The sequence below is a fragment of the Somniosus microcephalus genome, chromosome 4 (genome assembly GCF_052327205.1).
Source record: "Somniosus microcephalus isolate GS21.2 chromosome 4, FLI_Smic_1.0, whole genome shotgun sequence".
NCBI lineage: Eukaryota > Metazoa > Chordata > Chondrichthyes > Squaliformes > Somniosidae > Somniosus > Somniosus microcephalus.
Genome location: NC_140990.1, coordinates 27,680,482 through 27,824,660, shown reverse-complemented (window position 1 = coordinate 27,824,660; position 144,179 = coordinate 27,680,482). Strand labels below are relative to the sequence as shown.

Here is a 144,179-nt window from a genome sequence, read left to right as displayed (position 1 = left end):
TGTCCCAGGGTTAGAATTCCCATGTACAGTCCCAGGGTTAGAATCCCCATGTACAGTCCAGCATTCAGAATCCCCATGTACAGTCCGATGGTTAGAATCCCCATGCACAGTCTCAGGGTTAGAGTCCCCATGTACAGTCCCAGGGTTAGATTCCCCATGTACAGTCCCAGGGTTAGAATCCCCACGTACAGTCCCAGGGTTGGAATCCCCATGTACAGTCCCAGGTTTAGAATTCCCATGTACAGTCCCAGGGTTAGAATACCCATGTACAATCCCAGGGTTAGAATCCACATGTAGAGTCCCAGGGTTAGAATCCCCATATACAGACCCAGGGTTAGAAACCCCATGTACAGTCCCAGGGTTAGAATCCCCATATACAGTCCCAGGGTTAGAATCCCCATGTACAGTCCCAGGTTTAGAATCCCCATGTACAGTCCCAGGGTTAGAATCCCCATGTCCAGTCCCAGGGTTAGAATCCCCATGTACAGTCCCAGGGTTAGAATCCCCATGTACAGTTCCAGGGTCAGAATCCCCATGTACAGCCCCCGGTTAGAATCCCCATGTACAGTCCCAGGGTTAGAATCCCCATGTACAATCCCAGGATTAGAATCCCCATGTACAGTCCCAGGTTAGAATCCACATGTGCAGACCCAGGGTTGGAATCCCCACGTACAGTCCCAGGGTTAGAATCCCCATGTACAGTCCCAGGGTTAGAATCCCCATGTACAGTCCCAGGGTTAGAATCACCATGTTCAGTCCCAGGGTTAGAATCCCCATGTACAGTCCCAGGGTTAGAATCCCCATGTACTGTCCCAGGGTTAGAATCCCCATGTACAGTCCCAGGGTTAGAAACCCCATGTAAATTCCCAGGGTTAGAATCCCCCAGTACAGTCCCAGGGTTAGAATCCCCATGTTCAGTCCCAGGGTTAGAATCCCCATGTACAGTCCCAGGGTTAGTATCCCCATGTACAGTCCCAGGGTTGGAATCCCGATGTACAATCCCAGGGTTAGAATTACCATGTAGAGTCCCAGCGTTAGATTCCCCATGTACATTCCCAGGGTTAGAATCCCCATGTACAGTCCCAGGGTTGGAATACCCATGTACAGTCCCAGGGCTAGAATCCCCATGTACGGTCCCAGGGTTAGAATCGCCATGTACAGTCCCAGATTTAGAGTCCCCATGTACAGTCCCAGGGTTAGAATACGCAAGTACAGTCCCAGGTTTAGAATCCCTGTGTACAGTCACAGCATTAGAATCCCCATGTACATTCCCAGGGTTAGAAACCCCATGTACATTTCAAGGGTTAGAATCCCCTTGTGCAGTCCCAGATTTAGAATCCCATGTACAGTCCCAGGGTTAGAATCCCCATGTACAGTCCCAGGGTTAGAATCCCCATGTACCGTCCCAGGGTTAGAATCACCATGTGCAGTCCCAGGGTTAGAATCCCCATGTACAGTCCCAGGGTTAGAATCCCCATGTACATTCCCAGGGTAAGAATCGCCATGTACATTCCCAGGGTTAGAATCCTAATGTACAGTCCCAGGGTTGAATCCCCAAGTAAAGTCCCAGGGTTTGAATCCCAATATACAGTCCCAGGGTCAGAATCCCTGTGTACACTCCCAGGGTTAGAATCCCCATGTATAGCCCCAGGGTCAGAATCCCCATGTATAGTCCCAGGGTCAGAATTCCTGTGTACAGTCCCAGGGTTAGAATCCCCATGTACAATCCCAGGGTTAGAATCCCCATGTACAGTCCCAGGGTTAGAATACCCATGTACAGTCCCAGGGTAAGAATCCCCATGTACAGTCCCAGGGTTAGAATCCCCATGTACAGTCCCAGGGTTAGAATCCCCATGTACAGTCCCAGGGTTAGAATCCCCATGTACAGTCCCTGGGTCAGAAATCTCATGTACAGTCCCAGGGTTAGAACCCCCACATACAGTCCCAGGGTTAGAATCCCCATGTAGAGTCCCAGGGCTAGAATCTCCATGTACAGTCCCAGGGTTAGAATCCCCATGTACAGTCCCAGGGTGAGAATCCCCATGTACAGTCCCAGGGTTAGAATCACCATGTACAGTCCCAGGTTTATTATCCCCATGTACATTCCCAGGGTTAGAATCCCCATGTACAGTCCCAGGGTTAGAATCCCCATGTACAGACCGAGGCTTAAAATCCCCATGTACAGTCCCAGGATTAGAATCCCCATGTACATTCCCAGGGTTAGAATCCCCATGTACAGTCCCAAGGTTAGAATCCCCATGAACACTCCCAGGGTTAGAATCCCCATGTACAGTCCCAGGTTTAGAATCCCCATGTACAGTCCCAGGCTTAGAATCCCCATGTACAGTCCCAAGGTTAGAATTCCCATGTACATTCCCAAGGTTATAATCCCCATGTACAGCCCCAGGGTTAGAATCCCCATGTACATTCCCAGGGTTGGAATCCCAATGTACAGTCCCAGGTTTAAAATCCCCATGTACAGTCCCAGGATTAGAACCCCCATGTACAGTCCCAGGGTTAGAATCCCCATGTACCCTCCCAGGGTTAGAATTCCCATGTACGCTCCCAGGAATAGATTCCCCTTGTTACAGTCCCAGGGTTAGAATCCCCATGTACAGTCCCAGGATTAGAATCCACATGTACAGTCCCCGGTTTAGAATCCCCATGTACAGTCCCCGGGTTAGAATCCCCATGTACAGTCCCAGGGTTAGAATCCCCATGTAAAATCCCAGGGTTAGAATCCCCATGTACAGTCCCAGGTTGGAATCCACATGTACAGACCCAGTGTTAGAATCCCCACGTACAGTCCCAGGGTTAGAATCCACATGTACAGTCCCAGGGTTAGAATCCCCATGTACAGTCCCAGGGTTAGAATCACCATGTACAGTCCCAGGGTTAGAATCCCCAAGTACAGTCCCAGGGTTAGAATCCCCATGTACAGTCCCAGGGTTAGAATCCCCATGGACAGTCCCAGGGTTAGAAACCCCATGGAAATTCCCTGGGTTAGAATCCGCCAGTACAGTCCCAGGGGTAGAATCCCCATGTTTAGTCTCAGGGTTAGAGTCCCCATGTACAGTCCAAGGGTTAGAATCCCCATGTGCAGTCCCAAGCTTAGAATCCCCACATACAGTCCCAGGGTTGGAATCCCCATGTGCAGTCCCAGGGTTAGAATCCCCATGTACAGTCCCAGGGTTAGAATCCCCATGTACCGTCCCAGGGTTAGAATCACCATGTGCAGTCCCAGGGTTAGAATCCCCATGTACAGTCCCAGGGTTAGAATCCCCATGTACATTCCCAGGGTAAGAATCCCAATGTACATTCCCAGGGTTAGAATCCTAATGTACAGTCCCAGGGTTAGAATCCCCAAGTAAAGTCCCAGGGTTTGAATCCCAATGTACAGTCCCAGGGTCAGAATCCCTGTGTACACTCCCAGGGTTAGAATCCCCATGTATAGCCCCAGGGTCAGAATCCCCATGTATAGTCCCAGTGTCAGAATTCCTGTGTACAGTCCCAGGGTTAGAATCCCCATGTACAATCCCAGGGTTAGAATCCCCATGTACAGTCCCAGGGTTAGAATACCCATGTACAGTCCCAGGGTAAGAATCCCCATGTACAGTCCCAGGGTTAGAAACCCCATGTACAGTCCCAGGGTTAGAATCCCCATGTACAGTCCCAGGGTTAGAATCCCCATGTACAGTCCCTGGGTCAGAAATCTCATGGACAGTCCCAGGGTTAGAATCCCCACATACAGTCCCAGGGTTAGAATCCCCATGTACAGTCCCAGGGCTAGAATCTCCATGTACAGTCCCAGGGTTAGAATCCCCATGTACAGTCCCAGGGTGAGAATCCCCATGTACAGTCCCAGGGTTAGAATCACCATGTACAGTCCCAGGTTTATTATCCCCATGTACATTCCCAGGGTTAGAATCCCCATGTACAGTCCCAGGGTTAGAATCCGCATGTACAGTCCGAGGCTTAAAATCCCCATGTACAGTCCCAGGATTAGAATCCCCATGTACATTCCCAGGGTTAGAATCCCCATGTACAGTCCCAAGGTTAGAATCCCCATGTACACTCCCAGGGTTAGAATCCCCATGTACAGTCCCAGGGTTGTAATCCCGATGTGCAATCCCAGGGTTAGAATTACCATGTAGAGTCCCAGCGTTAGAATCCCCATGTACATTCCCAGGGTTAGAATCCCCATGTACAGTCCCAGGGTTGGAATACCCATGTACAGTCCCAGGGTTAGAATCCCCATATACAGTCCCAGGGTGAGAATCCCCATGTACAGTCCCAGGTTTAGAATCCCCATGTACAGTCCCAGGGTTAGAATCCCCATGTCCAGTCCCAGGGTTAGAATCCCCATGTACAGTCCCAGGGTTAGAATCCCCATGTACAGTTCCAGGGTCAGAATCCCCATGTACAATCCCAGGGTTAGAATCCCCATGTACAGTCCCAGGTTAGAATCCCCATGTACACTCCCAGGGTTAGAATCCCCATGTACAATCCCAGGGTTAGAATCCCCATGTACAGTCCCAGGTTAGAATCCACATGTGCAGACCCAGGGTTAGAATCCCCATGTACAGCCCCCGGTTAGAATCCCCATGTACAGTCCCAGGGTTAGAATCCCCATGTACAATCCCAGGGTTAGAATCCCCATGTACAGTCACAGGTTAGAATCCACATGTGCAGACCCAGGGTTAGAATCCCCACGTACAATCCCAGGGTTAGAATCCCCAAGTACAGTCCCAGGGTTAGAATCCCCATGTACAGTCCCAGGGTTAGAATCACCATGTTCAGTCCCAGGGTTAGAATCCCCATGTACAGTCCCAGGGTTTGAATCCCCATGTACAGTCCCAGGGTTAGAATCCCCATGTACAGTCCCAGGGTTGGAAACCCCATGTAAATTCCCAGGGTTAGAATTCCCCAGTACAGTCCCAGGGTTAGAATCCGCATGTTCAGTCCCAGGGTTAGAATCCCCATGTACAGTCCCAGGGTTAGTATCCCCATGTACAGTCCCAGGGTTGGAATCCCGATGTACAATCCCAGGGTTAGAATTACCATGTAGAGTCCCAGCGTTAGAATCCCCATGTACATTCCCAGGGTTAGAATCCCCATGTACAGTCCCAGGGTTGGAATACCCATGTACATTCCCAGGGCTAGAATCCCCATGTACGGTCCCAGGGTTTGAATCGCCATGTACAGTCCCAGATTTAGACTCCCCATGTACAGTCCCAGGGTTAGAATACGCATGTACAGTCCCAGGTTTAGAATCCCTGTGTACAGTCACAGCATTAGAATCCCCATGTACATTCCCAGGGTTAGAATCCCCATGTACATTTCAAGGGTTAGAATCCCCTTGTGCAGTCCCAGATTTAGAATCCCATGTACTGTCCCAGGGTTAGAATCCCCATGTACAGTCCCAGGGTTAGAATCCCCATGTACCGTCCCAGGGTTAGAATCACCATGTGCAGTCCCAGGGTTAGAATCCCCATGTACAGTCCCAGGGTTAGAATCCCCATGTACATTCCCAGGGTAAGAATCCCCATGTACATTCCCAGGGTTAGAATCCTAATGTACAGTCCCAGGGTTAGAATCCCCAAGTAAAGTCCCAGGGTTTGAATCCCAATGTACAGTCCCAGGGTCAGAATCCCTGTGTACACTCCCAGGGTTAGAATCCCCATGTATAGCCCCAGGGTCAGAATCCCCATGTAAAGTCCCAGGGTCAGAATTCCTGTGTACAGTCCCAGGGTTAGAATCCCCATGTACAATCCCAGGGTTAGAATCCCCATGTACAGTCCCAGGGTTAGAATACCCATGTACAGTCCCAGGGTAAGAATCCCCATGTACAGTCCCAGGGTTAGAATCCCCATGTACAGTCCCAGGGTTAGAATCCCCATGTACAGTCCCAGGGTTAGAATCCCCATGTACAGTCCCTGGGTCAGAAATCTCATGTACAGTCCCAGGGTTAGAATCCCCACATACAGTCCCAGGGTTAGAATCCCCATGTACAGTCCCAGGGCTAGAATCTCCATGTACAGTCCCAGGGTTAGAATCCCCATGTACAGTCCCAGGGTGAGAATCCCCATGTACAGTCCCAGGGTTAGAATCACCATGTACAGTCCCAGGTTTATTATCCCCATGTACATTCCCAGGGTTAGAATCCCCATGTACAGTCCCAGGGTTACAATCCCCATGTACAGTCCGAGGCTTAAAAACCCCATGTACAGTCCCAGGATTAGAATCCCCATGTACATTCCCAGGGTTAGAATCCCCATGTACAGTCCCAAGGTTAGAATCCCCATGTACACTCTCAGGGTTAGAATCCCAATGTACAGTCCCAGGTTTAGTATCCCCATGTACAGTCCCAGGCTTAGAATCCCCATGTACAGTCCCAAGGTTAGAATTCCCATGTACATTCCCAGGGTTGGAATCCCAATGTACAGTCCCAGGTTTAAAATCCCCATGTACAGTCCCAGGGTTAGAACCCCCATGTACAGTCCCAGGGTTAGAATCCCCATGTACCCTCCCAGGGTTAGAATTCCCATGTACGCTCCCAGGAATAGATTCCCCTTGTTACAGTCCCAGGGTTAGAATCCCCATGTACAGTCCCAGGATTAGAATCCACATGTACAGTCCCCGGTTTAGAATCCCCATGTACAGTCCCCGGGTTAGAATACCCATGTACAGTCCCAGGGTTAGAATCCCCATGTACAGTCCCAGGGTTAGAATCCCCATGTAAAATCCCAGGGTTAGAATCCCCATGTACAGTCCCACGTTGGAATCCACATGTACAGACCCAGTGTTAGAATCCCCACGTACAGTCCCAGGGTTAGAATCCCCAAGTACAGTCCCAGGGTTAGAATCCCCATGTACAGTCCCAGGGTTAGAATCCCCATGTACAGTCCCAGGGTTAGAAACCCCATGGAAATTCCCAGGGTTAGAATCCCCCAGTACAGTCCCAGGGGTAGAATCCCCATGTTTAGTCTCAGGGTTAGAATCCCCATGTACAGTCCCAAGCTTAGAATCCCCACATACAGTCCCAGGGTTGGAATCCCCATGTACAGTCCCAGGGTTAGACTCCCCATGTACAGTCCCAGGGTTAGAATCCCCATGTACCGTCCCAGGGTTAGAATCACCATGTGCAGTCCCAGGGTTAGAATCCCCATGTACAGTCCCAGGGTTAGAATCCCCATGTACATTCCCAGGGTAAGAATCCCCATGTACATTCCCAGGGTTAGAATCCTAATGCACAGTCCCAGGGTTAGAATCCCCAAGTAAAGTCCCAGGGTTTGAATCCCAATGTACAGTCCCAGGGTCAGAATCCCTGTGTACACTCCCAGGGTTAGAATCCCCATGTATAGCCTCAGGGTCAGAATCCCCATGTATAGTCCCAGGGTCAGAATTCCTGTGTACAGTCCCAGGGTTAGAATCCCCATGTACAATCCCAGGGTTAGAATCCCCATGTACAGTCCCAGGGTTAGAATACCCATGTACAGTCCCAGGGTAAGAATCCCCATGTACAGTCCCAGGGTTAGAATCCCCATGTACAGTCCCTGGGTCAGAAATCTCATGTACAGTCCCAGGGTTAGAATCCCCACATACAGTCCCAGGGTTAGAATCCCCATGTACAGTCCCAGGGCTAGAATCTCCATGTACAGTCCCAGGGTTAGAATCCCCATGTACAGTCCCAGGGTGAGAATCCCCATGTACAGTCCCAGGGTTAGAATCACCATGTACAGTCCCAGGTTTATTATCCCCATGTACATTCCCAGGGTTAGAATCCCCATGTACAGTCCCAGGGTTAGATTCCCCATGTACAGTCCGAGGCTTAAAATCCCCATGTACAGTCCCAGGATTAGAATCCCCATGTACATTCCCAGGGTTAGAATCCCCATGTACAGTCCCAAGGTTAGAATCCCCATGTACACTCCCAGGGTTAGAATCCCCATGTACAGTCCCAGGTTTAGAATCCCCATGTACATTCCCAGGCTTAGAATCCCCATGTACAGTCCCAAGGTTAGAATTCCCATGTACATTCCCAAGGTTATAATCCCCATGTACAGTCCCAGGGTTAGAATCCCCATGTACATTCCCAGGGTTGGAATCCCAATGTACAGTCCCAGGTTTAAAATCCCCATGTACAGTCCCAGGGTTAGAACCCCCATGTACAGTCCCAGGGTTAGAATCCCCATGTACACTCCCAGGGTTAGAATTCCCATGTACGCTCACAGGAATAGATTTCCCTTGTTACAGTCCCAGGGTTAGAATCCCCATGTACAGTCCCAGGTTTAGAATCCACATGTACAGTCCCCGGTTTAGAATCCCCATGTACAGTCCCCGGGTTAGAATCCCCATGTACAGTCCCAGGGTTAGAATCCCCATGTACAGTCCCAGGGTTAGAATCCCCATGTAAAATCCCAGGGTTAGAATCCCCATGTACAGTCCCAGGTTGGAATCCACATGTACAGACCCAGTGTTAGAATACCCACGTACAGTCCCAGGGTTAGAATCCCCATGTACAGTCCCAGGGTTAGAATCCCCATGTACAGTCCCAGGGTTAGAATCACCATGTACAGTCCCAGGGTTAGAATCCCCAAGTACAGTCCCAGGGTTAGAATCCCCATGTACAGTCCCAGGGTTAGAATCCCCATGTACAGTCCCAGGGTTAGAAACCCCATGGAAATTCCCAGGGTTAGAATCCCCCAGTACAGTCCCAGGGGTAGAATCCCCATGTTCAGTCCCAGGGTTAGAATCCCCATGTACAGCCCCAGGGTTAGTATCCCCATGTACCATCCCGGGGTCAGAATCCCCATGTACAGCCCCTGGTTAGAATCCCCATGTACAGTCCCAGGGTTAGAATCCCCATGTATAGTCTCAAGGTTAGAATCCCCATGTATAGTCCCAGGGTTAGAATCCCCATGTACAGTCCCAGGGTTCGAATTCCCATGTACAGTCCCAGGGTTAGAATACCCATGTACAGTCCAGCATTCAGAATCCCCATGTACAGTCCGATGGTTAGAATCCCCATGTATAGTCTCAGGGTTAGAGTCCCCATGTACAGTCCCAGGGTTAGAATCCCCATGTACAGTCCCAAGCTTAGAATCCCCACATACAGTCCCAGGGTTGGAATCCCCAGGTACAGTCCCAGGGTTAGAATCCCCACGTACAGTCCCTGGGTTAGAATCCCCATGTACAATCCCAGTGTTAGAATCCACATGTAGAGTCCCAGGGTTATAATCCCCATAGACAGACCCAGGGTTAGAAACCCCATGTACAGTCCCATGGTTAGAATCCCCATATACAGTCCCAGGGTTAGAATCCCCATTGACAGTCCCAGGGGTAGAATCCCCATGTACAGTCCCAGGGTTAGAATCCCCATGTACAGTCCCAGGTTTAGAAACCCCATGTAAATTCCCACGGTTAGAATCCCCCAGTACAGTCCCAGGGTTAGAATCCCCATGTTCAGTCCCAGGGTTAGAATCCCCATGTACAGTCCCAGGGTTTGTATCCCCATGTACAGTCCCAGGGTCAGAATCCCCATGTACAGTCCCAGGGTTAGAATCCCCATGTACAGTCCCAGGGTTAGAATCCCCATGTACAATCCCGGGGTTAGAATCCACATGTAGAGTCCCAGGGTTAGAATCCCCATATACAGACACAGGGTTAGAAGCCCCATGTACAGTCCCAGGGTTGGAATCCCCATGTACATTCCTAGGTTTAGAATGCACATGTACAGTCCCAGCGTTAGAATCCCCACGAACAGTCCCATGGTTAGAATCCCCATGTACAGTCCAGCGTTCAGAATCCCCATGTACAGTCCCAGGGTTAGAATCCCCATGTATAGTCTCAAGGTTAAAATCCCCATGTATAGTCCCAGGCTTAGAATCCCCATATACAGACCCAGGGTTAGAAAACCCATGTACAGTCCCAGGGTTAGAATCCCCATATACAGTCCCAGGGTTAGAATCCCCGTGTACAGTCCCAGGGTTAGAATCCCCATGTACAGTCCCAGGTTAGAATCCACATGTACAGACCCAGGGTTAGAATCCCCACGTACAGTCCCAGGGTTAGAATCCCCATGTACAGTCCCAGGGGTAGAATCCCCATGTACTGTCCCAGGGTTGGAATCACCATGTACAGTCCCAGGGTTAGAATCCCCATGTAGAGTCCCTGGGTTAGAATCCCCCAGTATAGTTCCAGGGTTAGAATCCCCATGTTTAGTCCCAGGGTTAGAATCCCCATGTACAGTCCCAGGGTTAGTATCCCCATGTACAGTCCCAGGGTCAGAATCCTCATGTACAGCCCCCGGTTAGAATCTCCATGTACAGTCCCAGGGTTAGAATCCCCATGTATAGTCTCAAGGTTAGAATCCCCATGTATAGTCCCAGGGTTAGAATTCCCATGTACTGTCCCAGGGTTAGAATTCCCATGTACAGTCCCAGGGTTAGAATCCCCATGTACAGTCCAGCATTCAGAATCCCCATGTACAGTCCGATGGTTAGAATCCCCATGTACATTCTCAGGGTTAGAGTCCCCATGTACAGTCCCAGGGTTAGAATCCCCATGTGCAGTCCCAGGGTTAGAATCCCCACGTACAGTCCCAAGGTTGGAATCCCCATGTACAGTCCCAGGGTTAGAATCCCCATGTACAGTCCCAGGGTTAGAATCCCCATGTATAATCCCAGGGTTAGAAACCTCATGTACAGTCCCAGGGTTAGAATCCCCATATACAGTCCCAGGGTTAGAATCCCCATGTACAGTCCCAGGGTTAGAATCCCCATGTACAGTCCCAGGGTTAGAAACCCCATGGAAATTCCCAGGGTTAGAATCCCCCAGTACAGTCCCAGGGGTAGAATCCCCATGTTTAGTCTCAGGGTTAGAGTCCCCATGTACAGTCCCAGGGTTAGAATCCCCATGTACAGTTCCAAGCTTAGAATCCCCACATACAGTCCCAGAGTTGGAATCCCCATGTACAGTCCCAGGGTTAGAATCCCCATGTACAGTCCCAGGGTTAGAATCCCCATGTACCGTCCCAGGGTTAGAATCACCATGTGCAGTCCCAGGGTTAGAATCCCCATGTACAGTCCCAGGGTTAGAATCCCCATGTACATTCCCAGGGTAAGAATCCCCATGTACATTCCCAGGGTTAGAATCCTAATGTACAGTCCCAGGGTTAGAATCCCCAAGTAAAGTCCCAGGGTTTGAATCCCAATGTACAGTCCCAGGGTCAGAATCCCTGTGTACACTCCCAGGGTTAGAATCCCCATGTATTGTCCCAGGGTCAGAATCCCCATGTATAGTCCCAGGGTCAGAATTCCGGTGTACTGTCCCAGGGTTAGAATCCCCATGTACAATCCCAGGGTTAGAATCCCCATGTACAGTCCCAGGGTTAGAATACCCATGTACTGTCCCAGGGTAAGAATCCCCATGTACAGTCCCAGGGTTAGAATCCCCATGTACAGTCCCAGGGTTAGAATCCCCATGTACAGTCCCAGGGTTAGAATCCCAATGTACAGTCCCTGGGTCAGAAATCTCATGTACAGTCCCAGGGTTAGAATCCCCACATACAGTCCCAGGGTTAGAATCCCCATGTACAGTCCCAGGGCTAGAATCTCCATGTACAGTCCCAGGGTTAGAATCCCCATGTACAGTCCCAGGGTGAGAATCCCCATGTACAGTCCCAGGGTTAGAATCACCATGTACAGTCCCAGGTTTATTATCCCCATGTACATTCCCAGGGTTAGAATCCCCATGTACAGTCCCAGGGTTAGATTCCCCATGTACAGTGCGAGGCTTAAAATCCCCATGTACAGTCCCAGGATTAGAATCCCCATGTACATTCCCAGGGTTAGAATCCCCATGTACAGTCCCAAGGTTAGAATCCCCATGTACACTCCCAGGGTTAGAATCCCCATGTACAGTCCCAGGTTTAGAATCCCCATGTACAGTCCCAGGCTTAGAATCCCATGTACAGTCCCAAGGTTAGAATTCACATGTACATTCCCAAGGTTATAATCCCCATGTACAGTCCCAGGGTTAGAATCCCCATGTACATTCCCAGGGTTGGAATCCCAATGTACAGTCCCAGGTTTAAAATCCCCATGTACAGTCCCAGGGTTAGAACCCCCATGTACAGTCCCAGGGTTAGAATCCCCATGTACACTTCCAGGGTTAGAATTCCCATGTACGCTCACAGGAATAGATTTCCCTTGTTACAGTCCCAGGGTTAGAATCCCCATGTACAGTCCCAGGATTAGAATCCACATGTACAGTCCCCGGTTTAGAATCCCCATGTACAGTCCCCGGGTTAGAATCCCCATGTACAGTCCCAGGGTTAGAATCCCCATGTACAGTCCCAGGGTTAGAATCCCCATGTAAAATCCCAGGGTTAGAATCCCCATGTACAGTCCCAGGTTGGAATCCACATGTACAGACCCAGTGTTAGAATCCCCACGTACAGTCCCAGTGTTAGAATCCCCATGTACAGTCCCAGGGTTAGAATCCCCATGTACAGTCCCAGGGTTAGAATCACCATGTACAGTCCCAGGGTTAGAATCCCCAAGTACAGTCCCAGGGTTAGAATCCCCATGTACAGTCCCAGGGTTAGAATCCCCATGTACAGTCCCAGGGTTAGAAACCCCATGGAAATTCCCAGGGTTAGAATCCCCCAGTACAGTCCCAGGGGTAGAATCCCCATGTTCAGTCCCAGGGTTAGAATCCCCATGTACAGCCCCAGGGTTAGTATCCCCATGTAGCATCCCGGGGTCAGAATCCCCATGTACAGCCCCTGGTTAGAATCCCCATGTACAGTCCCGGGGTTAGAATCCCCATGTATAGTCTCAAGGTTAGAATCCCCATGTATAGTCCCAGGGTTAGAATCCCCAAGTACAGTCCCAGGGTTCGAATTCCCATGTACAGTCCCAGGGTTAGAATACCCATGTACAGTCCAGCATTCAGAATCCCCATGTACAGTCCGATGGTTAGAATCCCCATGTACAGTCTCAGGGTTAGAGTCCCCATGTACAGTCCCAGGGTTAGAATCCCCATGTACAGTCCCAAGCTTAGAATCCCCACATACAGTCCCAGGGTTGGAATCCCCATGTACAGTCCCAGGGTTAGAATCCCCACGTACAGTCCCAGGGTTAGAATCCCCATGTACAATCCCAGGGTTAGAATCCACATGTAGAGTCCCAGGGTTATAATCCCCATAGACAGACCCAGGGTTAGAAACCCCATGTACAGTCCCATGGTTAGAATCCCCATATACAGTCCCAGGGTTAGAATCCCCATTGACAGTCCCAGGGGTAGAATCCCCATGTACAGTCCCAGGGTTAGAATCCCCATGTACAGTCCCAGGGTTAGAAACCCCATGTAAATTCCCACGGTTAGAATCCCCCAGTACAGTCCCAGGGTTAGAATCCCCATGTTCAGTCCCAGGGTTAGAATCCCCATGTACAGTCCCAGGGTTAGTATCCCCATGTACAGTCCCAGGGTCAGAATCCCCATGTACAGTCCCAGGGTTAGAATCCCCATGTACAGTCCCAGGGTTAGAATCCCCATGTACAATCCCGGGGTTAGAATCCACATGTAGAGTCCCAGGGTTAGAATCCCCATATACAGACACAGGGTTAGAAGCCCCATGTACAGTCCCAGGGTTGGAATCCCCATGTACATTCCTAGGTTTAGAATGCACATGTACAGTCCCAGCGTTAGAATCCCCACGAACAGTCCCAGGGTTAGAATCCCCATGTACAGTCCAGCGTTCAGAATCCCCATGTACAGTCCCAGGGTTAGAATCCCCATGTATAGTCTCAAGGTTAAAATCCCCATGTATAGTCCCAGGCTTAGAATCCCCATATACAGACCCAGGGTTAGAAAACCCATGTACAGTCCCAGGGTTAGAATCCCCATATACAGTCCCAGGGTTAGAATCCCCGTGTACAGTCCCAGGGTTAGAATCCCCATGTACAGTCCCAGGTTAGAATCCACATGTACAGACCCAGGGTTAGAATCCCCACGTACAGTCCCAGGGTTAGAATCCACATGTACAGTCCCAGGGGTAGAATCCCCATGTACAGTCCCAGGGTTGGAATCACCATGTACAGTCCCAGGGTTAGAATCCCCATGTAGAGTCCCTGGGTTAGAATCCCCCAGTATAGTTCCAGGGTTAGAATCCCCATGTTCAGTCCCAGGGTTAGAATCCCCATGTACAGTCCCAGGGTTAGTATCCCCATGTACAGTCCCAGGGTCAGAATCCTCATGTACAGCCCCCGGTTAGAATCCCCATGTACAGTCCCAGGGTTAGAATCCCCATGTATAGTCTCAAGGTTAGAATCCCCATGTATAGTCCCAGGGTTAGAATTCCCATGTGCTGTCCCAGGGTTAGAATTCCCATGTACAGTCCCAGGGTTAGAATCCCCATGTACAGTCCAGCATTCAGAATCCCCATGTACAGTCCGATGGTTAGAATCCCCATGTACATTCTCAGGGTTAGAGTCCCCATGTACAGTCCCAGGGTTAGAATCCCCATGTACAGTCCCAGGGTTAGAATCCCCACGTACAGTCCCAAGGTTGGAATCCCCATGTACAGTCCCAGGGTTAGAATCCCCATGTACAGTCCCAGGGTTAGAATCCCCATGTACAGTCCCAGGGCTAGAATACCCATGTACAGTCCCAGGTTTAGAATCCCCATGTACAGTCCCAGGGTAAGAATCCCCATGTGCAGTTCCAGGGTCAGAATCCCCATGTACAGCCCCCGGTTAGAATCCCCATGTACAGTCCCAGGGTTAGAATCCCCATGTACAATCCCAGGGTTAGAATCCCCATGTACAGTCCCAGGTTAGAATCCACATGTGCAGACCCAGGGTTAGAATCTCCACGTACAGTCCCAGGGTTAGAATCCCCATGTACAGTCCCAGGGTTAGAATCCCCATGTACAGTCCCAGGGTTAGAATCACCATGTACAGTCCCAGGGTTAGAATCCCCATGTACAGTCCCAGGGTTAGAATCCCCATGTACAGTCCCAGGGTTAGAATCCCCATGTACAGTCCCAGGGTTAGAAACCCCATGTAAATTCCCAGGGTTAGAATCCCCCAGTACAGTCCCAGGGTTAGAATCCCCATGTTCAGTCCCAGGGTTAGAATCCCCATGTACAGTCCCAGGGTTAGTATCCACATGTACAGTCCCAGGGTTGGAATACCCATGTACAGTCCCAGGGCTAGAATCCCCATGTACATTCCCAGGGTTAGAATCCCCATGTACAATCCCAGGGTTAGAATTACCATGTACAGTCCCAGCGTCAGAATCCCCATGTACATTCCCAGGGCTAGAATCCCCATGTACAGTCCCAGGGTTGGAATACCCATGTACAGTCCCAGGGCTAGAATCCCCATGTACGGTCCCAGGGTTAGAATCGCCATGTACAGTCCCAGATTTAGAGTCCCCATGTACAGTCCCAGGGTTAGAATACGCATGTACAGTCCCAGGTTTAGAATCCCTGTGTACAGTCCCAGCATTAGAATCCCCATGTACATTCCCAGGGTTAGAATCCCCATGTACATTTCAAGGGTTAGAATCCACTTCTACAGTCCCAGATTTAGAATCCCCATGTACAGTCCCAGTGTTAGAATCCCCATGTACAGTCCCAGGTTTAGAATCCCCATGTACCGTCCCAGCGTTAGAATCACCATGTACAGTCCCAGGGTTAGAATCCCCATGTGCAGTCCCAGGGTTAGAATCCCCATGTACATTCCCAGGGTAAGAATCCCCATGTACATTCCCAGGGTTAGAATCCTAACGTACAGTCCCAGGGTTGAATCCCCAAGTAAAGTCCCAGGGTTTGAATCCCAATGTACAGTCCCAGGGTCAGAATCCCTGTGTACAGTCCCAGGGTTAGAATCCCCAAGTATAGCCCCAGGGTCAGAATCCCCATGTACAGTCCCAGGGTTAGAATCCCCATGTACAATCCCGGGGTTAGAATCCCCATGTACAGTCCCAGGGTTAGAATACCCATGTACAGTCCCAGGGTTAGAATCCCCATGTACAGTCCCAGGGTTAGAATCCCCATGTACAGTCCCAGGGTTAGAATCCCCATGTACAATCCCAGGGTTAGAATCCCCATGTACAGTCCCTGGGTCAGAAATCTCATGTACAGTCCCCGGGTTAGAATCCCCACATACAGTCCCAGGGTTGGAATCCCCATGTACAGTCCCAGGGCTAGAATCTCCATGTACAGTCCCAGGGATGGAATCCCCATGTACAGTCCCAGGGTGAGAATCCCCATGTACAGTCCCAGGGTTAGAATCACCAGTACAGTCCCAGGTTTATTATACCCATGTACATTCCCAGGGTTAGAATCCCCATGTACAGTCCCAGGGTTAGAATCCCCATGTACAGTCCGAGGTTTAAAATCCCCATGTACAGTCCCAGGATTAGAATCCCCATGTACATTCCCAGGGTTAGAATCCCCATGTACAGTCCCAAGGTTAGAATCCCCATGTACATTCCCAGGGTTAGAATCCCCATGTACACTCCCAGGTTTAGAATCCCCATGTACAGTCCCAGGGTTAGAATCCCCATGTACAGTCCCAAGGTTAGAATTCCCATGTACATTCCCAGGGTTATAATCCCCATGTACAGTCCCAGGGTTAGAATCCCCATGTACATTCCTAGGTTTAGAATGCACATGTACAGTCCCAGCGTTAGAATCCCCACAAACAGTCCCAGGGTTAGAATCCCCATGTACAGTCCAGCGTTCAGAATCCCCATGTACAGTCCCAGGGTTAGAATCCCCATGTATAGTCTCAAGGTTAAAATCCCCATGTATAGTCCCAGGCTTAGAATCCCCATATACAGACCCAGGGTTAGAAAACCCATGTACAGTCCCAGGGTTAGAATCCCCATATACAGTCCCAGGGTTAGAATCCCCGTGTACAGTCCCAGGGTTAGAATCCCCATGTACAGTCCCAGGTTAGAATCCAAATGTACAGACCCAGGGTTAGAATCCCCACGTACAGTCCCAGGGTTAGAATCCCCATGTACAGTCCCAGGGGTAGAATCCCCATGTACTGTCCCAGGGTTGGAATCACCATGTACAGTCCCAGGGTTAGAATCCCCATGTAGAGTCCCTGGGTTAGAATCCCCCAGTATAGTTCCAGGGTTAGAATCCCCATGTTCAGTCCCAGGGTTAGAATCCCCATGTACAGTCCCAGGGTTAGTATCCCCATGTACAGTCCCAGGGTCAGAATCCTCATGTACAGCCCCCGGTTAGAATCCCCATGTACAGTCCCAGGGTTAGAATCCCCATGTATAGTCTCAAGGTTAGAATCCCCATGTATAGTCCCAGGGTTAGAATTCCCATGTACTGTCCCAGGGTTAGAATTCCCATGTACAGTCCCAGGGTTAGAATCCCCATGTACAGTCCAGCATTCAGAATCCCCATGTACAGTCCGATGGTTAGAATCCCCATGTACATTCTCAGGGTTAGAGTCCCCATGTACAGTCCCAGGGTTAGAATCCCCATGTACAGTCCCAGGGTTAGAATCCCCACGTACAGTCCCAAGGTTGGAATCCCCATGTACAGTCCCAGGGTTAGAATCCCCATGTACAGTCCCAGGGTTAGAATCCCCATGTATAATCCCAGGGTTAGAAACCTCATGTACAGTCCCAGGGTTAGAATCCCCATATACAGCCCCAGGGTTAGAATCCCCATGTACAGTCCCAGGGTTAGAATCCCCATGTACAGTCCCAGGGCTAGAATACCCATGTACAGTCCCAGGTTTAGAATCCCCATGTACAGTCCCAGGGTAAGAATCCCCATGTGCAGTTCCAGGGTCAGAATCCCCATGTACAGCCCCCGGTTAGAATCCCCATGTACAGTCCCAGGGTTAGAATCCCCATGTACAATCCCAGGGTTAGAATCCCCATGTACAGTCCCAGGTTAGAATCCACATGTGCAGACCCAGGGTTAGAATCTCCACGTACAGTCCCAGGGTTAGAATCCCCATGTACAGTCCCAGGGTTAGAATCCCCATGTACAGTCCCAGGGTTAGAATCACCATGTACAGTCCCAGGGTTAGAATCCCCATGTACAGTCCCAGGGTTAGAATCCCCATGTACAGTCCCAGGGTTAGAATCCCCATGTACAGTCCCAGGGTTAGAAACCCCATGTAAATTCCCAGGGTTAGAATCCCCCAGTACAGTCCCAGGGTTAGAATCCCCATGTTCAGTCCCAGGGTTAGAATCCCCATGTACAGTCCCAGGGTTAGTATCCACATGTACAGTCCCAGGGTTGGAATACCCATGTACAGTCCCAGGGCTAGAATCCCCATGTACATTCCCAGGGTTAGAATCCCCATGTACAATCCCAGGGTTAGAATTACCATGTACAGTCCCAGCGTCAGAATCCCCATGTACATTCCCAGGGCTAGAATCCCCATGTACAGTCCCAGGGTTGGAATACCCATGTACAGTCCCAGGGCTAGAATCCCCATGTACGGTCCCAGGGTTAGAATCGCCATGTACAGTCCCAGATTTAGAGTCCCCATGTAGAGTCCCAGGGTTAGAATACGCATGTACAGTCCCAGGTTTAGAATCCCTGTGTACAGTCCCAGCATTAGAATCCCCATGTACATTCCCAGGGTTAGAATCCCCATGTACATTTCAAGGGTTAGAATCCACTTGTACAGTCCCAGATTTAGAATCCCCATGTACAGTCCCAGTGTTAGAATCCCCATGTACAGTCCCAGGTTTAGAATCCCCATGTACCATCCCAGCGTTAGAATCACCATGTACAGTCCCAGGGTTAGAATCCCCATGTGCAGTCCCAGGGTTAGAATCCCCATGTACATTCCCAGGGTAAGAATCCCCATGTACATTCCCAGGGTTAGAATCCTAACGTACAGTCCCAGGGTTGAATCCCCAAGTAAAGTCCCAGGGTTTGAATCCCAATGTACAGTCCCAGGGTCAGAATCCCTGTGTACAGTCCCAGGGTTAGAATCCCCAAGTATAGCCCCAGGGTCAGAATCCCCATGTACAGTCCCAGGGTTAGAATCCCCATGTACAATCCCGGGGTTAGAATCCCCATGTACAGTCCCAGGGTTAGAATACCCATGTACAGTCCCAGGGTTAGAATCCCCATGTACAGTCCCAGGGTTAGAATCCCCATGTACAGTCCCAGGGTTAGAATCCCCATGTACAATCCCAGGGTTAGAATCCCCATGTACAGTCCCTGGGTCAGAAATCTCATGTACAGTCCCCGGGTTAGAATCCCCACATACAGTCCCAGGGTTGGAATCCCCATGTACAGTCCCAGGGCTAGAATCTCCATGTACAGTCCCAGGGATGGAATCCCCATGTACAGTCCCAGGGTGAGAATCCCCATGTACAGTCCCAGGGTTAGAATCACCAGTACAGTCCCAGGTTTATTATACCCATGTACATTCCCAGGGTTAGAATCCCCATGTACAGTCCCAGGGTTAGAATCCCCATGTACAGTCCGAGGTTTAAAATCCCCATGTACAGTCCCAGGATTAGAATCCCCATGTACATTCCCAGGGTTAGAATCCCCATGTACAGTCCCAAGGTTAGAATCCCCATGTACATTCCCAGGGTTAGAATCCCCATGTACACTCCCAGGTTTAGAATCCCCATGTACAGTCCCAGGGTTAGAATCCCCATGTACAGTCCCAAGGTTAGAATTCCCATGTACATTCCCAGGGTTATAATCCCCATGTACAGTCCCAGGGTTAGAATCCCCATGTACATTCCCAGGGTTGGAATCCCAATGTACAGTCCCAGGGTTAAAATCCCCATGTATAGTCCCAGGGTTAGAAACCCCATGTGCAGTCCCAGGGTTAGAATCCCCATGTACACTCCCAGGGTTAGAATTCCCATGTACGCTCCCAGGAATAGATTCCCCTTGTTACAGTCCCAGGGTTAGAATCCCCATCTACAGTCCCAGGATTAGAATCCACATGTACAGTCACTGGGTTAGAATTCCCATGTACAGTCCCAGGGTTAGAATCCCCATGCATAGTCCCAGGGTTAGAATCCCCATGTACAGTCCCATAGTTAGAATCCCCATGTACAGTCCCAGGATTAGATTCCCCATATACAGCCCCAGGGTTATGATCCCCATGTACAGTCCCAGGGTTAGAAGCCCCATGTGCAGTCCCAGGGTTTGAATTCCCATGTACAGTCCCAGGTTTAGTATCCCCATGTACAGTCCCAGGGTTAGAATCACCATGCACAGTCCCAGGGTTAGAATCCCCATGTACAGTCCCAGGGTTAGAATCCCCATGTACAGTCCCAGGGTTAGAATCCCCATGTACAATCCCAGCGTTAGAAACCCCATGTAAATTCCCAGGGTTAGAATCCCCCAGTACATTCCCAGGGTTAGAATCCCCATGTTCAGTCCCAGGGTTAGAAACCCCATGTACAGTCCCAGGGTTAGTATCCCCATGTACAGTCCCAGGGTTGGAATACCCATGTACAGTCCCAGGGCTAGAATCCCCATGTACATTCCCAGGGTTAGAATCCCCAAGTACAGTCCCAGGGTTAGAATTACCATGTACAGTCCCAGCGTAAGAATCCCCATGTACAGTCCTAGGGTTGGAATACCCATGTACAGTCCCAGGGCTAGAATCCCCATGTACGGTCCCAGGGTTAGAATCGCCATGTACAGTCCAGATTTAGAGTCTCCATGTACAGTCCCAGGGTTAGAATACGCATGTACAGTCCCAGGTTTAGAATCCCTGTGTACAGTCCCAGCATTACAGTCCCCATGTACATTTCCAGTGTTAGAATCCCCATGGAAATTTCAAGGGTTAGAATCCCCTTGTACAGTCCCAGATTTAAAATCCCCATGTACAGTCCCAGGGTTAGAATCCCCATGTACAGTCCCAGGGTTAGAATCCCCATGTACCGTCCCAGGGTTAGAATCACCATGTACAGTCCCAGGGTTAGAATCCCCATGTACAGTCCCAGGGTTAAAATCCCCATGTACATTCCCAGGGTAAGAATCCCCATATACATTCCCAGGGTTAGAATCCTAATGTACAATCCCAGGTTAGAATCCCCAAGTAAATCCCAGGGTTTGAATCCCAATGTACAGTCCCAGGGTCAGAATCCCCGTGTGCAGTCCCAGGGTTAGAATCCCCATGTATAGCCCCAGGGTCAGAATCCCCATGTATAGTCCCAGGGTCAGAATCCCTGTGTACAGTCCCAGGGTTAGAATACCCATGTACAATCCCAGGGTTAGAATCCCCATGTACAGTCCCAGGGTTAGAATACCCATGTACAGTCCCAGGGTTAGAATCCCCATGTACAGTCCCAGGGTTAGAATCCCCATGTACAGTCCCAGGCTTAGAATCCCCATGTACAGTCCCAGGGTTAGAATCCCCATGTACAGTCCCAGGGTCAGAAATCTCATGTACAGTCCCAGGGTTATAAACCCCACGTACAGTCCCAGGGTAAGAATCCCCATGTACAGTCCCAGGGCTAGAATCTCCATGTACAGTCCCAGGGTTAGAATCCCCATGTACAGTCCCAGGGTGAGAATCCCCATGTACAGTCCCAGCGTTAGAATCACCATGAACAGTCCCAGCGTTAGAATCCCCATGTACATTCCCAGTGTTAGAATCCCCATGTACAGTCCCAGGGTTAGAATCCCCATGTCCAGCCCGAGGCTTAAAATCCCCATATACAGTCCCAGGATTAAAATCCCCATATACATTCCCAGGGTTAGAATCCGCATGTACAGTCCCAGGGTTAGAATCCCCATGTACAGTCCCAGGGTTAGAATCCCCATGTACAGTCCCAGGGTTAGAATCCCCATGTACAGTCCCAGGGTTAGAATCCCCATGTACACTCCCAGGGTTAGAATCCCCATGTACACTCCCAGGTTTAGAATCCCCATGTACAGTCCCAGGGTTAGAATCCCCATGTACAGTCCCAAGGTTAGAATTCCCATGTACATTCCCAGGGTTATAATCCCCATGTACAGTCCCAGGGTTAGAATCCCCATGTACATTCCCAGGGTTGGAATCCCAATGTACAGTCCCAGGGTTGAATTCCCCATGTACAGTCCCAGGGTTAGAAACCCCATGTACAGTCCCAGGGTTAGAATCCCCATGTACTCTCCCAGGGTTAGAATTCCCATGTACACTCCCAGGAATAGATTCCCCTTGTTACAGTCCCAGTGTTAGAATCCCCATGTACAGTCCCAGGATTAGAAGCCACATGTACAGTCCCAGGGTTAGAATCCCCATGTACAGTCCCAGGGTTAGAATCCCCATGTACAGTCCCACAGTTAGAATCCCCATGTACAGTCCCAGGGTTAGATTCCCCATGTACAGTCCCAGGGTTAGAAACCCCATGTAAATTCCCACGGTTAGAATCCCCCAGTACAGTCCCAGGGTTAGAATCCCCATGTTCAGTCCCAGGGTTAGAATCCCCATGTCCATTCCCAGGGTTAGTATCCCCATGTACAGTCCCAGGGTCAGAATCCCCATGTACAGTCCCAGGGTTAGAATCCCCATGTACAGTCCCAGGGTTCGAATCCCCATGTACAATCCCAGGGTTAGAATCCACATGTAGAGTCCCAGGGTTAGAATCCCCATATACAGACACAGGGTTAGAAACCCCATTTACAGTCCCAGGGTTGGAATCCCCATGTACATTCCCAGGTTTGGAATGCACATGTACAGTCCCAGCGTTAGAATCCCCACGAACAGTCCCAGGGTAAGAATCCCCATGTACAGTCCAGCGTTCAGAATCCCCATGTACAGTCCCAGGGTTAGAATCCCCATGTATAGTCTCAAGGTTAAAATCCCCATGTATAGTCCCAGGGTTAGAATCCCCATATACATACCCAGGGTTAGAAACCCCATGTACAGTCCCAGGGTTAGAATCCCCATATACAGTCCCAGGGTTAGAATCCCCATGTACAGTCCCAGGGTTAGAATCCCCATGTCCAGTCTGATGCACTATCAATTGCTACAAAAGACTGGAGATTGAGAAAGTAATAAACAGGCTTTTATTACCAAAGAACAGAGCATGCCTCTTGTGGTTGCCTGGTATCCAAAAGGGCCGGAGGCTTCTGAGCAGCGACCTTTATACCCAGCCATGAGTGTGTAGCCAGGGGCGGAGTCAGCTGAGGCATGCATAGACAAGTACAACAATATGCAAGAGTGAACAACAGTACTAACAGTGAACAACAGTACTAACAACAGTGGTGAACAACAATACTAACAACAGTGGTTTACCACACAGTCCCAGGTTAGAATCCACATGTACAGACCCAGGGTTAGAATCCCCACGTACAGTCCCAGGGTTAGAATCCCCATGTACAGTCCCAGGGTTAGAATCCCCATGTACAGTCCCAGGGTTGGAATCACCATGTACAGTCCCAGGGTTAGAATCCCCATGTACAGTCCCAGGGTTAGAATCCCCCAGTACAGTCCCAGGGTTAGAATCCCCATGTTCAGTCCCAGGGTTAGAATCCCCATGTACAGTCCAAGGGTTAGTATCCCGATGTACAGTCCGAGGGTCAGAATCCCCATGTACAGCCCCCGGTTAGAATCCCCATGTACAGTCCCAGGGTTAGAATCCCCATGTACAGTTCCAGGGTTAGAAACCCCATGTAAATTCCCAGGGTTAGAATCCCCCAGTACAGTCCCAGGGTTAGAATCCCCATGTTCAGTCCCAGGGTTAGAATCCCCATGTACAGTCCCAGGGTTAGTATCCCCATGTACAGTCCCAGGGCTGGAATACCCATGTACAGTCCCAGGGCTAGAATCCCCACGTACATTCCCAGGGTTAGAAACCCCATGTACAATCCCAGGGTTAGAATTACCATGTACAGTCCCAGCGTTAGAATCCCCATGTACATTCCCAGGGCTAGAATCCCCATGTACAGTCCCAGGGTTGGAATACCCATGTACAGTCCCAGGGCTAGAATCCTCATGTACGGTCCCAGGGTTAGAATCGCCATGTACAGTCCCAGATTTAGAGTCCCCATGTACAGTCCCAGGGTTAGAATATGCATGTACAGTCCCAGGTTTAGAATCCCTCTGCACAGTCCCAGCATTAGAATCCCCATGTACGTTCCCAGGGTTAGAATCCCCATGTATAGCCCCAGGGTCATAATCCCCATGTATAGTCCCAGGGTAAGAGTCCCTGTGTACCGTCCCAGGGTTAGAATTCCCATATACTATCCCAGGGTTAGAATCCCCATGTACAGTCCCAGGGTTAGAATACCCATGTACAGTCCCAGGGTTAGAATACCCATGTACAGTCCCAGGGTTAGAATCCCCATGTACAGTCCCAGGGTTAGAATCCCCATGTACAGTCCCAGGGTTAGAATCCCCATGTACAGTCCCTGGGTCAGAAATCTCATGTACAGTCCCAGGGTTAGAATCCCCACATACAGTCCCAGGGTTAGAATCCCCATGTACAGTCCCAGGGCTAGAATCTCCATGTACAGTCCCAGGGTTGGAATCCCCATGTACAGTACCAGGTTGAGAATCCCCATGTACAGTCCCAGGGTTAGAATCACCATGTACAGTCCCAGGTTTATTATCCCCATGTACATTCCCAGGGTTAGAATCCACATGTACAGTCCCAGGGTTAGAATCCCCATGTACAGTCCGAGGCTTAAAATCCCCATGTACAGTCCCAGGATTAGAATCCCCATGTACATTCCCAGGGTTAGAATCCCCATGTACAGTCCCAAGGTTGGAATCCCCATGTAAACTCCCAGGGTTAGAATCCCCATGTACACTCCCAGGTTTAGAATCCCCATGTACAGTCCCAGGGTTAGAATCCCCATGTACAGTCCCAAGGTTAGAATTCCCATATACATTCCCAGGGTTATAATCCCCATGTACAGTCCCAGGGTTAGAATCCCCATGTACATTCCCAGGGTTGGAATCCCAATGTACAGTCCCAGGGTTAATATCCCCATGTATAGTCCCAGGGTTAGAACCCCCATGTACAGTCCCAGGGTTAGAATCCCCATGTACACTCCCAGGGTTAGAATTCCCATGTACGCTCCCAGGAATAGATTCCCCTTGTTACAGTCCCAGGGTTAGAATCCCCATGTACAGTCCCAGGATTAGAATCCACATGTACAGTCCCCGGGTTAGAATCCCCATGTACAGTCCCAGGATTAGATTCCCCATATACAGCCCCAGGGTTATGATCCCCATGTACAGTCCCAGGGTTAGAAGCCCCATGTGCAGTCCCAGGGTTTGAATTTCCATGTACAGTCCCAGGTTTAGCATCCCCATGTACAGTCCCAGGGTTAGAATCACCATGCACAGTCCCAGGGTTAGAATCCCCATGTACAGTCCCAGGGTTAGAATCACCATGTACAGTCCCAGGGGTAGAATCCCCATGTACAGTCCCAGCGTTAGAAACCCCATGTAAATTCCCAGGGTTAGAATCCCCCAGTACATTCCCAGGGTTAGAATCCCCATGTTCAGTCCCAGGGTTAGAATCCCCATGTACAGTCCCAGGGTTAGTATCCCCATGTACAGTCCCAGGGTTGGAATACCCATGTACAGTCCCAGGGCTAGAATCCCCATGTACATTCCCAGGGTTAGAATCCCCATGTACAGTCCCAGGGTTAGAATTACCATGTACAGTCCCAGCGTTAGAATCCCCATGTACAGTCCCAGGGTTGGAATACCCATGTACAGTCCCAGGGCTAGAATCCCCATGTACGGTCCCAGGGTTAGAATCGCCATGTACAGTCCCAGATTTAGAGTCCCCATGTACAGTCCCAGGGTTAGAATACGCATGTACAGTCCCAGGTTTAGAATCCCTGTGTACAGTCCCAGCATTAGAGTCCCCATGTACATTCCCAGGGTTAGAATCCCCATGTACATTTCAAGGGTTAGAATCCCCTTGTACAGTCCCAGATTTAGAATCCCCATGTACAGTCCCAGGGTTAGAATCCCCATGTACAGTCACAGGGTTAGAATCCCCAAGTACAGTCCCAGGGTTAGAATCCCCATGTATAGGCCCAGGGTTAGAATCCCCTTGTACAGTCCCAGGGTCGGATTCCCCATGTACAGTCTCAGGGTCAGAATCCCCATGTACAGTCCCAGGGTCAGATTCCCCTTGTTACAGTCCCAGGGTTAGAATCCCCATGTACAGTCCCTGGATTAGAATCCACATGTACAGTCCCAGGGTTAGAATCCCCATGTACAGTCCCAGGGTTAGAATCCCTATGTACAGTCCCACAGTTAGAATCCCCATGTACAGTCCCAGGGTTAGAATCCCCATGTACAGTCCCAGGGTTAGAAACCCCATGTAAATTCCCACGGTTAGAATCCCCCAGTACAGTCCCAGGGTTAGAATCCCCATGTTCAGTCCCAGGATTAGAATCCCCATGTACAGTCCCAGGGCTGGTATCCCCATGTACAGTCCCAGGGTCAGAATCCCCATGTACAGTCCCAGGGTTAGAATCCCCATGTACAGTCCCATGGTTAGAATCCCCATGTACAATCCCAGGGTTAGAATCGACATGTAGAGTCCCAGGGTTAGAATCCCCATATACAGACACAGGGTTAGAAACCCCATGTACAGTCCCAGGGTTGGAATCCCCATGTACATTCCCAGGTTTAGAATGCACATGTACAGTCCCAGGGTTAGAGTCCCCATATACAGTCCCAAGGTTAGAATTCCCATGTACATTCCCAGGGTTATAATCCCCATGTACAGTCCCAGGGTTAGAATCCCCATGTACATTCCCAGGGTTGGAATCCCAATGTACAGTCCCAGGGTTGAATTCCCCATGTACAGTCCCAGGGTTAGAAACCCCATGTACAGTCCCAGGGTTAGAATCCCCATGTACTCTCCCAGGGTTAGAATTCCCATGTACACTCCCAGGAATAGATTCCCCTTGTTACAGTCCCAGTGTTAGAATCCCCCTGTACAGTCCCAGGATTAGAAGCCACATGTACAGTCCCAGGGTTAGAATTCCCATGTACAGTCCCAGGGTTAGAATCCCCATGTACAGTCCCACAGTTAGAATCCCCATGTACAGTCCCAGGGTTAGAATCCCCATGTACAGTCCCAGGGTTAGAAACCCCATGTAAATTCCCACGGTTAGAATCCCCCAGTACAGTCCCAGGGTTAGAATCCCCATGTTCAGTCCCAGGGTTAGAATCCCCATGTCCATTCCCAGGGTTAGTATCCCCATGTACAGTCCCAGGGTCAGAATCCCCATGTACAGTCCCAGGGTTAGAATCCCCATGTACAGTCCCAGGGTTCGAATCCCCATGTACAATCCCAGGGTTAGAATCCACATGTAGAGTCCCAGGGTTAGAATCCCCATATACAGACACAGGGTTAGAAACCCCATGTAGAGTCCCAGGGTTGGAATCCCCATATACATTCCCAGGTTTAGAATGCACATGTACAGTCCCAGCGTTAGAATCCCCACGAACAGTCCCAGGGTTAGAATCCCCATGTATAGTCTCAAGGTTAAAATCCCCATGTATAGTCCCAGGGTTAGAATCCCCATATACATACCCAGGGTTAGAAACCCCATGTACAGTCCCAGGGTTAGAATCCCCATATACAGTCCCAGGGTTAGAATCCCCATGTACAGTCCCAGGGTTAGAATCCCCATGTCCAGTCTGATGCACTATCAATTGCTACAAAAGACTGGAGATTGAGAAAGTAATAAACAGGCTTTTATTACCAAAGAACAGAGCATGCCTCTTGTGGTTGCCTGGTATCCAAAAGGGCCGGAGGCTTCTGAGCAGCGACCTTTATACCCAGCCATGAGGGTGGAGCCAGGGGCGGAGTCAGCTGAGGCATGCATAGACAAGTACAACAATATGCAAGAGTGAACAACAGTACTAACAGTGAACAACAGTACTAACAACAGTGGTGAACAACAATACTAACAACAGTGGTTTACCACACAGTCCCAGGTTAGAATCCACATGTACAGACCCAGGGTTAGAATCCCCACGTACAGTCCCAGGGTTAGAATCCCCATGTACAGTCCCAGGGTTAGAATCCCCATGTACAGTCCCAGGGTTGGAATCACCATGTACAGTCCCAGGGTTAGAATCCCCATGTACAGTCCCAGGGTTAGAATCCCCCAGTACAGTCCCAGGGTTAGAATCCCCATGTTCAGTCCCAGGGTTAGAATCCCCATGTACAGTCCCAGGGTTAGTATCCCCATGTACAGTCCGAGGTTCAGAATCCCCATGTGCAGCCCCCGGTTAGAATCCCCATGTACAGTCCCAGGGTTAGAATCCCCATGTAGAGTCCCAGGGTTAGAAACCCCATGTAAATTCCCAGGGTTAGAATCCCCCAGTACAGTCCCAGGGTTAGAATCCCCATGTTCAGTCCCAGGGTTAGAATCCGCATGTACAGTCCCAGGGTTAGTATCCCCATGTACAGTCCCAGGGTTGGAATACCCATGTACAGTCCCAGGGCTAGAATCCCCATGTACATTCCCAGGGTTAGAAACCCCATGTACAATCCCAGGGTTAGAATTACCATGTACAGTCCCAGCGTTAGAATCCCCATGTACATTCCCAGGGCTAGAATCCCCATGTACAGTCCCAGGGTTGGAATACCCATGTACAGTCCCAGGGCTAGAATCCTCATGTACGGTCCCAGGGTTAGAATCGCCATGTACAGTCCCAGATTTAGAGTCCCCATGTACAGTCCCAGGGTTAGAAGATGCATGTACAGTCCCAGGTTTAGAATCCCTGTGTACAGTCCCAGCATTAGAATACCCATGTACGTTCCCAGGGTTAGAATCCCCATGTATAGCCCCAGGGTCATAATCCCCATGTATAGTCCCAGGGTAAGAGTCCCTGTGTACAGTCCCAGGGTTAGAATTCCCATGTACAATCCCAGGGTTAGAATCCCCATGTACAGTCCCAGGGTTAGAATACCCATGTACAGTCCCAGGGTTAGAATCCCCATGTACAGTCCCAGGGTTAGAATCCCCATGTACAGTCCCAGGGTTAGAATCCCCATGTACAGTCCCAGGGTTAGAATCCCCATGTACAGTCCCAGGGTTAGAATCCCCATGTACAGTCCCTGGGTCAGAAATCTCATGTACAGTCCCAGGGATAGAATCCCCACATACAGTCCCAGGGTTAGAATCCCCATGTACAGTCCCAGGGCTTGAATCTCCATGTACAGTCCCAGGGTTGGAATCCCCATGTACAGTACCAGGTTGAGAATCCCCATGTACAGTCCCAGGGTTAGAATCACCATGTACAGTCCCAGGTTTATTATCCCCATGTACATTCCCAGGGTTAGAATCCCCATGTACAGTCCCAGGGTTAGAATCCCCATGTACAGTCCGAGGCTTAAAATCCCCATGTACAGTCCCAGGATTAGAATCCCCATGTACATTCCCAGGGTTAGAATCCCCATGTACAGTCCCAAGGTTAGAATCCCCATGTACACTCCCAGGGTTAGAATCCCCATGTACACTCCCAGGTTTAGAATCCCCATGTACAGTCCCAGGGTTAGAATCCCCATGTACAGTCCCAAGGTTAGAATTCCCATATACATTCCCAGGGTTATAATCCCCATGTACAGTCCCAGGGTTAGAATCCCCATGTACATTCCCAGGGTTGGAATCCCAATGTACAGTCCCAGGATTAAAATCCCCATGTATAGTCCCAGGGTTAGAACCCCCATGTACAGTCCCAGGGTTAGAATCCCCATGTACACTCCCAGGGTTAGAATTCCCATGTACGCTCCCAGGAATAGATTCCCTTTGTTACAGTCCCAGGGTTAGAATCCCCATGTACAGTCCCAGGATTAGAATCCACATGTACAGTCCCCGGGTTAGAATCCCCATGTACAGTCCCAGGGTTAGAATCCCCATGTATAGTCCCAGGGTTAGAATCCCCATGTACAGTCCCATAGTTAGAATCCCCATGTACAGTCCCAGGATTAGATTCCCCATATACAGCCCCAGGGTTATGATCCCCATGTACAGTCCCAGGGTTAGAAGCCCCATGTGCAGTCCCAGGGCTTGAATTTCCATGGACAGTCCCAGGTTTAGCATCCCCATTTACAGTCCCAGGGTTAGAATCACCATGTACAGTCCCAGGGTTAGAATCCCCATGTACAGTCCCAGGGTTAGAATCACCATGTACAGTCACAGGGGTAGAATCCCCATGTACAGTCCCAGCGTTAGAAACCCCATGTAAATTCCCAGGGTTAGAATCCCCCAGTACATTCCCAGGGTTAGAATCCCTATGTTCAGTCCCAGGGTTAGAATCCCCATGTACAGTCCCAGGGTTAGTATCCCCATGTACAGTCCCAGGGTTGGAATACCCATGTACAGTCCCAGGGCTAGAATCCCCATGTACATTCCCAGGGTTAGAATCCCCATGTACAGTCCCAGGGTTAGAATTACCATGTACAGTCCCAGCGTTAGAATCCCCATGTACAGTCCCAGGGTTGGAATACCCATGTACAGTCCCAGGGCTAGAATCCCCATGTACGGTCCCAGGGTTAGAATCGCCATGTACAGTCCCAGATTTAGAGTCCCCATGTACAGTCCCAGGGTTAGAATACGCATGTACAGTCCCAGGTTTAGAATCCCTGTGTACAGTCCCAGTATTAGAGTCCCCATGTACATTCCCAGGGTTAGAATCCCCATGTACATTTCAAGGGTTAGAATCCCCTTGTGCAGTCCCAGATTTAGAATCCCCATGTACAGTCCCAGGGTTAGAATCCCCATGTACAGTCACAGGGTTAGAATCCCCAAGTACAGTCCCAGGGTTAGAATCCCCATGTATAGGCCCAGGGTTAGAATCCCCTTGTACAGTCCCACGGTCGGAATCCCCATGTACAGTCTCAGGGTCAGAATCCCCATGTACAGTCCCAGGGTCAGATTCCCCTTGTTACAGTCCCAGGGTTAGAATCCCCATGTACAGTCCCAGGATTAGAATCCACATGTACAGTCCCAGGGTTAGAATCCCCATGTACAGTCCCAGGGTTAGTATCCCTATGTACAGTCCCACAGTTAGAATCCCCATGTACAGTCCCAGGGTTAGAATCCCCATGTACAGTCCCAGGGTTAGAAACCCCATGTAAATTCCCACGGTTAGAATCCCCCAGTACAGTCCCAGGGTTAGAATCCCCATGTTCAGTCCCAGGATTAGAATCCCCATGTACAGTCCCAGGGTTAGTATCCCCATGTACAGTCCCAGGGTCAGAATCCCCATGTACAGTCGCTGGGTTAGAATCCCCATGTACAGTCCCAGGGTTAGAATCCCCATGTACAATCCCAGGGTTAGAATCCACATGTAGTGTCCCAGGGTTAGAATCCCCATATACAGACACAGGGTTAGAAACCCCATGTACAGTCCCAGGGTTGGAATCCCCATGTACATTCCCAGGTTTAGAATGCACATGTACAGTCCCAGCGTTAGAATCCCCACGAACAGTCCCAGGGTTAGAATCCCCATGTACAGTCCAGCGTTCAGAATCCCCATGTACAGTCCCAGGGTTAGAATCCCCATGAATAGTCTCAAGGTTAAAATCCACATGTATAGTCCCAGGGTTAGAATCCCCATATACATACCCAGGGTTAGAAACCCCATGTACAGTCCCAGGGTTAGAATCCCCGTATACAGTCCCAGGGTTAGAATCCCCATGTACAGTCCCAGGGTTAGAATCCCCATGTACAGTCTGATGCACTATCAATTGCTACAAAAGACTGGAGATTGAGAAAGTAATAAACAGGCTTTTATTACCAAAGAACAGAGCATGCCTCTTGTGGTTGCCTGGCATCCAAAAGTGCCGGAGGCTTCTGAGCAGCGACCTTTATACCCAGCCATGAGGGTGGAGCCAGGGGCGGAGTCAGCTGAGGCATGCATAGACAAGTACAACAATATGCAAGAGTGAACAACAGTACTAACAGTGAACAACAGTACTAACAACAGTGGTGAACAACAATACTAACAACAGTGGTTTACCACACAGTCCCAGGTTAGAATCCACATGTACAGACCCAGGGTTAGAATCCCCACGTACAGTCCCAGGGTTAGAATCCCCATGTACAATCCCAGGGTTAGAATCCCCATGTACAGTCCCAGGGTTGGAATCACCATGTACAGTCCCAGGGTTAGAATCCCCATGTACAGTCCCAGGGTTAGAATCCCTCAGTACAGTCCCAGGGTTAGAATCCCCATGTTCAGTCCCAGGGTTAGAATCCCCACGTACAGTCCCAAGGTTAGTATCCCCATGTACAGTCCGAGGGTCAGAATCCCCATGTACAGCCCCCGGTTAGAATCCCCATGTACAGTCCCAGGGTTAGAATCCCCATGTATAGTCTCAAGGTTAGAATCCCCATGTATAGTCCCAGGGTTAGAATCCCCATGTACTGTCCCAGGGTTAGAATTCCCATGTACAGGCCCAGGGTTAGAATCCCCATGTACAGTCCAGCATTCAGAATCCCCATGTACACTCCGATGGTTAGAATCCCCATGTACAGTCTCAGGGTTAGAGTCCCCATGTACAGTCCCAGGGTTAGAATCCCCATGTACAGTCCCAGGGTTAGAATCCCCACGTACAGTCCCAGGGTTGGAATCCCCATGTACAGTCCCAGGGTTAGAATCCCCATGTACAGTCCCAGGGTTAGAATCCCCATGTACAATCCCAGGGTTAGAATCCACATGTAGAGTCCCAGGGTTAGAATCCCCATATACAGACCCAGGGTTAGAAACCCCATGTACAGTCCCAGGGTTAGAATCCCCATATACAGTCCCAGGGTTAGAATCCCCATGTACAGTCCCAGGGTTAGAATCCCCATGTGCAGTCCCAGGGTTAGAATCCCCATGTACAGTCCCAGGGTTAGAATCCCCATGTACAGTCCCAGGGTTAGAATCCTCATGGACAGTTCCAGGGTCAGAATCCCCATGTACAGCCCCCGGTTAGAATCCCCATGTACAGTCCCGGGGTTAGAATCCCCATGTACAGTCCCAGGTTAGAATCCACATGTGCAGACCCAGGGTTAGAATCTCCACGTACAGTCCCAGGGTTCGAATCCCCATGTACAGTCCCAGGGTTAGAATCCCCATGTACAGTCCCAGGGTTAGAATCACCATGTACAGTCCCAGGGTTAGAATCCCCATGTACAGTCCCAGGGTTAGAATTCCCATGTACAGTCCCAGGGTTAGAATCCCCATGTACAGTCCCAGAGTTAGAAACCCCATGTAAATTCCCAGGGTTAGAATCCCCCAGTACAGTCCCAGGGTTAGAAGCCCCATGTTCAGTCCCAGGGTTAGAATCCCCATGTACAGTCCCAGGGTTAGTATCCCCATGTACAGTCCCAGGGTTGGAATACCCATGTACAGTCCCAGGGCGAGAATCCCCATGTACATTCCCAGGGTTAGAATCCCCATGTACAATCCCAGGGTTAGAATTACCATGTACAGTCCCAGCATTAGAATCCCCATGTACATTCCCAGGGCTAGAATCCCCATGTACTGTCCCAGGGTTGGAATACCCATGTACAGTCCCAGGGCTAGAATCCTCATGTACGGTCCCAGGGTTAGAATCGCCATGTACAGTCCCAGATTTAGAGTCCCCATGTACAGTCCCAGGGTTAGAATACGCATGTACAGTCCCAGGTTTAGAATCCCTGTGTACAGTCCCAGCATTGGAATCCCCATGTACATTCCCAGGGTTAGAATCCCCATGTATAGCCCCAGGGTCATAATCCCCATGTATAGTCCCAGGGTAAGAGTCCCTGTGTACAGTCCCAGGGTTAGAATTCCCATGTACAATCCCAGGGTTAGAATCCCCATGTACAGTCCCAGGGTTAGAATACCCATGTACAGTCCCAGGGGTAGAATCCCCATGTACAGTCCCAGGGTTAGAATCCCCATGTACAGTCCCAGGTTTAGAATCCCCATGTACAGTCCCAGGGTTAGAATCCCCATGTACAGCCCCTGGGTCAGAAATCTCATGTACAGTCCCAGGGTTAGATACCCCACATACAGTCCCAGGGTTAGAATCCCCATGTACAGTCCCAGGGCTAGAATCTCCATGTACAAACCCAGGGTTAGAATCCCCATGTACAGTACCAGGGTGAGAATCCCCATGTACAGTCCCAGGGTTAGAATCACCATGTACAGTCCCTGGTTTATTATCCCCATGTGCATTCCCAGGGTTAGAATCCCCATGTGCAGTCCCAGGGTTAGAATCCCCATGTAAAGTCCGAGGTTTAAAATCCCCTTGTACAGTCCCAGGATTAGAATCCCCATGTACATTCCCAGGGTTAGAATCCCCATCGACAGTCCCAAGGTTAGAATCCCCATGTACACTCCGAGGGTTAGAATCCCCATGTACACTCCCAGGTTTAGAATCCCCATGTACAGTCCCAGGGTTAGAATCCCCATGTACAGTCCCAAGGTTAGAATTCCCATATACATTCCCAGGGTTATAATCCCCATGTCCAGGCCCATGGTTAGAATCCCCAAGTACACTCCCAGGGTTAGAATTCCCATGTACGCTCCCAGGAATAGATTCCCCTTGTTACAGTCCCAGGGTTAGAATCCCCATGTACAGTCCCAGGATAAGAATCCACATGTACAGTCCCCGGGTTAGAATCCCCATGTACAGTCCCAGGTTAGAATCCCCATGTATAGTCCCAGGGTTAGAATCCCCATGTACAGTCCCATAGTTAGAATCCCCATGTACAGTCCCAGGATTAGATTCCCCATATACAGCCCCAGGGTTATGATCCCCATGTACAGTCCCAGGGTTAGAAGCCCCATGTGCAGTCCCAGGGTTTGAATTCCCATGTACAGTCCCAGGTTTAGTATCCCCATGTACAGTCCCAGGGTTAGAATCACCATGCACAGTCCCAGGGTTAGAATCCCCATGTACAGTCCCCAGGGTTAGAATCCCCATGTACAGTCCCAGGGTTAGAATCCCCATGTACAGTCCCAGCATTAGAAACCCCATGTAAATTCCCAGGGTTAGAATCCCCCAGTACATTCCCAGGGTTAGTATCCCCATGTTCAGTCCCAGGGTTAGAATCCCCATGTACAGTCCCAGGGTTAGTATCCCCATGTACAGTCCCAGGGTTGGAATACCCATGTACAGTCCCAGGGCTAGAATCCCCATGTACATTCCCAGGGTTAGAATCCCATGTACAGTCCAAGGGTTATAATTACCATGTACAGTCCCAGCGTTTGAATCCCCATGTACAGTCCCAGGGTTGGAATACCCATGTACAGTCCCAGGGCTAGAATCCCCATGTACGGTCCCAGGGTTAGAATCCCCATGTACAGTCCCAGGGTTAGAAACCCCATGTAAATTCCCAGGGTTAGAATCCCCCAGAACAGTCCCAGGGTTAGAATCCCCATGTTCAGTCCCAGGGTTAGATTCCCCATGTACAGTCCCAGGGTTAGTATCCCCATGTACAGTCCCAGGGTTGGAATACCCATGTACAGTCCCAGGGCGAGAATCCCCATGTACTTTCCCAGTGTTAGAATCCCCATGTACAATCCCAGGGTTAGAATTACCATGTACAGTCCCAGCGTTAGAATCCCCATGTACATTCCCAGGGCTAGAATCCCCATGTACAGTCCCAGGGTTGGAATACCCATGTACAGTCCCAGGGCTAGAATCCTCATGTACGGTCCCAGGATTAGAATCGCCATGTACAGTCCCAGATTTAGAGTCCCCATGTACAGTCCCAGGGTTAGAATACGCATGTACAGTCCCAGGTTTAGAATCCCTGTGTACAGTCCCAGCATTAGAATCCCCATGTACATTCCCAGGGTTAGAATCCCCATGTATAGCCCCAGGGTCATAATCCTCATGTATAGTCCCAGGGTAAGAGTCCCTGTGTACAGTCCCAGGGTTAGAATTCCCATGTACAATCCCAGGGTTAGAATCCCCATGTACAGTCCCAGGGTTAGAATACCCATGTACAGTCCCAGGGTTAGAATCCCCATGTACAGTCCCAGGGTTAGAATCCCCATGTACAGTCCCAGGGTTAGAATCCCCATGTACAGTCCCAGGGTTAGAATCCCCATGTACAGTCCCTGGGTCAGAAATCTCATGTACAGTCCCAAAGTTAGAATCCCCACATACAGTCCCAGGGTTAGAATACCCATGTACAGTCCCAGGGCTAGAATCTCCATGTACAGTCCCAGGGTTAGAATCCCCATGTACAGTACCAGGGTGAGAATCCCCATGTACAGTCACAGGGTTAGAATCACCATGTACAGTCCCAGGTTTATTATCCCCATGTACATTCCCAGGGTTAGAATCCCCATGTACAGTCCCAGGGTTAGAATCCCCATGTACAGTCCGAGGCTTAAAATCCCCATGTACAGTCCCAGGATTAGAAACCCCATGTACATTCCCAGGGTTAGAATCCCCATGTACAGTCCCAAGGTTAGAATCCCCATGTACACTCCCAGGGTTAGAATCCCCATGTACACTCCCAGGTTTAGAATCCCCATGTACAGTCCCAGGGTTAGAATCCCCATGTACAGTCCCAAGGTTAGAATTCCCATATACATTCCCAGGGTTATAATCCCCATGTACAGTCCCAGGGTTAGAATCCACATGTACATTCCCAGGGTTGGAATCCCAATGTACAGTCCCAGGGTTAAAATCCCCATGTATAGTCCCAGGGTTAGAACCCCCATGTACAGTCCCAGGGTTAGAATCCCCATGTACACTCCCAGGGTTAGAATTCCCATGTACGCTCCCAGGAATAGATTCCCCTTGTTACAGTCCCAGGGTTAGAATCCCCATGTACAGTCCCAGGATTAGAATCCACATGTACAGTCCCCGGGTTAGAATCCCCATGTACAGTCCCAGGATTAGAATCCCCATGTATAGTCCCAGGGTTAGAATCCCCATGTCCAGTCCCATAGTTAGAATCCCCATGTACAGTCCCAGAATTAGATTCCCCATATACAGCCCCAGGGTTATGATCCCCATGTACAGTCCCAGGGTTAGAAGCCCCATGTGCAGTCCCAGGGTTTGAATTCCCATGTACAGTCCCAGGTTTAGTATCCCCATGTACAGTCCCAGGGTTAGAATCCCCATGTAAAGTCCGAGGTTTAAAATCCCCTTGTACAGTCCCAGGATTAGAATCCCCATGTAGATTCCCAGGGTTAGAATCCCCATCGACAGTCCCAAGGTTAGAATCCCCATGTACACTCCGAGGGTTAGAATCCCCATGTACACTCCCAGGTTTAGAATCCCCATGTACAGTCCCAGGGTTAGAATCCCCATGTACAGTCCCAAGGTTAGAATTCCCATATACATTCCCAGGGTTATAATCCCCATGTCCAGTCCCATGGTTAGAATCCCCAAGTACACTCCCAGGGTTAGAATTCCCATGTACGCTCCCAGGAATAGATTCCCCTTGTTACAGTCCCAGGGTTAGAATCCCCATGTACAGTCCCAGGATAAGAATCCACATGTACAGTCCCCGGGTTAGAATCCCCATGTACAGTCCCAGGGTTAGAATCCCCATGTATAGTCCCAGGGTTAGAATCCCCATGTACAGTCCCATAGTTAGAATCCCCATGTACAGTCCCAGGATTAGATTCCCCATATACAGCCCCAGGGTTATGATCCCCATGTACAGTCCCAGGGTTAGAAGCCCCATGTGCAGTCCCAGGGTTTGAATTCCCATGTACAGTCCCAGGTTTAGTATCCCCATGTACAGTCCCAGGGTTAGAATCACCATGCACAGTCCCAGGGTTAGAATCCCCATGTACAGTCCCAGGGTTAGAATCCCCATGTACAGTCCCAGGGTTAGAATCCCCATGTACAGTCCCAGCATTAGAAACCCCATGTAAATTCCCAGAGTTAGAATCCCCCAGTACATTCCCAGGGTTAGTATCCCCATGTTCAGTCCCAGGGTTAGAATCCCCATGTACAGTCCCAGGGTTAGTATCCCCATGTACAGTCCCAGGGTTGGAATACCCATGTACAGTCCCAGGGCTAGAATCCCCATGTACATTCCCAGGGTTAGAATCCCCATGTACAGTCCAAGGGTTATAATTACCATGTACAGTCCCAGCGTTAGAATCCCCATGTACAGTCCCAGGGTTGGAATACCCATGTACAGTCCCAGGGCTAGAATCCCCATGTACGGTCCCAGGGTTAGAATCCCCATGTACAGTCCCAGGGTTAGAAACCCCATGTAAATTCCCAGGGTTAGAATCCCCCAGAACAGTCCCAGGGTTAGAATCCCCATGTTCAGTCCCAGGGTTAGATTCCCCATGTACAGTCCCAGGGTTAGTATCCCCATGTACAGTCCCAGGGTTGGAATACCCATGTACAGTCCCAGGGCGAGAATCCCCATGTACTTTCCCAGTGTTAGAATCCCCATGTACAATCCCAGGGTTAGAATTACCATGTACAGTCCCAGCGTTAGAATCCCCATGTACATTCCCAGGGCTAGAATCCCCATGTACAGTCCCAGGGTTGGAATACCCATGTACAGTCCCAGGGCTAGAATCCTCATGTACGGTCCCAGGATTAGAATCGCCATGTACAGTCCCAGATTTAGAGTCCCCATGTACAGTCCCAGGGTTAGAATACGCATGTACAGTCCCAGGTTTAGAATCCCTGTGTACAGTCCCAGCATTAGAATCCCCATGTACATTCCCAGGGTTAGAATCCCCATGTATAGCCCCAGGGTCATAATCCTCATGTATAGTCCCAGGGTAAGAGTCCCTGTGTACAGTCCCAGGGTTAGAATTCCCATGTACAATCCCAGGGTTAGAATCCCCATGTACAGTCCCAGGGTTAGAATACCCATGTACAGTCCCAGGGTTAGAATCCCCATGTACAGTCCCAGGGTTAGAATCCCCATGTACAGTCCCAGGGTTAGAATCCCCATGTACAGTCCCAGGGTTAGAATCCCCATGTACAGTCCCTGGGTCAGAAATCTCATGTACAGTCCCAAAGTTAGAATCCCCACATACAGTCCCAGGGTTAGAATACCCATGTACAGTCCCAGGGCTAGAATCTCCATGTACAGTCCCAGGGTTAGAATCCCCATGTACAGTACCAGGGTGAGAATCCCCATGTACAGTCACAGGGTTAGAATCACCATGTACAGTCCCAGGTTTATTATCCCCATGTACATTCCCAGGGTTAGAATCCCCATGTACAGTCCCAGGGTTAGAATCCCCATGTACAGTCCGAGGCTTAAAATCCCCATGTACAGTCCCAGGATTAGAAACCCCATGTACATTCCCAGGGTTAGAATCCCCATGTACAGTCCCCGGGTTAGAATCCCCACATACACTCCCAGGGTTAGAATCCCCATGTACACTCCCAGGTTTAGAATCCCCATGTACAGTCCCAGGGTTAGAATCCCCATGTACAGTCCCAAGGTTAGAATTCCCATATACATTCCCAGGGTTATAATCCCCATGTACAGTCCCAGGGTTAGAATCCACATGTACATTCCCAGGGTTGGAATCCCAATGTACAGTCCCAGGGTTAAAATACCCATGTATAGTCCCAGGGTTAGAACCCCCATGTACAGTCCCAGGGTTAGAATCCCCATGTACACTCCCAGGGTTAGAATTCCCATGTACGCTCCCAGGAATAGATTCCCCTTGTTACAGTCCCAGGGTTAGAATCCCAATGTACAGTCCCAGGATTAGAATCCACATGTACAGTCCCCGGGTTAGAATCCCCATGTACAGTCCCAGGATTAGAATCCCCATGTATAGTCCCAGGGTTAGAATCCCCATGTCCAGTCCCATAGTTAGAATCCCCATGTACAGTCCCAGAATTAGATTCCCCATATACAGCCCCAGGGTTATGATCCCCATGTACAGTCCCAGGGTTAGAAGCCCCATGTGCAGTCCCAGGGTTTGAATTCCCATGTACAGTCCCAGGTTTAGTATCCCCATGTACAGTCCCAGGGTTAGAATCACCATGCACAGTCCCAGGGTTAGAATCCCCATGTACAGCCCCAGGGTTAGAATCCCCATGTACAGTCCCAGGGTTAGAATCCCCATGTACAGTCCCAGCGTTATAAACCCCATGTAAATTCCCAGGGTTAGAATCCCCCAGTACATTCCCAGGGTTAGAATCCCCATGTTCAGTCCCAGGGTTAGAATCCCCATGTACAGTCCTAGGGTTAGTATCCCCATGTACATTCCCAGGGTTGGAATCCCCATGTACAGTCCCAGCGTTATAAACCCCATGTAAATTCCCAGGGTTAGAATCCCCCAGTACATTCCCAGGGTTAGAATCCCCATGTTCAGTCCCAGGGTTAGAATCCCCATGTACAGTCCCAGGGCTAGAATCCCCATGTACATTCCCAGGGTTAGAATCCCCATGTACAGTCCCAGGGTTAGAATTACCATGTACAGTGCCAGCGTTAGAATCCCCATGTACAGTCCCAGGGCTGGAATAACCATGTACAGTCCCAGGGCTAGAATCCCCATGTACGGTCCCAGGGTTAGAATCGCCATGTACAGTCCCAGATTTAGAGTCCCCATGTACAGTCCCAGGGTTAGAATACGCATGTACAGTCCCAGGTTTAGAATACCTGTGTACAGTCCCAGCATTAGAGTCCCCATGTACATTCCCAGGGTTAGAATCCCCATGTACATTTCAAGGGTTAGAATTCCCTTGTACAGTCCCAGATTTAGAATCCCCATGTACAGTCCCAGGGTTAGAAACCCCATGTACAGTCCCAGGGTTAGAATCCCCATGTACCGTCCCAGGGTTAGAATCACCATGTACAGTCCCAGGGTCAGAATCCCCATGTACAGTCCCAGGGTTAGAATCCCCATGTACATTCCCAGGGTAAGAATACCCATGTACATTCCCAGGGTTAGAATCCTAATGTACAATCCCAGGATTAGAATCCCCAAGTAAATCCCAGGGTTTGAATCCCAATGTACAGTCCCAGGGTCAGAATCCCCGTGTGCAGTCCCAGGGTTAGAATCCCCATGTATAGCCCCAGGGTCAGAATCCCCATGTATAGTCCCAGGGTCAGAATCCCTGTGTACAGTCCCAGGGTTAGAATACCCATGTACAATCCCAGGGTTAGAATCCCCATGTACAGTCCCAGGGTTAGAATACCCATGTGCAGTCCCAGGGTTAGAATCCCCATGTACAGTCCCAGGGTTAGAATCCCCATGTACAGTCCCAGGGTTAGAATCCCCATGTACAGTCCCAGGGTTAGAATCCCCATGTACAGTCCCAGGGTCAGAAATCTCATGTACAGTCCCAGGGTTAGAATCCCCACGTACAGTCCCAGGGTAAGAATCCCCATGTACAGTCCCAGGGCTAGAATCTCCATGTACAGTCCCAGGGTTAGAATCCCCATGTACAGTCCCAGGGTGAGAATCCCCATGTACAGTCCCAGGTTTATTATCCCCATGTACATTCCCAGGGTTAGAATCCCCATGTACAGTCCCAGGGTTAGAATCCCCATGTACAGTCCGAGGCTTAAAATCCCCATATACAGTCCCAGGATTAAAATCCCCATGTACATTCCCAGGGTTAGAATCCCCATGTACAGTCCCAGGGTTAGAATCCCCATGTACAGTCCCAGGGTTAGAATCCCCATGTACAGTCCCAGGGTTAGAATCCCCATGTACAGTCCCAGGGTTAGAATCCCCATGTACACTCCCAGGGTTAGAATCCCCATGTACAGTCCCAGGTTTAGAATCCCCATGTACAGTCCCAGGGTTAGAATCCCCACGTACAGTCCCAGGGTAAGAATCCCCATGTACAGTCCCAGGGCTAGAATCTCCATGTACAGTCCCAGGGTTAGAATCCCCATGTACAGTCCCAGGGTGAGAATCCCCATGTACAGTCCCAGGGTTAGAATCACCATGTACAGTCCCAGGTTTATTATCCCCATGTACATTCCCAGGGTTAGAATCCCCATGTACAGTCCCAGGGTTAGAATCCCCATGTACAGTCCGAGGCTTAAAATCCCCATATACAGTCCCAGGATTAAAATCCCCATGTACATTCCCAGGGTTAGAATCCCCATGTACAGTCCCAGGGTTAGAATCCCCATGTACAGCCCCAGGGTTAGAATCCCCATGTACAGTCCCAGGGTTAGAATCCCCATGTACAGTCCCAGGGTTAGAATCCCCATGTACACTCCCAGGGTTAGAATCCCCATGTACAGTCCCAGGTTTAGAATCCCCATGTACAGTCCCAGGGTTAGAATCCCCATGTACAGTCCCAAGGTTAGAATTCCCATGTACATTCCCAGGGTTATAATCCCCATGTACAGTCCCAGGGTTAGAATCCCCATGTACATTCCCAGGGTTGGAATCCCAATGTACAGTCCCAGGGTTAAAATCCCCATGTACAGTCCCAGGGTTAGAACCCCCATGTACTCTCCCAGGGTTAGAATCCCCATGCACTCTCCCAGGGTTAGAATTCCCATGTACACTCCCAGGAATAGATTCCCCTTGTTACAGTCCCAGGGTTAGAATCCCCATGTACAGTCCCAGGATTAGAATCCACATGTACAGTCCCAGGGTTAGAATCCCCATGTACAGTCCCAGGGTTAGAATCCCCATGTACAGTCCCACAGTTAGAATCCCCATGTACAGTCCCAGGATTAGATTCCCCACATACAGCCCCAGGGTTATGATCCCCATGTACAGTCCCAGGATTAGAAGCCCCATGTACAGTCCTAGGGTTTGAATTCCCATGTACAGTCCCAGGTTTAGAATCCCCATGTACAGTCCCAGGGTTAGTATCCCCATGTACAGCCCCAGGGTTAGAAGCCCCAAATACAGTCCCAGGGTTAGAATCCCCATGCAGAGTCCCAGGGTTAGAATCCCCATGTACAGTCCCAGGTTTAAAATCCCCATGTACATTCCCAGGGTTAGAATCCCCATGTACAGCCCCAGGGTTAGAAGCCCCATATACGGTCCCAGGGTTGGAATCCCCATGTACAGTCCAAGGGATAGAATCCCCAAGTACAGTCCCAGGCTTAGAATCCCCATGTACAGTCCCAGGGTTAGAATCCACATGTACAGTCCCAGGGTTAGAATCCCCCTGTACAATCCCAGGGTTGGAATCCGCATGTATAGTCTTAGAGTTAGAATCCCCATGTACAGTCCCAGGGATAGAATCCCCAGGTACAGTCCCAGGCTTAGAATCCCCATGTACAGTCCCATAGTTAGAATCCACATGTACAGTCACAGGATTAGAATCCCCATGTACAGACCCAGGGTTAGAATCCCCATGTACAGTCCCAGGATTAGAATTCCCATGTACAGTGCCAGGGTTAGAATCCCCATGTACAGTCCCAGGTTTAGAAACCCTATGTACAGTCCCAAGGTTAGAATCCCCATGTACAGTCCCAGGGTTAGAATCACCATGTACAGTCCCAGGTTTAGAAACCCCATGTACAGACCCAAGGTTAGAATCCCCATGTACAGTCCCAGGATTATGATCCCCATGTACCGTCCCAGGATTAGAATCCCCCTGTACAGTCCCAGGGTTAGAATCCACATGAACACTTCCAGGTTTAGAATCCCCATGTACAGTCCCAGGGTTAGAATCCCCATGTACAGTCCAAGGGTTAGAATCCCCATGTACAGTCCCAGGGTTAGAATTCCCATGTACAGTCCCAGGATTAGAATCCCCATGTACAGTCCCAGGGTTAGAAGCCCCATGTACAGTCCCAGGGTTAGAATTCCCCTGTTCAGTCCCAGGGTTAGAATCACCATGTGCAGTCCCAGGGTTAGAATCCCCATGTACAGTCCCAGGATTAGAATCCCCATGTACAGTCTCAGGGTTAGAATCCCCATGTACAGCCCCAGGGATAGAATCCCCACGTACAGTCCCAGGGTTAGAACCCCGTGTACAGTCCAAGGATTAGAATCCCCATGTACTGCCCCAGGGTTAGAATCCCCATGTACAGTCCCAGGGTTAGAATCCCCATGTACCGTCCCAGGGTTAGAATCCCCATGTACAGTCCAAGGGTTAGAATCCCCATGTACAGTCCCAGGATTAGACTCCTCATGTACAGTCCCAGGATTAGAATCCCCATGTACAGTCCCAGGATTAGAAGCCCCATGTACAGTCCCAGGTTTAGAATCCCCATATTCAGTCCCAGGGTTAGAATCACCATGTGCAGTCCCAGGGTTAGAATCCCCATGTACAGTCCCAGGATTAGAATCCCCATGTACAGTCTCAGGGTTAGAATTCGCATGTACAGTCCCAGGGTTAGAATCCCCATGTACAGTCCCAGGGTTAGAACCCCGTGTACATTCCAAGGGTTAGAATCCCCATGTAGGTCCCAGGGTTTGAATCCCCATGTACAGTCCCAGGTTTAGAAGCCCCATGTACAGTCCCAGGTTTAGAATCCCCGTGTTCAGTCCCAGGGTTAGAATCACCATGTGCAGTCCCAGGGTTAGAATCCCCATGTACAGTCCCAGGATTAGAATCCCCATGTACAGTCTCAGGTTTAGAATCCCCATGTACAGTCCCAGGGTTAGAATCCCCATGTACTGTCCCAGGATTATAACCCCCATGTACCGTCCCAGGATTAGAATGCCCCTGTACAGTCCCAGGGTTAGAATCCACATGTACACTTCCAGGTTTAGAATCCCCATGCACAGTCCCAGGGTTAGAATCCCCATGTACAGTCCAAGGGTTAGAATCCCCATGTACAGTCCCAGGGTTAGAATTCCCATGTACAGTCCCAGGATTAGAATACCCATGTACAGTCCCAGGGTTAGAAGCCCCATGTACAGTCCCAGGGTTAGAATCCCCGTGTTCAGTTCCAGGTTTAGAATCACCATGTGCAGTCCCAGGGTTAGAATCCCCATGTACAGTCACAGGATTAGAATCCCCATGTACAGTCTCAGGGTTAGAATCCCCATGTACAGTCCCAGGGATAGAATCCCCACGTACAGTCCCAGGGTTAGAAACCAGTGTACAGTCCAAGGGTTAGAATCCCCATGTACAGTCCCAGGGTTAGAATCCCCATGTACAGTCCCAGGGTTAGAATCCCCATGTGCAGTCCCAGGGTTAGAATCCCCATGTACAGTCCAAGGGTTAGAATCCCCATGTACAGTCCCAGGATTAGACTCCTCATGTACAGTCCCAGGATTAGAATCCCCATGTACAGTCCCAGGGTTAGAAGCCCCATGTACAGTCCCAGGTTTAGAATCCCCATGTTCAGTCCCAGGGTTAGAATCACCATGTGCAGTCCCAGGGTTAGAATCCCCATGTACAGTCCCAGGATTAGAATCCCCATGTACAGTCTCAGGGTTAGAGTCCCCATGTACAGTCCCAGGGTTAGAATCCCCATGTACAGTCCCAGGGTTAGAACCCCGTCTACATTCCAAGGGTTAGAATCCCCATGTAGGTCCCAGGGTTAGAATCCCCATGTACAGTCCCAGGTTTAGAAGCCCCATGTACAGTCCCAGGTTTAGAATCCCTGTGTTCAGTCCCAGGGTTAGAATCACCATGTGCAGTCCCAGGGTTAGAATCCCCATGTACAGTCCCAGGATTAGAATCCCCATGTACAGTCTCAGGTTTAGAATCCCCATGTACAGTCCCAGGGTTAGAATCCCCATGTGCAGTCCCAGGGTTAGAACCCCGTGTACAGTCCAAGGTTTAGTATCCCCATGTAGGCCCCAGGGTTAGAATCCCCATGTACAGTCCCAGTGTTAGAATCCCCATGTACAGTCCCAGGGTCAGAATCCCCATGTACAGTTCCAGGGTTAGAATCCCCATGTACAGTCCCAGTGTAAGAATCCCATGTACAGTCCCAGGGTTAGAAACCCCATGTACAGTCTCAGGGTTAGAATCCCCATGTACTGCCTCAGGGTTAGAATCCCCATGTACAGTCCCAGGGTTAGAATCCACATGTACAGTCGCAGGGTTAGAATCCCCATGTACATTCCTAGGGTCAGAATCCCCATATACAGTCCCAGGGTTAGAATCCCCATGTGATGTGCCTCAATAAATCCGAGACTCGATGTTAGCGAAACAAAACAAAGCTTTTATTGATTTAGAAGGTAACACACAGAGGGGAATGTATCTTCCATCCAGAGGTCTGCCGTACTGGATGTGCTGCAGGCTGGGCCAGCTTACATAGGAGCCAGGTATGGGCGGAGCCCTACACACACAGTACAATACAATGGAAATGAAACTGAAACCAACCACAGTCACAGGCAGAGATATACTGATGAGTGATGAATGGAATATTTCATCACATTCACCCCTTCTATAGATTTAGTCTGTTCGGGGGTTTGATAGTCCTCTGCGACCGACGTGGCTGTTGTGGTGCCGCGGGTGTCGGCTTGGTGTCCCCGGTGGCCTCCTGGGTCTCTGCCTGGGGTGCCGCCAGGGTTGTTGAAGGGGTTGTTGGTGGGGGTACCGTTGGTCGATGTTCTTCCGGGGGTGATGAAAGAGTAGTGGGTGGGTAAGAGTTGCTGTGGTCGTTGTTGCTGCTGTTGTCGTGGTTGTTGTCGTTACCGGCTGGGGCGACGTCTTTTATGGACACGGTGTCCTCCCTTCCGTCGGCGTGCCGGACATACGCGTATTGGGGGTTGGCGTGGAGTAGGTGCACTGACTCCACGAGAGGGTCCGTCTTGTGGCCCCTCACATGCCTTCGCACGAATACCGGACCTGGGGTGGAGAGCCATGACGGCATGGATACGCCTGAGGTGGATTTCCGGGGAAAGACAAACATTCGCTCGTGAGGCGTGGCATTAGTGGCAGTACACAATAGCGACCGTATCGAATGGAGCACATCTGGGAGGACTTCCTGCCAGCGGGAGATAGGGAGGCCTTTGGTCCTTAGAGCTAGAGTGACTGCTTTCCATACTGTCCCGATCTCTCGCTCCACTTGACCGTTACCCCGGGGGTTGTAGCTGGTGGTACGGCTCGTGGCGATACCCCTGGACAGCATGTACTGGCGTAGCTCTTCACTCATGAAGGACGCCCCCCTATCCGTATGGATGTAGCTCAGCATACCGAACAGGCAGAACAGGCTGTTGAGGCATTTAATGACCGTGGTGCTGGTCATGTTTGGGCAGGGGAAGGCAAATGGGAAACGAGAGTATTCGTCCACAATGTTCAGGAAGTAAACATTGTGGTCGACGGACGGGAGGGGGCCCTTGAAATCTAAGCTGAGCCGCTCAAAGGGCCGTGTAGCTTTGATTAAGTGGGCTCTATCTGGGCGGTAGAACCGAGGCTTGCACTCAGCGCAAGTGCGACAGTTCCTGGTCAGGGACCGAACTTCCTCAATTGAGTAGGGTAAGTTGCGGGACTTTATGAAGTGGAACAGCCGCGTGACCCCTGGGTGGCAGAGGTCATTGTGGAGGGTCTGTAGCCGATCCCCGGTGGCGCTGGCACACATCCCTCGTGAGAGGGCGTCGGGGGATTCGTTAAGGGCCCCTGGCCGGTAAATGATGTCATAATCGAAGGTGGAGAGCTCGATCTGCCACCTAAGAATCTTATCATTTTTAATCTTCCCCCTCTGTTTATTATTGAACATAAACGCTACCGACCGCTGGTCGGTAAGTAGGGTGAAGCGTTTGCCGGCTAGGTAGTGGCGCCAGTGGCGCACTGCCTCCACGATGGCTTGGGCCTCCTTTTCTATGGAGGAGTGTCTGATCTCGGGCCCTTGGAGGGTCCTCGAGAAGAAAGCTACGGGCCGCCCCGCCTGGTTGAGGGTGGCCGCCAAGGCAAAGTCAGACGCATCACTTTCCACTTGAAAGGGAGTGTTCTCGTCCACTGCCTGTAGCGTGGCCTGCTCAATATCCTGCTTAATGCTTTTGAAGGCGGCATGGGCCTCAGCAGAGAGCGGAAAAGAGGATGCTTTCAAGAGGGGGCGGGCTTTGTCGGAGTAGTTGGGGACCCATTGGGAATAATAAGAAAATAACCCCAGGCACCTTTTCAGGGCTTTGGGAGTGTTGGGCAGGGGCAGCTCCCGTAGGGGGTGCAATCGGTCGGGGTCTGGTCCGATTTCCCCATTCTCCACCACGCTGCCTAGTATGCAGAGGCGCGTGGTGTTGTAAACGCACTTGTCCTCGTTGTAGGTGAGGTTGAGTTTTTGTGCGGTTTTCAGGAACCTCTCGAGGTTCGAGTTGTGATCCTGCTGGTTGTGACCACAGATGGTGACGTTGTCGAGGTAGGGGAAGGTTGCCTGCAAGTGGTAGTCATCGACCATGCGGTCCATCTCCCTCTGGAAGACCGAGACCCCATTCATCACCCCAAAGGGGACTCTGAGGAATTGGTAGAGGCGTCCGTTCGCCTCGAAGGCGGTGTACGGGCGGTCCTCTGGTCTGATAGGGAGCTGGTGGTACGCTGACTTGAGGTCGATGGTGGAGAACACCCGGTATTGGGCGATTTGGTTCAGAATTTCTGATATGCGGGGTAGCGGGTAGGCGTCTAGTTGGGTGTACCTGTTGATCGTTTGGCTATAGTCGATCACCATCCGTTTCTTCTCACTACCCCTTACCACCACCACTTGGGCGCGCCACGGGCTATTGCTGCGTTCAATAATGCGCTCTTTCAGGAGCCTGTCTACCTCGGTTGCGATAAACCGCCTGTCCTCCCAGCTGTACCTCCTGCTTTTGGTTGCTATTGGCCGGCAGTTAGGGGTAAGGTTCGCGAATAGCGAAGGCGGCTTTACCTTCAGGGTAGCCAGACCGCACACTGTGAGGGGCGGCTGGGACCCACCGTAATTGCGCATGATGCTTTGGTGGTAGCACTGGAAATCCAGGCCCAAGATCACGCTCGCACATAGATTCTTCATGATTAATACTTTAAAATTATCGTATACAGTTCCGTTAACAGACAATTGTACCGTGCAGTAACCCATAATGGTCGATGTCTGGGTTTTATCAGCCATAGAGATGGTACCCCGAGTAGGGACCACCTTTAGGGAGAGTTGTTGTACCAGTTCAGGGTGGATAAAACTCTCCGTGCTTCCACTGTCAATTAAACATTTAACCCTGCACCCATTTACCTCGATGTCCACCATTGATTTGGATAGCGGGTGCGGCCTGGTCTGGTCCACTGTGACCGATGCCACTGTAGGGCCCTGATCGAGACAAGATGGCATCCACGCTGTCTGCTCACAAGATGGCGGGCCCCACGAGGTCGGGCAAGATGGCATCCAAGATGGCAGCTCCCACGGCGCACACGCGGTGGTGGCGGGTTTTCCGGCGGGGTTCCCTCTGCACACCATCCCGAAGTGCCCCTTCTTACCGCACTTAAAGCAGGTGGTGCTTTTCGCCGGGCACAGGTTTCTGGTATGCTTCGGCTGCCCGCAGAAGTAGCAGTTGGGTCCCCGACGCGTCGCGGCTGTCGTAGGGCTTCTGGGGGGAGAGCGGGGCCCCGACGGTGTCGGGCTGCCGGGCGGGGAAAATGCCTTCCAAGATGGTGGCGCCCTTGGTGCACACGTGGTGGCGTGGACGGCACAGGCTTAAGAGTAGGCATCCGAGTTTCTCTGGGCCACATCCAGGGATCGTGCTGTGTCCGCAGCCTGTTTCAGGTCCAATCCCGTTTTTTCCAGCAGTCTCTGCCGGATGTAAGTGGAGCTGAGGCCTGTGATAAAGGCATCGCGAACAAGCTCGTCAGTGTACACTGCGGCTTTTACGTCTTGGCACTTGCAGTCTTTGCCAAGCGTTTTCAGGGTGCCTAGGAACTCCTCCACCGATTCCCCAGGTCGCTGTGCACGAGTAGCAAGCAGATGCCTAGCATACACCTCATTCGTAGGCTGCTGGTAATGCACCTTTAAGATGTCGCAGGCGGCCGGGTACGTGTCGGCGTCTTGGATGAGGGGGTAAACCCGGTGGCTTACCCAATTCCACAGAATTCCGATTTTCATACTCGCAGCGTCCGTAGCGTTTTGACGGCTGCGGAATTGTCCAGGAAGAATTCCATACACATAAACCAGTGTCCGAAGCATGCCGATGCGTCCGAAGCATGCTGGTCCAAATCCAAACGTTCAGGTTTCAATAGTTGATCCATTGTGTTGAAAATTAAGTCAATAAAATTGATGTGCCTCAATAAATCCGAGACTCGATGTTAGCAAAACAAAACAAGGCTTTTATTGACTTAGAAGGTAACACACAGAGGAGAAAGTATCTTCCATCCAGAGGTCTGCCGTACTGGATGTGCTGCAGGCTGGGCCAGCTTACATAGGAGCCAGGTATGGGCAGAGCCCTACACACAGTACAATACAATGGAAATGAAACTGAAACCAAACACAGTCACAGGCAGAGAAATACTGATGAGTGATGAATGGAATATTTCATCACACCATGTACAGTCCCAGGGTCAGAATCCCCATGCACAGTCCCAGGGTTAGAATCCCCATATACAGTCACAGGGTTAGAATCACTATATACAGTCCCAGGGTTAGAATCCCCATGTACAGTCCCTGTTTTAGAATCCCCGTGCACAGTCCCAGTGTTGGAAACCCCATGTACAGTCCCAGGGTTAGAATCCCCATGTACAGTCCCAGGGTTAGAATCCACATGTACAGTCCCAGGCTTAGAATCCCCATGTACAGTCCCAGGGTCAGAATCCCCATGTACAGTCCCAGGGTTAGAATCCCCATGTACAGTCCCAGGGTTAGAATCCGAATGTACAGTCCCAGGGTTAATATCCCCATGTACAGTCCCAGGGTTAGAATCCCCATGTACAGTCCCCGGGTTAGAATCCCCATGTACAGTCCCAGGGTTAGAATCCCCATGTACAGTCCCAGGGTTAGAATCTCCATGTACAGTCCCAGGGTTAGAAGCCCCATGTACAGTCCCAGGGTTAGAATCCCCATGTACAGTCCCAGTGTTAGAATCCCCATTTACAGTCCCAGGGTTAGAATCCCCATGTACAGTGCCAGGGTTAGAATCCCCATGTACAGTCCCAGGGTTAGAATCCCCATGTACAGTCACAGGGTTAGAATCCCAATGTACAGTCCCAGGGTTAATATCACCATGCACAGTCCCAAGGTTAGAATCCCCATGTACAGTGCCAGGGTTATAATCCCTATGTACAGTCCCAGGGTTCGAATCCCCATGTACAGTCCCGGGATTAGAATCCCCATGTACAGTCCCAGGTTTAGAATCCCCATGGACAGTCCCAGGGTTGGAATCCCCATGTACAGTACCAAGGTTAGAATCCCCATGTACAGTCCCAGGGTCAGAATCCCCATGTACAGTCCCAGGGTTAGAATCCCCATGTACAGTCCCAGGGTTAGAATCCCCATGCACTGGGTCAGGGTTAGAATCCCCATGTGCAGTCCCAGTGTTAGAAGCCCCATGTAAAGTCCCAGGGTTAGAATCCCCAAGTACAGTCCCAGGGTTAGAATCCCCATGTACAGTCCCAGGGTTAGAATCCCCATGTACAGTCCCAGGTTTAGAATCCCCATGTACAGTCCCAGGGTTAGAATCCCCATGTACAGTCCCAGGGTCAGAATCCCCTTGTACAGTCCCAGGGTTAGAATCCCCATGTACAGTCCCAGCATTAGAATCCCCGTGTACAGTCCCAGGGTTAGAATCCCCACGTACAGTCCCAGGGCCAGAATCCCCATGTACAGCCACAGGGATGGAATCCCCATGTACAGTCCCCGGGTTAGAATCCCCATGTACAGTCCCCGGGTTAGAATCCCCATGTACAGTCCCAGGGTTAGAATCCCCATGTACAGTCCCAGGGTTAGAATCTCCATGTACAGTCCCAGGGTTAGAATCCCCATGTACAGTCCCAGGGTTAGAATCCACATGTACAGTCCCAGGCTTAGAATCCCCATGTACAGTCCCAGGGTCAGAATCCCCATGTACAGTCCCAGGGTTAGAATCCCCATGTACAGTCCCAGGGTTAGAATCCCCATGTACAGTCCAAGGGTTAGAATCCCAATGTACAGTCCCAGGGTTAATATCACCATGTACAGTCCCAAGGTTAGAAGCCCCATGTACAGTGCCAGGGTTATAATCCCTATGTACAGTCCCAGGGTTAGAATCCCCATGTACAGTCCCGGGAATAGAATCCCCATGTACAGTCCCAGGTTTAGAATCCCCATGGACAGTCCCAGGGTTAGAATCCCCATGTACAGTACCAAGGTTAGGATCCCCATGTACAGTCCCAGGTTTAGAATCCCCATGTACAGTCCCAGGGTTAGAATCCCCATGTACAGTCGCAGGGTTAGGATCCCCGTGTACAGTCCCAGGGTTAGAATCCCCATGTACAGTCCCAGGGTTAGAATCCCCATGTACAGTCCCAGGGTTAGAATCCCCATGCACTGGGTCAGGGTTAGAATCCCCATCTGCAGTCCCAGGGTTAGAAGCCCCATGTACAGTCCCAGGGTTAGAATCCCCATGTACAGTCCCAGTTTTAGAATCCCCATTTACAGTCCCAGGTTTAGAATCCCTATGTACAGTCCCAGGGTTAGAATCCCCATGTACAGTCCCAGGGTTAGAATCCCCATGTACAGTCCCGGGATTAGAATCCCCATGTACAGTCCCAGGTTTAGAATCCCCATGGACAGTCCCAGGGTTAGAATCCCCATGTACAGTACCAGCGTTAGAATCCCCATGTACAGTCCAAGGGTTAGAATCCCCATGTACAGTCGCAGGGTTAGAATCCCCGTGTACAGTCCCTGGGTTAGAATCCCCATGTACAGTCCCAGTGTTGAATCCCCATGTACAGTCCCAGGGTTAGAATCCCCATGTACTGGGTCAGGGTTAGAATCCCCATGTGCAGTCCCAGGGTTCGAAGCCCCATGTACAGTCCCAGGGTTAGAATCCCCATGTACAGTCCCAGTGTTAGAATCCCCATTTACAGTCCCAGGGTTAGAATCCCCATGTATACTCCCAGTGTTAGAAGCCCCATGTACAGTCCCAGGCTTAGAATCCCCATGTACAGTCCCAGGGTTAGAATCCCCATGTACAGTCCCAGGGTTAGATTCCCCATTTACAGTCGCAGGGTTAGAATCCCCATGTACAGTCCCAGGGTTAGAATCCCCATGTACCGTCCCAGGTTTAGAATCCCCATGTACAGTCCCAGGGTTAGAATCCCCATGTACAGTCCCAGGGTCAGAATCCCCATGTACAGTCCCAGGGTTAGAATCCCCATGTACAGTCCCAGCGTTAGAATCCATGCGTTGGCAATGAGCTTGGGCCCCCAGCACAGGCTCACCGTAAAACCGAGGTCAAGGGCAGGTTCACTGTGCCCACTCTGAACCCGGTTTGCTGCTCCCTCTGTGCCCAGCACTGCCTGCACCCCCGGTGCCTGGATGTGGAATTTCAGCCTCAGTGTTACAAGTTTCACTGGTTACAGGCTAGAGAGAGGAATAATTCAAACTGACCCAGAGCTGTGTGATTGGTTCAGTCTGTATATCACTGATGGGCCTTTTTCAATTTGAGTGGTCAGGTCTTCAAATTTCCGTTAACTCTAATCCCGGATACAAAAGAGGGGAGAGCTGTGTTTAAATCAAAGAGTCTCCTTGGAGACTCTCTGAGTGAAGGACCTGGTCAGCTTGAAATTCAAATCAGAAAAATCAGTGAGAAATTTCCAATTTGTAGTTTTTGGCCAATATCGACTCGCACGGGGATGGGGATTTCTAGAATAAGGCAGTAAAAGTTCAGGATTTGAAATGTATTTAAAATGAATTCGAGGGACTCTTACATTTGGATCTTTTTTTATTTTGCCCACTCGAGCAGTTATATAACATAATTCCTCCTGTGAATGTAGAGCTGGATTATTGGGTCGTGATCTGCATCCTTGTTAGTATTTTGTTAAATCCATTTCCTGAGTGGATTTAAATTTAAAACCAGGTCTGCAGGCGTGATGCTCTATTCACATGTCAAAGGTGAGAGAGATGCTGTAGGGGGGCGGGGGGGACACTTAGTCCAGTAGCTGAAAGTAATTAACAGATTGGGTTTTGTGTTCAGTGATCCCAGACATCTTAGCGATACCTTCCCTGGATACCAAGGCTGGGAGAGGCACTCTGGAAGGTTTGGGAAGCTAGGAATTGTCCATGAGAGTAACCAAAAGTATGAGAACTAAAATAATGTAGAGTTAGAAAAGAGAACAGGCCCAAAAATGGAGCAGTCGGTAACAGGACATCAAATAGTCTCCTCTTATCTTGCAGACATCAAATACTCGACACACTGTTTATTTGAAGCAAAGCTGATTTACTCGACAGATATCCAGAATGTTAATAATCTTGTAACTGGGCTGGAGTTTAACATCAGCAGAAACAAACCCCAATCATCAGAATTAACATGGTTCAGTCCTGGATATGATTAACAGTAGCAATGACAGCAGAATCCAACCCCTGCAGTCATTTGTGAACTCACTGGTGTCTCAGCAGGTTGGCTGAACAAGTGAATCCCTTCCCACACACGAAGCAGGTGAATGCCCTCTCTCCAGTGTGAACTTGCTTTTTATCAGCAGGGTGGCCGACTGAGTGAATCCCTTTCCAGACATGGGGTAGGTGAATGGCTTCTCCCCAGTGTGAACAACTTGGTGCATCAGTAAGTTGGATGACTGAGTAAATCCTTTCCCGCACACTGAGCATGTGAACGGCCTCTCCCCAGTGTGAGTGCATTGATGGGTCACCAGTTGCTTTGTGCTTTTAAATCTCTTCCCACAGTCAGAACATTCAAAAGGTCTATCATCGGTGTGAACTTGCTGGTGTGCCAACAGAGTGGATGAGTGAGTGAAACTCTTCTCACACACGGAGCAGGTGAATGGCCTCTCCCCAGTGTGAACTCGCTGGTGTGTCAGAAGGTTGAATGATTTAGTGAATCCCTTCCCACACATGGAGCAGGTGAACGGTTTCTCCCCCGTGTGACTGCGCCGATGAGTTTCCAGCTGAGATGGGGAAATGAATCCCTTCCCACAGTCTCCACATTTCCATGGTTTCTCCGTGGTGCGGGTGTCCTTGTGTCTCTCCAGGTTGGACGATCAGTTGAAGCCTCGTCCACACACAGAACACGTGTACGGTTTCTCCCTGCTGTGAACGGTGTGATGTTTTTTCAGGCTATGTAACTGGTTAAAGCTCTTTCCACAGTCAGTGCACTGGAACACTCTCACTCGGGTGTATGTGTCTCGGTGCTTTTCCAGTCACACTGAGCTTTGAAATTTTTTCCCACAGACAGGGCAGACAAACATTTCTCCTTCCACATTCAAAGGCTGATGATATTCAAGTCCTGATGAATTGAGTGTCTCTGTCAGATCTTGATGAGATGCTTGGTTTGAGTTTCCCATCTGTAAAACGTGCCCGTCTAACAGCCTGTAAAAGGAGTTTACAAAAGTTATCAATGTAAGTACAGGCTAGAAATTCAGAACAGACAATTCTAGTTTCTATGGAACATTCTTTCCTCTCTTGTTGCTGCAAAGCTGTAAATCCCCGTCCCACACACTCTCCCTCCTCCCTGTGCTGAAATACAAACCCATCGCACCATCTGCAACATTTCTTTCCTCCACTCCCAGTTTTCCCCCTCCCTCTACTCTGTTTGGGTTCAGTCCTACACCCGTTGTGTGCAGAGTGAGAATAAAATCAATGAGTCAATGATTGTCTCTCCTGATCACTGGGACCCTGAAGCCCCGCCCACTGTCTGTCCTGTACCAAGATGGCCAAGCATGCGGCCTGCTGCACGTGGAACCGGTCTGTCTTTCCTCCACCAAGATGGCAACGCGTAACCTGGGCCTATCACTGAGAAAAAGCCTCACAGCTGCCGTCCGGTGGAACACGGACTGGGCCGCTGGATCACATTTGAGCCTGAGGCCGTTCTCCAACTTTATAAACCTTGCGGCGCGGCCTACCCGCAGTTCATTAATCTCCCGACCCCGCTCCCGCCGACCTGCAGCTCCGCCTGGCGACCGCACAGAGCCTGTCCCACGCCTGCGCGCTGGGATCCTGACATCCTCCCCAGAAAACCTGAAAGAGGAATCTGGATTGTCCCCGTCACTCATTCTTAAAGAGACAGCACCCTGTGTCTGGGCAGCTGCCGTTAAAGGCACTGACACAGCTTCACCCTTCTCTATTATAAATAAAAACTGAAAATACTCAGCAGGTCAGGCAGTATCTGTGGAGAGAGAATCAGCGTTAATAGATAGATCTTCCTTAACCAACTTCTTAGATTTATTTTGAAAGAGGTGACATCCCAAATTAAATGGGGCGTATCCCAAATTAAATGGTGTCCTGTACCTGGACATCCAAAAGGCCTGTGATGAAGTATTGCATGAGAGACTTCTTTACAAACCAAGGTCAGTAGGTTTCAAGGTGAACATAAGAACATAAGAAATAAGAGCAGGAGTAGGCCATACGGCCCCTCGAGCCTGCTCCGCCATTCAATAAGATCAACCTTGGAAACACTACACTCGGTCCCTTCATCTAGGTCACTAATATAGATTGTAAATAGCTGAGGCCCCAACACTGATCCTTGCGGCACCCCACCAGTTACAGCCTGCCAACCTGAAAAAGATCCATTTATCCCTACTCTCTGTTTTCTGTCCTTTAACCAATCCTCTATCCATGGTACTATATTACCCCCAACCCCATGATCCCTAATCTTGTGTAATAATATTTTATGTGGCACCTTATCGAATGCCTTTTGGAAATCCAAATATACTAAATCCACTGGTTCCCCTGTATCTACTCTGCTAGTTACTTCCTCAAAAAACTCTAATAAATTTGTCAAACACGATTTCCCTCTCATAAAACCATGTTGACTCTGCCTAATCATGTTATGTTTTTCTAATTGCCCTGACACCACTTCCTTAACAATGGATTCCAGCATTTTCCCAACGACTGATGTCAGGCTAACTGGCCTGTAGTTCCCTGTTTTTCCTCTCCCTCCTTTCTTGAATAGTAGTGTTACATTTGTGACCTTCCAATCCACTGGGACCATTCCAGAATCTAGGGAATTTTGGAAGATCAAAACCAGTGCATCCACTATCTCTTCAGCCACCTCTTTTAGAACCCTCGGATGTAGGCCGTCAGGTCCAGGGGATTTGTCGGCTTTTAGTCCCATTAGTTTCTCTAGTACTTTTTCTCTACTTATATTAATTACGTTAAGCTCCTCACCCTCATTAGATCCTTGGTTCCCCACCATTTTTGGTATGCTTTTTGTGTCTTCTACTGTGCAGACAGATACAAAATATTTGTTTCACGTGTCTACCATTTCCTTGCATATTGATTGATTACTGTCGAGGTGAAGCTGTGTTGCAAAGGGAGGATACTGAGTGGGTTACCCCAGGGGTCCGTGCTGGGAATCCCTCCTGGTCTTGGTCTACAAAGGTGACCTGGAATCATAATCAGAATATAAAAAACATTTGGAGATGACACCAAGCTAGGAAAGGATGTGAATTCAGAGGAGGCAACTAGGATCTTACAAAGGGAGCTTTCAAAGAATGACCATTGGCAGATGAAACTCAAGATAGAAAAAGGCAAGATACTGTTTATTAGGGAAAAATAGAAATGGGTGGGATAGAACTTGTCAAGTGGGAAGTTGAGACAAACCTTAGGGTGTTAGTTGAGTCACCTCTCATCATTCCTAAAGGGTGTGGCTCATCAATAAACAAAGGAAATAGCATGCTGGATCATATTGTCCAATCAGTTCAGTTCAAATACCTAGAGCTAATGCCGAAGCTGCCCTGTTCACATTGCACTTGGTATGCTGCATATAGTCCTGGTCACCGTGATATTATGGGAGCCATCCAGGCCTTACTGGCAATCCAGAAGCAACAAACCCTGATCCATGGTGTTAGAGGGAAGAGTTATGATGTACAACTTGATAAGCAAGTCCTCTTCTTCAACCTCAAGAAGACAGGTCTTAGAAGCAACATTAATAGAGGTATATAAATACTTACCTGGATAGAGAAAGTAAATCTGGAACAATACTTTCAGATACATCTGGGCAGCAGGACATGAGGGCACAGGGTTCATGGGTGTGAAGAGCAAATTTAGGATAGACGGCAGGAAATCTTTCTTTACTCAGAGGGTGATCAACAGCTGAAATGGATTGCCAGCAGGGTGGTTTATGCCAGGACACTGGAGTAATTAAGAAACAGATGCTGTAATGGAAAGGTGGTAAGGTTGGTATTGTAGAAGGAGATTAAATGGGCTGAAGGGCCATCTTCATCCAAACCTATCCTGTGATCTTGTACAAACAAAATCTAGAATATTCCACCAGGAATTGAAAAGATAAACTCCTGTTTGCTTTAGATGCCAGTAAGTCAGACATCTTCTTAAAGCTGCTAATAGCCAATGTGTACCATCTGTCTAAACATTATAGCAAATGATTTTATAGTTTATAGTTTTCACAGGAAAAAATGGGTGAATTACAGAATTCAGCCTCCAAAACTCTGGTAACATTCCCAGAATCCCATGTAGTAAAAATTGAATTTGCCTTGTTCGGTCGCCAGTAGTCACTGGTCCTGTGGGTGTTCCCTCCTCCTTCTAGCAACATTACATTTGGTTATTAGTCTCCCACAGGGCAACGATATCTGTAGCCAAAATTCCCATGTCATCACATCATTGCCAGTCACTCTCACAGCTTGCTGTTTGAAATCCTCATAACCTCGGGTTTAGTTTCCAACCACTTTACAAGGCTGCTTATGTTGTGTCAGCGAACATGAAGGGCTGCATTTATTTAATATTTGATGTTAACATGATCATTGAACTGCTTAATGCATCTGTTCCCATTAAAAAAAAGCAAGTGTGACTTTATCTACAAAACATGGCGGCATCAATTATTAAATTATCTGCATTGCTTTGTGGAGGAAGGATCCCTTCCTGTCATTGTATATCCCAAAAGAGCAGCGAGGTTCTGCTAAAACTGTATAAAACGCTAATTAGGACACAGCTAGAATAGGGAGTACAGTTCTGTTCACCACATTACAGGAAAGATGTGATTGCACGAGAGAGAGTACAGAGGAGATTTACAGGGATGTTGCCAGGACTGGAGAATTTTAGCTATGAGGAACGATTGGATCGGCTGGGGTTGGTTTCTTTGGAATAGAGGAGGCTGAGGGGAGATTTAATTGTGGTGTATAAAATTAGAGGGTGATGGAGGTCTGGAACTCACTGCCTGAAAGGGTGGTCGAGGCAGAGACCCTCGTCACATTTACAAAGTACTCCGATATGCACTTGCAGTGCTGTAACCTACAAGGCTACGGACCAAGAGCTGGACAGTGGGATTAGGCTGGGTAGCTCTTTTTTGGCTGGTACAGACACGATGGGCCGAATGGCCTCCTTCTGTGCCGTAAATTTCTATGATTCTATTAACGTTTCATGTCAATGAACATTCGTCAGAACTGGAAAAAGTTGGAGATGTAACAGGTTTTATGAAATTAGAGGCAGGGAAAGGGGAGGAAAGAACAAAACAGAAGGTCTGCGATAGGATGGAAGACGGGAGAGAGTAAATGACAAAAGGGATGTAGGTGCAAGGCAAAAGGAGATGGTAAAGGACAAGTAAAGAAACAAAAGATGGGTCTCGAGGACGTGTAAATGGGAATATCGGAATCATCAGCAACAATTACCATCCGAAAAAATGGGGGCAGAGGTTATGATCTGAAATTGTTGAACTCAATGTTGAGTCTGGAAGGCTGTAGAGTTCCTAATAGAAAGATGAAGCATTGTTCCTCGAGCTTACGTTGAGCTTCATTGGAACAGTGTAGGAGGCAGAGGACGGAGAGTTCACCATTATAGTGGGGCGGAGAATTAACCCTTCTCTATGTTGTGTGTTTTTTTGGGTAAAGGTAGAGTGCCTCTGCTTGCCTGTGGGATTGAGGTCATTTTTTAAAGAGACAGTGTGAGGGAAGCGATTCACTCAGTCATGCACCAATGTTTGCACATTGATAGACATAAGAACATAAGAAGTAAGAGCAGGAGTAGGCCATACGGCCCCTCGGGCCTGCTCCGCCATTCAATAGGATCATGGCTGGTTCACACTGGTGATAGACCTTTTAAATGTCCGGACTGTGAGAATAGCTTCAAAAGCAAAAACAATCTGCAGACACACCAAAGCACTCACACAGGGGAGAGGCCGTTCACCTGCTCCGTGTGTGGGAAATAAATTACTCATTCATTCAACCTGCTGAAACACCAGCGAGTTCACATGTGACAGCAGGGGTTGGAAGCTGCTGTTATTGCTGCTCTTAATCAAATCTTAAACTGTGAAAGTGCTGATCTTACCCGATCTAACACTTTCTTACGAATAGGTGGCCTCCTTATTCCTCCCACCAAAATGAACCACCTCACATTTCATTATATTGAATTTAATTTCCCATTTATCTGCACAGTCTGCAAGCCTGTTTATGTATTCCTGCATTTCTGCGCAGTCAAAATTATTAGCTTTTTATCACCCAATTTGGTGTCATCTTCAAATTGCGACAATATACCTCCAATTTCTGAGTGCAGTTTATGGTAAACAAATATTTACAATTGGGGCTTTCCACAGTGGGGCGTTTACCCAGAATCCCCCGCACGGCAGAATGTGGCCCATCAATGACTACAGGAGCTCAGTGCACAGGCGCAAGACTGGCTGTACTCTGAGCATGCGCAGTGCCAGTGGTAGCGATGGTCGAACGCTTAATGGACGGTTCCGGGAGACGGTAGGAGATTGTGGGCTTGGGGAGGAATTGGAGCTGCGGCTAGGCTGGAAAGCTTCACAAACACCCGGTGTAGGCCTCAGGTCCCGAATAAAAGCCCACAGGCCCCGTGTTTACCCCGCGGTGACAGGCCCGGCCGCCCGGGTCAGTGGGGTCACTGGCCGCCATCTTGGGCAGGGCGGGTTCACGGCGCATGCGCGGCCATCTTGGTACAGGAACAGAGAGTGGGCGGTGCTTCAGGGTCCCAGTGACCAGCAGAGACAATCATTGACTCATTGATTTTATTCTCACTCTGCACACAGCGGGTGGCGAACTGAACCCAACCAGAGTAGAGGGAGGGGGAAAACTGGGAATGGAGGAAAGAAATGTTGGAGATGGTGCGATGGGTTTGGATTTCAGCACAGGGAGGAGAGAGAGTGTGTGGGATGGGGATTTACAGCTTTGGGGTTAAAATGTGTTGTTTTGGTCATATTTCTAGATTTGCCATTTTCTGCCCACAGGGCAATCACAGTGCACTGACTGACACCTTCGCTTGTCAGAATAGGGCAGGTGGAACCGAGCCCGAGGCAGCTCTGGGAATTCATCTTCTGAGCATTGGGTTGGGAAAGAAGAATTCCATTGTTTATTGGGCCCTGGGGAGCACTGCCCTCCTCCCACAATTTTAATATTTTGATGCATCTCTCTATTTATATACTAGGAATGTTTTCATTGCTTTCACGGCAAAATGCATTTATTATTAAACCTTCACAGAAGGCAACTGTGGCAACAATTGAATAAAACTCAGAGAGTTGTCGGGATCGGGAACGCTCTACCTGAAAAGGTCATGAGCTGATTCCATCAATGATTTTAAAATGGAGTTGGACGGGCACTTGAGGATGAGGATCTTACAGGGTTATGGACAACAAGCAGGGATGTGGGACTAAGCACGAGTGCTCATTCTAAGAGCCAGCACAGGCACGATGGGCCGAATGGCCTCCTTCGTGCTGTACTTTTCCATGATTCTATGAAAACTAACAGAACCAAACAAAGAAATGATCTTCCTTGGTTGTCGATCATTTCACTAAATTTCAACAGAGTACTCTGTACACCAACAACAATTTACATTTATATAGAGCTTTTAAAACATCTCACGGCACTTTACAGTAGTGCAGTCAGACAATAATCAACACACATACTTTGTTTGTGGTCCAGTGCAGTTACACAAAGTTCCTTCACAACGGTAACAATTTTATTGCGGTTGCTGTGACAGCTGCGCTCACTCTGCTCGTACACCTGGTCTCCAAAGGAGCAAAACAGGACTAATGCTGCTGAGCTCAGCTCTTTTTGATCAGAAAATATCAACTGTTTCGCCTCGCCAGGAAATGCACAGAAGAGGCAGCAGTGCTGATTGGCTGCCCAGGAAAGTCCTATTTAGATTAAACTCCTTCACCCAGAGGGTGCTGAGAATGTGGAACTTGCTGCCACAGGGAGTAGTTGAGGCGAAGAGCAGGGATGTATTTAAGAGGAAGCTGGATAAACACATGGGAGAAAGGAATAGAAGGAGATGCTGATAGGGTGAGATGAAGAGAGATGGGAAGAGGCTCGTGTGGAGCATAAACACTGCATGGACCAGTTGGGCCGAATGGCCTGTTTCTGTGTTCTACAATCTGGGTAATTCTATGTAATAAGAGAGGAAAGAATGTTCCATAGAAGCTGGAATTATCCGTTCTGCATTTTAATCCTGAACTTACAGTGGTGACTTTTGTAAACTGCTTTTACAGGGAATATCATCAGACTTTGAATATGGAAGGAGAAATGTTTGCCTGTTCTGTCTGTGGGAAAAGATTTCAAACATCAGTGTGACTGGAAAAGCACCGAGACACCCACACCCGAGTGAGAGTGTTCCAGTGCGCTGACTGTGGAATGAGCTTTAACCTGTTACACAGCCTGAAAAAACATCGCTCCATTCACAGCGGGGAGAAACCGTACACGTGTCCCGTGTGTGGACGAGGCTTCAACTGATCGTCCAACCTGGAGAGACACAAGGACATCTGCACCACAGAGAAACCCTGGAAATGTGGGGACTGTGAGAAGGGATTCAATTACCCATCCCAGCTGGAAATTCATCGACGCAGTCACACCGGGGAGAGGCCGTTCACCTGCTCCATGTGTGGGAAGGGATTCACTCTGTCATCCCACCTGCTGGCACATCAGCAAGTTCACACTGGGGAGAGGCCTTTCACCTGCTATGTGTGTGGGAAGGGATTCACTCAGTCATCTGACCTTTTGACACACTAGCGAGTTCACACCGGGGAGAGGGAGTTCACCTGCTCCGTGTGTGGGAAGGGATTCACTCAGTCATCTGACCTTTTGACACACCAGCAAGTTCAAACCGGGGAGAGGCCGTTCACCTGCTCCGTGTGTTGGAAGGGATTCACTCAGTCATCCAACCTGCTGAGACACCAGCGAGTTCACACCGGGGAGAGGCCATTCACCTGCTGCGTGTGTGGGAACGGATTCACTCAGTCATCCCACCTGCTGACACATCAGAGAGTTCACACTGAGGAGAGGTCGTTCACCTGCTCCGTGTGTGGGAAGGGATTCACTCAGTCATCCGACCTTTTGACACACCAGCGAGTTCACACCGGGGAGAGGCCGTTCACCTGCTCAGTGTGTGGGAAGGGATTCACTCAGTCATGCCACCTGCAGACACACCAGCGAGTTCACACTGGGGAGCGGCCATTCACCTGCTCCGTGTGTGGGAAGGGATTCACTCAGTCATCCAACCTGCTGGCACACCAGCAAGTTCACATATGACTACAGGGGTTGGATTCTGCTGTTATTGCTGCTGTTAATATAAGAACATAAGAAACAGGAGCAGGAGTGGGCTAATCGGCTCCTCTAGCCTGCTTCGCCATTCAATAAGATCATGGCTGATCCAATCTAGGCCTCAACACCACTTTCCCGCTCTCTCCCCACACCCCTTGACTCCCTTGTAGTTCAAATATCTGTCAATCTCTGCCTTAAATATATTCAATGACTCCACCTCCACAGCTCTCTGGGGCAGAGAATTCCAAAGATTCACGACCCTTTGAGAGAATAAATTCCTCCTCATCTCTGTCTTAAATGGGTGACCGCTTAGTCTGAAACTATGCCCCCTAGTTCTTGATACCCCCACCAGGGGAAACATCCTCTCAGCATCCACCCTGTCAATCTCCCTCAGAATCTTATATGTTTCAATTAGATCACCTCTCATTCTGCTAATCTCCAATGAGTATAGGCCCAGCCTGCTCAAGCTTTCTTCATACGTCAACCCCTTCATCCCAGGAATCAACCTCGTGAACCTTCTCTGCACTGCCTCCAGGTGCAAGTATATCCTTCCTTAAATATGGAAACCAAAACTGTACGAAGTACTCCAGGTGCGGTCTCAGAAGCGCCCTGTAAAGTTGCATCAAAACTTCTCTACATTTATACTCCATTCCCTTTGCAATAAAGGCCCACATTCCATGAGCCTTCCTAATTACTTGCTGTACCTGCATGCTAGCATTTTGTGTTTCATGTACGAGGACCCCCAGATCCCTTTGTACCGCAGCATTTTGTAGTCTCACTCCATTTAAATAATCATTTGCTTTTTCATTCTTCCTTCCAAAGTGGATAATCTCACATTTTCCCACATTACACTCCATCTGCCAAATGTTTGCCCACTCACTTAACCTGTCTATACCCCTTTGCAGACTCTTTGTGTCCTCCTCACAACTTGCTAACCCGCCTATCTTTGTATCATCAGCAAATCTGGCTACAGTACACTCGGTCCCTTCATCCAAGTCAGTAATATAGATTGTAAATAGTTGAGGCCCCAGCACTGATCCCTGTGGCACCCCATAGTTACTGATTGCCAACCAGAAAATGACCTATTTATCCCGACTCTCTGTTTTCTGTTAGTTAGCCATGCCCCTATCCATTCCAATATATTACCCCCAACCCCATGCGCTCTTAACTTGTGCAGTAACCTTTTACGTGGCACCTTATGGATTGCCTTCTGGAAATCCAAATACACCACATCTACTGGTTCCCCTTTATCCACCCTGTTTGTTACATCCTCAAAGAACTCTAGCAAATTTGTCAAACACGATTTCCCTTTCATAAAACCATGTTGACTCTGTTTAATTGCCTTATGATTTTCTAAATGTCCTGCTATTACCTCCTTAATAATGGATTCCAGCATTTTCCCAATGACAGATGTTAGGCTAACTGGCCTTTAGTTTCCTGCTTTCTGTCTCCCTCCTTTCTTGAATAGTGGCGTTACATTTGCGGTTTTCCAATCTGCTGGGATCTCTCCAGACTCTAGGGAATTTTGTTAGACTACAACCAACGCATCCACTATCTATGCAACCACTTCTTTTAAGACCCTAGGATGCAGGCCATCAGGTCCAGGGGACTTGTCGGCCTTTAGCCCCATTAGTTTGCCTGGTACTTTTTCTCTAGTGATAGAGATTGTTTTAAGTTCCTCCCTCCCTATAACCCCTTGATTATCTATTATTATTGGGATGCTTTTCGTGTCTTCCACCATGAAGACCGATGCCTTTTCTCTATTTCCCATTATTAATTCCCCAGGCTCACCCTCCAAGGGACCAACATTTACTTTAGCTACTCTCTTCCATTTTATATACCTGTAGAAGCTCTTACTGTCTGTTTTTATATTATTTACTCCTTTATAATTTTTTTAGTCATCCTTAGCTGGTTTCTAAAAATGTCCCAATCCTCTGGCCTACCACTAATCTTCGCAACATTGTTTGCCTTTTCTTTCAATTTGATACCATCCTTAACTTCCTTAGTGGTGCATCCTTCTTGTAGAGCCTTTCTTTCTCACTGGAATATACCTTTGCTGAGATTTATGAAATATCTCCTTAAATGTCTGCCACTGCTGATCTACCGTATTACCCTTTAATCTATTTCCCCAGTCCACGTTAGCCAACTCTGTCCTCATACCCTTGTAATTGCCTTTATTTAAGTTTAGGACACTAGTTTCAGACCCAACTTTCTGACCCTCAAACTGAATTTGAAATTCTACATCCAGGCCTGGACCATATTCATTCTGACAGTTGGGGTTTGTTTCTGCTGATCTTAATAACCCCAATAACTGGGCTGGAGTTTAATATTCTGGATAGATGTCAAATAAATCAGCTTTGTGTTAAACACATTGTTGTAGATTTTTGTCTTTCCCACCAGTGTGTTTAGCATCACCTGACTGGAGCTCAGAAAGGACAATCTGGGGGAGGATCGTACGGCGGGAACAGAACTCCAGCCTGGACACAGTCCTTCAGGGCCACACTGAGAGGGGCAAACGGCACTTTGGTCTCTATCGTCTTCTCGGGTGAATTTCTCACGTGTGTTCAGGATAATTTTCTGCAACAATATGTCCTAGAACCAACAAGGGGACAGTCCATGTTAGATTTAGTAATGTACCAGATTTAGTGAACAGCCTCACGGTGAGTGAACATTTATCTAACAGCGATCATAACGTGATCGAGTTCCACGTTATGTTTGAAAGGGAGAAACGCGAAACAGCTACTAAGATTCTAGTGTTAGTTCAGGGCAACTTCAACAGGATGAGACAGAGACTGTCCACAGTAAACTGGGAAAATCTGTTAATGGGTAAAACGACAGAAGATCAGAGGGAGATGTTCAAAAAATAATTTACGGTGATACAGAACCAGCTTCTACCCCCGAGGGGCAAGAGCTCTACTTACCAAAAAACCCCAGCCATGGACGACTAAAGAGAGAAGGGACAACATCAAACTAAAAGAACAAGTACACAGAAATACAATAAATAGCACAAATCCTGGTGATTGGGAGAAATACAAAGAACAACAAAGGGTGACAAAACAGACAGTAAGAGCTACAAAAAGGGAGTATGAAAAGAAACTTGTAAGGATTATCAAAATCAACGCAATTTTTATTACAATTATATTAGGAAAAAGAGGGTGGTCCGGAGCAATGTGGGCCCCTTGAAAACTGATAATGGTGACATTGTAAATGATAATAAAAAGGCGGACATGTTGAATAATTATTTTGCGTCAGTATTAACAGAGTGGAAGAGGATAGCATGTCGGGCATCCCAAGGAAACTAATATTGAATCAGGGACGGGGACTCACCAAAATAACAGTAATGAAGAAAATAATGGCACTAAAGAGTAACAAATCCCCAGGACCAGATGGTTTCCAAGCCAAGGTTTTAAAGGAAGTAGGTGAGAACATTGCAGATGCCCAAACTATAATCTTCCAAAGTTCTCTCGATTTGGTAACCATTTCATCAGATTTGGAAATTGCGCATGTCACTCCGCTATTTCAGATTGGTGAGAGAGGGAAACCAGGGAATTAGAGACCAGTTAGCCTAACATCTGTTGTCGGTAAATTACTAGAATCTATAATTAAGGACAGGGTGACTGAACACCTTGAAAATTTTCAGCAGATTAGAGAGAGCCAGCATGGATTTGTGAAAGGTCGGCCATGCCTGCTGAACCTGATTGAATATTTTGAAGAGGTGATTGAAGTAGACAGGGGAATGTCTATGGATGTTATTAAATGGACTTCCAGAAGGCATTTAATAAAGTCCCTTATAAGAGTCTGTTAGCTAAAGTTGAAGCCCATGGAATTGGCTGAGTAGCGGGAGACAGAGAGTGGGGATGATGGGCAGGGACTCTAATTGGCAGGATGTGACTAACGCTGTCCAGCAAGGATCTGTGTTGGGGCCTCAACTATTCACCGTATATATTAATGACTTAGATGATGGGATAGAAAGCCACATATGCAAGTTGCCAATGACACAAAGATAGGTGGCATTGTAAGCAGTGTAGATGGAAGATTAAATTAGAGAGATATTAATACATTAAGTGAATGGGCAAAACTGTGGCAAATGGATTTCAATGTAAGCAAATGTGAGGTCATCCACTTTGGACCTAAAAAGGATAGAACAGAGTACTTTCTAAATGGTGAAAAGCTAGAAACAGTGGAGGTCCAACGAGACTTGGGGATCCAGGTACATAGATCATTAAAATGTCATGAACAGGTACAGGAAATAATCAAAAAGGCTAATGGGATGCTGGCCTTTATATCTCGAGGACTAGAATACAAGTGGGTAGAAGTTACACTACAGCTATACAAAGCCCTGGTTAGACCACACCTGGAGTACTGAGAGCAGTTCTGGGCACCACACCTTGGGAAGGATATGTTGGCCTTGGGAGGAGTGCAGCGTAGGTTTACCAGAATGATACCTGGATTCCAGGGGTTAAATTACAAGGAGAGATTAAACAAATTCGGGTTGTATTTCCTGGAATTTAGAAGGTTAAGGGGTGATTTGATTGAAGTTTTCAAGATATTAAGGGGAACTGATAGAGAGAATCTATTTCTGCTGGTTGGAGAGTCTAGGACTAGGGGGCAGAGTGTAAAAATTAGAGCCAGACCTTTCAGGAGTGAAGTTAGGAAATACTTCTACACACAAAAGGTGGTAGAAGTTTGGAACCCTCTTCCACAAACAGCAGTTGATGCTCGGTCAATTGTTAATTTTAAATCTGGGACTGATAGATTTGTGTTAACCAAAGGTATTAAGGACTATGGGGTAAAGGCGGGTATATGGAGTAAGATCTCATTGAGTGGTGGGCAGGCTCGAGGGGCTGAATGGCCTACTCCTGTTCCTATGTTGCCAAGCTCTGGAATTTCATTCCTAAAACTTGCCGCCTCTCTGCCACTCTTTCCTCCTTTAAGATACTCCTTAAAACCTACCTCTTTGACCAAGATTTTGGTTACCTGCCCTAATATCTCCTTATATGACTCGTTGTCAAATTTTGTTTGAAAATGTTCCTGTGAAGCAACATGGGATGTTTACTACGTTAAAGGCACTATATAAATGCAAGTTATTGTCTGTGACCATTTACACTTTGATACCAAATCCAGGGACCACTTACATTGAGACACCAAATCCTGTGACCACTTACACTGTGACACCAAATCCAGGGACCACTTACACTTTGATACCAAATCCAGGGACCACTTACACTGAGACACCAAATCCTGTGACCATTTACACTGAGACACCAAATCCAGGGACCACTTACACTTTGAGACCAAATCCAGGGACCACTTACACTGAGGCTATAAATGGGAATCAGAGAGCCTCAGTGTGGAGAATGGTCATGGTGGTGAAACCAGCTCTAGTGAGGGTGAAAGGCGGGTAATGGATGAAGATATGATGGTGGAATCAGATGGTGATTGGTGGGGCCTGATGACAGGTTATTGTCAGAAGCGCTTTTCAGGCAGGCTGATGACTGGATGTAATCTGCACAATACCTGGATCCGCCTGTTCTTGTCCAAAATCACAAAGTCTAATGTCCGTGATGTCTATTTTTGTGAGAATTGTAGAGATGTGAAAGAAGAGAGGAAATCAGGCTCGGGCCAGAACAATTCATGAGGCTGTTTTCTGACTCGTCTGCGTGAGGTTCAAAAACATGAAATGGAAAAGGATGCATCTAGTGACACTGGTGTTGTAAATAGTGGTTTCTAACCTTAATCACTATTTCCTAAGCCTAATATCCTCTCGACTACCCCCAAGCACTGACCCCAATCCTGACCACTAACCGCAATCCTAACCAATAACCACTAGCCCCAACCACTAACTCCAATCCTAACCAATAATCACTAGCCCAACCAATAACCCCAATCCTAACCAATAACCACTAGCCCCAACCACTAACCCCAATCCTAACCAATAACCACGAGCCCCAACCACTAACCCCAATACTAACCAATAACCACTAGCCCAAACCACGAACCCCAATCCTAACCAATAACCACGAGCCTCAACCACTAACACCCAATCCTAACCAATAACCACGAGCCCCAACCACTAACCCTAATCCTAACCAATAACCAGTAGCCCCAACCACTAACCCCAATCCTAACCAATAACCACTAACCCCAACCACTAACCCCAATCCTAACCAATAACCACTAGCTCCAACCACTAACCCCAATCCTAACCAATAACCACTAACCCCAACCACTAACCCCAATCCTAACCAATAACCACTAGCTCCAACCACTAACCCCAGTCCTAACCAATAACCACTAGCCCCAACCACTAACCCCAATCCTAACCAATAACCACTAACCCCAACCACTAACCCCAATCCTAACCAATAACCACTAGCTCCAACCACTAACCCCAATCCTAACCAATAACCACTAGCCCCAACCACTAACCCCAATCCTAACCAATAACCACTGGCCCCAACCACTAACCCCAATCCTAACCAATAACCACTAGCCCCAACCACTAACCCTAATCCTAACCAATAACCACTAACCCCAACCACTAACCCCAATCCTAACCAATAACCACTGGCCCCAATTGTTGTGTATGTACCTTTAAGGGAAGAACTGGTTTTAGACTGCAGTACCGGCAGTGACCACCCCTGTATAAAAGGCCCTAGCAGGCTTCTGTATTTCAGTCTGACGTTGCCCTCCTGTTCAGTGAAGTACCTGTTAAACTGTTCTCCCGAAGTCCGTGTATTATTGAGGCGCGGACTTTACAGTGGCGATGAGTAAGTTCGAACTCACCTGCAGTGTTGCATCATCTCACGGGGATCTCACCCTGAGAGGAGGTTTCTTGGAGGTCGTAGTCTGAGCAACAGGCGTCGACCGCGGGCAACCGCCCAAAGGATTCATCGGTGTTCAGAGAATTGCGGGAGAGGCTGTGGAGAGCTGTGCTTGGCTCCCCAGTTAAGGTGTTCCAGCAAATCGTGCTGGTAGCAGGTAGTGCGCTGACCCTTCCGGACTGCGGCGGGCTCAAGCTCGATCGAGCGGCTCTACAAAACGGGCCGCGCAGCGTCGCCGGGAAAAGAAAACAAGAGAGAGAGGGTGGAGCGCACAGGGCGCGGTCGGTGCTCAAGAACCGGGCAGCGGAGAGAAAATAAACGGGGGGAAGGAAAGCGAGATGCGCCGAAGCCGCGGGTCGCTGCCATTATCCTGTAGAATGCTAGGAGCAGCGTGGCAGCAAGGGGAAGAAGGAAAAGCGCGGGAGGCGCCATTTTATCCTGTTGGCGAAGAAGGAAAAGCGCGGGAGGCGCCATTTTATTCCATTGGGGAAAAAGAAAAAGCGCGGGGGGTGCCATTTTAAATCACCCAAGATGCCGAAAAGTGGCAGTATCACTGCTTTCGACAACGAGGTAGAAGACTGGACCACGTATGTGGAAAGAATTGAAGTGTACTGCAAGGCAAATGAGGTGGCCGATGGAAAGAGGGCGTCGGTATTATTGAATTTGATGGGCGCGAGTACGTATTGCGGAATTTAATTACCCCAGCTAAACCAATGGAGAAAAGTTTTCAGGAGATTGTTAATATCTTACAGGAACACCTAAACCCTACACCGCTGCTGATAGCAGAAAGATTCAAGTTCCATAAAAGAAACCAGCACAAAGATGAGAGCAATGCTGACTATCTTACGGAACTACGCAAGTTATCGAAGCACTGCCAGATCGGAGCAGGACTGGCAGACACCTTACAGGATAAGTTTGTCTGCGGGCTCCAGAGTGAAGGAACCCAGAAACGACTACTTTCGAAAAAGGACCTGACGCTAGAACAGGCTTTCAGCGTGGCAGTATTCTACGAAGCAGCAGCACGGGGAGCTGCAGAAATACAACAGAAACCACAAGAATACAGCGCTAACGAAATGGCGTATGGAGCAGAAAAGTGCTATCGCTGCAGCAGAACAACCCATGAGCAGAAGGACTGCTGGTTTAAGGACAAAGTATGCAGGCAATGTGGAAAAATGGGACATATAGCAAGAGTCTGCAGGTCAGGAAAGAAAACCAACACGACAAGAACTACTAAGGAACAGTACAGGAAAGTAAAGAAACTGACAGACAGTAGTTCGGAAGATCAGGAGAGTGATAAGGACTCTGGGAGCAGGAGACTAAGTTGTCGAAAGTTACACAACGTGATCGCAAAGGAGGATCACCGAACCATTTGGGTCACCCTCATGATAGCAGGGTCCCCAGTAAAGATGGAATTGGACACAGGATCAGCCCTAACTGTCATGAATCGATGAGACTATGAGCGGCTTTTCTCACACATACCCTTAAAGGACACGTCCACTGTATTGAAGACATACACGGGGCAAAAGGTCTACCCCAGAGGAAAAATAAGGGTGCCAGTTAAATATAACGGCAAGGAAACACAGAAACTATATATGTATATACTACGAGATGGAGGGCCACCATTATTGGGATGTGAATGGATCCGAAAAATACAATTGGATTGGCATTCCATTCAGGCACTAACTGTGACTGACAAAAAGGATGATGACATCGCACCTGGACGTCTGTCACTAATTCTATCTGACGTGGAAGAGGTGTTCCAACAAGGACTTGGGACTCTAAAAGGAGTAAAGGCAACCATAAAGATTGAAGATAACGCAAACCCCAAAATTTTTTAAGGCCAGACTGGTGCCATACGCGATCCGCCCAGCCGTTGAAGCTGAACTGGAGAGTCTGGAGCGTTCGGGTGTGCTGTCCAAAGTGGACTGGAGCGAGTGGGCCACACCCATTGTTCCTGTAATGAAGAAAGCATTGAGCAGCTCGCCTGGGGAGCCAAAGAAGGTTCGCATCTGTGGGGACTTCAAGGTGACTGTGAACCCAGTCCTGCACACAGTAGAGTATCCACTTCCGCGGATAGAAGATATTTTCGCCTCACTATCTGGAGGAAAACGTTTTACAAAGATTGATCTGGCCCAAGCGTATCTACAAATGGAGGTGGAAGAAGCATCTAGAAAATACCTCACGCTAAACACTCACAAAGGCCTTTACCAGTACAATCGACTGGTATTCGGGGTAGCATCAGCCCCGGCTATTTGGCAGAGGGCGATGGAACAAGTCCTGCAAGGGATCCCGGGGACCCAGTGTTATTTGGACGACATCCTGGTTACGGGCAAAAATGACAGTGAACACCTTGCCAACCTGGAGCAGGTGCTCACGAGATTACAGGAATATGGGCTACGAGCCAACCGCCCCAAGTGCGAGTTCTTCAGGAGACAAATCTCGTATTGTGGCCACATGATTGATGAGGAAGGGTTGCATAAGTCGCCGGACAAGATAGAGGCTGTAGTCAAGGCTCCAGCACCGGAAAATGTGTCGCAACTGAGGTCGTTCCTCGGGTTGGTGAACTACTACCATAAGTTCTTGCCGAATTTATCTACAATTCTGCACCCAATGAATGCCCTGCTGCAAACTGGAGTAACATGGAAATGGAGTGATGAGTGTAAGCGTGCCTTTCAGGAATGTAAATGCCTAATCACTTCAAAAGAAGTATTGGCCCACTACAACCCAACACTACCGATTCGGTTGGCATGTGATGCGTCACCCTATGGCATTGGAGCGGTGCTGTCACACAAATTCCTTGATGGTTCAGAGAGGCCAATAGCCTTTGCGTCGCGCTCGCTAACCTCAGCTGAGCGTAACCACGCCCAGATTGACAGGGAGGCCCTCAGCCTGGTGTGGGGGGTGAAGAAGTTCAATCACTATCTGCACGGGCAGAAATTCACCCTACTGACTGATCATCAGCCCCTGGTCTCCATTTTTAACCCAAAGAAGGGTGTTCCGGTGATGACGGCGCAACGGCTGCAAAGATGGTCACTTTTTCTAGGGGCACATCAGTACAACATAGAGTACAAGGGTACGAAACAGCATGGAAATGCTGATGAGCTGTCGCGCCTACCGTTGCCTATGGTAGAAGAAGCACCTGCAGTGGACCCTGTTGAGATATTCCATGCAACCATAGTCAAATGTTTGCCTGTTACAAACTCAAGTATAGAGAAGGAAACCCGAAATGACCCGACACTCTCTCGGGTCTATGATTTGACGGTGAAGGGATGGCCAGCATATGGCGACTCATTGTTGCCAGCATTCTCGCCAAGGAGAGAACAGCTGTCAGTGTGCCGGGGGACCTTGATGTGTGGATCCCGAGTGGTAATTCCACCTAAGTTGAGAGATAGAGTGCTCAATGAACTTCATGAGGGTCATCTGGGAGGGGTAAAAATGAAGAGCCTAGCCAGGGCGTTTGTGTGGTGGCCGGGAATCGATAAAGAAATCGAGGATATGACCAAGAGATGCACAGGATGCCAGAAGGTCCAAAACGCTCCACCACAGGCCCCGCTACATCCATGGGAGTGGCCCTCATCTCCATGGCAACGGGTACACATTGATTTTGCTGGTCCATTTATGGACTCAATGTTTCTAATCGCTGTGGACGCCCATTCGAAATGGCCAGAGGTCATTAAAATGTCCTCCACCACCACGGAGAAAACTATTGCAGTCCGAAGGACCATCTTCGCCAGGAATGGGTTGCCAGAACAGATTTGCTCTGACAATGGGCCACAGTTTGTGTCTGAGGATTTCCGGAGGTTTCTGAGGAATAATGGGGTGAAACATTACACAGCTGCCCCATATCATCCAGCCACAAATGGATTGGCTGAGAGGTTTGTTCAGACCTTTAAAAAGGCCATAAAGGCAATGTATAATGACGACATACCACTACAACACAAGGTGGATAATTTCTTGTTTGCTTACTGGAATGCAACACATGCAGTCACCAACCAAGCTCCAGCCGTACTGTTCTTCAACCGAAGGCTAAGATGTCGCCTGGATTTGCTCAAACCAAACATAAGAGATGTTGAGGATAAGCAATTCCAGCACATAAATGAGAAGCCAACCAGGAGCTTCAAGATAGGGCAACCAGTCTTGGCCCGCGACTACTGAACAGAAAAATGGCAGCCAGGAACGATATGCACACAGCAGGGACCACTAATGTACACAGTGGACGTTGGAGAGAGCATCGTGAGGCGCCATGCTGACCAGATTCTAGAGTCACAGGAACAAGCCAAACCCATACCACGAGAAGGTGCACCTGGTAATCAACCCGAAGTACAGATTGCATCTACTTCAGAAGCAGTGGTATTGGAAGCTGACGAACCAACCAATGACAATGAGCCAGAATCAACTCCGCCGCAAGAACAGGATACTCGAGAAAGGCGCTATCCAGTCAGGATCAGGAAGCCTCCTCAAAGACTGAACTTATAAATGATTATTTCAGTTGATGTATATAGTATCCAGAAAATTGTAATTAGTTATTATTTAGTTGTTAAATGAATGTTATGTACTGTTCATCTAAAAGGGGAGGAATTGTTGTGTATGTACCTTTAAGGGAAGAACTGGTTTTAGACTGCAGTACCGGCAGTGACCACCCCTGTTTAAAAGGCCCCAGCAGGCTTCTGTATTTCAGTCAGTAAAGTACCTGTTAAACTGTTCTCCCGAAGTCCGTGTATTATTGAGGCGCGGACTTTACACCAATCCTAACCAATAACCACTGGCCCCAATCACTAACCCCAATCCTAACCAATAACCACTGGTCCCAACCACTAACCCCAATCCTAACCAATAACCACTGGCCCCAACCACTAACCCCAATCCTAACAAATAACCACTGGCCCCAACCACTAATTAAGAAGGCCAATGGAATGTTGGCTTTCATTGCTAGGGGGATAGAATATAAAAATAGGGAGGTATTGCTTCAGTTGTACAAGGTATTGGTGAGACCGCACCTGGAATACTGCATACAGTTTTGGTGTCCATACTTAAGAAAAGACATACTTGCTCTCGAGTCAGTACAAAGAAGGTTCACTCGGTTAATCCCGGGGATGAGGGGATGGACATATGAGGAGAGGTTGAGTAGATTGGGACTCTACTCATTGGAGTTCAGAAGAATGAGAGGCGATCTTATTGAAACATATAAGATTGTGAAGGGGTTGGATCGGGTGGATGCGGGGAGGATGTTCCTGATGATGGGTGAAACTAGAACTAGGGGGCATAGTCTTAGAATAAGGGGTTGCTCTTTCAAAACTGAGATGAGGAGGAACTACTTCACTCCGAGGGTGGTAGGTCCATGGAATATGCTGCCCCAAAAAGCTGTAGAAGCTACATCATTACATAAATTTAAAACAGAAATAGACAGTTTCCTAGAAGTAAAGGGAATTAAGGGTTACGGGGAGCGGGCAGGAATTTGGACATGAGTCTAGGTTCGGATCGGACATGGCCCTGTGGGTGGCGGAGCGGGCCCAGGGGCCGTGTAGCCTGATCCTGCTCCTATTTCGTGTGTCTAATTCTGTTAGATTCAGGAGATGGTTCTCTGAAAGTAGATTGGCGGTTAGGATCAGATCAGCCATGATCTTATTGAATGGCGGAGCAGGTTCGAGGGGCCGATTGGCCTACTCCTGCTCCTATTTCTTATGTTCTTATGTAACCCCAATCCTAACCAATAACCACTAGCCCCAACCACTAACCCCAATCCTAACCAACAACCACTGGCCCCAACCGCTAACCCCAATCCTAACCAATAACCACTAGCCCCAACCACTAACCCCAATCCTAACCAATAACCACTGGCCCCAACCACTAACCCTAATCCTAACCAATAACCACTAGCCCCAACCACTAACCCCAATCCTAACCAATAACGATGAGCCCCAACCACTAACCCCAATCCTAACCAATAACCACTAGCCCCAAGCACTAACCCCAATCCTAACCAATAACCACTAGCCCCAACCATTAACCCCAATCCCACACCTTAACCCCAGCCCCTGACCAAGGATTATTGACAGGGATCAATGGAGGAGCTAAAGACCTGAAAAAGGAAGTATTTGAAACAATTATCTCGATTAAAGAAATAGTGCAAGGTATGTTAGTAACAAGAGATTAAATCAAAGAGACCATCAAAATCAGCAATGACAATTACAAAGATCAGAACATTTCTAAGGCTGTCACATGCAGTATGTGTGGAGTTTTTAAAAAAGTCGGATCCAAGAGATGTTAAATGATACAGAAAATAACAGATTTCAAATCTTATGCAAGATAGTTCTGTAAAGGGGTGGTTGAAAGGAATTTCAGATGAGAGTAAAGTGAGACACAACAGTTCAGTCTATGACACCCACAAGCCGTGTACACAAATGGAACAAGTTTGGGGTTTGATGTGGTAGAAGGTGAACTAGATGAGAACTGAAATAATCCAGAGTAAGAAAAGGCCCAAAAATGGAACAGTCAGTAACAGAACATCAATTAGTCTCCTCTTATCATGGAGAAATCAAATATTAGACACACTGTGTGTTTGAAACAAAGCTGATTTATTTAATATTTGTCCAGAATATTAATCTCAAGCCCAGTTATTCTAGTTATTAACATCAGCAGAAACAAAGCCCAATTGCCAGAGTGAACATGGTTCAGTCCTGGATGTGATTAACAGCAGAATCCAACCTCTGCAATCACTGGTGAACTCACTGGTGTCTCAGCAGAGTGCATGACTGAGTGAATCCCTTCCCACACACGAAGTGGTGATTGGTTTCTCCCCAGTGTGAACTTGCTGATGATTAAGCAGGTTAGACTTCCAAGTGAAAACCTTCCCACAATAAAAGCAGGTGAAAGTCCTCTCCCCAGTGTGAACTCGCTGGTGTCTCAGCAGAGTGCATGACTGAGTGAATCCCTTCCCACACACGGAGCAGGTGAATGGTCTCTCCCCAGTGTGAGTACGTTGGTGGGTCAGCAGGTCGCTTGTGTTTTTAAAGCTCTTCTCACAGTCAAAACATCTAAATGGTCTCTTAACAGTGCGAACAAGTTGGTGAGTCAGAAGATGGGATGACTGAGTGAATCCCTTCCCACACACAGAGCAGGTGAACTTGCTGGTATATCTGGAGATGGTATAACTGAGTGAATCCCTTCCCACATTCAATACATGTGAACAACCCCTTGCCAGTATGAACTCTCTGGTGTATCTGGAGCTTGGATAATTCTGTGAATCCCTTCCCACACACGGAGCAGGAGACCGGTTTCTCCCCAGTGTGAACTCGCTAGTGTCTATGGAGGCTGGATGACTGAGTGAATCTCTTCCCACATTCAATACACGTGAACGGCCTCTCCCCAGTGTGAACTCGCTGGTGTATCTGGAGCTTGGGTAACTCTGCGAATCCCTTCCCACACACGGAGCAGGTGAACGGCCTCTCCCCGGAGTGAGTGCGCCGATGAGTTTCCAGCTTGGATGGATAATTGAATCTCTTCCCACAGTCCCCACATTTCCACCGTTTCTCCGTGGTGCGGGTGTCCTTGTGTCTCTCCAGGTTGGACGATCGGTTGAAGCCTCGTCCACACACAGAACACGTGTACGGTTTCTCCCCGCTGTGAATGGTGCAATGTTTTTTCAGGTTGTGTAACTGGTTAAAGCTTTTTCCACAGTCAGTGCTCTGGAACACTCTCAGTCGGGTGTGGGTGTCTCGGTGCTTTTCCAGTCACACTGATGTTTGAAATCTTTTCCCACAGACAGAACACACAAACATTCCTCCTTCCACATTCAAAGGCCGATGATGTTCAGGTCCTGATGAATGGAGTGACTGTCAGATCTTGATGTGATGTTTGGTTTGAGTTTCCCTCTGTAAATCCTCCCCTTCTAATACCCTGTAAAAGGAGTTTACAAAAGCCGTCACTGTAAGTACAGGATAGAAATTCAGAACAGACAATTCTAGTTTCTATGGAACATTCTTTCCTCTCTTGTTCCCCCAAAGCTGTAAATCCCCATCCCACGCACTCTCCCTCCTCCCTGTGCTGAAATCCAAACCCATCGCACCATCTCCAACATTTCTTTCCTCCACTCCCAGTTTTCCCCCTCCCTCTGCTCTGGTTGGGTTCAGTTCTACACCCGCTGTGTGCAGAGTGAGAATAAAATCAATGAGTCAATGATTGTCTCTCCTGGTCACTGGGACCTTGAAGCCCCGCCCACTCTCTGTTCCTGTACCAAGATGGCTGTGCATGCGCCGTGCTGCAGGTGGAAACGGTCTGTCTTTCCTCCACCAAGATGGCGGCGCGTAAATGATGACCGGTTTTGATCGAGCAAGTAGGGAGAAACTGTTCACTCTGGCAAGTAGGTCGGTAACCAAAGGTCACAGATTTAAAATAGCTGCTAAAAGAACTAGAGGGAAATGAGGAGAATTGTTTTCACACAGAGGGTTGTTAAGATCTGGAACGCACCATCTGAAAGGATGCTGGAATCAGGTTCCACAGGAACTTTCAAACGGTAGTTGGACATGTACTTGAAGAGGACTAGTTTGCAGAGTTCTGGGGATAAAGCTGGGGTTTGGGACTAAATTGGACAGCTCTTTCAAAGAGCTGGCACAGACACGATGGGCCGAATCACCACCTTCTGTGCTGTTAGATTCTATGATCAGTGTGAAGACGCTGGTGTCTCTTAAGGTTCTTCGAGCTTTTAAAGCTCTTCCCACAGTCAGAACATTTAAAGGGTCTCTCGCCAGTGTGAACAAGCTGGTGTGACAGGAGGGTGGATGACTCTGTGAATCCCTTCCCACACACGGAGCAGGTGAATGGACTCTCACCAGTGTGGAGGAGCTGGTGTCTCTTCAGCTCCCCGGAGCTTTTAAAGATCTTTCCACAGTCAGAACATTTAAAGGGGTTCTCGTCAGTGTGAACAAGCTGATGTGCAACCAGGTTGGAGGGCTGAACGAATCCCTTCCCACACACAGGCCACAGTCAGAACATTTAAAGGGTTCGCCAGTGTGAACTCGCTGATGTTCCAGCAGGTGGGATGACTGAGTGAATCCCTTCCCACACATGGAGCAGATGAACGGCCTCTCCCCAGTGTTCACTTGCTGCTGTCTCTTCAGCTTCCTGGAGCTTTTAAAGCTCTTCCCACAGTCAGAACATTTAAAGGGTTCTCCAGTGTGAACTCGCTGATGTTCCAGCAGGTGGGATGACTGAGTGAATCCCTTCCCACACACGGAGCAGGTGAACAGCCTCTCACCAGTGTGTAGGTGTTGGTGTCCCTTCAGCTCCTGGAAGCTTTTAAAGCTTTTCCCACAGTCAGATCATTTAAAGGGGTTCTCTCCAGTGTGAACTCGCTGGTGGTTCTTCAGCTCCCCGGAGCTTTTAAAGCTCTTCCCACAGTCAGAACATTTAAATGGTCTCTCATCAGTGTGAGCTAGCTGGTGTTGCTTCAGCTCCTGGGGGCTTTTAAAGCTCTTCCCACAGTTAGGACACTGAAATGGTCTCTCATCAGTGTGAACTCGCTGGTGTACCTTCAGCTCCTGGGGGCTTTTAAAGCTCTTCCCACAGTCAGAACATTTAAAGGGTCTCTCGTCAGTGTGAACTCGCTGGTGATGCTTCAGATGCCCAGAGCTTTTAAAGCTCTTACCACAGTCAGAACACTGAAATGGTCTCTCATCAGTGTGAAGAAGCTGGTGTCGCTTCAGTTCCCCAGGCCTTTTAAAGCTCTTCCCACAGTCAGGACATTGAAATGGTCTCTCATCAGTGTGAACTCGCTGGTGTTGCTTCAGATCTCCGGCATTTTTAAAGTTCTTCCCACAGTCAGAACACTGAAATGGTCTCTCATCAGTGTGAGCTCGCTGGTGTCGCTTCAGTTCCCTGGCGCTTTTAAAGCTCTTCCCACAGTTAGGACACTGAAATGGTCTCTCATCAGTGTGAACAAGCTGGTGTTCCTTCAGATCCCTGGTGCTTTTAAAGCTCTTCCCACAGTCAGAACACTGAAATGGTCTCTCATCAGTGTGAACAAGCTGGTGTTTCTGCAGATCCTGGGGGCATTTAAAGCTCTTCCCACAGTCAGAACAGTTAAATGGTCTCTCGTCAGTGTGAACTCGCTGGTGTGTTTGCAGGTGGGATGAACGAACAAATCCCTTTCCACACACAGAGCAGGTGAATGGACTGTCCCTGGTGTGACTGCGCTGTTGAACCTCTATTGCAGACGGGGAACTGAATCCATTCCCGCCGTCCCCACCTTTACCCGGTTTCTCCCCGGTGTGACGGTGCACGTGTCTCGCCAGGTCAGGCGATCGGCTGAATCCGTGTCCACACACTGAACACGTGTGCGATTTGTCATCGTTGCAATCGTTTCTTTCTCCTTCCATGTGCAAAGGCCAATGATATTCAGGTCCTGATGAATCGAGCGACTGCGTCAGATCTTGACGTGATGTTTGGTCTGAGCTTCCCGCCTGTAACTGCTCCACTTCTATAACCCTGTAAATTGAGATCAGAAAAGGATCAGAGACAAACTGTTGTTTAATTTTCCCCTTTCCGAACCTAGGGGCAGTGAAGCTGATTTTCAGGCCCCAGCTGCTGCACAGGTTGGTTGAAAGGATCAGCAGTAATGGCGGCTGTAATACCCACAAGCCCCGGCGCTCCATAAAGCACTCTGTTGACACTGAGTCCCGCGCATGTGCTCATGGCCCCCGCGCTCTCCCTCCTGCTCCACAAATGTCCGTCCCGATCGATCCGCAACGCGCATGCTCAGCGCACAAAACGCGGTTGGAACATTGGACGCGCATGCGGAGCCGCAACATCTGGTACGTGTGCGCGGCTCAGGTGGGGGCGAATCGGTGTTTCGCCTCAGACGCCAGGGAGGTGCGCATGCGCAGGACGACCCAACATTCTTACTGTCAGCAATCACTCCCTCGTTTCTTTAATAAAAACAGAAAATGCTGGAAATACTCAGCAGGTCAGGCAGCATCTGTGGAGACAGAAACAGAGTTAACGTTTCAGGTCGATGACCTGTCGTCAGAACTGCTTGTTCTTTAGTGTCAGCTGTTACTCAGTTGGTAGCACTCTCGCCTGTGAGTCAGAAAGTTGTGGGTTCAAGTCCCACTCCAGAGACTTGAGCACAAAAATCTAGGCTGACACTCCAGTGCAGTGCTGAGGGAGTGCGGCACTGTCGGAGGTGCCGTCTTTCGGATGAGACGTTAAACTGAGGCCCTGTCTGTTCTCTCAGGTGGATGTAAAAGATCCCATGGCATTATTTCAAGAAAGAAAGACTTGCATTTATATAGTGCCTTTCATGACCACCAGATGTCTTGAAGTGCTTTACAGCCAATGAAGTACTACAATGAAGTAGTCACTGTTGTAATGTGGGAAAGAGCAGGGCAGTTATCCTCAGTCTCCGAGCCAATGTTTATCTCTCAATCAACATAAAAAGATAGATTATCTGGTCATTATCACATTGCTGTTTGTGGGAGCTTGCTGTGCGCTAATTGACTGCCGTGTTTCTTACATTACAACAGTGACTACACTTCAAAAGTACTTCATTGGCTGTAAAGCGCTTTGGGTCGTCCGGTGGTGGTGAAAGGCGCTATATAAATGCAAGTCTTTCTTTCTTCACTGGTCTCACCAGCGACCTCTTCTAGCTGACGGTTGATTGACATTACAAGAGGATTTGAGTACAGGACTAAAGAAGTCTGACTCCAATTATATAGGGCCTTGGTGAGACCACACCTGGAGTACTGTGTACAATTTTGGTCTCCTTACCTAAGGAAGGATATACTTGCCACAGAGGGAGTGCAACGAAGGTTCACGAGATTGATTCCTGGGATGGCGGGACTGTCGTATGAGAAGAGATTGAGTAAACTAGGCCTGTATTCTCTTGAATTCAGAAGAATGAGAGAGGATCTCATTGAAGCATACAAAATGATTACAGGGCTTGATAGGGTGGATGCTGGGAGAATGTTTCCCTTGGCTGGGGAGTCTAGAACCAGGGGCCACAGCCTCAGGATAAAGGGTCGGCCATTCAGGACTGAGATGAGAAGACATTTCTTCACACAGAGGGTGGTGAATCTTTGGAATTCTCTACCCCAGAGGGCAGTGGAGGCTCAGTCATTGGGTATATTCACAACAGAAGTCGATAGATTCCTGACCAGTAAGGGCATCAAAGGATATGGTGATAGGGCCGGTGAATGGAATTGAGGTCGATGATCAGCCATGATCTCATTGAATGGTGGAGCAGGCTCGAGGGGCCGAATGGCCACTCCTGCTCTGACTGGGGACAGCGAGAGTCCGTGCATGAGCACACGGGCCGGCGGTTTGGGCCGAATCCGGCACAGCGACCCCTCCCGGTCACCAAAGGTAATAACTGCGCATGCCCAGAGGACACCAACCCCCTCCCCCACTCGGAGCTGCGCCTGCGCACTCGGATGCTGTTGGATGGAGTTGGCGCGGGGCATTCCGGGAAAGGCCTTGATGTCGGTTACAGAGTCGCGATCGGTGATGCAAAGTGAGTTTTCTCTGCTCCGATTGGGTGGAGAATCGCGCGGGGTGGTGGGGGAGGGGTGGATCGGGAGAGAATAAAGAGAAATAGAAAAACCTGAGAGTCCGCGAGGTCCCGGACGGAACGGTCAGTTGGACAGAGCATGTGATCTCCTCGGGGACACGTGACCCGGGCCCGCGGCCTGAATGACGGGAGCTTCTGACCAATAGGGAGCGAGCAGGGCGGGGCTGGAGGAGCGAGCCGGCGGCGGATCCTCCAACCAATCGGGGAGCCCGAGGGGCGGGACTCGCGCCGGCTGATTGTCTGATCCGCAGGGCAGTGAGTTGCTCCAGTCTCTTGCACGGTGGCATAGTGGTTAGCACTGCTGCCTCACAGCGCCAGGGACCCGGGTTCGAATCCGGCCTCGGGCGGCTGTCTGTGTGGAGTTTGCACATTCTCCCCGTGTTTGCGTGGGTTTTCTCCGGGTGCTCCGGTTTCCTCCCACAGTCCAAAGATGTGCAGGTTAGGTTGATTGGCTATGATAAATTGACCCTTAGTGTTAGGGGGATTAACTACGTGGGGTTACGGGGATAGGGTGGGATGTGTGTCGGTGCAGGCTCGATGGGCCGAAATGGCCTCTATCTGCACTGTTGTGATTCTGTGAGTTACTCATCCAATTCCCTTTTGAAAGCCGTGATTGAATCTGCCTCCACCACCCTTTCAGGCAGTGCATTCCAGATCCTAACCACTCGCTGCGTAAACGTTTTTCCTCACGTCGCCTTTGGTTCTTCTGTCAATCACCTTAAATCTGTGTCCTCTGGTTCTCGACCCTTCCGCCAATGGGAACAGTTTCTCTCTATTATAAAAGATGTAATAGCAGAGCACTTGGAAAACAGTGACAGGATCGGACAAAGTAAACATGGATTTACAAAAGGTAAGTCGTGCTTGACTAATCTACTGGAATTTTTTGAGGATGTAACTGGTACAATAGATAAGGCAGAACCAGTGGATGTGGTGTATTTGGACTTTCAGAAGGCTTTTGATAAGGTCCCGCATAAGAGATTAGCGTGTAAAGTTAAGGCACATGGGATTGGTGGCAAGGTATTGACTTGGATAGAGAACTGGTTGGCAGACAGAAAGCAAAGAGTTGGAATAAATGGGTCTTCTTCCAAGTGGCAGGCAGTGACTAGAGGGGTACCGCAGGGATCGGTCCTAGGACCCCAGCTATTCACAATATATATTAATGATCTGGACGAAGGAACTAGATGTAATATCTCCAAGTTTGCAGACGACACAAAGCTGGGTGGGCATGTGTGCTGTGAGGAGGATGCCGAGAAACTCCAATATGATTTGGACAGGTTGGGTGATTGGGCAGAAGCATGGCAGATGCAATATAATGTGGATAAATGTGAGGTTATCCACTTTGGTGGTAAAAAACAGGAAGGCAGATTACTATCTGAACGGCAATAGATTGGGAAAAGGGGAAGTGCAACGAGACCTGGGTGTCCTTGTGCACCAGTCGCTGAAGGTAAGCATGCAGGTGCAGCAGGCGGTTAAGAAGGCAAATGGTATGTTGGCCTTCGTAGCGAAAGGGTTCGAGTACAGGAACAAGCATGTCTTGCTGCAGTTGTACAGGGCCTTGGTGAGACCACATCTTGAGTATTGTGTGCAGTTTTGGTCGCCTTATCTGAGGAAAGATGTTCTTGCCATGGAGGGAGTGCAGCGAAGATTCACCAGACTGTTACCTGGAATGGCAGGAATGATGTATGAGGAGAGATTGAGTCGATTGGGCTTATACTCACTAGAGTTTAGAAGAATGAGAGGGGATCTCATTGAAACTTATAAAATTCTAACAGGACTAGACAGACTAGATGCAGGAAGGATGTTCCCGATGGCCGGGGAGTCCAGAACCAGGGGCCATAGTCTAAGGATAAGGGGTAAGCCATTTAGGACAGAGATGAGGAGGAATTTCTTCACCCAGCGAGTGGTGAACCTGTGGAATTCTCTACCACAGAAGGCAGTGGAGGCCAATTCATTAAATATATTCAAGAAGGAGTTAGATATATTTCTGAAGGCTAAGGGGATCAGGGGATATGGGGAGAAGGCAGGGACAGGGTACTGAATTTGGATGATCAGCCATGATCTCATTGAATGGCGGAGCAGGCTCGAGGGGCCGAATGGCCTACTCCTGCTCCTATCTTCTATGAACTCTATGAACTATCTACTCTGTCCAGAACCCTCATGATTTTGAACACCTCTATCAGTTCTCCTTTCAACCTTCTCTGCTCTAAGGAGAACCACCCCAGCTTCTCGAGTCTATCCACATAACTGAAGTCCCTCATCCCCTATCCCTGGAACCATTCTTGTAAATCTTTTCTGCACCATCTCTAAGGCCTTCACATCCTTCATAAAGTGCGGTGCCCAGAATTGGACACAATACTCCAGTGGAGGCCGAACCAGTGTTTTATAAAGGTTCATCATAACTTCCTTGCTTTTGGACTCTATGGGGGTGATTTTAGCTCAGGTGCGGGATGGTGTCGTGTTAACGAATTTCGTGTTTCCCACACGAATCTAAATGGATGTGGGAGATTGATGCAATTTTAACTCAATTGGCCAACTGATTTCCAACATGTGGGAAGCCTTTGCAAAGGGATTTTTCATGACTGAAAGTCCCCTCCGATGACGTCTTTATTGCTGCTGCATTTAAGGTCTGCAACAAGCCTTGCTTCTTCTGCAGACAGCCAACCTTCTGCCCGTTCATGCTGGAGGGACCTGGAGGCAGAATGACCAGCGAGAGACCTAGGTCTGCTCCCAGGTTTGATGATGGGGCCCTGCAAACTTTAGTTGAGGGAGCAGGAGCTTATAAAGAGGTGCTCTTCCCTTCTTTAGGGAGGAAGAAGCCTCCCCAGCAGACCAGGGCTGTGTGGATCCAGGTGGCAGAGGAGGTCAACTCATTATCAATACCCCGCAGAACCTGGATTCAGTGCAGGAAGAGATTTCATGACCTTCTCCGCACTGGAAAAGTGAGTATGACTTTGCCATCACCCTCAATCTGAACCCCATTGCCTTTCCTCACCAGCACTCTGCTTTAGCAATCTCTTCCTCCACAACCCACTTGACACTGACATCCATGTACCCTTACCCATTCCCTCTCTCTCTATGGTCACATTCACAGCACTATTCGGCTATGCAGCCCTCACACTCCCTCTCACTCTGATGCTATGAAAACAACTGACAACACACAGGGAGGGCCCTTGGTCTTGCAACCTCACTCCATCTTTGTCTCCTTCTAAGTATCTCATAGAGTCCGAGGGCTAGATTTTCAGTTGATAGTGCCAGCAGTTAGTGCCTTAAGAGAAGTGATTTTCGGGCGCTATGCGTGTAGCGCCCGTGCGCAGCGCAGTTTGCGCCCCGCCCCAAATTAAGTTGCCCGTTAGCGCCGGCGCAAAGTTTAGCGCCCGCCCGGATGCGCGCGCAGAAAATGACGTCACATCCTCGTGCAACGCCCTTTGTGCGCCCCGATTCCAAACTTCAGTCGGACCGCCCCATTGTGCGGCTGGCGGCCGGAGCGTTTGGAAAAAGGAACGCAACACAACCAGCGCGGGCCCCGGGGGGCGCAAATTAAAGGGGACGTGCTCTCCAGTATAAAGGCCAGCCTTTTTTCAGAAAACACTCTTGTGCAACGCATTTCTGGGGACACAACAAGGAGGATAGCTAACTGGTTTCAAGCAGCAAGAGCTCAGGTATTTTTGGACTCAGGCCAGAGCGCTGCAAGTGGCCTTTTGGAAATTTGAGTGTTTGCCAGGATTTGATGGGGGTTGCATGGGGTGCCAACGCGGAGCTGCAGCTCCATGTCCGTAGGGCTCGCAGACGCATTGTGAGAGGGGCAGCCCTGGCTAGAGGCAGAGGGGGCTACAGGCGTCGGCCACGTAGGCCTTACCCAGTCAGGCTATACCGCCAGCAGCGCTCCTACCTAAACATGAGTGCCGCGCGATGTGTTAAAAGGCTCCGATTCCGAAAGGAGGTGATTGCAGAGATCTGCCACCTGCTTCGCCGAGATCTGCGGCCAAAGCTCAGGTGCAGGACGTCTCTGTCGGTGGAAGTGAAGGTGACGGTGGCATTGAACTTCTATGCCACCGGCTCCTTCCAATACGCTGCTGGGGACATAGCAAACATCTCCCAGTACGGCGCGCATCGCTGCATCCGCCAGGTGACCGAAGCACTGTTCAGAAGGAGAAGCCAATTCATCTCCTTCCCCATGGCCCTGGAGAGCCAGCATCAGCGCGCATTGGGATTTTCCAGACTCCGGGAATTCCCCTTGGTGCAGGGCGCCATTGACTGTACGCATGTGGCTTTGCGGGCCCCTCTGGAGCATGGCGAGCAGTATCGCAACAGGAAGGGCTACCATTCTCTGAATGTGCAGCTGGTCTGTGACCACAAGCAGCGCATCATGGCAGTCAATGCCAGCTTCCCAGGCAGCAGCCACGATGCCTTTATCCTGCGGCAGAGTACTGTGCATGACATGTTCCAGGCACAGCCTCCCCCAAGAGGATGGCTACTCGGGGACAAAGGCTATCCTTTGTGCACCTGGCTCATGACCCCGCTCCGCGCGCCCAGGACCGCTGCTGAAGAGGCCTACAACGAGAGCCATCAAACCACCCGCAACATCATCGAGCTAACTATTGGGGTCCTCAAGCAGCAGTTCCGCTGCCTTGATCGCTCCGGAGGAGCTCTCCAGTATTCGCCGGACCGGGTCTCCCAATTTGTGGTGGTTTGCTGCATGCTACACAACCTGGCTATCCGCAGGACTCAGGCACTGCCACCTGACGTTGGACCAGCACCTCAGGAGGAGGAGCAGGAGGAGCATGAGGAGGAGGAGGAGCAGGAGTACGTTCCCAGGAGGGAGCGACCAGGGCCAACGGCCGCACGACGCCACCTTATTACACGGTACTTCTAAGCCCCCTGTCAGGGAATGGCCAGGGGCCATGAGGGAAGATGAATGCAGCCGCTCCGCAACCCCTCAGCCGGCGAAGCCAACAAACACTAAGAAGAACAACCATGGAGACTGCATGAATAAAGATAATTTTTTATTACACAAAAATGAAAAGCCCTTCCCACATGAATCCCCAAAAACAATAAACGGGCCCCACAAAAAGCCCAACAAACGACTCACTCCCACAAACTGGGGAGGAGTCACTCCACCTTTCTTCAAACCGGGCCTCAACGTCGGCCTAACGCAAAAAATAAGCCCTCCAACAACACAACCATGGGCAAAATAAAGATGGCCACCGCCATATAAAAGGAAAGCTGGCCACACCCTCTACTGAGTGGCCCGCGAGGGCGAGACCTTGCCCAGCCTTTTGCCTCCCCTGCCCGGCCTGCTGCTCCTTCGCAAGCTCTGCCCAGTGGCTGCTGCGAGGCTGGGGGAAGGCGCCTGAGGCTCAGATGCCCTTCCGCCAGATGCCGCTGGGGGGCGGCCTACACGGCGTTTGGGCCTCGAGGGGCCGTCTGCTGAGTGGCGCACCTGAGCCTGGCCACCATCAGCTGCAGCCGCTTGCCCTTGACGCCCCAGTGGGGGAATGGCGGCGACGTATGGCGCAATGTGGGCCAGCTGGCGTCTGGGATGCGCTGGCTGGTGCTGTGGCGCGGTGGCACTCGGCCGGGCCCGCACTGCAGGATCCGCAACAATCAGCCGAGGGGTGGCTTGCTGGGATGGTCCAGCGCAGCGGCTGCCCTGGCGATGCCTGCCTGAGACAGCGCATGTGGCAGCAGTGAGTGCCCCTGTTGTCCTGGTGTGCGCGCGCATCACATCCGCCAGGGTCTTGACGGCATCAGTCAGCATGCGGCCACTCGCGGCAGTTGCTGCCCCGAACTCGCGCACACTGGTCGCCAGCGACTCGATGGCCTCAGGCATGCGCCCCACCACGCTCATGAGCTCCGTGTGGCGCCGGTCCGAATCCTCGGCCATCTTTTCCAGCTTCCGCACCTCCTCCGAGGTGAAGGTGTCCGGACTGGAGTCGCGACTCTCCCGCTGGGGAGGAGGGGGCCAAACTAAGGGACCCTTGCCACGTTGGTGGCGGCGAGTGTGCCGATCAGCAGCACTCCCCTCTGATCCTTCCCCCCTTTGGGGGGAAGGCCGCGGGCCACGCGCACGGCTCCTGGGTGGCTGGACGCCACTGGTCCCAGAAGCTGCATTGCCCTGCGACAGTTCCTCCAGGCACTCGTCCAGTGAGGAGGTGTCAAGCATTTCCTCCTCTCCTGCGGGACGTGACTGTTCCCCCGATGGTCCGGCTTGCTCCTCCTCCTCCTCCTGCTCGGAGGTGCTGTCACTGGCAGCTTCAGGGTCCTGGTCGTCACCAGCTGAAAGCAGGAATGCACAAGAGTAGCTTCAGGGTGAGGAGACGGCGTCAGCGAGGGAGTTAGGACTGGTGGGATTCAGCGCATTGGTGGGACAGTGGCAAAGGAGGTAGCTCGGATGGGCCAGTGTGACGCGAGAGGGCCAAAAGGCGAGGTCCTTACCATTGCCGGGCAGTGGAGGGTCGGATACACCGCACGCTGTGGGGACAATCACACGGGCTCCCATGAGCACACACACGCGCTCCTCCAGCCGAGTGAGCTTCTGCAGCTTGGCGCGGCCACCCCTGGCACGGGCCTGGCGATTAAAGGCTACTTTAGCCTGCAAGAGAAAGGACGGGCTGTAAGTGCGCAGTGTAGCCCTGATGTAGTGTGCACTGCCTCCCATGGTGGAATAGCTTGGCCAGAGTGAAGCCCTGATGTAGTGTGCACTGCCTCCCATGGTGGAATAGCTTGGACAGAGTGACGCCCTGATGTAGTGTGCACTGCCTCCCATGGTGGAATAGCTTGGCCAAAGTGTAGAGTGCCGAATGGCCATTTGATGCTCATGACTGTCCCAATGCTGCTGGCTGAGGGCTGGCCAATAGGACTTTCAGCTCCCTTTGCCCATCATGTCAGGTGTACATGCAAGAATGAGGAGGAGACTGGAAAGGCTACTCACCTTGACAATCCTGGTCAGGTCGTTGTATTTTTTACGACATTGTTTGTGGGTCCTGGGGGCATCGCCGGTGAACGTCACCCTCTGGGCGATCTGCTTCCAGGCTTTGGTGTAGTCGTGGTGGGTTGGATTCCTCCCACTCTCTGGGAACAAGATCTTGCGCCTCACCTCCAGAGCTGTGACCATTATGTCCAGATCACCCTCTGAGAAGCGCAGGGCACGCTGACGGGCCTTCTCTGGCGTTGCCATGACTCCCTGGGGCTGAGCAGCAGTGTTGAGGCCTCTTTGCAAGGCTGCAGTGTGCAGGGCGTGGCAGCAGACCAATTCGTCCCTTCCCCCTTTAAGAGCTGGTCGGCGCCACGGGGTCTGCTGTCAGTCCAAAAATGACCGCACCTGCGCTGCGCCCCGCCTGGGCGCTATCCCTCTGGACCGCCAGCTTAGCGCCTAAAGAGAGTAGTGGAACGCCTCTTTTAGCGCTCCACCAACCTCTTAGGGCGAAGCCACTGAATTCCCGGCAACGGGGCGCTACTTTGGGGCGGGCGCTAACTTCGGGCGGGCGCTAAGGTTAGCGCCCCAAAACTGCCTATAGTGAAAATCTAGCCCATAGAGTTTTACAGCACAGAAAGAGGCCCTTCGGCCCATCGTGTCTGCGCCGCCCATCCATCCCTGTCCAGTCTAATCCCATTTTCCAGCATTTGGTCCATAGCCTTGTATGCAATGGCATTTCAAGTGCTCATCCAAATGCTTCTTGAATGTTGTGAGGGTTCCTGCCTCTACCACCCTTTCAGGCATTGAATTCCACATTCCAACCACCCTCTGGGTGAAAAGGTTCCTCCTCAAATCCCCTCTAAATCTCCTGCCCCTTACCCTGAATCTATGCCCCCTTGTTATTGACCCCCCAACTAAGGGGAAAAGTTCCTCTTTATCTACCCTATCTATGCCCCTCATCATTTTGTACACCTCAATCAGGTCCCCCCTCAGCCTTCTTTGCTCCAAGGAAAACAACCCCAGCCTGTCCAGCCTCTCTTCATAGCTGAGGCGCTCCATCCCAGGTAACATCCTGGTGAATCTTCTCTGCACCCTCTCCAAAGCAATCACATCCTTCCTATAGTGAGGCGACCAGAACTGCACACAGTACTCCAGCTGTGGCCTCACCAGCGTTTTGTACAGCTCCATCATAACCTCCCTGCTCTTATATTCTATGCCTCGGCTAATGAAGGCAAGTATCCCATATGCCTTTTTAACCACCTTATCTACCTGCTCCGCTGCCTTCAGGGATCTATGTACATGTACACCAAGGTCCCTCTGACCCTCTGTACTTCCTAGGGTCCTACCACTCATTGTGTATTCCCTTGCCTTATTTGTCCGTCCAAAATGCATCACCTCGCACTTTTCAGGGTTAAATTCCATTTGCCACTTTTCCGCCCATCTGACCAACCCATTTATATCGTCCTGTAGCCTGAGGCTTTCCTCCTCGCGATTTACCACCCCACCAATTTTTGTGTCATCTGCGAACTTACTGATCATACCTTTTACATTCTCATCCAAATCATTTATGTAGATCACAAACAACAAGGGACCCAGCGCCGATCCCTGAGGTACCCCACTGGACACAGGCTTCCAGTCACAAAAGCAACCTTCGACCATCACCCTCTGCCTCCTGCCACTCAGCCAGTTTAGGATCCAACGCGCCAAGGCACCCTGGATCCCATGGGCTCTTACCTTCTTGACCAGTCTCCTATGCGGGACTTTGTCAAAAGCTTTACTGAAGTCCATGTAAGCCACATCCACAGCATTTCCCTCATCCACCCCCGTAGTCACCCCCTCGAAAAATTCAATCAGATTTGTCAGACATGATTTACCCTTGACAAAGCCATGCTGACTATCCCCGATTAATCCTTGCCTCTCCAAGTGGAGATTAATTTTGTCCCTCAGAATTTTTTCCAATAATTTCCCCACCACAGATGTTAGACTCACTGGCCTGTAATTCCCTGGTTTATCCCTGCTACCCTTCTTGAATAATGGTACTACGTTAGCTGTTCTCCAGTCCTCTGGTACATCCCCTGTGGCCAGAGAGGTTCTGAAAATTTGTGTCAGAGCCCCTGCAATCTCCTCCTTTGCCTCCCACAGCAGCCTGGGATACATCTCGTCCGGGCCTGGGGATTTATCCACTTTTTGGTCTGCTAAAACCGCTAGCACCTCCTCCCTCTCGATGCTAATATGTTCAAGTATGTCACAGTCCCCTTGCCCGATTTCTATGTCTGCATCGTCTTTCTCCATAGTGAACACAGATGCAAAAAATTCATTTAAAACCCCGCCTACATCCTCTGGCTCTACACACAGATTGCCACTTTGGTCCCTAATGGGCCCTACCCTTTCCCTGGTTATCCTCTTGCCCTTAATATACTTATAAAACATCTTAGGATTTTCCTTTATTTTGCTCGCCAGTGTTATTTCATGGCCCCTCCTCGCCCTCCTAATTTCTTTTTTAAGTATGCCCCTGCACTTTTTATACTCCTCTAGGGCTTCTTCCGTCTTTAGTCTTTTGTAACTGCCAAAAGCCCCCCTTTTATTTCTAATGCATTTTTGTATATCCCTTGTCATCCAAGGTTCCCTTTGCTTGTTGGTCCCACCCTTGACCTTTACAGGAACATGTTGGCATTGTACTCTCTCTATTTCCCTTCTGAAAGTCTCCCACTGTTTTGATGTGGATTTTCCTATAAGCAGCTGCTCCCAGTCCACTTTGGCCAGATCCTGCCTTATCATATTAAAATCGGCCTTCCCCCAATTTAGAACCCTTATTTCCGGGCCGTCTTTGTCTTTTTCCATGACCACCTTAAATCTCACCGAATTATGGTCACTGTCGCCAAAATGCTCTCCTACTGACACTTCCACCACTTGCCCGGCTACATTCCCCAGAATTAGGTCCAGTACCGGTCCATCTATGCTATGGAATCTCTACACTCACTCCTTCATTCTCACTCAAATTCCACTTGTCTCCCTCTTTGCAGGAAAAGAGAGCTCACAACAGGAGAGAGCGAGCCAGGACAGGAGGAGGGCCACCCTCAGTAGCCCAGCTCACCCCCTGGGAGGAGGTGGTCCTGGAGATCATAGGAGTGGAGGAAGATGCACAAGTGGGGGATGGACAGACGGGTGCCTCACAGCAAGCTGGTGACAGAATAGTTTTCCATCTCTCTCGTTGACATTGCATGAGTCCCTGATAATGATTCTGAAGTTTTAACAGATGGACTTCTGATCATCTGCAATATGCAATGTACATGTAACTTTGGCATCACATCTCTGACTCTTTCCTTTACTTCCCCACAGGACCATCGCAAGCAGCCGTCCCCACTAGCCAGGAGGAACAGCCTGAGCATCCAGACTCCTCAGAGGAAGCTGCAATCTCTGAGGGCACAGCATCAGCAGAATGCAGCGCACCCAGCACCAGCGCAGACACGCCTCGGTGGGACCTTCGGGACATAGAGTAGGGCAGCACGGTGGCATAGTGGTTAGCACTATTGTCTCACAGCGCCAGAGACCCGGGTTCGAATCCGGCCTCGGGTGACTGTCTGTGTGGAGTTTGCACATTCTCCCCGTGTTTGCGTGGGTTTCCTCCGGGTGCTCCGGTTTCCTCCCACAGTCCAAAGATGTGCAGGTTAGGTTGATTGGCTATGATAAATTGACCCTTAGTGTTAGGGGGATTAAATACGTGGGGTTACGGGGATAGGGTGGGATATGTGTTGGTGTAGGGGTTACAGGGATCGGGTGGGATATGTGTCGGTGCAGGCTCGATGGGCCGAAATGGCCTCTATCTGCACTGTGGGGTTTCTGTGATTTCTGTGATTTCTGTGAGTAGTGTTGTCACCTGGTGTATCACAGCTCACAAGTGAGCATCAGCAGATTGTGGAGACAGGGCCAGCAGTGGAGAGTGCTAGTCAGAGGGCGCAGGACTCTGCCAGCTCGGCTCAGCTGCATGTCGACCCTCTGCCTCTGGGTCCATCCATAAGATCAGCGAGGCTGGAACTCCAGGAACAGATGCAGGATTCTCTGGCAGGTTTTGTCTCCAGGGTCGCTGCGAGTGTGGAGCAAATGGAGGAGTCCATAGCAAACATGAGCAGAGCCTTTGTGGAGTCATTGGCGCATGAACGCATCACCATGGAAAGGATGGCAACCTCCATGGAGGAGATAAGTCGCCAGGGTTTGGAAAACATGGTGTGTGTTCATAATAGAATGACATCTCTTGAGGAGCAATGGGCATCTATTGAACAGAGAAACCAGACCTTCATGGAAGTCCTTCTGAGTAGGACTGCCAGTGCAGATACGGGTCCCCATGGCCCCCTGATATGCAGCAAGGTGCTCTCAAGCGACTTCCAAGCGCTGGCCCCTTCTGGCCTGTGCAGCTTCAGGTGGGTGAGCAGCAGCCTGGCGCTCCTGTTGCTGCTGCTGTTGTTCCTGGTTCTGCTGGTGCCGTGGCTTCTGTTCGAGCTCATCTAATGCCCGGAAGGGAAGGAAATAAATGGCTCCCATTCTTCTGGTATATGCCTCCGTTGAGGAAGCGCTGAGTGAAGGTGGCGAGCGGGGTTTCCCAGGAGGTCACACTGGAGATGTGTGTGAGGCTCCAACCTTCCACAGGTGTGGTTAAGCCTGGTAAAAGTTGCCCCAGGCCTGAAACAACAAAGTCCTGCCACCTGCAAATGATGACTGATCAAATCTCTTTAATGGTTGACCTGCAGCTAATAGTCAGCAAGCCAATAGTGCTCACGCCAGGTTTCACAGGCGTGAGCCCCACCAGGCACGTTTTACGTGGGAAAAGGGTTAAAAATGCAAGGGCCTGTTGAAATGGGATTAAAAAGGCCAATTATTGCTGATTAAGGGCCTTAAAGACCAGTCCTACCTGTTGGAGGCGGGACTGATTCGGGACCATCAGACACGCCTGGGTTAAAATGGCTCGGGGTCGGGAACCAGGCCGGGGGGGGGGGGGCGGGGGGGGTCCCGACCCCCAGGTTTTGCGATTTTAACCCCCCACACACCTCAAAGCCCACCTCACGGCTGAGTTAAAATCGACCCCACAGTGTGTCGAGACCTCACAATAAGAGGAGACTAATTGTTGTCCTGTTACCGACTGTTCCTTTTTTGGGCCATTTCTCCTTTGTTAATTAAAGACTTGTATTTATGTAGCACCCCACTCGACCTCAGGACGTCCCAAAGTGCTTTGCAGCCAATGAAGTACAACAACATCAAAGTACATTTGAAGAACATTCACTGTTGTAGGAAATGCAGCAGCCAATTTGCGCACAGCAAGCTGCCATGAACAGCAATGTGATAATGGCGAGGCAATCTGTTTTAGTGATGTTGGTTGAGGGCTGATGGGGCCTCAGTTCAACAACTCATCCAAAAGACGGCACCTCCGACAGTGCCGCACTCCCTCAGCACTGCATTGGAGCGTCAGCCTAACTTTATGTACTCAAGTCCCTGGAGTGGGACTTGAACCCACAACCTTCATGCCTCAGAGGCGAGTGTGCTACCCACTGAGCCACAGCTGACGCCCGATCATTACTCTCGATTATTTCAGGTCTGATACCTAAAGTTACTCTCATGGACAAGGCGCAGCTCCCCATACCTGCCAAAGTGCTTCTCCTAGCCTGGTACAGCACGAGTTAGATACAGAGTAAAGCTCCCTCTTCACTGTCTCATCAAACACTCCCAGGGCAGGTACAGCACGGGTTAGATACAGAGTAAAGCTCCCGCTACACTGTCTCATCAAACACTCCCAGGGCAGGTACAGCACGGGTTAGATACAGAGTAAAGCTCCCTCTACACTGTCCCATCAAACACTCCCAGGGCAGGTACAACATGGGTGAGATACGGAGTAAAGCTCCCTCTACACTGTCCCATCAAACACTCCCAGGGCAGGTACAGCACGGGTTAGATACAGAGTAAAGCTCCCTCTATACTGTCCCATCAAACACTCCCAGGGCAGAAGTCATACCTGGCACAAAGGAAGATGGTTGTGGTGGTTGGTGGTCAATCGTCACAGCCCCAGGACATCGCTGCTGGAGTTCCTCAGGGCAGTGTCCTAGGCCCAACCATCTTCAGTTGCTTCATCAATGACCTTCCCTCAAACATAAGGTCAAAAATGTGGATGTTCGCTGATGACTGCACAATGTTCAGGGCCATTCACAACTCCTCAGATAATGAAGCAGTCCACGCCCGCATGCAACAAGACCTGGACGACATTCAGGCTTGGGTTGATAAGTGGCAGGTAACATTCGCGCCACACAAGTGCCAGGCAATGACTATCTCCAACAAGCGAGAGTCTAACCACTGCCCCTTGTCATTCAACGGCATTACAATCGCCGAATCCTCCAACATCAACACCCTGGGGGGTCACCATTTACCAGAAACATAACTGGACCAGCCACATAAATACTGTGGCAACAAGAGCAGGTCAGAGGCTGGGTATTCTGTGATGAGTGTCTCACCTCCTGACTCCCCAAAGCCTTTCCACCATCTACAAGGCACAAGGAGTGTGAAGGAATACTCTCCACTTGCCTGGATGAGTGCAGCTCCAACAACACTCAAGAAGCTCGTCACCATCCAGGACAAAGCAGCCTGTTTGATTCGTACCCAATCCACCACCTTAAGCATTCACTCCGTCCACCACTGGCGTACCGTGGCTGCAGTGTGTACCATCTACAAGATGCACTGCAGCAACTCACCTAGGCTTCTTCGGCAGCACCTCCCAAACCCACGACCTCTTCCACCTAGAAGGACAAGGGCAGCAGGCGCATGGGAACACTCCAAATTCCACCTCCAAGTTCCCCTCCAAGTCACACACCATCTTGATTTAGAAGTATATCGCTGTTCCTTCATCGTCGCTGGGTCAAAATCCTGGAACTCCCTACCTAACAGCACTGTGGGAGCACCTTCACCACACGGACTGCAGTGGTTCAAGAAGACAATTAGGGATGGGCAATAAATGCTGGCCTTGCCAGCAACGCCCACATCCCACGAACTAATAAAAAAAGGTACAGCATGGGTAAGGTACAGAGTAAAGCTCCCTCTACACGGTCCCATCAAACACTCCCAGGGCAGGTACAGCAGGGGTTAGATACAGAGTAAAGCTCCCTCTACACTGTCACATCAAACACTCCCAGGGCAGGTACAGCACGGGTTAGATACAGAGCAAAGCTCCCTCTACACTGTCCCATCAAACACTCCCAGGGCAGGTACAGCATGGGTAAGATAGAGAGTAAAGCTCCCTCTACACTGTCCCATCAAACACTCCTAGGGCAGGTGCAGCACGGGTTAGATACAGAGTAAAGTTCCCTCTACACTGTCCCATCAAACGTTCCCAGGGCAGGTACAGCACGGGTTGAATACAGAGTAAAGCTTCCTCTACACTGTTCAATCAAACACTCCTAGGACAGGTACAGCATGGGTTAGATACAGAGTAAAGCTTCCTCTACACTGTCCCATCAAACACGACCAGGACAGGTACTCCACGGGTTAGAAACAGAGTAAAGCTCCCTCTACACTGTCCCATCAAACACTCCTAGGGTAGGTACAGCGCGGGTTAGATACAGAGTAAAGCTCTCTCTACACTGCCCCATCAAACACTCCTAGGGCAGGTACAGCATGGGTTAGATACAGAGTAAAGCTCCGTCTACACTGTCCCATCAAACACTCCCAGGGCAGGTACAGCATGGGTTATATACAGAGTAAAGCTTCCTCTACACTGTCCCATCAAACACTACCAGGACAGGTACTCCACGGGTTAGATACAGAGTAAAGCTCCCTCTACACTGTCCCATCAAACACTCCTAGGGTAGGTACAGCGCGGGTTAGATACAGAGTAAAGCTCTCTCTACACTGCCCCATCAAACACTCCTAGGGCAGGTACAGCATGGGTTAGATACAGAGTAAAGCTCCGTCTACACTGTCCCATCAAACACTCCTAGGGCAGGTACAGCATGGGTTAGATACAGAGTAAAGCTTCCTCTACACTGTCCCATCAAACACTACCAGGACAGGTACTGCACGGGTTAGATACAGAGTAAATCTCTCTCTACACTGTCCCATCAAACACTCCCAGGGGAGGTACAGCATGGGGTGGATACAGAGTAAAGCTCCCTCTACACTGTCCCATCAAACACTCCTAGGTATCAGTAACATATCCAGGTACCTGCCTGGGAGTGTTTGATGGGACAGTGTAGACGGAGCTTTACTCTGTATCTAACCCGTGCTGTTCCTGCCCTGGGAGTGTTTGATGGGACAGTGTGGAGGGAGTTTTACTCTGTATCTAACGCGTGCTGTACCTGCCCTGGGAGTGTTTGATGGGAGAGTGCAGAGGGAGCTTTACTCTGTATCTAACCCGCGCTGTACCTGTCCTGGGAGTGTTTGATGGGACAGTGTAGAGGGAGCTTTACTCTGTATCTAACCCGTGCTGTACCTGCCCTGGGAGTGTTTGATGGGACAGTGCAGAGGGAGCTTTACTCTGTATCTAACATGTGCTGTACCTGCCCTGGGAGTGTTTGATGGGACAGTGTAGAGGGAGCTTTGCTCTGTATCTAACCCGTGCTGCACCTGCCCTGGGAGTGTTTGATGGGACAGTGCAGAGGGAGCTTTACTCTGTATCTAACCCGTGCTGTACCTGCCCTGGGAGTGTTTGATGGGACAGTGTAGAGGGAGCTTTACTCTGTATCTAACCCGTGCTGTACCTGCCCTGGGAGTGTTTGATGGGACAGTGTAGACGAAGCTTTACTCTGTATCTAACCCGTGCTGTACCTGCCCTGGGAGTGTTTGATGGGACAGTGTAGAGGGAGCTTTACTCTGTATCTAACCCGTGCTGTACCTGCCCCAGGAGTGTTTGATGGGACAGTGTAGAGGGAGCTTTACTCTCTATCTAACCCGTGCTGTACCTGCCCTGGGAGTGTTTGATGGGACAGTGTAGAGGGAGCTTTACTCTGTATCTAACCCGTGCTGTATCTGCCCTGGGAGTGTTTGATGGGACAGTGTAGAGGGAGCTTTACTCTGTATCTAACCCGTGCTGCACCTGCCCTGGGAGTGTTTGATGGGACAGTGTGGAGGGAGCTTTACTCTGTATCTAACCCGTGCTGTACCTGCCCTGGGAGTGTTTGATGGGACAGTATAGAGGGAGCTTTACTCTGTATCTAACCTGTGCTGTACCTGCCCTGGGAGTGTTTGATGGGACAGTGTAGAGGGAGCTTCACTCTGTATCTAACCCGTGCTGTACCTGCCCTGGGAGTGTTTGATGGGACAGTGTAGAGGAAGCTTTACTCTGTATCTAACCCGTGCTGTACCTGCCCTGGGAGTGTTTGATGGGACAGTGTAGAGGGAGCTTTACTCTGTATCTAACGCGTGCTGTACCTGCCCTGGGAGTGTTTGATGGGACAGTGTAGAGGGAGCTTTACTCTGTATCTAACCCGTGCTGTACCTGTCCTGGGAGTGTTTGATGGGACAGTGTAGAGGGAGCTTTACTCTGTATCTAACTCGTGCTGTACTTGCCCTGGGAGTGTTTGATGGGACAGTGTAGAGGGAGCTTTACTCTGTATCTAACCCGTGCTGTACCTGCCCTGGGAGTGATTGATGGGACAGTGTAGAGGGAGCTTTACTCTGTATCTAACCCGTGCTGTACCTGTCCTGGGAGTGTTTGATGGGACAGTGTAGAGGGAGCTTTACTCTGTATCTAACTCGTGCTGTACCTGCCCTGGGAGTGTTTGATGGGACAGTGTAGAGGGAGCTTTACTCTGTATCTAACTCGTGCTGTACCTGCCCTGGGAGTGTTTGATGGGACAGTGTAGAGGGAGCTTTACTCTGTATCTAACTCGTGCTGTACCTGCCCTGGGAGTCTGTGATGGGACAGTGTAGAGGGAGCTTTACTCTCTATCTAACCCGTGCTGTACCTGCCCTGGGAGTGATTGATGGGACAATGTAGAGGGAGCTTTACTCTGTATCTAACCCGTGCTGTACCTGCCCTGGGAGTGTTTGATGGGACAGTGTAGAGGGAGCTTTACTCTGTATCTAACCCGTGCTGTACCTGACTGGAGAGTGCTTCAGGCAGACACTCTGTGTTCAGAACACCCCATTCCCCAGCACTGACATCCATCAGCTCGATGAGAATATTTAACCCAAAGATAAGAGAAACCCATCAGTTTCTCCCCGGACACAGATCCGGAGGGGCAGTGAGTGCCCTGAACATTTTTGTACGGTGTGCTCGATAGTTCCTCCCTGGGTCTGAGCCTTTTGGTGATGATTTGAATTTGATGCCCTCTAGTTCCTGACTCACCGACTGGTGGAAATAGTTTTTCCTCATTTACCGGATCAAATTCTGAACACCCCCCTCAGATCTCCAATTACCCTTTGTTCGAATGAAAAGAGCCCCAGTTTCTATAGAGTTTAGAAGAATGAGAGGGGATCTCACTGAAAGTTATAAAATTCGAACAGGACTAGACAGACTAGATGCAGGAAGGATGTTCCCAATGGTCGGGGAGTCCAGAACCAGGGGTCACATTCTAAGGATAAGGGGTAAGCAATTTAGGACAGAGATGAGGAGGAATTTCTTCACCCAGAGAGTGCTGAACATGTGGAATTCTCTACCACAGAAGGCAGGTGAGGCCAATTCATTAAATATATTCAAGAAGGAGTTAGATATATTTCTTGAGGCTAAAGGGATCAAGGGATATGGGGAGAAAGCACGGACAGGGTTCTGAATTTGGATGATCAGCCATGATCGCATTAAATGGCGGAGCAGGCTCGAGGGGCCGAATGGCTCCTATCTTCTATGTTTCTCTAATCTCTCCTGATAACTAAAGGCTCTCTTCCCTTGTATCATCTCAGTGAATCTCTCTGCACCCTCTCCATGGCCTTGACATCCTTCCTGGTGTAAGATGCCCCAAAACTTGACCCAATATTCTAACTGCAGCCTCACCAATGATTTGTACAGGTTTACATGACCTCTGCCCTTTTGTACTCTACACCCCTATTTATAAAACCGAGGATCCCTCGTGCTTTTCAAACTACTTTATCAACTTGTCCTCCCACTTTTAAAGGTTGGTGTATCTGAGCCGCTTGTTTCCTACAATACAGCACTGTCAGTGACTACACTTCAATAGTACTTCATTGGCTGTGAAGCCCATTGCGACGTCCTGAGGTGGTGAAAGGTGCTATATAAATGCAAGTCTTTCTTTCTTGTAGGTTTTAGAGATATTAACATAACAAGGCTAAAATTCATTGACATAAAGTGTCTGATACAATGTGTATTATGGGAAAGAGAAGTTTAGTCTGAGTTAGAAACTCAAACAGACGTTTCACTGCAGACAGGTCGCCATGGCAACACTGATAGGACATTCCACTGAATCGACTGGTTGGAAACTGTAATCAGATCAGGAGAAACAACAGAGTTTGCCGTTATTAACCACAATATAAGCTTAAACCAGTGTGAGTAATACATTAGATTATAATGTGTGATGAAAGGTTCTGACGGAAGGTCAGTGACCTGAACCGTTAACTCTGTTTCTCTCTCCACAGACGCTGCCTGACCTGCTGAGGATTTCCAGCATTTTCTCTCTTTATTTCAGATTTCCAGCATCCGCAGTATTTTGATTTTGTAATTGGATGGATCTTTCAGAGCCGCACAGGCACGATGGGCCGAATGGCCTCCTTCTGTGCTGTATCATTCTAGGATTCTGTGAAGTGTCGGTTAATGCAATTTAAGAAGCATCAACGGGTTTGTGTCAGAATTTAACTGAGTATCGAGCCAACATGTCCAGGTTATGTAAACTGGGCCTGTTCACACTGGAAAGAGAAGGTCGAGAGGTGATAGGATTGCTGTTTTTAGGATTCTAAAGGGACTGGATAATGTAGAGCACGGCAAGTTATTTCACCCTGTCCAGAACAGTAGAACCAGAGGACACGGCCTGCGCTTGAAGGGGGTAAATTCAAATCCAATCTGTGGAAACAATATTTCAGTGAGTGAGTGATCAATCTCTGGGACAGGCTCCCTAGGGAGATGGTGGAAGCAGTTAGTGTTGATTCATTCAAATGTAAATTGGACCGATTTCATTCATAGAATAAGATTTGGGGACACAGTGTGTGAGTAATTTGAGACATGGTGTGGTCAGTGTAGAATGCTCAGGAGGAAGAGGTGACTTTGGTCCGATGGCTCCTAAAGCTCTCCACCACTGGGGTTTTCCTCACCTCATGTCTGGGTCTGTTGTAGACTCATTGATAGAGATTGATCACTGTGATTAGTCAACAACTCCATTATCGTTGTACCATGGGGCTCCCAGGATGGTAGAAGGCCAATTAGATCAGAACCGAAATAATCCAGAGTAAGAAAGGAGAAATGGCCCAAAAATGGAGCAGTCAGTAACAGGACATCAATTAGTCTCCTCTTATCATGGAGTCAGCACAGACTCGACACAAAGTGTGTTTGAAACAAAGCTGATTTATTTTACATTTTTACAGAATATTAAACTGCAGCCCAGTTATAGGGTTGTTAACATAAGCAGAAGGAAACCACAAATGTCAGAATGAACATGGTTCAGTCCTGGATGTGATTAACAGCAGCAATAACAGCAGAATCCAACCCCTGCAGTCACTTGTGAACTCGCTGGTGTGTCAGCAGGTTGCATGACTGACTGAATACATTCCCACAGATGGAGCAGGTGAACGGCCTCTCCCCAGTGTGAACTCGCTGGTGTATCAGTAGGCTGGATGAAAAAGTGAATCCCTTCCCACACACAGAGCAAGTGAACGGCCTCTCCCCCGTGTGTGTGCGTTGGTGTCTCAACAGGTCCTTTTTGCGTTTAAAGCTCTTCTCACAGTCAAAACATTTAAATGGTCGCTTATCAGAGTGAACAAGTTGATGTTCAATAAAGCTGCATGAATAAGTGAATCCCTTCCCACACATCAGGCAAGTGAACGGTCTCTCATTTGTGTGAACTCGCTGGTGTGTTACCAGGTGGGAGGACTGAGCAAATCCCTTCGCACACACGGAGCAGGTGAACGGTCTCTCTCCAGTGTGAACTCGCTGATGTGTCTGGAGGCTGGATGACTGAGTGAATCCCTTCCCACACACGGAGCAGGTGAATGGTCTCTCCCCAGTGTGACTGCGTCGATGTTTTTCCAGTTCAGATGGGTAATTGAATCCCTTCCCACAGTCCCCACATTTCCACGGTTTCTCCATGGTGTGGGTGTTCCTTGTGTCTCTCCAGGTTGGATGATCAGATAAAGCCTTGTCCACAAACACAACACGTGAACGTTTTCTGCCCGCTGTGAACGGTGCGATGTTTTTTCAGGCTGTGTAACTGGTTAAAGCTCTTTCCACAGTTAGAGAGACACACTCTCACTCGGGTGTGTGTGTATCTCGGTGCTTTTCCAGTCACACTGATGTTTGAAACCTTTTCACACAGACAGATCAAACATTTCTCCTTCCACATTCAAAGGCCGATGATATTCAGGTCCTGATGAATGGGGTGACTCTGTCAGATCTTGATGTGATGTTTGGTTTGAGCTTGCGGTGTGTAAATGCTGCCCTTCTCACAGCCTGTAAAAGGAGTTTACAAAAGCCATCACTGTGAGTCCAGGATAGAAATTGACAAGATTCTCTCCTCCTGGTTCCTGGCCAAGGAGGCCGCGCATGCGCCCTGCTGCCCCCTGAGCCTCTCAAGATGGCGGCCGTTACCCCGGGCCTGTCACCGGGAGAAAGCCCCGCAGCCGTAAATGCCCGGCCCAGAGGCTCTTGTTCGGGGCCTGAGGCCCACCCCAGGTGTTGATAAAGCCTCCCCGCCAGTTCTTTTGCTCCCCTGCGCTCCGCCACCTCCTCCCCACTGCAGAATCTTCTCTCCGCCTTCCGCCGCCATCACACGACTGGCGGCACTGCGCACGCGCAGGACCCGCCCCGCACCGGGCCCTCCCCGCGCCTGCACACACCAGCCCCTGCAGCATTGATAGGGCCTATTCTGGCACGCGGAGTATTCTGGGTAACAACGGCCGCCCTTTTCATCATCAACAAGGTGGCAGAAAAGTGAGTGGAATAGCTGAGGACAGAGATACCTTTGGAATAGGGAATAGGAGGAGGATGAGCGGTGTATGCAGTTTTGGTCGCCTTATCTGAGGAAGGATGTTCTTGCCATGGAGGGAGTGCAGCGAAGATTCACCAGACTAATACCTGAGATGGCAGGAATGACGTATGAGGAGAGATTGGGTCGATTGGGCTTATACTCGCTGGAGTTTAGGAGATAGAGAAGGGATCTCATTGAAACTTATAAAATTCTGACATGACTGGACAGAGTAGATGCAGGAAGGATGTTCCCAATGGCGGGGGAGTCCAGAACCAGGGGTCAAAGTCTAAGGATAAGGGGTAAGCCATTTAGGACAGAGATGAGGAGGAATTTCTTCACCCAGAGAGTGGTGAACCTGTGGAATTCTCTACCACAGAAGGTTGTAGAGGCCAATTCATTAAATATATTCAAGAAGGAGTTAGATATATTTCTTAAGGCTAAAGGGATCAAGGGATATGGGGAGAAGGCAGGGACAGGGTACTGAGTTTAGATGATCAGCCATCATCTCATTGAATGGCGGAGTAGGCTCGAGGGGCCGAATGGCCTACTCCTGTTCCTATCTTCTATGTTTCTATGTGGCACAGAGCTGGAGAATCAACTAAACGGAGTGGCTTGCTAAACAGAGTGGTAAGGAGAATTTGGTGAGAATGGGAATTGGATGCTGAGGGGGAAGGAGGTGCTCAGTAATTTAAACCAGGAGCAACAGTAAATAATAAATAATCGCACCGGAGGACACAGAAAAAGTGACGTTATAATCAACACACAGCAGAGCAAATTAACATAAGTATATCGGTAAGAATATCGATATCCCTTTGTGTGTTTAGTCTCTTTAGTGGTTAGTGTTAAGCTTGACTTAGTAAGGATTTATTATTGAAAGTAAATGTAAGTCAAAGAAAAACAAGGTAAGTGATTAAATTCGAACTGCTTTTAAAGATGCTCATAACTGATAAATAGCGAAGTAATTAATCACAGTTCAAGAAATAAACTACAGATAATAAAAAATGAATGAATTCATTCATTAATAAAGACCAGGCAGTGTGTGGGGATTGTAGTATGTGGGAGTTTGTGAACAACGAGACTGTCCCAGACTGCCACATCTGCAGCAAATGTCTCTGCCTCATGACATTCCAGCTCAGAGTCGGTGAGCTGGAGTCCGAGCTAGAGACACTCCGACATATAAGGGAGGAGCAGGAATTACTGGATAATTTACTCCAGTACAGTCACACACCAGAAGAAAGCACAGGTGCAGGAAGCGGAGAGTGTGACTGTCAGTCAGCCGGGTAAGGGGAATGTAGGAGAAGTAGTGAAGGAAGTCCAGCAGACACTGCTCCTGTCCAACAGGTACAAAGTACTCAATACCTGTGAGGATAAGGAGAAAGACTGGGAAGGACAGCTAGAATGTTGCCCAAGGCACCATGGAACAGGAGGCTGTCCAAGGGGTGGAGGAGCAGAGTGGAAACATTGTAGTATAGGGGATTCTATAATTAGAAGGATAGATAGTTGTCTTTACAGTCAGGATTGAGAGTCCCGAAGGGTGTGTTGCCTTGCTGGTGTCAGGGTAAGGGACATCTCAAAATGGCTGGAAAATTATCTGGACATCAAATCCGGGGACCACTTACACCGAGACACCAAATCCAGGGTTCACTTACACTGAGACTATAAATGGGAATCAGAGAGCCTCAGTGTGGAGAATGGTCATGGTGGTGAAAACTGCTGTAATGAGGGCGAAAGGCGGGTATTGGATGAAGATATGACGGTGGGATCAGATGGTGACACGTTATTTTCAGAAGCCCTTTTCAGGCAGGCTGATGATTGGATGTAACCAGGCCAACACCTGGATCCGCCTGTTCTTGTCCCCAAATCCCAAAGTCTAATGTCCCTGATGTCTTTTTCTGTGAGAAATGAAGAGATGTGAAAGAAGGGAAAGTATCAGGTTCCAGCCAGAAAGAATGTTCCTTGAATGAACAATTCATGAGGCTTTATTCTGTCTCGTCTGCGTGAGGTTAAAAAACATGAAATGAAGAAAGATGTGTCCAGTGACACTGGTGTTGTTAATAATGGTTTCTAACCCTAATCACTAACCCCAATCCTAACCAATAACCACTAGCCCCAACCATTAACCCCAATCCTAACCAATAACCACTCGCCCCAACTGCTAACCCCAATCCTAACCAATAACCACTGACCCCAACCACTAACCCCAATCCTAACCAATAAACACTAGCCCCAACCACTAACCCCAATCCTAACCAATAACCACGAGCCCCAACCACTAACGCCAATCCTAACCAATAACCACTAGCCCCAACCACTAACCCCAATCCTAACCAATAACCACTAGCCCCAACCACTAACCCCAATCCTAACCAATAACCACTAACCCCAATCCTAACCAATAACCACCAGCCCCAACCACTAACCCCAATCCTAACCAATAACCACTAGCCCCAACCACTAACCCCAATCCTAACCAATAACCACGAGCTCCAACCACTAACCCCAATCCTAACCAATAACCACTAGCCCCAACCACTAACCCCAATCCTAACCAATAACCACGAGTCCCAACCACTAACCCCAATCCTAACCAATAACCACAAGCCCCAACCACTAACCCCAATCCTAACCAATAACCACTAGCCCCAACCACTAACCCCAATCCTAACCAATAACCACTAGCCCCAACCACTAACCCCAATCCTAACCAATAACCACTAACCCCAACCACTAACCCCAATCCTAACCAATAACCACGAGCCCCAACCACTAACCCCAATCCTAACCAATAACCACTAACCCCAACCACTAACCCCAATCCTAACCAATAACCACTGGCCCCAACCACTAACCCCAATCCTAAACAATAACCACTAGCCCCAACCACTGACCCCAATCCTAACCAATAACCACGAGTCCCAACCACTAACCCCAATCCTAACCAATAAGCACTAGTCCCAACCACTAACCCCAAACCTAACCAATAACCACTGGCCCCAACCACTAACCCCAATCCTAACCAATAACCACTAGCACCAACCACTAACCCCAATCCTAACCAATAACCACAAGCCCCAACCACTGACCCCAATCCTAACCAATAACCACTAGCACCAACCACTAACCCCAATCCTAACCAATAACCACAAGCCCCAACCACTGACCCCAATCCTAACCAATAACCACTAACCCCAACCACTGACCCCAATCCTAACCAATAACCACTAACCCCAACCACTGACCCCAATCCTAACCAATAACCACTAGCCCCAACCAGTAACCCCAATCCTAACCAATAACCACTAGTCCCAACCACTGACCCCAATCCTAACCAATAACCACGAGCCCCAACCACTAACCCCAATCCTAACCAATAACCACTCGTCCCAACCACTGACCCCAATCCTAACCAATAACCACGAGCCCCAACCACTAACCCCAATCCTAACCAATAACCAATAACCCCAACCACTAACAAAGGATCATTGACAGGGATCAATGGAGCAGCTAAAGGCCTGATAAAGGAAGTGTTTGAAATAATTATCTCGATGAAAGAAATAGTGCAAGGTATGTTAGTAACAAGAGATTAAATCAACGAGACCATCATGCTCAGAAATTACTATTACAAAGATCAGAACCTTTCAAATGTTATCACGTGCAGTACGTGTGGAGGAGTTTTACTAAATCGAATCCACAAAGAGTTAAATTATACAAATAATAACAGATTTCAAATCCTATCCTATAAAGAATTGCAGATGAGTGTACTCTTTTGTGCTAATAAATAAACTGTAACTTAACTTAAAACATTAAAGGAAACATAATAAATTAAATTAAAATTCCATTACCAGTGGTGATGATGTACTCCAGTCCCTGCGGTACCCACCAGTCGCGGAAGGCCTCGAGCGTGCCAGCGGACACCGCGTGCTACATCTCCAGGGCCACCGGGCGTGAACGTGGCCGTGGAAGAGAGGCAGGCAGTTGAGCCGAACGACCCCCTCGACCGCCCACTGCCTGGACCAGCTGATGGCAGATGAGTGTAAGTGAAACAGTACAGTTCAGTCTATGACACCCACAAGTCGTGTAGTCAAACAGGGCAAGCTTGGGGTTTGATGTGGTAGAAGGCGAACTAGTTGAGAACGGAAATAATCTAGAGTAAGAAAAGGCCCAAAAATTAAACAGTCGGTAACAGAACATCAATTCGTCTTCTCTTATCATGGAGAAATCAAATATTTGACACACTGTGTGTTTGAAACAAAGCTGATTTATTCACTATTTATAGAGAATATTAATCTCCAGCACAGATACAGGGGTTATTAAGATCAGCAGAAACAAACCAGAACTGCTGGAATGAACATGGTTCAGTCCTCAATCTGATCACAGTAAATCATGTTCTATTCTGAGAGAAATGGGTTTCGATTGTGGGGCACCGGCACCAGTACTGGGATAAGAGGGAGCTGTTCCGTTTGGACGGGCTTCACTTGAACCATGCTGGGGCTAGAGTCCTGGTGAATCGAATAACTAGGGCTGTAGAGATCGCTTTAAACTAAATAGTGCGGGGGAGGGTCCAGGTGAGCGGGAATTTAAAAAGTCAATGAGAAATGAGAAAGCAATAGAGCAGGATAGAGATAGGGGAAATAATAACCAGAGTGTGACAGGAAGGGACAGAGGCCTAGAAATTCACTTCGGCGCGGGCAGCTCGCTCGCGCCCAAAAGTTAGCGCTGGGCGGGGAGGCATTAGCGCACGCCGTATATTCGTCTTCTGCGCCCCAATTCGGAAGCGGGCGCTATACCAGGGTGTGCCCGCCTCCGTTTGGGGCGCTGCAACTGAATATCGGCGCGCTAGTTGCCGCAGCGCCACCCGATGCGGTGCGGCAGGCTGCGGTACTGCAGGCCTCCTCCTTCTCTTAAGGGGGAGGTGCCTGCAACGGCCGGAGCCCCGATCGCGAGTGCCGGCAAAAGAGCCCGGCACAACGGAGAAGTGCCGGGCTCCACGGAAACCAGCCGGCAATGCCGCGGGGGGGGGGGTGGAGGAGGCCGGGGAAGGAGGTGCGGGCAGGCGGCCGCCGAAAAGGCGGCCGGCCGCACCTTCAGCTTTAAAGCGCCCCACTATGGCAGCAGGACGGCCCCGTTTTCTGTTCGCTGTTTGCGCCCGCTTCGGAGGAGGCAGGCGCAAATAAATATGGGGATCGGCGCAGTTTCGGGGCGTTACAGGCCACCGCGCACACCGATGACGTCATCGGTCCCGGCGCAGCGCTAATGGCTACCGCCGCCAATACCGCTGCAGTCAATTTCAGCGCTACCACCCCGCCGGCGCAAAAGACCTCTTTAGGCGCTAAGTGGGCGCAAGGCCCACTGAATTTCTAGGCCAGAATGTTTAAAAATAAGAGTGCAACAGAAAATGGTGCCAAAACAAGGAGAAATGATAAAAAGACCAAGTTAAAAGCTCTATATCTGAATGCACACAGCATTCGTAGCAAGATAGATGAGTTGACAGCACAAATAGATACAAATGGGTATGATCTGATTGCAATTACAGAGACGTGGTTGTAAGGTGACCTGGGCTGGGAACTGAATATTCCAGGATATTTGACAATTTGGAAAGTTAGACAGAAAGGAAAGAGGTGGGGTGGCTTTGTTGGTAAAGGATGTGATCAGTGCAGTGGTGAGAAGTGATATTGGCTCAGAAGATCAAAGATGTGGAATCGGTTTGGGTGGAGATAAAAATAATATGGGGAAAAAGTCTCTGGTGGATGTAGTCTACAGGCCCCGAACAGTAGCAATACTGTTGGACAGAGTATAAATCAACAAATAATGGAGGCTTGTAAAAAAGGTACAGTAATAATCATGGATGGTTTTAAATCCATATTGATTGGACAAATCAAATTGGCCATGGTAGCCTTGAGAAGTGTATGGAGTGCATCCGGGATGGTTTCCTAGAACAGCATGTAATGGAACCAACCAGGGATCAGGTTATCCTGGATCTGGTACTGGGTAATGAGACAGAATTAATAAATGATCTCCTAGTAAAGGGTCCTCTCGGAAAGAGTGATGATAGCATGGTTGAATTTCAAATTCAGTTGGAGGGTGAGGAAGTTGTATCTCAAACCAACGTCCTGATCTTAAACAAAGGCAATTGCAATGGCATGAGGGCAGAACTGGCTAAAGTGGATTGGAAAAATAAATTAATGGGTAAGACAGTTGAAATGCAGTGGCAGACATTTAAGGAGATATTTCTTAACTCTCAACAAAAATATATTCCAGCGAGAAAGAAAGATTTTAAGAGAAGGGACCACCATCTGTGGCTAACTAAGGAAGTAAAGGATGGTATCAAATTGAAAACGAAGGCGTACAATGTTGCCAAGATTAGTGGGAGACCAGAGGATTGGGAAATTTTTAAAAACCAGCAAAGGATGACTAAAAAAATAATAAAGAGAGAGAAGATGAATTATGAGAGTAAACTGGCAAGAAATATTAAAACAGATAGTTAAAGCTTCTATGGGTATATAAAAAGGAAGAGAGTAGCTAAAGTAAATGTTGGTCCCTTAGAGGATGAGACAAGGGAACTAATAATGGGCAACGGGGAAATGGCAGACACTCTGAACAAATACTTTGTACCTGTCTTCACAGTAGAAGACACGAACAACATCCCAATAATGGAAAATCAAGGGGCCACAGGGAGGGGGAAACTAAAGACAATCACTATCACTGAGGAAAAAGTACTTGGTAAAATAATGGGACTAAAAGACGACAAGTCCCCTAGACCGGATGGCCTGTATCCCAGAGTCTTAAAAGAAGTGGCTGCAGAGATAGTGGATGCATTGGTTGCAATGTACCAAAATTCCCTGGACTCTGAAGAGGTCCCAGCGGATTGGAAAACCGCAAATGTAACACCCCTATTTAAGAAAAGAGACAGAAAGCAGGAAACTATAGATCAGTTAGCCTATCATCTGTTGTTGGGAAAATGCTGGAGTCCTTCATTAAGGAAGCAGTAGCAGGGCATTTGGAAAAGCATAATGCAGTCAAGCAGAGTCAGCATGGTTTTATGAAAGGGGAATCATGTTTAACAAATTTGCTGGAGTTCTTTGAGGATGTAACAAGCAGGGTGGACGAAGGTGAGCCAGTGGATGTGGTGTATTTGGATTTCCAGAAGGCATTTGATAATGTGCCACATAAAAGGTTACTGCTTAAGATAAGAGCTCATGGAATTGGGGGTAACATATTAGCATGGATAGAGAATTGGCTAACTAACAGAAAGCAGAGAGTCGGGATAAATGGGTCATTTTCCGGTTGGCAAACGGTAACTAGTGGGGTGCTACAAGGATCGGTGCTGGGGCCTAAACTATTTACAATCTGCATTAATGACTTGGATGAAGGGACCGAGTGTAATGTAGCCAACTTTGTGGATGATACAAGGATGGGTGGGAAAGCAAGTTGTGCAGAGGACTCAAAGAATCTGCAAAGGGATATAGACAGGCTAAGTAAGTGAGCAAACATTTGGCAGATGGAGTATAATGTGGGAAAGTGCGAGGTTATACACTTTGGCAGGAAAAACAAAAAAGCAAATTATTATTTAAATGGAGATTGCAAAACGCTACAGTTCAGAGGGACCTGGGGGTCCTTGTGAATGAAACACAAAAAGTTAGCATGTAGGTACAGCAAGTAATCAAAAGGGCAAATGGAATGTTGGCCTTTATTTCAAGGGGGTTGGAGTATAAAAGTAGGGAAGTCCTGCTACAACTGTACAGGGTATTGGTGAGACCACACCTGGAGTACTGCGTACACTTTTGGTCTCCTTATTTGGTCTCTGAACTGCATTGGAGGCAGTTCAGAGATGATTCACTAGGTTAATTCCAGAGATGAAGGGGTTGACTTATGAGGAGAGGCTGAGCAGGCTGGGCCTATACTCATTGAAATTTAGAAGAATCAGAGGGGATCTTATTGAAACATATAAAATACTGAGGGGGCTCGACAAGGTAGATGCAGAGGGGATGTTTCCCCTCGTGGGGAAATCTAGAACTCGGGGGCACAGTCTCAGAATAAAGGGTCGCCCTTTTAGAACTGAGATGAGGAGGAATTTCTTCTCTCAGAGGGTCGTAAATCTGTGGAATTCTCTGCCCCAGAGAGCTGTGGAGGCTGGGTCATTAAATACATTTAAGGTGGAGAAAGACAGATTTTTGCAAGATAAGGGAGTGAAGGGTTATGGGGAGAAGGCAGGGAAGTGGCTTTGAGCCCGAGATCAGCCATGATCCTATTGAATGGCGGAGCAGGCTTGAGGGGCCAAGTGGCCTATTCCTGCTCCTATTTCTTATATTCTTATTCACTAGTATCTTCTTCTTCTTATGCAGTCCCTCGGAACCGAGGATGACTTGCTTCCACATTAAAAATGAGTTCACAGGTGACTGATGAGTCCAGTGCGGGGCCGACAGTCTCTGTCACAGGTGGGGCAGACGGTGGTTGAAGGGGCGGGTGGGTGGGGTGCTTGGGTTGACGTCTGCTGCTTGCGCTTGGCTTCTGCTTGCTCCTGGCGAAGAGACTCGAGGTGTTCAGCGCCTTCTCAGATGCTTCTCCTCTACTTTGTGCGGTCTTGGGCCAGGGATTCCCAGGTGTCAGTGGGGATGTTACACTTTTTCAAGGAGGCTTTGAGGGTGTCCTTGAAGCATTTCCTCTGCCCACCTGTGTAATGATCAGTAACCTGTCATTCTGGAATGGTACACTAGGTGGTGCTGTATGTATATAAGAGTGGGCTACCCATGATGCACTAGGCTACCCACAAGGCAGCAGTCAAGATGGAGGCCTCTACAGATACTGTACCTAGTCCACATGTGCTCAATAAAGTGTCTAGCAAAAGCTAGCTGTTCTTAATAAAAACGACTAGTTATTAATGAACATAACATGGTACCAGGATTGGTAAGATCTGCTGAATATTGTGCAATGCGACATGGAGGATTTGAAGCCACCAGAGCGTTTGAAACTCACAGGAAATGTCGACTGCAATTGGCAGACTTTTAAACAACAATTTGAACTCTACATTGCTGCCATCGGGTACGGTACGAAGCCAGACGCAAGGAAAATAGCGTTGCTGCTCACGGTTGCAGGCCCACAGGCGATAGAGGTATATAATACATTTGTATTTAATCCAGAGGAGAACAGAGAAAAATTAGACGATGTGCTAAAGAAGTTTGATACACATTGTTCTCCCAAAAAGAATGAAACCTATGAGAGGTACAACTTCCGTTCTCGGACACAGCAGCAAAATGAGACTTTTGATAGCTTTTTCACTGATCTGAAACTGAAAGCACAGACATGTAATTTCTCTGAGCTGAAAGCATCCATGATTCGTGACCAGATTGTGTTTGGTATTCATGATAAAAAAGTCAGGGAACGTCTGTTGAGAGAAACCGAACTAACATTGGAAATTGCTGTGAAAATATGCCAAGCTAGCGAGCTAGCTCAAAAGCATGCCAAGACTTTCAGTGAAATCAATGATGATGCAATTGCAGTAAGTGCTGCTGTCGGTGCTGTGTCCTACAAGGGGAAGAAACATGGGCAGAACAGAAGTGAAAAGCAATCGGAGGAAGGAATTTTTAATTGTAAACGCTGTGGTTACAAACACCAGTTAAAACAATGTCCAGCGTTTGGAAAAATGTGCACAAAATGTCATGGAAAGAATCACTTTGCCAAACAATGCTTTTCAAAAGTAAAAACTAAGAAAGGGCAACGAGTTAATGTGATTGAGGACACTGATTTGTGAGACATGTTTTGTAGGAATGGTGTCATGTGACAATATCAAAATGGATACAGAAAATGTGCAGCCCTCAGGAATTAACAATGCTGAACATAAAGTTAATGCAGTAAAAGAGGAAAAATGGATGATCCCACTGCAGGTAAATGGAACATTAGTTACATTGAAACTAGACACTGGGGCAAAAGCAAACTTAATCAGTATGAGTGACATTAACAATATGAAAGAAAAGCCCAAAATACAGAAAAAGTCAGTACTACTGAAGGACTATAATGGACAGAAAATAGATAGCTTAGGTGTATGCAGACTTAAAGTGGCAGTCAAAGACAAAGTGCATCATCTCATGTTTTCTGTTGTGGCTGAAGGACTTGATTCACTACTGGGTGACAAAGCTTGAGGACTTAGAACTGGTCAAGGGAGTCTACCGTATAAACTGTGCCATAAGCAGACCAGATGACTCGGTGGATTCTGTAGTGAATAATTTCCAGGGTGTGTTCAAAAGATTTGGAGTTCTACCATTCACTTACAAGATCCAGCTAAAGGAGGATGCTCAGCCAGTGGTACATGCTCCACGAAGAGTTCCAGCACCCCTGCGTGACCGGCTCAAGAATGAACTGCACAGAATGACCACACTAGGAGTCATCAGGAAAGTCGAAGAGCCAACAGACTGGGTTAACTCCATGGTATGTGTAAAGAAAAAGAACAATGATCTAAGAATATGCATGGATCCAAAGGACTTAAATGCAAACATAAAACGTGAACACTACCAGATTCCCAAGCAAGAAGAAATCACCAGTGAAATGTCAGGTGCCAGATACTTTACAAAGCTCGATGCCTCACAAGGACTTTGGCAACTAAAACTGGATGAAGAGAGCACCAAATACTGCACCATCAACACACCATTTGGCAGGTATTGTTTCCTCAGAATGCCTTTCGGGATAATATCTGCATCTGAAATCTTTCATAGAGCGATGGAACACATAATTGAAGGTCTGGAAGGAGTTCGGGTCTCTGTTGATGACATCATCATCTGGGGCTCCACACTGAAAGAACACAATGAGAGACTGACTAAAGTGCTACAGAGCACACGCCGGAATGGACTGAAGCTCAACAAAGCCAAGTGTCAGTTTGGCGTCCAGGAAGTCACTTTCCTAGGAGATAATCTATCTGGTAAAGGAATAGAGCCAGATATGGAAAAAATAAACGCCATACTCAAAATGCCCCGACCCACTGACAAAAAAGGAGTGCTACGCATCATGGGGATGATAAACTTCATTGGAAAGTTCATTCCTAACTTGTCAGCCAAGACAGCCTGTCTGCGAGACCTGCTACGTAAAACAAATGAGTTCGCATGGACAGAAAGACATGACCAAGAGTGGATAAACCTCAAAACAGTGCTGACAACCACACCTGTACTCACCTTCTTTGACCCAACAAAAAGAATCAAAGTGTCAACGGATGCATCAAAAGATGGCCTAGGTGCGGTCTTGCTACAAGCAGAGGGTGAAGATTGGAAGCCTGTTGCCTATGCCTCCAGGTCTATGACTGATACTGAGTGTCGGTACGCCCAGATTGAAAAGGAATGTCTAGGCTTGGTAGTTGGACTAGAAAAGTTTCATGGCTACATATATGGACTTCCCACCTTCACAGTTGAGACAGACCACAGCCCACTGGTTGCCATCATAAAAAAGAACCTGAATGAGATGTCTCCAAGGATTCAACGACTCATGATGAAGCTGCAAAGATATGACTTTGAACTGATCTACACACCAGGCAAATACATAGTGTTAGCAGATGCACTATCCCGAGCACGCACAATGAGTCATGTGAGCTCTACTGAAGAAGACGTGGATGTTCATGTGAGTATGGTCACTGCTGCGCTGCCCGTGTCAGACACAAAATCAAAGCAAATAGCAGAAGAAACAGTAAAAGATACAGTATTACAAACAGTAATAGAGAACATTCATCATGGTTGGCCAAAAGGTTCCTGTCCAAAATATTTTCACATAAGGTCAGAATTGAGTGTCGCAAGTGGACTATTACTAAAACAGAACAGAATAGTCATTCCACAGTCTCTACGTCAAGACATGCTCAAAAGACACCTCGGAATTGAAAAATGCAAAAGGAGAGCAAGTGACACTGTTTATTGGCCTGGCACAAATAAGGACATTGAGAACATGATAGGCAAATGTGAGACATGTCAGAAACACCAAAACAAACAAGCAAAGGTACCAATGATAGTAGTTGACATACCAACAGCACCATGGCAAAAGGTTGGTATGGACCTTTTTCATTTAAATGGTAAAGACTATCTAATAGTGATTGACTACTATTCTAACTATCCTGAGATGGTGCTGCTCTCAAGCACCACAGCAAGCAGTGTCATAATGCATGTGAAATCCATCTTCGCCAGACATGGAATTCCCAGGATTGCCGTTAGCGACAATGGTCCGTGCTTCAACTGTAAGGAGTGGCAACAGTTTGCAGCACATTATGACTTTCAACACATCACATCCAGTCCTTTGTATGCTCAGTCGAATGGTAAGGCAGAGAAAGGTGTTCAAGTTCTCAAGCAGCTACTGAAGAAAGCGACAGAAAGCAAGTCTGATCCTTATCTCGCCCTGCTGAGCTACCGAGCCTCACCTTTAGACTCTGGTTCTTCACCTGCTGAACTCCTAATGGGTCGCAAGTTGCGTACCACGCTACCCTGCTGTGCAAAAGAAAAGCAGAGTAAGGAACTGAGACAGAGACTTCAACTGTTAAAGCTGAAACAGAAATCATACTATGACAAGTCATCCAAAACTCTGAAACCATTGACAAGGGATGATGTTGTCAGGATTGAGGATCCAGATGCATGGAACAGGAAAGCTACAGTTCTTGAGGAAGTAGGACCAAGGTCATACACTGTTAGAACTGAGGAAGGACAGATTCTCAGGAGGAACCGCCGTTCCCTCCTAAAAACACAAGAGACTATCGAAGAGCAAATCGATGACAATGCCGCAACTGAATCTTGTCACTCACCACCAGAACAATCTAACACAAATACACATACAGGCTCTCATGAAAACACATCAGACTTACCTGTGCTGAGAAGATCCACACGTGAAGTAAAAAAGCCTGATAGACTTAATCTTTGAGTACAAAGAAAACTACATTGAAAATGTATTGACTGTTGAAGATGTTTATGTTGTTATTGATTGATATTGATTGATACTGATTTTGTTTAACCTCAAAGAAAGGGGGATGCAATGATCAGTAACCTGTCATTCTGGAATGGTACACTAGGTGGTGCTGTATGTATCTAAGAGTGGGCTAGCCACGATGCACTAGGCTACCCACAAGGCAGCAGTCAAGATGGAGGCCTCTACAGATACTGTACCTAGACCACATGTGCTCAATAAAGTGTCTAGCAAAAGCTAGCTGTACTTAATAAAATCGACTAGTTATTAATGCACATAACAACCTGGGGCTCTCTTCCCATGCCGGAGCTCCAAGTAGAGCGCTTGTTTTGGGAGTCTTGTATCGGGCATGCGGACAATTTGACCCGTCCATCGGAGCTAATCGAGCGTGGTCAAAGCTTCGATGCTGGGGATGTTGGCCTGAGCAAGATCACTGATTTTTGCAAGATAAGGGAGTGAAGGGTTATGGGGAGCGGGCGGGGAAGTGGCTTTGAGCCCAAGATCAGCCATGATCTTATTGAATGGCGGAGCAGACTCGAGGGGCCAAGTGGCCTATTCCTGCTCCTGTTTCTTATTCACTAATCTAGTCTTTCAATGGGGGGGGGGGGTTACCCAGCATTCCCCGCGGTGGAGCATGTGCCCAGACTGCAGGAGCCCAGCGTGCAGGCGCGGTAGGGGGTGGGTGTATTGAGCATGCGCAGTGCGGTGTACGGGAGACAGACGGAGGAACAGCAGCCGGAAGCGCGCTTCGGCAGCGGGTAAGAATTGGTGGGCGCAGGGGAGCAATGGACCGGTAGGTAGGTGGGGAGGCTTCATAAACAACTAGGGTAGGCCGCAAGTCCCGAATAATAACCTGAAGATCCTATGTTTGCAGCTGCGGGGGCGGAAAGTTCCGGTGCGACGCCATTTTGATTCAGTGTGGAACAGAGCGCATGCGCGGCTATGTTATATAAAGTGGGCGGGGCTTCAGTGTCTGCTTCCAACCGGGTCCTAGTGCCCGGGAGAGACAATCAATGTCTCAGTTATTGTATTCTCACTCTCCACACAGAGCATTTCTCACCATCTCTCCTGAAGTCGCTGGGAAGTGCCAAGCTCAGAGTTTACATGCCATAGAATTGTAAGAGAAGAGTCCCAGAAGGTTGTGGGTTCAAATCCCACTCCAGGGACTTGAGCACAAAAGTCTGTACTGACTCTCCAGTGCAGTGCTGAGAGAGTGCTACACTGTCACAGGTGCCATTTTTTCAGATGCGACGTTAAACCGAGGCCCCATCTGTTCTCAGGTGGGCATAAAAGATCCCAGGGCACTATTTCGAAGAATAGCAGGGGAGTTATCCCCAGTGTCCTGGCCAATATTTTTCCCTCAATCAACATCATTAAAAAAAAACAGATTATCTGGTCCTTATCACATTAATGATTGCGGGAGCTTGCTGTACAAAAACTGCCTGCCGCCTGTCCTACACTGAACAGTGACTACACTTCCAAAAACTACTTCATTGGCTATAAATTGCTTTGGGACGTACCAGGCGCTATAGAAATGCAAATCTTTTGTTCTTTCAAAGCTGCGCTCCCATGTACAGTCCCAGGGTTAGAATTCCCCTGTAGAGTCCCAGGGTTAGAATCCCCATGTACAGCCCCAGGGTTAGAATCCCCATGTACAGTCCCAGGGTTAGAATCCCCATGTACAGCCCCAGGGTTAGAATCCCCATGTACAGTCCCAGGGTTAGAATCCCCATGTACAGTCCCAGGGTTAGAATCCCCATGTACAGCCCCAGGGTTAGAATCCCCATGTACAGCCCCAGGATTAGAATCCCCGTGTACAGTCCCAGGGTTAGAATCCCCATGTACAGTCCCAGGGTTAGAATCCCCATGCACTGGGTCAGGGTTAGTATCCCCATGTACAGTCCCAGGGTTAGAATCCCCATGTCCAGTCCCAGGGTCAGATTCCCCATGTATAGTCCCAGGGTTAGAATCACCATGTACAGTCCCAGGGTTAGAATCCCCATGTGCAGTCCCAGGGTTAGAATCCCCATGTACAGTCCCAGGGTTAGAATCCCCATGTACAGTCCCAGGGTTAGAATCCCCATGTACAGACCCAGGGTTAGAATCCCCATGTACAGTCCCAGGGTTAGAATCTCCATGTACAGTCCCAGGGTTAGAATCCCCATGTACAGTCCCAGGGTTAGAATCCCCATGTACAGTCCCAGGGTTAGAATCCCCATGTACAGTCCCAGGGTTAGAATCCCCATGTGCAGTCCCAGGGTTAGAATCCCCATGTACAGTCCCAGGGTTAGAATCCCCATGTACAGTCCCAGGGTTAGAATCCCCATGTGTGAAAGAATGTTGTATGGAAAGTAGAATTGTCTGTTCTGAATTTCTATCCTGTACTTACAGTGATGACTTTTGTAAACGCCTTTTACAGGGTATTAGAAGGGGAGGATTTGCAGACGGGAAACTCAAACCAAACATCAGGTCAAGATCTGAGAGTCACTCAATTCATCAGGACCTGAATATCCTCGACCTTTGAATGTGGAAGGAGAAATGTTTGTCTGTTCTGTCTGTGGGAAAAGATTTCAAACATCAGTGTGACTGGAAAAGCACCGAGACACACACACCCGAGTGAGAGTGTTCCAGTGCACTGACTGTGGAAAGAGCTTTAACCAGTTACACAGCCTGAAAAAACATTGCACCGTTCACAGCGGGGAGAAACCGTACACGTGTTGTGTGTGTGGACGAGGCTTCAACTGATTGTCCAACACCTGCTCCATGTGTGGGAAGGGATTCGCTCAATCATCCAACCTGCTGAGACACCGGCGAGTTCACACTGGGGAGAGGCCGTTCACCTGCTCTGTGTGTGGGAAGGGATTCACTTGTTCATCCACCCTGCTGACACACCAACGAATTCACACTCGGGGGAGGTCATTCACCTGCTCCGTGTGTGGGAAGGGTTTCTTTCGATCATCCAACCTGCTGAGACACCAGCGAGTTCACATTTGACTGCAGGAGTTGGATTCTGCTGTTATTGCTGCTGTTAATTACATCCAGGACTGCAAACATTCTGACAGTTGGGGTTTGTTTCTGCTGATGTTAATAAACTCCAGCCCAGTTACAGGGTTAATATTCTGGATATATAGCTGATTGATTGTTGGGGCTGCAGTGTCCCTTTAAGAACCACTGTCTGTGATCTTTCCCCATAATTCAGGACTTTCATAAGAAATTATTTGACAAAGTTATGAATTTTACTTTAACCCTAAATTGACCTTTGGTACAAAATCTACAATTTATTGTCTGAAAAGTTCCATGGATTAATATCTCCAATTAGAAACTGCTGATTAATCCTCGCTGACAATTCTTACTGACTTGCACATTATACACAGTGGCACCTCCATTATCCACCAGAAAGAAGGGAAATGGGAATTGGTGGAGAATCGAGAGTCCCCAAATGTTGCCCCTCCCGTCTGGTACAGCAATCCCCTCGGCACGGGAATGGAGATAAGTCCAATCCAGGTAACGGGCTGAGTTTAATCTTTCTGGGCCTGTGGGATCAGTTTATATCAGACAGGAGCTGGATTTCCAGAAGGCATTTGATAAGGTGCCACATAAAAAGGTTACTGCCAAGATAAGAGCTCACGGAATTGGGGGTAATATATTAGCATGGATAGAGAATTGGCTAACTAACAGAAAGCAGAGAATCAGGATAAATGGGTCATTTTCCGGTTGGCAAACGGTAACTAGTGGGGTACCACAGGAATCAGTGCTGGGGCCTCAACTATTTACAATCTGCATTAATGACATGGATGAAGGGACCGAGGGTAATGTTGCCAAGTTTGCGGATGATACAAAGATGGGTGGGAGAGCAAGTTGTGTAGAGGACTCAAAGAATCTGCAAAGGGATATAGACAGGCTAAGTGAGTGGGCAAACATTTGACAGATGGAGTATAATGTGGGAAAATGTGAGGTTATCCACTTTGGTAGGAAAAATAAAAAAGCAAATTATTTTTTAAATGGGGAGAGATTACAAAATGCTACAGTTCGGAGGGACATTGTGCATGAAACACAAAAAGTTACCATGCAGGTACAGCAAGTTATCAAAAAGGCAAATGGAATGTTGGCCTTTATTTCAAAGGGGTGGAGTATAAAAGCAGGGATGTCCTGCTACAACTGTACAAGGTATTGGTGAGACCACACCTGGCGTACTGCATACAGTTTTAGTCTCCTTGTTTAAGGAAGGATATACTTGCATTGGACGCAGTTCAGGGACGATTCACTAGGTTAATTCCAGAGATGAAGGGTTTGACTTATGAGGAAAGGTTGAGCAGGCTGGGCCTATACTCATTGGAATTTAGAAGAATGAGAGGTGATCTTATTGAAACATATAAGATACTGAGGGGGCTCGACAAGGTAGATGCAGAGGGGATGTTTCCCCTCGTGGGGAAATCTAGAACTTGGGGGCACAGTTTCAGAATAAAGGGTCGCCTTTTAGAACTGAGATAAGGAGGAATTTTTTCTCTCAGAGGGTCGTAAGTCTGTGGAATTCTCTGCCCCAGAGAGCTGTGGAGGCTGGGTCATTAAATACATTTAAGGTGGACATAGACAGGGTTTTGCAACATCAGGGAGTGAAGGGTTATGGGGAGCAGGCGGGGAAGTGGTTTTGAGCCCAAGATCAGCCATGATCTTATTGAATGGCGGAGCAGGCTCGAGTGGCCAAGTGGCCTATTCCTGTTCCTATTTCTTATGGTCTTATTAGGAGGAGATTGGTGTCAGTGACTGTGGGGTTGGTTTATATCAGACAGGAGGAGATTGGTGTCAGTGACTGTGGGGTTGGTTTATATCAGACAGGAGGGGATTGGTGTCAGTGATTGTGAGGTTGGTTTGTATCAGACAGGAGGAGATTGGTGTCAGTGACTGTGGGGTTGGTTTATATCAGACAGGAGGAGATTGGTGTCAGTGACTGTGGGGTTGGTTTATATCAGACAGGAGGAGAATGGTGTCAGTGACTGTGGGGTTGGTTTATATCAGACAGGAGGAGATTGGTGTCAGTGACTGTGGGGTTGGTTTATATCAGACAGGAGGAGATTGGTGTCAGTGACTGTATCTAACCCGTGCTGTACCTGCCCTGGGAGTGTTTGAAGGGGCAGTTTAGAGGTAGCTTTACTCTGTATCTAACCTGTGTTGTACCTGCCCTGAGGGTGTTTGATGGGACAGTGTAGAGGGAGCTTTACTCTGTATCTAACCCATGCTGTACCTGCCCTGGGAGTGTTTGAAGGGACAGTTTAGAGAGAGCTTTACTCTGTATCTAACCCATGCTGTACCTGCCCTGGGAGTGTTTGATGGGACAGTGTAGAGGGAGCTTTACTCTGTATCTCACCTGTGCTGTATCTGCCCTGGGAGTGTTTGATGGGACAGTGTAGAGAGAGCTTTACTCTGTATCTAACCTGTGCTGTACCTGTCCTGGGAGTGTTTGATGGGACAGTGTTGAGGGAGCTTTACTCTGTATCTAACCTGTGCGGTACCTGCCCTGGGACTGTTTGATGGGACTTGGAAGAATGAGAGGTGATCTCATTGAAACTTACAAGGCTCTGAGGGGGATTGACAGGGTAGATGCTAAGAGGTTGTTTTCCCCTGGCTGGAGATTCCAGGACTAGGGGGCATAGTCTCAAGATAAGAGGTCGACCATTTAAGACTGAGATGAGGAGGAATCTCTTCACTCAGAGGGTTGTGAATCTTTGGAATTCTCTGCCCCAAAGGGCTGTGGATGCTCAGTCGTTGAGTATATTCAAGGCTGAGAGAGATTTTTGGACTCCAGGGGAGTCGAGGGATATGTGGATCAGGTGGGAAAGTGGAGTTGAGGTCGAGGATCAGCCATGATCTTATTGAATTGTGGAGCAGGCTCGAGGGGCCGAATGGCCGACTCCTGCTCCTAATTGTTATGTTCTGAAGCTGACCACTGTGTGTTTTTATTCATTCACAGGATGTGGGCATCGCCAGCAAGGCCAGTATTTATTGCCCATCTCTAATTGCCCTCGAAGGTGGTGGTGAGCCGCCTTCTGAATACAACTGAGTGACTCGCTGGGCCATTTCAGAGGGCAGTTAAGAGCGAACCACGTTGCTGTGGGTCTGGAGTCACCAATAGGCCAGACTGGGTAAGGACGGCAGATTTCCTTCCCTAAAGGACATTAGTGAACCAGATGGGTTTTTACACAATCCGATAGTTTCATGGTCATCATCACTGATACAAACTTTTCATTCGAGATTTATTTAATGTTGTAGTTCATCTTTTTCTGGTGAATGAAATATTTTTAAAATCTGAGACATTGCGTTGTGAGACAAAGAGCCTTGTGTCCAATAAGGGGAATAAGTCCCCTCTGAGTCAGAAAGCTGTGGGTTCAAGTCCCACTCCAGGGACTTGAGCACATAAAGCTAGGCTGTCACTCCAATGCAGTGCTGAGGGAGTGCTGCACTGTTGGAGGTGCCGTCTTTCAGCGGAGACGTTAAACCGAGGCCCTGTCTGCTCTCTCAGGTGGATGTAAAAGATCGCATGGCACTATTTTGAAGAAGAGTAGGGGAGTTATCCCCGGTGTCCTGGCCAATATTTATCCCTCAACCAACATAACAAAAACAGATTATCTGGTTATTATCACATTGCTGTTTTTGGGACCTTGCTGAGCACAAATTGGCTGCCGCGTTTCCCACATTACAACAGTGACTCCATTTCTAAAGTACTTCATTGGCTGTAAAGAGCTTTGAGATGTCCGGTGGTCGTGAAAGGCGCTATAGAAATGCAAGTCTTTCTTTTTCTTTTAAAGCCCCACAGCCTCCCCTGGCCCCGGGCCCTGAATATTCTGAGGGGTGAGGGTGAACAGCCAGAGGTCATGGTCTATATCGGTACCAACGACACAGGTAGAAAGAGGGATGAGGTCCTGCAGGCAGATTTTAGGGTGCTAGGAAAGAGATTAAAAAGCAGGACCTCAAAGGTAGTAATCTCCGGATTACTCCCGGTGCCACTCGCTTGTGAGTATAGAAATAGGATAGAGCAGATGAACGTGTGGTTGGAGAGAAGGTGCTTTAGATTCCTGAGGCATTGGGACTGGTTCTGGGGGATGTGGGCCCTGTACAGGCCCGAAGGTTTGCGCCTCAACAGGGCCGGAACCAATATCCTCATGGGAAGGTTTGCTCGTGCTGTTGGGGAGGGTTTAAACTAATTTGGCAGGGGGATGGGCACCAGGATGAAACATTAGAAAGGGGAAATAAAGTGCTCACAGGATTGGGAGAGACAGAGGGCACTAAAGTAAGATATAGTAAGGTATTAGGTGAGGTCAAACTAAGAGAGAATACAGGATGGTCTAAGATAGGTTTACAGTGTATGTATGTGAACGCACGAAGCGTAGTAAACAAGGTCAGTGAGCTGCAGGCACAAATAGCCACATGGGAATATGATGTGGCAATAACTGAGACCTGGCTCAAAAAAGGGCAGGATTGGGTATTAAATATTCCTGGTTATAGAGTGTTCAGGAAAGATCGGAGGTGGTGTGGCAGTATTGGTCAAGGAGAATGTTACAGTGCTGGAGAGGGAGGATGTCCTGGAGGGGTCAAGGACAGAATCTATATGGCTAGAGTTCAGAAATAATAGAGGTGCCATTACACGACTAGGTGTATTCTATAGACCACCAAATAGTGGGGAAGATATGGAGGAGCAAATTTACAGAGAAATTACAGAGAGGGGCCAGAACTATAGAGTAGTGATAATGGGGGACTTCAACTATCCTAATATAGACTGGGATCGTAATAGTGTTCAGGGCAGAGAAGGGGAAGAATTTCTGAAGTGCTCAGGAGAACTTTCTTGATTGGTATGTTTCCGGCCCGACGAGGGAGGAGGCATTGCTGGATCTGGTTCTGGGGAATGAGGTAGGTCAAGTGGAGCAAGTGTCAGTAGGTGAACATTTAGGGAACAGTGATCATAGTATCATAAGGTTTAGATTAGCTATGGAAAAGGACAGGGAGCAATCTAGAATAAAAATGTTTAACTGGGGGAAGGCCAATTTCAGTGGGATGAGAACGGATCTGGCCCGGGTAAACTGGAATCAAAGATTGGCAACAAAACTGTAGTGGAACAATGGGCTGCCTTTAAAGAGGAAATAGTTCAGGTACAGTTGAGGGACATTCCCACTAGGGGGAAAGTCAGGGCTCCCTGGATGATGAAAGAGTTAGAGAATATGATGAAGCAGAAAAAGAGTGCGTATGACAGATGTCAGGTTGTAAATACAACTGAGAATCAGGTTATATATAGAAAGGTCAGAGGAGAAGTGAAAAAGAAAATAAGAGGGACAAAGTGAGGGTATGAGAATCGAATGGCAGCCACTATAAAAGGTAATCCAAAAGCCTTCTATAGGCATGTAAATAGTAAAAGGGTAGTAAGAGGAGGAGTGGGGCCAATTAGGGACCAAAAAGGAGACCTATACATGGAGGCAGAGGGCATGGCTGAGGTACAAAACGAGTACTTTGCATCTGTCTTCACCAAGGAAGAGGATGCTGCCATAGACATAGTGAAGGAGGAGGTAGTGGAGACACTTGATAGGATAAAAATTGATAAAGAGGAGGTATTAGAAAGGCTGGCTGTACTTAAAGTAGATAAATCACCAGGAGCGGATGGGATGCATCCTAGGATACTGAGGGAATTGAGGGAGGAAATCACGGAGGTACTGGCCATAATATTCCAATCCTCCTTAGTTACGGGGGTGGTGCCAGAGGACTGGAGAATTGCAAATGTTACACCCTTGTGCAAAGAAGGGTGTAAAGATAAACCCAGCAACTACAGGCCAGTCAGTTTGACCTCGGTAGTGGGGAATCTTTTAGAAACAGTAATCAGGGTCAAAATTAACAGTCACTTGGATAGGTGTGGATTAATTAAGGAAAGCCAGCACAGATTTGTTAAAGACAAATCGTATTTAACCAACTTGACTGAGTTCTTTGATGAGGTAACAGAGAGGGTTAATGAGGGCAATGCGGTTAACGTGGTGTACATGGATTTCCAAAAGGCGTTTGAAAAGTGCCACATAATAGGCTTTGCCAGCAAAGTTGAAGCCCATGGAATAAAAGGGACAGTGGCAGCATGGATACGGAATTGGCTAAGTGACAGAAAACAGAGAGTAGTGGTGAACGGTTGTTTTTTGGACTAGAGGAAGGTACACAGTGGTGTTCCCCAGGGGTCGGTACTAGGATCACTGCTTTACTTGATTATATATTAATTAATTGGATGCAGGTGTACAGGGCACAATTTCAAAATTTGCAGATGACACAAAACTTGGAAGTATAGTGAACAGTGAGGAGGATAGTGATAGACTTCAGGAAGACATAGACAGGCTGGTGGAATGTGCGGACACGTGGCAGATAAAATTTAACGCAGAAAAGTGTGAAGTGATACATTTTGGTAGAAAGAATGAGGAGAGGAAATATAAATTAAATGGTACAATCCTAAAGGGACTGCACAGAGAGACCTGGGGGTATATGTGCACAAATCATTGAAGGTGGCAGGGCAGGTTGAGAAAACAGTTAAAAAGGCTTACGGGATCCTGAGCTTTATAAATGGAGGTATAGAGTACAAAAGTGTGAAAATTATGATGAACCTTTATAAAACACTGGTTCGACCCCAACTGGAGTATTGTGTCCAATTCTGGGCACCACACTTTAGGAAGGATGTGAAGGCCTTAGAGATGGTGCAGAAAAGATTTACGAGAATGATTCCAAGAATGAGGGACTTCAGTTACGTTGATAGACTGGAGAAGCTGGGGTTGTTCTCCTTGAAGCAGAGAAGGTTGGGAGGAGATTTGATAGAGGTGTTCAAAATCATGAGGGGTCTGGACAGATTAGATAGAGAGAAACTGTTCCCATTGGCGGAAGGGTCAAGAACCAGAGGACACAGATTTAAGGTGATTGGCAAAAGAACCAAAGGTGATGTAAGAAAAAGCTTTTTACACAGCAAGTGGTTAAGATCTGGAATGGCAGACTCAATCTTATCTTTCAAAATGGAGTTGGATAAGTATCTGAAGGAAAAAAAGTTTGCAGGGGAAGTGCAGGGGAGTGGGACTAGCTGAGAGTTGGCACAGCTTGACGGGCCGAATGGTCTTCTTCCGTGCTGTAACCATTCTATGATTCTATGAAGTCCCTCTGAATCCCAACCTTTACTAGTCTCTCACCTTTTAAAAAATATTCTGCTTTTCTATTCTTCCTACCAAAGTGGATAACTTCACATTTCTCCACATATACTCCATCTGCCACCTTCTTGACCACTCACTGAACCGGTCTATATTTCTTTGCAGCCTATTTACGTCCTCCTCACTGCTTACTTTCACACCTATGACACTCGGATCCCTCATCTAACTCATTGAAGTAGCTGAGGGCCAAGCACTGATCCTTGTGGTACCACACTAGTTACACCCTGCCACCCTGAAAATGACCCGTTTATCCCCACTCTCTGTTTTGTCCATTAACGAATCCTCAATCCATGCGAAGATATTACCCCCAAACCCATGAGCCCTAACCTTGTGTAACAACCTATTGTGTGGCACCTTATCAAATGCCTTCTGAAAATCCAAATATACTACATCCACTGGTTCCCCCTTATCTACCCTGCTAGTTACACCCTCAAAAGATTCTAATAGATTTTTCAAACACGATTTTCCTTTCATAAATCCGTGTTGACTCTGTCTGATCATATTGTGATTTCCCAAGTGCCCTGTTACCATGTCCTGAATAATAGGTTCTAGCATTTTCGCTACTATTGATGTCAGGCTAACTGACCTATAGTTCCCTGTTTTATCTCTCCCTCCTTTCTTGAATAGCAGGGTTACATTTGAAAGAAATTTCCAAGAAGCAGTTTTTGACCAAATTCAACTCCCACAGGGATGGGGAAATCTATAATAAGCACAGAATCGGTCAGGATCTAAAATTTATTTACAACCGATATGAAGGGCTCTTATATTTGCGATCTATCTTTATTCTGTCCACCCAAGGAGTTAGAAAACAGATTTTCTCCTGTGAATATAGAGCTGGCTTATTGGGCCATGATCTGTTTCCTTGTTCATCTTCTGTTAACTACATTTCCTGAGGGAATGAAAATCTAAACCAGGTTCTGAGGTGTGATGATCTATTCACACATCGAAGGTGAGAGAGATGCTGTGGGGCACACGCTAAGTCCAGTATCTGAAAGTGATTAACAGACTGGGTTTTGTGTTTAGTGATCCCGGACGTGTTTCCGATGCCTTCCTTGCATACCAAGGCTCGGAGAGGCACTCTGGAAGGTTTGGGGAGCTGGGACTTGTCCATGAGAGTAACCGAAGGTATGAGACCTGAAATAATCTCGAGTTAGAAAGGAGAAAAGGCCCAAAAATGGAGCAGTTGGTAACAGGACATCAATTAGTCTCCTCTTGGAGAAATCAAGGACTCGACACATTGTGTTTGATACAAAGCTGATTTATTTGACAAATATCAATATATTAAACTCCAGCCCAGTTATTGGGTTACTAACATAATCAGAAACAAACCTCAATTGTCAGAATGAACATGGTTCAGTCCTGCATGTGATTAACAGCAGAATCCAACCACTGCAGTCATTTGTGAACTCGCTGGTGTTTCAGCAGGTGGGATGACTGAGTGAATCTCTTCCCACACACGGAGCAGGTGAATGGCCTCTCCCCAGTGTGAACTCGCTGATGATTTAGCAGGTGGGATGACCGAGTGAATCTCTTCCCACACACGGAGCAGGTGAATGGCCTCTCCCCAGTGTGAACTCGCTGATGATTTAGCAGGTGGGATGACTGAATGAATCCCGTCCCACACACGGAGCAGGTGAATGCCCTCTCCGCAGTGTGAACTCGCTGGTGTCTCAGCAGAGTGGATGAATCAGTGAATCTCTTCCCACACACGGAGCAGATGAACGACCTCTCCCCAGTGTGAACTCGCTGATGATTTAGCAGGTGGGATGACTGAATGAATCCCGTCCCACACACGGAGCAGGTGAATGGCCTCTCCCCAGTGTGAACCCGCTGGTGTGCCAGCAGGTGGGAGGAATTAGTAAATCCCTTCCCACACACGGGGCAGGTGAATGGTTTTTCCCCAGTGTGAGTGTGTTGGTGTGTCAGCAGATCTCTTGTGCTTTTAAAGGTCTTCCCACACTCAGAACATTTGAAAGGTCTCTTTTCAGTGTGAACAAGTTGGTGTTTAGTGAGGTTGGCTAATCGAGCAAAAACCTTCCCACACACAGTGCATGTGAATGGCCCCTCTCCAGTGTGAACTCGCATGTGTTCAGTGAGGCTAGATGACTGCCCGAACCTCTTCCCGCATTGAGAGCAACTGAATGGCCTCTCTCCAGTGTGAATTCGCTGGTGGTCAGTGAGGTTCGATAACTGCCCAAATCTCTTCCCACAGTGAGAACAACTGAACGGTCTCTCCCCAGTGTGAACTCGCTGATGTGTCAGAAGGTGGGATGACTGACTGAATCCCTTCCCACATTCGGGGCAGATGAACGGCCTCTCCCCGGTGTGACTGCGTCGATGAGTTTCCAGCCGGGACGGGGAGCTGAATCCCTTCCCACAGTCTCCACATTCCCACGGTTTCTCCATTTTGCGGATGTCCTTGTGTCTCTCCAGGTTGGACGATCAGTTCAAGCCTCGTCCACACGCAGAACACGTGTACGGTTTCACCCCGCTGTGAATGGAGCGATGTTTTTTCAGGCTGTGTAACTGGTTAAAGCTCTTTCCACAGTCAGTGCACTGGAACACTCTCACTCGGGTATGTGTGTCTCAGTGCTTTTCCAGTCACACTGATGTTTGAAATCTTTTCCCACAGACAGAACAGGCAAACATTTCTCCTTCCACATTCAAAGGCTGATGATATAAGAACATAAGAAGTAGGAGCAGGAGTATGCCATACGGCCCCTCGGACCTGCTCCGCCATTCAATAGGATCGTGGCTGATCCGAACTTAGGCTCACGTCCACTTCCCTGCCCTCTCCCCGTAACCCCTAATTCCCTTATCTGCTAGGAAACTGTCTATCTCCATTTTAAATCTATTTAATGTGGCAGCTTCCACAGCTCTCTGGGGTAGCAAATTCCATAGATTCACCACCCTCCAAGTAAAGAAGTTTCTCCTCATCTCAGTTTTGAAAGGGCAGCCCCTTATTCTAATATTATGCCCCCTAGTTCTAGTCTCACCCATCAGTGGAAACATCCTCACCGCATCCACCCGATCAATCCACCTCACAATCTTATATGTTTCGATAAGATCGCCTCTCATTCTTCTGAACTCCAATGTGTAGAGGCCCAACCTACTCAACCTTTCCTCATACGTCAACCCCCTCATCTCCGGAATCAACCGAGTGAACCTTCTCTGAACCGCCTCGAGAGCAAGTATATCTTTTCTTAAATATGGAAACCAAAACTGCACGCAGTGTTCCAGGTGTGGCCTCACCAATACCCTGTTAAACTGCAGCAAGACTTCCCTGTTTTTATACTCCATCGCCCTTGCAATAAAAGCCAAGATTCCATTGGCCTTCCTGATCACCTGCTGCACCTGCATACTAACTTTTTGTGTTTCATGCACCAGGACCCCCAGATCCCTTTGTACTGTAGCACTTTGCAGTTTCTCTCCATTTAGATAATAACTTGCTCTTTGATTTTTTCTGCCAAAGTGCATAACCTCACACTATCCAATATTATATTCCATCTGCCAAATCTCTGCCCACTCACTTAGCCTGTCTATGTCCTTTTGCAGGTTTTTTATGTCCTCCTCACTCGCTGCTTTCCCTCCCATCTTTGTATCGTCGGCAAACTTGGATACGTTGCACTCGGTCCCTTCCTCCAAATCATTGATATAGATTGTAAAGAGTTGGGGTCCCAGCACTGACCCCTGCGGAACACCACTAGTTACTGATTGCCAGCCTGAGAATGAACCATTTTTCCCAACTCTTTGTTTTCTGTTAGATAGCCAATCTTCCACCCATGCCAGTATATTACCCCAATCCCGTGATTTTTTATCTTGATCAGTAATCTTTTGTGTGGCACCTTGTCAAATGCCTTTTGGAAGTCCATATACACTACATCCACTGGTTCCCCTTTATCCACCCTGTATGTTACATCCTCAAAGAATTCGAGCAAATTTGTCAAACATGACTTCCCCTTCATAAAACCATGCTGACTCTGTCCTATTAAATTATGTTTATCCAAATGCTCTGTTACTGTTTCCTTAATAATGGACTCCAACATTTTACCAACTGCAGATGTTAGGCTAACTGGTCTATAGTTTCCAGCTTTTTGTCTACTTCCCTTCTTAAATAAGGGTGTTACATTAGCAGTTTTCCAATCTGCCAGGACCTTTCCTGAGTCCAGGGAGTTTTGGAAAATAATCACCAATGCATCCACAATCCCTACCGCTACTTCTCTCAAGACCCGAGGATGTAGGCCATCAGGTCCAGGGGATTTATCCGCTTTAAGTCCCATTATTTTACTGAGTACCACCTCCGTGGTGATTTCAATCATGTTTAGCTCCTCCCCCCCCCCCCCCCCATTGCCCCCTGTTTGTCCAGTGTTGGGATATTTTTAGTGTCCTCTACTGTAAAGACTGATACAAAATATTTGTTCAGCGTCTTTGCCATCTCCATGTTCCCCACCACTAGTTTCCCGGTCTCATCCTCTAAGGGACCAACGTTCACTTTAGCCACCCTTTTTCTTTTTATATAGCTGTAGAAACTCTTGCTATCTGTTTTTATATTTTTTGCTAGTTTACTTTCATAATCTATCTTCCCCTTCTTAATTAATCTTTTAGTTATTCTTTGCTGGCTTTTAAATGCTTCCCAATCTTCTATCCTCCCACTAGATTTGGCTACTTTATATGCCCTTGTTTTCAGTCGGATACTATCTTTTATTACTTTACTTAGCCACGGATGGCTGTCTTTTCTTTTACTCCCCTTTTTCCTCAGTGGAATATATTTTTCTTGAAAGATGTGAAATATCTCCTTGAATGTAGACCACTGCTCTTGTACTGTCTTACACTCTAATCTGTTTTCCCAGTCCACTTTAGTCAATTCTACTCTCATACCTTCATAGTCTCCTTTATTTAAGCTCAGTACGCTGGTTTGAGATCCAACTCTCTCACCCTCAAACTGAATTTGGAATTCAACCATATTATGGTCACTCATTCCAAGGGGATCCTTTACTAGGACATTTTTTTATTAATCCTGTCTCATTACACAAGACCAGATCTAAGATTGCCTGCCCCCTGGTTGGTTCAGTTACATACTGCTCAAGGAACCCGTCCCTAATACACTCTATGAACTCTTCCTCCAGGCTGCCATGCCCAATTTGATTAGTCCAGTCAATATGAAAGTTAAAATCCCCCATGATTATAGCTGTTCTCTTATTACAAGCCCCAACTATTTCCTGATTTATACTCCGACCAACAGAGTTGCAACTGTTAAGAGGACTATAGACTACGCCCACGAGTGACTTTTCCCCCTTATTATTCCTTATCTCCACCCAAATTGTGTCACTATCCTGATCCTTTGACCCAATATCATTGCTGACTATTGCAGTGATTCCATCCTTGATTAACATAGCAACCCCACCTCCCTTTCCTTCCTGTCTGTCCTTCCTAATGATCAAATACCCTTGTATGTTTAGTTCCCAGTCATGATCATCTTGCAGCCATGTTTCCGTAATGGCCACCAGATCATAACCATGTGTAGTTATTTGTACCATCAACTCGTCTATTTTGTTACGAATGCTGCGTGCATTCAGATAAAGAACTTTCAAATATGTTTTCTGACAATTTATTCCTGCTTTTACCCCTTTTACTACTTTACCTTTATCATTATACATTCTGTCCCTTCCTGGCAGGCTCTGGATTTAATTCCCCCACTGCTACCTTGCTCTATTGTCTTCTCCGGTCATTTTTATTTTTCGCTCTCTTAAAACCTCCCCCCCACTAATTAGCTTAAAGCCCTCTCTATAGCCCTAGTTATTCGATTTGCCGGGATTCTAGTCACAGCACTGGCCAAGTGAAGTCCGTCCCAACGGAACAGCTCTCTCCTGTCCCAGTACTGATGCCAGTGTCCCAAGAAGCAAAACCCATTTCTCCCACACCAGTCTTTGAGCCACAGATTTAACTCTCTAATTTTATTTACCCTAGCCAAATTTGCACGTGGCTCAGGTAGTAATCCAGAGATTATTACCCTTGTGGTTCTGCTTTTTAATTTGGCCCCTAGCTGCTCAAACTCCCTCAGCAGAACCTCTTTCCTTGTCCTATCTGTCATTGGTACCAACATGGACCACGACAACTGGATCCTCCCCCTCCCACTCCAAGTTTCTCTCCAGCCCAGAGGAGATGTCCTTAACCCTGGCAGGCAACACAGCCTTCGGGACTCTCGCTCTCGGCTGCAAAGAACCCTAGCTATCCCCCTAACGATACTATCCCCTACCACCACAACATTTCTTTTAACTCCCCCCCCACTTGAATGGCCCCCTGCTCCACGGTGCTGTGGCCAGGTTGCTCATCCTCTCCGCAGTCCCCGTTCCCATCCTCACAGGGAGTAAGAGCCTCAAACCTGTTGGACAAGAGCAAGGGCTGCAGCTCCTCCAACACTACCTCCTGGATCCCCTTACCTGCCTCACTTCTAGTCACACCATCCTGTCCCTGACCACGGACTACATCTGAATTAATTAATATAATTGGTGTGACTACCTCCTGAAACACAGAGTCCAGGTAACTCTCCCCCTCCCTGATGTGTCGCAGTGTCTGAAGCTTGGTCTCAAGCTCATCAACACGGAGCCGGAGTTCCTCTAGCAGCAAACACTTATCGCAAATGTAATCACCGTGAGCATCAATGGTGTCCACCAGCTCCCACATTTCGCAGTAGTAACACATTACCTGCTCTCCCATTCTATGTAATTAATTAAATTTATTAATATTATTTAAGAAGACCCTCTGCCCCTATTTTAGGTGAAGATCACACCTTTATTTTAAAAAACTTACCAACTTATAAAGGTTTTAAAAAGACAAAAACAGCCCCTCACTCCCCACTTGCCCGAACTCTCTCACTTACCAAACTCTAGATAAGCACTCTTTCGCTGCCCGCACTCCACGCTGCCCGCGCTTGCACTGGCCTTTTAAACTTTCAGCAGCCATTCCCTGTGTGATATTCCCTGTAAAAGCAGTTTACAAAAGACATCACTAAGTTCAGGATAAATATGCAGAACAGATTAATTCCAGTTTCTGTGGAACATTCTATCCTCTCTTATTACATAGAATTACCCAGATTGTACAGCACAGAAACAGGCCAATCAGCCCAACTGGTCCACGCGGTGTTTATGCTCCACACGAGCCTCCTCCCATCTCTCTTCATCTCACCCTATCAGCGTCTCCTTCTATTCATTTCTCCCAAGTGTTCATCCAGCTTCCTCTTAAATGCATTATGCTATTTACAAACATTCCTGTTTGTGGGACCTTGCTGTGTGCAAATTGGCTGCGTGTTTCCCACATTACAATTCTGAATTCACTTCAAATAGTACTTCATTGGCTGTAAAGCGCTTCGAGACATCCGGTGGTCGTGAAAGGTGCTATATAAATGCTATGCGCCTCAACTACTCCCTGTAGCAGCAAGTTCCACATTCTCAGCACTCTCTGGGTGAAGGAGCTTAATCTAAATAGGACTTTCCTGGGCAGCCAATGAGCACTGCTGCATTCTTTGTGCATTTCCTGGCCAGGCTAAATAGTTGATATTTTCTGATCAAAAAGAGCTGAGCTCAGCAGCATTAGTCCTGTTTTGCATCCTTTGGAGACCAGGTGTACGAGCAGAGTGAGCGCAGCCTTCACAGCAACCGTAATAAAATTGTTACAGTCGTGAAGGAACTTTGTGTCAGTGCACTGGACCACAAACAAAGTATGTGTGTCGATTATTGTCTGACTGCGCTACTGTGCCTTTTTAAAGGTGCTATATAAAGGTAAGTTGTTGTTGTTGGTCTGAGTTTGCGGTGTGTAAATGCTGCCCTTCTCACAGCCTGTAAAAGGAGGTTACAAAAGCCATCACTGAGAGTCCAGGATAGAAATTGACAAGATTCTCTCCTCCTGGTTCCTGGCCAAGGGGCCGCGCATGCGCCCTGTTGCCCCCTGAGCCTCTCAAGATGGCGGCCATTACCCTGGGCCTGTCACCGGGAGAAAGCCCCGCAGCTGCTGCCCCGCTCGGGGCAAACGCTCTTGTTCGGGGTCTGAGGCCCACCCCGGGTGTGTGTGAAGCAGATAATGTTGAGTGTTTTAATAATGGGCCTGGGGCTGCACTCGGGGTGTGAGCGTCCCGCGTCCCCCCGGGGTTCATGAACCCGCTCCCTGAGCTCGGGGTGTGAGCGGACCGCGTCCCCCGGGGTTCATGAACCCGCTCCCTGAGCTCGGGGTGTGAGCGTCCCGCATCCCCCCGGGGTTCCCTTAAAGGATGAGACCGGGAAATTAATGGTGGGAAATATGGAGATGGCAAAAACACTGAATGAATATTTTACATCAGTCTTTACAGTAGAAGACACTAAGAATATCCCAACACTGGACAAACAGGGGGCTAAAGTGGGGGAGGAGCTAAACACGATCAAAATCACTAAGGAAGTGGTACTCGGTAAAATAATGGGACTCAAGGCGGATAAATCACCTGGACCTGATGGCTTACATCCTAGGGTCTTGAGGGAAGTGGCGGTAGGGATTGTGGATGCATTGGTAATAATTTTCCAAAACTCCCTGGACTCGGCAAAGGTCCCGACAGACTGGAAAACTGCTAATGTAACACCCTTATTTAAAAAGGGCAGTAGACAGGAGGCTGGAAACTATAGACCGGTTAGCCTAACATGTGGTAGGTAAAATTTTGGAGTCCATTATTAAGGAGACAGTAACAGGACTTCTGGATAATCATAATTTAATAGGACAAAGTCAGCATGGTTTTATGAAGGGGAAGTCATGTTTGACAAATTTGCTGGAGTTCTTTGAGGAAGTAACGTATAGGGTGGATAAAGGGGAACCAGTGGACGTAGAGTATTTAGACTTCCAAAAGGCATTTGACAAGGTGCCACACAAAAGATTATTGCTTAAGATAAAAAATCACGGGATTGGGGGTAATATTCTGGCATGGATAGAGGATTGGCTATCTAACAGAAGGCAGAGAGTTGGGATAAATGGTTCATTCTCAGACTGGCAATCAGTAACTAGTGGTGTTCCGCAGGGGTCAGTGCTGGGTCCCCAACTCTTTACAATCTATATTAACGATTTGGAGGAGGGGACCGAGTGTAACATATCAAAGTTTGCAGATGATACTAAGATGGGAGGGAAAGTACTAAGTGAGGAGGACATAAAAAACCTGCAAGGGGACACCGACAGGCTAAGTAAGTGGGCAGAGATTTGGCAGATGGAATACAATACTGGAAAGTGTGAGGTTATGCACTTTGGCAGGAAAAATCGTAGAGCAAGCTATTATCTTAATGGCAAGAAACTGGAAAGTACTGAAGTACAAAGGGATCTGGGGGTCCTGGTGCACGAAACTCAAAAGGTTAGTATGCAGGTGCAGCAAGTGGTTAAGAAGGCCAATGGAATGTTGGCTTTCATTGCTAGGGGGATAGAATATAAAAATAGGGAGGTATTGCTTCAGTTGTCCAAGGTATTGGTGAGACCGCACCTGGAATACTGCGTACAGTTTTGGTGTCCATACTTAAGAAAGGACATACTTGCTCTCGAGTCAGTACAAAGAAGGTTCACTCGGTTAATCCCGGGGATGAGGGGATGGACATATGAGGAGAGGTTGAGTAGATTGGGACTCTACTCATTGGAGTTCAGAAGAATGAGAGGCGATCTTATTGAAACATATAAGATTGTGAAGGGGTTGGATCGGGTGGATGCGGGGAAGATGTTCCCGATGATGGATGAAACTAGAACTAGGAGGCAGTGTCTTAGAATAAGGGGCTGCTCTTTCAAAACTGAGATGAGGAGGAACTACTTCACTCAGAGGGTGGTAGGTCCATGGAATATGCTGCCCAAAAAGCTGTAGAAGCTACATCATTACATAAATATAAAACAGAAATAGACAGTTTCCTAGAAGTAAAGGGAATTAAAGGTTACGGGGAGCGGGCAGAAATTTGGACATGAGTCTAGGTTCGGATCGGTCATGGCCCTGTGGGTAGCGGAGCGGGCCCAGGGGCCGTGTAGCCTGATCCTGCTCCTATTTCGTGTGTCTAATTCTGTTAGATTCAGGAGATGGTTCTATGCTAGTGGATTGGCGGTTAGGATCAGATCAGCCATGATCTTATTGAATGGCGGAGCAGGCTCGAGGGGCCGATTGGCCTACTCCTGCTCCTAGTTCTTATGAACCCGCTCCCTGAGCTCAGGGTGTGAGCGGCCCGCGTCCCCCCGGAGTTCATGAACCCGCTCCCTGAGCTCGGGGTGTGAGCGGCCCGCGTCCCCCCGGGGTTCATGAACCCGCTCCCTGAGCTCGGGGTGTGAGCGGCCCGCCTCCCCCCGGGGTTCATGAACCCGCTCCCTGAGCTCGGGGTGTGAGCGGTCCGCGTCCCCTCGGGGTTCATGAACCCGCTCCCTGAGCTCGGGGTGTGAGCGGCCCGCGTCCCCCCGGGGTTCATGAACCCGCTCCCTGAGCTCGGGGTGTGAGCGGCCCGCGTCCCCCCGGGGTTCATGAACCCGCTCCCTGAGCTCTCTCACCTGATGTGTCAGCGACTGCTGCCAAGGCCCGCGCATGCTCAGCTCAGCTCACACTGCCCGGGTGATTGACGGGAGCTCTGGACCAATAGGGAGAGCGGGGTGGCGCGGGAGGACCGAGCGGGCGGCGGGTCCTCCAACCAATCAGTGTGAGTGAGGGGCGGGGCTTGACCTTTAAACCGGACCAACATATGGTGAGCTGAGCATGCGCTGGCCTTGGCAGCAGCCGTTGACACATCAGGTGAGAGAGTTCAGGGAGCGGGTTCACGAACCTCGGGGGGACGCGGGCCGCTCACACCCCGAGCTCAGGGAGCGGGTTCATGAACCCCGAGGGGACGCGGGCCGCTCACACCCCGAGCTGAGGGAGCGGGTTCATGAACCCCGGGGGGACGCGGGCCGCTCACACCCCGAGTTCAGGGAGCGGGTTCATGAACCCCGGGGGGACGCGGGCCGCTCACACCCCGAGTGACGCCTCAGGCCCAATTATAAGAGCAGTGAACATTATCCGCCCCCACCCGCGGGTTCCCGTTTCACTCCGGCCCGAATCTCAACAAAGCGCCAAACTCCGGGACAGACAGGAAGTGAGTCAGGGAGCGTCTGTAAATGGAGGAGAAATCGGGATTGGTTAGGGAGCGTCTGTAAATGGAGGAGAAATGGAGACTTGTCAGGGAGTGTCTGTAAATGGAGGAGAAATGGAGATTGATCAGGGAGCGTCTGTAAATGGAGGAGAAATGGTGATTGGTTAGGGAGTGTTTGTAAATGGAGGAGAAATGGAGACTGGTCAGGGAGCGTCTGTAAATGGAGGAGAAATGGTGAGTGGTCCGGGAACGTCTGTAAATGGAGGAGAAATGGTGGTTGATCTGGGAGCGTCTATAAATAGAGGAGGAATGGGGACTGGTCAGGGAGCATCTGTAAATGGAACAGAAATGGTGACTGGTCAGGGAGCGTCTGTAAATGCAGGAGAAATGGTGACTGGTCAGGGAGCATCCTTCACCTAAACTGAGAAATATTGCACAGGGACAGTTTATAGGGAGGGACCGAGTGTGGGAAATAGTGTTTTAGAAGCCTGGAATTAAAATGAAAATATTGTCATGATGAAATTAGATTTAGAATGAAATTCTAAACACAGGACAGATTTTCTTTATTTCATATACATATGACCTACTGGGTGTTTCCAGCATTTTCTGTTGTCATTTCAGATTTTCAGCATTCACAGTATTTTGCTATTGTATGCTTACTAGAATTGCTAGATTCTGAATTAAAAGATTAACTGCCTAGAAACATGGAAGATAGGAGCAGGAGTAGGCCATTCTGCCCCTCGAGCCTGCTCCGCCATTCAATGAGATTATGGCTGATCATCCAAATTATGTACCCTGTCCCTACTTTCTCTAGAATTGAAGCTTTTTTCCAATTCCTCCTTGGCCTCACCCCTCCCTATCTCTGTAACCTCCTCCAGCTCTACAACCCTCCCAGATTGTTGCGCTCCTCCAATTCTGACCTCTTGCACGTTCCCAGTTTTAATTGCTTCGCCATTGGCGGCCGCGCCTTCAGCTACTGGACCCTAAGCTCTGGAATTCGTTCCCCCAAACTCCCCGACTCTCTTTTAAGCCACTCCTTAAAACCTACCTCTTGCGCTGATATCTCCTTATGTGGTTTGGTGTCGAAAATTTGTTTAACGCTCCTGTGAAGCACCTTGGGACAGTTTACTATGTTAAAGGTGCTACATAAATGCAAGTTGTTCTCTACACAGAGACCTTCCCTGTTGGAGACGTCCATAAACATCATTGTGCTGTCTAGGCAATGGGCAAAGCCATCTGTCTTAACTATCAATTTAAGAAGTTTACAGTTCCAATTAACTCCTGAGGCACAACACTCAATTGTGGGAAGAAAATATACTGAAGGAGCTGTTAGTTACAAAAACAATCTGCCAAGCCTATGTCTACGGAAGATCGAGTTAGAGCGAGCACATCTGTAAAAGGAATGCAGCTGGAAGTAATATTCCTTGCCGTTCGATGGAGGCCCTTTGTTAGTTCATTAATTGTAAGATTACTTTGAGGTTGTTTGTTCTGTAACTTTCCTTCAACAGGATGATCTGATTGACAGATGTAACAAGAATCACGCAGGCTCTACTTTTCAGGCCTTAATAGAGGGGCAGTTAGCAGCTTGGTTGAGAGTCCGAACCCCGGGGATAAGAAAGCTGACTGCTGCAGTCAAGGTGGAACACCTTGTGGTGCCTCCCAGATCTGCTAACTATCGGTCTGCTCAGTTGGTGGACACTGCCTGTCAGAAGAACTTTACTACACAACTATAATATTGTATGAATATCATAATTAGTATTGTTTGTAGAATCTGTTATATGAAGAAAATTTTCACAGTGGGGAGTAACCATATATGTGTTCTGTGTGCAGTTGAGGCTTCAACTGATCATCCAACCTGGAGAGACACAAGGACACCCGCATCATGGAGAAACCGTGGAAATGTGGGGACTGTGGGAAGAGATTCTCTTGCCAATCTGAGCTGGAAACTCATCGACGCAGTCACACTGGGGAGGGACCATTCACCTGCTCTGTGTGGGAAGGGATTCACTCGTTCAAGGAACCTCACTGTACACCAGCATATTCACACCGGGGAGAGGCCGTTCACCTGCTCCGTGTGTGGGAAGGGATTCACTCATTCATTGAACCTCACGGTACACCAGCGAGTTCACACCGGGGAGTGGCCGTTCACCTGCTCCCTGTGTGGGAAGGGATTCATTTCTTCATCCCACCTCACTACGCACCAGCTTGTTCACACTGATGATCGATCTTTTAAATGCTCTGACTGAGAAGAGCTTTAAAAGCAGAAATTCTTTGCTGGCACACCAACGCACTCACAGCAGGGAAAGGCCATTCACCTGCTCCATGTGTGGGAAGGGATTCACAGAGTCTGCCATCCTCACTGCACACCAACTTGTTCACACCAAAAAGAGACCTTTAGAATGTTCCGACTCTGAGAAGAGCTTCAAAAGCACAAGGGATCTGTTGACACACCAGCGAGTTCACACTGGGGAGAGGCCGTTCACCTGCTCTGTGTGTGGGAAGGGATTCACTTCATCAACTGACCTCACGTCACACCAACTTGTTCACACTGATAAGAGACCATTTAAATGTGCTGACTGTGAGAAGACCTTTAAAAGGAAAAATGATCTGCTGGCACACCAAAGCACTCACACTGGGGAGAGACCGTTCACCTGCATCGTGTGTGGGAAGGGATTCACTCAGTCATCCAGCCTACTGAAACACCAGCGAGTTCACAACTGACTGCAGGGGTTGGATTCTGCTGTTATTACTGCTGTTGATCACATCCAGGACTGAACCATGTTCATTCTGATAGTTGGAGTTTGTTCCTGATGTTAATAACTCCCTAACTGGGCTGGAGTTTAATCATCTGGACATATGCCAAATAAATCAGCTTTGTTTCCAACACACATTGTGTGGAGTCCTTGACGTCTCCAAGGTAACAGACTAATTGTTGTCTTGTTACCGACTGCTCCATTTTTGGGCCTTTTCTCCTTTCTAACTCTAGATTGTTTCAGTTCTCATACCTTCGGTTACTCTCATGGACAAGTCCCAGCTCCCCAAACCTTCCAGAGTGCCTCTCCCAGCCTTGGTATCCAGGGAAGGTATCGGTAACACGCCCGGGATCACTAAACACAAAACCCAGTCTGTTAATCACTTTCAGCTACTGGGCTTAGCGTGTGACCCACAGCATCTCTCTCACCTTCGATGTGTGAATAGAGCATCACGCCTCAGAATCTGGTTTATATTTAAATTAACTCAGGAAATGTATTTAACATAAGATCAACAAGGAAACACATCAGGGCCCAATAATCCAGCTCTACATTCACAGGAGGAAGCCTGTTATCTAACTCCTCGAGTGGACAAAATCAAGAAATATCCCAAATGTAAGGGCCCCTCGAATACTTTAATACCTTTCAAATCGTGACTGGTTCCTTCTTATTCTAGAATTCCCCATCCCTGTGGGAGTTGACATTGGTCAGTTTGCTCAGATGGTTCGAGCATGGTGCTAACAACGCCAATGTCGCGGGTTCAATCCCCGTCCTGATGAGCTACGCTGTTTCGGCACGGGCTCGACGGGCCGAATGGCCGCCTTCTGTGCTGTAACCATTGATTAAATGGTCAAAATCTGCTAATTGGAAATTTCTCACTGATTTTTCTGATTCGAATTTCAAGCTGACCAGTTCCTTCACTCAGAGAATCTCCAAGGGGACTCTGATTTAAACACAGCTCTCCCCTCTTTTATATCTGGGATTAGAGTTTACGGGAATTTAAATACCTGACCACTCAAATTTAAAAGGGCCCGTCAGTGATATACAGACTGAACCAATCACACAGCTCTGGGTCAGATTAAATTATTCCTCTCTCCAGCCTGTAACCGATGAAACTTGTAACACTGAGGCTGAAATTCCACACCTGTGCACTGGGGGTGCAGGCAGTGCTGGGCACAGAAAGAGCAGCAAACTGGGTTCAGAGAGGGCACGCTGGGTTTGCCCTTGCCTGGCTTTTACCGTGAGCATGTGCTGGGCCCCAAGCTCATTGCCAACACATGGACTCCAACCCTGGGACTGTACATGGGGATTCTAACCCTGGGACGGTACATGGGGATTCTAACCCTGGGACTGTACATGGGGATTCTAACCCTGCGACTGTACATGGGGATTCTAACCCTGGGACTGTACATGGGGATTCTAACCCTGGGACTGTACATGGGGATTCTAACCCTGGGACTGTACGTGGGGATTCTAACCCTGGGACTGTACATGGGGATTCTAACCCTGGGACTGTACATGGGGATTCTAACCCTGGGACTGTAGATGGGGATTCTAACCCTGGGACTGTAGATGGGGATTCTAACCCTGGGACTGTACATGGGGATTCTAACCCTGGGACTGTACATGGGGATTCTAACCCTGGGACTGTACATGGGGATTCTAACCCTGGGACTGTAGATGGGGATTCTAACCCTGGGACTGTACATGGGGATTCTAATCCTGGGACTGTACATGGGGATTCTAACCCTGGGACTGTACATGAGGATTCTAACCCTGGGACTGTACATGGGGATTCTAACCCTGGGACTGTACATGGGGATTCTAACCCTGGGACTGTACATGGGGATTCTAACCCTGTGACTGTACATGGGGATTCTAACCCTGGGACTGTACATGGGGATTCTAACCATGGGACTGTACATGGGGATTCTAACCCTGGGACTGTACATGGGGATTCTAACCCTGATACTGTACATGGGGATTCTAACCCTGATACAGTACATGGGGATTCTAACCCTGGGACTGTACATGGGGATTCTAACCCTGGGTCTGTACACGGGGAATCTAACCCTGGGACTGTACATTGGGATTCTAACCCTGGGACTGTGCATGAGGATTTTAACCCTGGGACTGTGCATGGGGATTCTAACCCTGGGACTGTGCATGGGGATTCTAACCCTGGGACTGTGCATGAGGATTTTAACCCTGGGCCTGTACATGGGGATTCCAACCCTGGGACTGTACAAGGGGATTCTAACCCTGGGCCTATACATGGGGATTCTAACCCTGGGACTGTACATGGGGATTCTAACCCTGGGACTGTACATGGGGGTTCTAACCCTGGGACTGTACATGGGGATTCTAACCCTGGGACTGTACATGTGGATTCTAACCCTGGGACTGTACATGGGGATTCTAACCCTGGGACTGTACATGGGGATTCTAACCCTGGGACTGTACATGAGGATTCTAACCCTGGGACTGTACATGGGGATTCTAACCCTGGGACTGTACATGGGGATTCTAACCCTGGGACTATACATGGGGATTCTAACCCTGGGACTGTACATGGGGATTCTAACCCTGGGACTGTACATGAGGATTCTAACCCTGGGACTGAACATGGGGATTCTAACCCTGGGACTGTACATGGGGATTCTAGCCCTGAGACTGTACATGGGGATTCTAACTGTGGGACTGTACATGGGGATTCTAACCCTGGGACTGTACATGGGGATTCTAACCCTGGGATTGTACATGGGGATTCTAACCCTGGGACTGTACATGGGGATTCTAACCTTGGGAGTGTATATGGGTATTCTAACCCTGGCACTGTACATGGGGATTCTAACCCTGGGACAGTACATGGGGATTCTAACCCTGGGCCTGTACATGGGGATTCCAACCCTGGGACCGCACATGGGGATTCTAACCCTGGGCCTGTACATGGGGATTCTAACCCTGGGACTGTACATGGGGATTCCAACCGTGGGGCTGTACATGGGGATTCCAACCCTGGGACTGTACATGGGGATTCTAACCCTGGGACTGTACATGGGGATTCTAACCCTGGGACTGTACATGGGGATTCTAACCCTGGGACTGTACATGGGGATTCTAACCCTGGGACTGTACATGGGGATTCTAACCCTGGGACTGTACATGGGGATTCTAACCCTGGGACTGGACATGGGGATTCTAACCCTGGGACTGTACATGGGGATTCTAACCCTGGGACTGTACATGGAGATTCTAACCCTGGGACTGTACATGGGGATTCTAACCCTGGGACTGTACATGGGGATTCTAACCCTGGGACTGTACATGGGGATTCTAACCCTGAGACTGTACATGGGGATTCTAACCCTGGGACTGTACATGGGGATTCTAACCCTGGGACTGTACATGGG

At 48.7% G+C, this 144,179-nt stretch overlaps 3 protein-coding genes and 1 pseudogene across 3 annotated transcripts; 1 reads left to right on the top strand and 3 right to left on the bottom strand.

Moving 5' to 3' along the window:
- Positions 1-53,019: 53,019 nt before the first annotated feature.
- LOC147118461 (uncharacterized) lies at positions 53,020-67,390 on the bottom strand. The gene is made up of 2 exons (XM_085984447.1): positions 65,812-67,390; positions 53,020-55,264 (listed from the first exon to the last, which is right to left on the bottom strand). Exon 2 carries the CDS (start codon positions 54,790-54,792, stop codon positions 54,334-54,336), a length of 459 nt encoding a protein of 152 aa, XP_085840573.1. The 5' UTR covers positions 54,793-55,264; positions 65,812-67,390; the 3' UTR covers positions 53,020-54,333.
- Positions 62,491-140,900, top strand: LOC147118458 (uncharacterized; annotated as a pseudogene).
- Positions 102,160-137,495, bottom strand: LOC147118459 (uncharacterized). The gene is made up of 4 exons (XM_085984446.1): positions 137,442-137,495; positions 133,804-133,903; positions 107,640-107,941; positions 102,160-103,280 (listed from the first exon to the last, which is right to left on the bottom strand). The coding sequence occupies exon 4, from the start codon at positions 102,918-102,920 to the stop codon at positions 102,330-102,332; it is 591 nt and encodes a 196-aa protein (XP_085840572.1). The 5' UTR covers positions 102,921-103,280; positions 107,640-107,941; positions 133,804-133,903; positions 137,442-137,495; the 3' UTR covers positions 102,160-102,329.
- On the bottom strand, positions 128,172-129,510 carry LOC147118460 (uncharacterized). Its single transcript, XM_085984438.1, has one exon. The coding sequence runs from the start codon at positions 129,327-129,329 to the stop codon at positions 128,319-128,321; it is 1,011 nt and encodes a 336-aa protein (XP_085840564.1). The 5' UTR covers positions 129,330-129,510; the 3' UTR covers positions 128,172-128,318.
- Positions 140,901-144,179: the final 3,279 nt, after the last annotated feature.

What these genes read in the sequence shown, in the direction of transcription:
- LOC147118461 (XM_085984447.1), bottom strand. Translation starts at nt 54,792, where the DNA reads ATGTGTGGGAAGGGATTCACTAAATCATTCAACCTTCTGACACACCAG.
- LOC147118459 (XM_085984446.1), bottom strand. Translation starts at nt 102,920, where the DNA reads ATGGAGAAACCGTGGAAATGTGGGGACTGTGGGAAGGGATTCAATTAC.
- LOC147118460 (XM_085984438.1), bottom strand. Translation starts at nt 129,329, where the DNA reads ATGGAGAAACCGTGGGAATGTGGAGACTGTGGGAAGGGATTCAGCTCC.